The following is a 142,243-nucleotide window of genomic DNA, read 5'->3' as shown; positions in this document are numbered from 1 at the left end:
GACTCGCAGGGCCTCGCGAAGCTCTGGGTTATTGTTGGCTAGTAACGGACAAAATACAGCAGACAGAATACAAACAGAAACTGAACAACAACGAACTGCACGATTACAGAGACTTCGACAAAATGCCGCGGATAGAATACAAACAGAAGCTGAAGACACAAGAATACAGAGATTACAATTACTGAGACAAAATTATACAGACAGACTTTTAGTAGCCGTCAACTGAACAGCTACAGGATAGATTACAATTAAAAAGGGAAAGTGATGCAGCGTGCTTACAATTAGAATCGGAGGAGGAGAGAAATATTCGATGACAGTCTGCTCGAGAAAATAGTGCCACGCGTAGACAACAACAACAATTACAGCAACAGCAACAGGAACTAAACAAAGATGATTATCTTTCCAATGGATGGAGAAATCCCGATCAGCCTTTACATCAGCAACAATGGGTTCAGAACGAAATGGCAAATTTTCATACAACAATGAACAGTTTTCAACCTCAGCAGTTTATAGCCTAAATAGGCGTTGAGGGAGTATTACGTGGAAATCAGTGTTATTTTAATCCGAAAAGAAAAACGATAAAAATGAAAGGCTCAGGATTCGAACCCACCAAAAAAAAATAAGAAAAAAAAAACCCTAGCCGGATTCGAACCCTTGCCCTCAGTCCCGAAGATCTGATTTCAAGTTCGACGCCTTCCTTAGGCCACCAGCGCGCGGCGGCCGTGTGACGTCATTTCCGCCACACACCAAATAAATATGTATGACCGTAAACTCCACACGAGATTTCATCCCGCCTGAGCCCTTTGAGGGACAAAATTATACACCCCGCTACGCTCGGCCTTCGGCCTCGCTTCGCGAGGAACTAGTAATACGTGACTCGCAGGGCCTCGCGAAGCTCTGGGTTGGGGAGGGGGGGGGGGGGGTGTTTTAAATAAGGAGTGGATTATTTGAAGTTGAACATTAATTGAATTGTACATATTCAATTTTCCACAGTAGGCAGGAAGATATATTAAATCAAATAATAATATATCATCAAATCATGACTTTTGTGAGTATCCTCAACTGTTAAGGCTAGTCTATACCTGCTTTTTCTAAAATATCACAATGTTCTTTACTCACCGAGTCTATAAATGTAGTTTGTTTCCTCTTTACCCACACATTCCATAGGGTTGTTTATGTTGTTGTTTAGATCGCACGATGGAGGGAGGTTAAAACCCATTAAACATTTGTCTGAAAGACCTTCACTATCATAATTCATTTCTGCACCAGGCCCACTCCAACATTCTCCATAGTTTTGTAGTCCAAACACTTTGAAGCCTCTTTTTCGTGTTGCCTCGGCGCAGCGGCAGGCCAGGCTACATTGCATAATAAAAAAAACAAAGACATTGATTTTGCTTGGTGACGCTGGCGAAATATTGAAGTCTGTGGGTGTTCGTAACTAGTGCAGAGAGCAGCGATTGCTGATCTTGCAAAAGCAGCGCTTTCCAACGTCTCTCTTTTTACCCCTCCATAGAGCAGTTTTCAATTGAGTGTCGTAAAACCAAAAGCAAAGTAATCACTCTGGCTGATCACAAAGAACACAGACAATCCAGTGAACCAATAAAAACTCGAAGCAAGTACAAGTAGCCGGCAGGGAGCGCGGGAAAACGTGCGCTAGCGAGACAGGATTGGTGTTGATTTTAGTTCTGATTGGCTGCGAAAGTGGCGTGAGATTTTAAACCAATCATATAAGCGTAGCAAAACCAAACCAAAGCAAACACAAGTGAAAACCGCTCTATCTGGGTTTTTAACAATCTATTGTAATGTGGAAAAATGAACAGGCGAAAACGCATCAAAACTTGTAAAATGTGTTTCCAAAAAAGGAAAAATCATTAGTGTGGCTTGGGTCTAAATGATAGTCAGGAGCAGAAACGTAATACAATTAAACAAAAAAACGTACTCCATTTTAAACATTTTTAATTTATGGCACTTACTACTCAAATGAGTGATAGAGCGGTTTTCACTTGAGTGTCGAAATTGCGTTCACTACGCTTAGTGATTGGTTTAAAAATTTCGCGCCACTTTCTCAGCCAATCAGAAGTAAAACCAAAACCAATCGTGACTCGCTCGCGCACGTTTTCCCGCGCTTCGTGCCAGCTACATGTATTTGCTTCGAGTTTTGATTGGTTCACTGAATTGTCTGTGTCCTTTGTGATTGGCCAGAGTAATTACTTTGGTTTTAGTTTTAGGACACTCAATTGAAAACTGCTCTAACTTTGTTTAACTTTGTTCCTTTACAAGTACCACGCAGCACAAGGAAAATTCTTTTTGCCTCCATACCTGTGAACATATGCTTCATATTCTTTCCATATTACCCTCTCTCCGGAATACTTGGAGCTTGTCTTATCTCTGTCAGTTGTCAGAAGCTCATCTAAAGGTTGGGATTTCGCCTTAAAACAGCCTAGCTTCTTGTAACCTGATCTATCGCACTTTGCGAGGGACGCCACTGAAAAGATAATGAAAATACATCTGTGAGTTGTAAGCTGAGTAGATAAAGTAGTCATAAAGTTCTAAATAGTTTTAGCAAAACAATAACCAATAATTTATGGACGGTTTTGTTTGATCCGTCCTTTATTTTGGTAACATATGACAAATAGTGAAGAAAATTATTCAACATGACTCGAGCGTGGGACAAAGAAAAAATCTGAGTCCCCGCGGGAATCGAACCCATGGCCTCCCAGATTGCTGATCCTAGCAGTATGCAGGACGCGTGTCATATATCAACCTAGTAAATGGCCCAGCTCACAACGAGTCTTTCGTAGCTCAGTTGGTTAGAGCGCCCAACCGGTATCTGGAAGGCCATGGGTTCGATTCCTGTCGGGGACTCAGATATTTTCTTTGTCCCACGCTCGAGTCATGTTGAATAATTTTCTTCACTATTTATCACCGAGCTTGAAATTTACCATCTTTATTATTTACTACACATTTGATGATTTCGACATACCACACAAGTGAATAGTGCTTTTCGCGCGCGCTGATTGGTTAACTCGGGGGTGTTTAGCAAAGTACTATTCACCTTCGAGCAGCTAAAGAGAAAAAAACTGCCTTCGCGCGACGTTTTTTTTTTACCGAAAGTGACATTTTAGCTCGCTAGTTATTCAACTTGTGTGGTATATACTAAAACAATTATTCACCTCAGTGTCGGTGAATGTGGTGGATATTTACCTCGCCGCATATCCACAACTATTCACCTCCACTTCGGTGAATAATTGTTAAATATTGTTATTTGATATTTGACATAGTTTTTTATCTTTTTAGTTGTCCCTTTTAGAATCTATTTATTTCGTGTTCCCAAATTGGTATGGGTTTTCCCGAGTTAAGTATTTTTTTACACGTGAGGGGGTAGTTGCCCCCGCCAGGAAAACTAAATTTCTAACACACTGTTTGATTTTGCTGGGCTATTTCTTGTAGCTATATTGAAGTTTGCCCCCGCAGTGGAGTTTAGCGGGTTTGCCCCCTCAGACAAAAAATCCTAGGTACGGCCATGGGAGGGCATGATCTCAGGTTACAGAGACACGGCCCATATCGACAATTTAAGTTTTGTCTTGAAGTCTGCAAAGGGGTAAAAGGCAAATGATACATAGCGATGTATTTTGCTGTTGTTATTTTAAATCTCCTGATAAGATATTAGCGTTTTCAGAATCATATTTATGGGCTTCATATTAAACCCGTGGTTTGGGACAGCTTTCTGTGGCTCATCTCCAATTATTTCTATATGGCCTTCAAAAGGCTCTGCACTGCTTGAAAGTTAACGTTGCAACCCTCCCTGATAAAACGTCTTCAGTTCAGTTTTGCAGTCCCGACCAGCCACTTTGAATCTGAATCTTACAACTTACGTGTTGCAGTCGTAGTGATTTGGCAGACGAAGACAAGCAAGAAAACTCCGCAAAGATTCATTTTCTCCTAGCCACGACTTCACTGAAATGTAGAAACAACAACATCAATAGCAACAACGTCGCTTATTTTACTAATGGTCATAAGACTCTCATAAAACTGGTAGTGAAAATTAGTGGCAGAAGCACACAAGATGCACAAATATAAATTACATCTATATATATTCCAAAGGCCGGATGTTTTAACGCTTTTAGTTGCGTTTAATTCATAAACACTGGCCTGAAAACATTTCCAAAATGGATCTCCATGTTAAAATAAGAAATGTTTATCTCTTTGCCAGTTTATAAATAATCGTTTATATTAAAGTGCAATCTGATTTTAATAGATACTTAGGGTTATCCGGAACTCAGTTAGACGAAATCTTTCACTATAACCGTGCTGTAGCTTGTTAAAAACAGTTTATCTCAGTTAATCGCCTGTAAGAAGTTAACCAGTCAGCCTAAAAAGGTCAAGTGTTTATAAAGAAACTGATTTTCAAAAGTAAGCGAGCTAGTTTTTTTTTCGGCAATTCAGAACTGAACAAAAGTCACTTAGAGAAATGAAAGTAACTTACCTTATGTCGACAAGAACATAAAGTTTTGAGATCTGGGGAATCTTTGCTTTCTCCTGAAAACGATAAAATTGGTCAGTCTGGCGAAGGTATCGTCTGTTTGCCACATATGCAGTTGCGAAGATTTTTGGCATAAACATTTTCACAAAAACCGAGAAATCTGACACCTTTGCTAAGAACTGTCTACAAACGTCTGATTACTTAATTAATTTCAGCTTAAATTCAAAGAATAGAAGTAAACAGTCTTATTGCCGTGTGTCAAACCATTTTGATGAAATGTCTTGTTCACTTCTCGAAATGTATTTTATCTGCGCACAACTTCTGATAAAAGCCTGTTTTTCCTTTTTACTTAAAATCTTTGTTTATCATCAACTGCAAAGTGTTTTATAAGTTTAATAAGAAACATGTTTCCCGGCGCTTTTAAAGTTTTAATTGTTTCATTTGTAAGCGACTTGCATTATTTGACATTAAATATTATCCTTATTATCATAATCAAATACTGCATTTGATTGCAGGGTGTAAAAAAATAACATAAGTTATCGAGTTTAGTACATTTTGAACCTTTCTTTCTTTTTTTCTTAAAACGGAGCATACTTTTTTGGATAAAACGGAAAATAGGAAATAATAACTTTAAAAGAAATAATTTTATCAAAATAAATAATACAAATCAACCTTGGTACTTGGTAACAGATTTCCTTACTGAAAATATTTTATCGTGAGGGGAGTGGGCAAGGGCATCAAATTCTTTCCGTGCTAGTCACGTGATCGCGTTGCTGTGTTTACCATCCTACAATCTACTTTCTCGAGGGATGGGTGGGAAGGGGCTCTTTCCGGTACTCACCTGAATGCTCGTGGTATTCTAAGGGTTGAAAATCGTATATGGGTAGCTCTGACTTTCCACAAAGTTTGGCTTTCGAGACCCCACTCCCACCCCCTCAGAATTTTCAATAACCCCTCATAGGGTGGGTAAGGATATTTTCTAAGGCCACACAATTGGTACACCCTGGGGGTAAAAATGAACTTGAGCCATGCTCTCAGAAATTGGATTCTGGGGTTTTATCAATTTATTTTCTTTTCATATTTCCAACAAGCACCCTGGCCACTGTTATAATGGGAGTCTCCTTTCCGCAGGCTTCTTTCCCGATTTAAAATGTTAATTCTCCTTGTAGATCGTAATACTCTAGCCTGAGTCAAAGACGTAATCTGACCCTGGAAAGGTTTAGTTTCATCTGCGGTGCAGGCTATAATACTCATACAGCTTAATAACAATATTTTTATTTAATGGAATAAGAAACGAATATAACTGGCTCAAAGTTATATCATATTAGCTTACATCAAGGAGCCTTGAGGAGAATATTACATTTTTGCTTTACTTCAAAATTTAACATCACTTAGTGGCTGAAAACAATTTTGCCTTGTTTGTCTTAAATTAATATATGCTTTCTGTAAGCACAACTGTTATTATTACAGCACTTGTCCAACTGCTAAACATGTATTAAATATTCAGGTCAAGAAAACTTATGGCAGCAAAAAAATAAATCAAATTTAAAATCTAGCTAAGTTACCTTATAGATGTACATTGCATGCTGACCTGGATGGTAAAAATTTTTCTTACAAAAGTCAACTTTTCCAAGTGACATTCATGATTCAATGCATATGACATGAATTGTTGAACAACTACATCAAACCTACACATTTACAAATTTTGTTAAAAATTGTGGTATGCAAATGGGGCCTTTAGTTGTGTTGAAAGCACGTCGCATGTCGCATGTGACAATTCTAAACACAAGTCATACCGTCCAAATCAACCCTGAATGCTGTATGCTTTAAGCTTAAAATTTAAGTTAATACTTTAAGTGTGCTGTAATAAATGTAGTAATTTTATCTTAATGTAACAATTCTGGTTCTATTTTGTCATTTTTACCTCTGGCATTTATCTATCTTTATAGTGAATGATTATATTATTTTAAACTTGATATATATCATTATTGAGACAGCTCTAAAACTGTTTGCATAGAAGTTGGCAGCAAACCAATATGTATGCCTTTCTTTTTTATAGACTGATGTCTGGATATTACCGCTTTAATTTAATTTTGTTACATATTTGGGGGCGCACATCACTGCCAGTGAGCAAGCATTTGTGTGTCATAAAAACTCCAGACAAATAACAAAATGCTCTTCTGAGTGAAATTTTTTTGATGGACATGTCATTTAAGACATGTTGTTGTCAATGTCAGAAAAGAGGTTTTGCATAATTTTTGCTACTGTGGCCAACTACTTTCTTATTATTGTATTCAACTTTTGTTTACTTTACACCACAGACTTGACAACTAAGCTTTCTATGGATACCTAGACAGATTAGAAAACACTTGAAACATCCAAGGTTCCTTTGCTATAATTATGAAAGATTTCATGAACATGGCCACCATTCTGAAAGGAGGGCAAACAATATGGAACAAAATAACATGTCAATGTTTGTGTGGGCATCTGATGTCAAAAAATGAGGCCTTCCAAGGGATAAAAGCGACAAGCGACATGACACTGAAAACTGGCCACATGGAACATTTTAAAAGCGACAAGCGACATCATTACAGCACTGAAATGCGACAGCGACATGAAGCGACAGCAAAACAATGGGGTAAAAAACGACAGCGACACATGGGTTCTTAGAAACATGCAACATTGCGACATGGCTACCGCCCTTGGAAGGCCTCAAAAATATGTGAATTATTCAAAGCTTGAAAACAGAAGATGCACAGCAAAATATTTAACTGATTACATTTTAGAGTGATAAAATGTGCTGGGAAGCATACCAGCCTATAACCCATACACTCTTTGAGTTGTCATGCAATCCTGTGCAATGACAGTCTCCTACCCAGACACTCTTTGGGCTTGTCACACAATCTTTTGACAAGCTGCAAGGCTGCAAGTGAAACAAGCCCAAAGACTGTTTGTGTAGTATACCCCACTCCCTCCACCCCCGAGTATAATTTGCCACACATTTGTGTTGAGTCTGCAAGAAGATTTATCAGAAACTGAAACGTCGCCAAGGACATCTGCATCCCTGACGTTTTATTAGTACATCATTTGCTATGTACCCATCCAAGGCTTTGAATAGTTTTGCCCTTTTGCTCTTTTTTTGGCATTGGTTTTCCAATTGATAATTTCATGGTGGAACACTTTTCACACCATGTTTGTCCGATTTTCAAAATGGTGGGTCCAAAAGTGAAATACCGGTAGTTTAAATTTAAGTTACTTTTATACATAGTTTCTACTACTGGCTAATTAATTATGAATATAGCTTTAAGTTCAACATGACTAAGCGAAAATACAAGTACAAAGTCCATTATGACTAAGCGAAAAGTACACAGTTCTCCATGACTAAGCGAAAATACAATTACAACGTCCATTGTGAATAACCAAGATACGACAGAACTTATTGAAACCAGAGGACTACTGAATTATACTAATTTCTCTCGTTACAGCTAATATGCTTACAATTTGCTAAGAAAACTGACCAAGTTCTCATGAAATTCGTTGGTATTCGTCATATAACAAGCATGTCCAGCGCCCTTCATCATATGAATGACACTCTCGGGGATATTTCTGAGGTTTCGCAAAGATGAAACTCCAATCTTGGCGTCGTTTTCACCACACACAATAAGAGTAGGCAACTGAAGGCTTTTGTAGTCAGATTCGCTGTATGTGTTGGTCCCAACCGGGGCAACAGGAACAAATCCCCTCAGATTTCGCCCTTGATCACCTTGAAAAATAAACGGTAACGAGTATGAACCGCTCATAGAAGGTGAAACGATCACGGGACGCTCAATTTTCAGCTTCTCCATGAATTTGTTTAGAAATACACCGCGTTCTTCTGAAGTTCTTGGGACTTCAACGTCCTCGGATTTCACTCTACCAGGCAAATCTAACGCCACTACTCTGTAGCCCTGTGAGCTCAGAAGCTTCAAAGTACCGAGATCTTCCCAGGTTTGCGAAGAAAATGATTGGCCATGCAAAAACAACACGGTAAAACGTCCGCCATCTGGAGGAACGTCTTCTCGATAAAATATTCCATTCGCTTGTCCTTCCCATTCGAGGTACCCACGAAAATGACGGAACTCCATTGCATTTGGCGTCAACAAATAGTATACCAAGACTATAGTGAAAGCCAGACAAACACCGATAATGACTCTCCAATTGATCTTGAACGGAGAAACCCTTCCCAATCTCATGTAGTCTGCAGATTTTGCAGCTACTGGGGCAAGGAGAACACTCGACATACCGTACTCACTCAAGCGTGATATTAGGCATTCCCGGCCAACTTTGCGAGCTCGCAAACTTAGGTCTTAGGGAGGAGTGGGAGAGGGGGCTTTGTTCTTGAAGGAATGTGTGGCCGGAGTTCAGAATTTTGCGGTATTTGGAACCGAAGGGAGTTATAAACGTGTAATAAACATTTAAGGTTACTAAACTGTTTACTGTTTTATATATAAAGAGGGTCCTGTAACGTGGGTAGGAGACGGGGGGGGGGGGGGTTATAATTCCCATTCCCTCGCCCACCTCCAATTTCTTAGCATAGTTTTTCCCCAAATTCTAGTCTCATTTCATTTGTTTTGTGATTCCCAGTCCCAGTGTCCCAAATCCCGTTTTTCCAGTGAAAAAAAAAGAGAAAAATCCAGTTCCAATTTTACTCCTTCAGGCCCCTCTTGTTTTTAAAAAAAAATGACAGAAAGCCAAATTTATATTAAAAGATTGAATATAAAATATAATATCGTTCTTCTAATCCATACAACGGTGTGATAAAATTAAACTGAAAAGTTTTGAGAGAACTTGAAATAACCATGGAAACGGTTATGGAAACGGTAATTAGTTATGCAAATCCATAAATATAAATTTCGTTCCCAGACCCACAGTTCAGATTTTTATGCAAAAACAAACATGGCGAACCTGGCTCTTAATGTTACGGTGAGGTGGCATGTTGTCGTTGGTCTGTTATTAGTCGCGGCGTTAGCAGTATTTTTGTACTATTCCGCTTACTGGAAGACCGAACCACCCGTCAATGAGGGCATTTTGAACACGGAAGACGAAAATGAACAACAGGCCTACCTGAGCTGGGATGGAATCAAGAAAGGAATATTTTATCGTCAAGTCATTCCTGATAGCCCCCGATTTTCAGTGCTATTCTTGCACGGAGCTGCGTTCACATCCGAAAATTGGCATGAGATTGGAACGTTAAAGGTTTTGGGCTCTAAAGGATACGCGGCTGTTGCAGTAGATTTACCCCAGCATGGCGAATCGAAAATTGTTAAGGTCCCTTCGGAGGGCGATGAAAGAGTTCAATTTCTGTCCAACTTGATAAAGAAGCTTGGTTTAGAGCGACCAGTTGTTGTGGCACCGTCCATGAGCGGGTCGTACGCAGTGCCGTTTGTAATGGACAAAGATCACGTCAAGGAAGTAAGGGGTTTTATTCCAGTAGCCCCTGGTGCAGTGGCGAAGTATACAGATGACCAGCTGAAAGCCCTTGATCTTCCAACTCTAATAGTCTATGGTGAAAAGGACACAGGTTTTCAACAATACGTTGCAAAAATGAAGAACATTCCTAACAGTGAAGATTTTATGATGAAAGGTGCTAGTCACCCTTGTTACCTTGACGACCCTGACGGGTTTAACGCCAGAGTGGTTGAATTTCTTGACAAGTTGTAGTAGCTGGCCTGGGGTGGGTGGGGCAGGTGGGGGGAAGGACGTCCCCCCCTATATGAAAGTGACAGGGATGCTCTGTTTACCTTTCACTTGGAGTATGTTTTTGTACCGCTAGTATAGGATGTGAATTTTGGAGTCAGTACAGTATGTAAATGCTATTTATAAACCTGTATGAGTAGGTGTATTTGATTAAAACAACAAACGCCAGTGGGAGTGTTTCATCACATTTTCAAACACCAAGAAGGGAGTTGAAAATACGACGTGCAGCGGAGTATTTTTGACAAACTTCGAGGTGTTTGGAAATGTGATGATTAACACTCTCATGACTGTTTGAAAAATCTTCTTATCTAAACTAAAACAAAGGAGTAAAGGGAGAAAAAACCCCGGGGGGGGGGGGGTACTCCCATATGTGGCCTATATAGGTATGTGCCGCCCGATAGGGTATGGTTTTTGAGGTTCTCGGTCCTTAAATAGGGTATCATTTTTGCTCCTTTTGGCAATAAGTTCCCAGTGTGATCCTTAGATAGGGTACCTAAATTCTATAAGCTAAAATAAACGCCTAGCTAAACCAAAAAAGGTATCTTAAAACTGAATTTTCTGTTCAGGTATTAGTAAAGCGATTTTATAGAGATTTGTGTCTTGCCGTGCGCGGTTAGCCGTTATTTGGGTCGTCATGGAACGCTTCTCCTCCCCTTGAATAGGGTGTCATTTTTCGGTTTTGGGCCTTAAAAAGGGTATCAATTTTCGCTTTCTTTATCCTTAAATAGGGTCAGGGTTTAAGAACCTTGGCGGCACACCCCTATCCGAAATTTATGGGAGTAGCCCTCTGGGGAAAAAAATCATTAAAATCTTTGCTTATAACATCAGAATTCCAAGCCACAGTCATAGTTATGGTTTTCTTTGTTTTAACTTGATGAATTATTACAGCATGATGTGCCCTAATGTAGCCACCCAACAAACCAAACCTTTTTTACAAGTTAGCCAATCAGGTTGCACAATTGTTAATGAATTTGAGAAAGAAGACGTCGTTGTGTGTTAGAAGCAGTGGATCTAGAACAGGGGCTGATGGGGGCTGGGATCCCATTCGTTGAAAAGTATGAGGCAGAGAGGCTAAATATTCCCCATCTCCTTACTATAGCAAGTAAGGACCAACCTTCATCCCAGCCCCCCAACCCCCCCCCCTTTTTTAAGCACCTTTGTATCTTCTGATGCTGGTTGGTACTAAATGACACACAGCCTCTATTTTCTTCAAATACTGAGCTGAGTGAATCCAAAATTTGTGAGCGACAAAGCTAGTGCTGCTCACCGTAATTCTTAGTTTCTGTTAACCTTGGACCGCCCTTTCCTAGACTTGCTCCAAGTCGACCTCGTATAAATGGATGAGAGCCAGAAGCGATCAATCTAGACCTTTCGCAAATATTTCTGCTTGTTCTTGTAACTTAGATCATACCACTGTTTTTTTTGGAAAATGCATAGTCTAAGAGTGGTCTCTCCATTGTTCAAATTTTGTCTGTAAATGTGAATATAGAATAAAATTATGATGATGTTGCACTCACATGGGGTATCTGAGGAAGATGGAGATGTATATGATCTCAACATGGCACTATACGGATATTACCAGTAGTTAGGGAGACATAGCATATTTATATATTGTTAGGCTTATAAATTTGAGCTGAAACATTTGTTCTTCTGGTAGTAAAAGGTTGTGTAGTAGGGTTAAAATTATTCATGAGATTTGACTTGTTTGATGCAGTGATGTGTGGATTTAATATCACTCACTGTTTTCTGTGTCAAGTCATATTAAAACATGTGAAAGGACATACTGTTAATAAAAAATATTTACTGTACATTTTTTTTATTAAGCTAAATAACACTTTATAAATTAGGTTGTGTTATGCTCATGCACCTTTCAAGGCAAGAAAAATGCATACAGATGGGCTAAAATTACCCTGGGGGACTCCCCTATAAAGATGACGAGGGGTGCTTGTTGTACCTTATAGGGGGTAAGATTCGTGCATAGGTACCACTTAGGGTGCTAAAACCTAAAATGGCTGCTGCTAGATTTTCTGACAAGCACCCCCATCATTTTAATAGCGGATCCCCCCTGTAAAATTAACTAACGTAGTAATGCATCAGTCAATTCCAGCAGTGCCCATCCCCCCCCCGGGCTAACCCCCGGGCATTAGCATTTCTTTCAAAAAAATTGGCAAATTCCCCAGGGTGGGGATGAAGGAACCGGGCAAATGCCCCCCTCCCGGGTTAATTGTTCTCAATCTCTCGATAGGTGATATAAGAATATAATACAAGTTGTTGCTTCTTAACAATGAAGAAATATCTAAAATTGAGAAAATATACCTTTAAAAACATCCACGAGCTTCTCTAGTCATTCGTGAACTAGCTAATCTGCAACGTAGTCCACGTCTTGGCCAAATTATAAACGCCTCCATCACGAATACGCGACTCACCCCACGGTTTTGAAAGTACGTGTTAAATGCCCGGGGGTCAACCCGAGGTATGCAAATGCCCCACCCTCGGGACGGGCAACATTAGGAAATGCCCCGGGGTTGCCCGGGGGGGGATGGGTACTGCTGGAATTGACTGATGCATAAATCAATCGTTAGTTTGGATGGTATTTATTCTATTGCCTCATTTTATATATAAAGTAGATCTGGCATTAATATGGGGAAAATTAAACAAAAAAGTACAATAAAATGCAAACAAATTGCGTGAAAAACTGTATTGAATGCACGCCAAATCACGCCAAATATAATAGCCGGGATAGCCGAGGGGAGACTAAACCCGCGGGCGATCCCACGGGCTACATCGTTACGTTACTTTTGTCCCCAAGCCCCAGACCCTCTGTTTAGAGTACGAATCAACATGGCGGCCGTTCTGAGATGGCAAGTTGTCATTTGTATTTTATTACTGGTGTCGTTGGCAGTTTTGTTTTCCTATTCCTATTTCTGGAAACCAGTAAAGGCAAATAGGGATAATTTGTACAAGCCATACGAAGATGAACAACATGGCTACCTAAGTTGGAATGGAACCAACAAGGGAATATTTTATCGCCAAGTTTTACCCGCGGCTCCTCGATTTGCAGTGTTACTCTTGCATGGGACTCGGTCTTCGTCCATGGATTGGCATTATAGTGAGACGTTAAAGGCATTAGGCTCAAAAGGCTACAGAGCTATAGCGGTAGATTTACCAGAACACGGAAAATCGAAATTAGTTAAGGCCCCTTCTGAAGAAGATGGGAGAATTCAGTTTCTTGATGACTTGATAAAGAATCTGGGCTTAGAGCGACCTGTTTTAGTGGCACCGTCTATGAGCGGTTCTTATGCAATGCCGTTTGTAATGAACGAAACTCATAGCAAGGAATTGCGATCGTTTATTCCATTAACGCCAGACGCAGTGGCCAAATATAGAGATGATGAACTGAAATCCCTTGATCTTCCAACTCTGCTAGTTTATTGTGAGAAGGACACAGATTTTCTTCAGTACGCTGCAAAAATGAAGAACATACCTAACAGTGAAGTTTTTGTGATGAAACCGGTACAATATAAGGATCCGAGTTTCCCATGTTACCTTGACAACCCAGGAGAGTTCCACGCTCGGATGCTTAAATTTCTTGACAAGCTAGTGTAACTGGAGAGAGGGTGGGACAGGAGGGGCAGGAGAAGAGCTCCCGTCACTATATGGCATTAACAGAGAATGTTTGTCGTACCTTTTGCAGGGGTTATAATTGGGAGCTCAACCTCAAATTTGGTACCGGGACTGAGCAAGCTTAAAACTAGAAAAATGTTGCACTTAGGCCAACTGACTTATGCTGCCAGAAGTTATCCTGGTTTCCATAGCATGAAGCGCACATTGGCCCCCAGCATTTTGCCAACTGATTGTTACATCTTGTCGCTGCTTAATAGAGATTGCCTTATTTATGTGTAATCGTAAGTGTATTTTTGTAGTTTGTATATGTTTTAAAGAGGCCCCTGCCAGGGTAAATTCCAACAAGCGACATGGCCCAAAAAGTAGCGACAGCACATGAAATAAAATCGCGACAAGCGACAACCGTTTTGGAAAAACTTAAATTCCGACAAGGACAAGTAATTTTCCTTCAATTTTGCCACTGACAGAGATGGGAAGTTTGATAAAACAGCGACACGGGAACCCCCCTGGCAGGGCCTCTTTAAAGACTAACAGTTGGTGTAGCTTGCACAACCCCCACTGACCAATAACCTGAAACATGCTACAGTCAGTGGTGACAACTTGCTAACTAGCTGTAAGAATTTGTATCCAGCCATTCCATTATTTCAGTGGCTGTAAAATTCCACTTACAATCTGTAAAACTCAGCAACAAGAACTTATTTATAGTGTTCCATTTTTGTTTAAAAAACATAATTTTTATAAGTTTTTTTCATTGTCACTTTTTACTTTATACATATGTTTTTAACATTTTGAATATTCTTTTATTTATTTCCATAATTTTTAATGAAACTTTGAGAATATTTTTGTTTTCTTGTAAGCAGCTTTGAATGCTAGTATACTATAAAAGGTATTTTATTATTTAATTAGTAGCAAGAGCAAAAAAATAATTATTTTTGAGTAAGAAAACAGAACAATCTGTAACAAGTCTTACAGCAAGGCGCCCAAAAGTGTGACCACTTTTAATTTATTCACATTCTTTCGTGCAGATTTAATCCAATCAGAAGTCAACTGCAAGCTATCTACGGCTTTTGATTGGATTAAATCTGCACGAAAGAATGTGAATAAATTAAAAGTGGTCACACTTTTGGGCGCCTTGCTGTAACAACCAGTATCAAGATGGAACAGTCGGTAACAAGACCAAACAATCATTTATAAAATTGAACAATGGGTAACAGTTAACTTTATCCGCCTATGTGCTGTCCATATTGTAAAACGATGACATAGCGTGGTAGATGGGTAAAGTTGATAATGTAGAGGAAGTTACAACAAAACTTAGAGTCATATATAAATAATAGTAATAATGACTTATAGAAATAGTAGTGCACAGTTTTTAAAGCAGATAAAAAGCATGTTACAATCAATCGTATATAAATAATAATAAAATATATAAACCAGTAGAAGTTCGGGATAGAAGTGTGCAATTTTTAAAGCGGACAAAGCTATGAAAAAAACAGAGTAGCAGAAACATACAGTTTATAGAGCAAAAGAACCTATAACTACAACTTAGAGCTGCAGAAGCAGACAGTTCATAGAAATGATGTTATGACTGAAAGTCACAGAACTGCAGAAGCATACAGTTAATAAAAGATAAAAAATGTTGCTATGACTAAACGTTGGAAAGCAATAGAAGTATTCAGTTTATAGAGCTGAAGTAATGAGTAACAAAAAATTTTTACCCTTAGAAGAGTTTCCTTTACAATTTAGAACTTATTTGTAACTTTGAAAGCCCTGTGACAAATACAGCAGGAGATATAAACCATAGAGTTTGATTACCATGGCAGAACTCATTTGTTTTACAGCTGTAGCACTGTATAAAAGCTTGTTTTTTTTAAGGCTCGGTAATACAAGCAACATTTTTGTTCAACTTGTCTTGCAACATTGTTGCATTGCAAGTTAAACGAGTTGTTGCCTGTATTACTACCGAATGGTCAACAAGTTGAAAAAAATTGTTACAAAAAGTAGAACTCGGTTCTACTTGGGGCAACATGTTGCTGCAACTTGCAACACCGAAATTTGTTGCGAGACAAGTTGAGCGGGCAGTAGTAATACGGGCAACAACTCGTTTAACTTACAATGCAACAATGTTGCAAGACAAGTTGAACAAAAATGTTGCTCATATTACCGGGCCCAGTTAGATGTATTGAAATGAAAAAGGTGAAAAACATGATCTGCATTTACCCAAGACCATGGGAATGAGTTTTGGCACAAACTTCATGCCTATCACAGCTTTGTTAGCTCTTGTGGGTTTACTACAGCAACTAAATGAGCATTACAGCAGACAGGGCAAAATGATGCCTTTTCAGCTGCTGGGTTGTGGTAGTGGAGCTATTTTTACGTATGCCATCCTAGTGATCAGGTGGGAATTTTCCTATGGGAAGGATTTCTAGGGCACTTCTCAACATGGTTGCAAAACCAAAATCTCAATAACTGGGCTAGCCCACCTTCTCATATTGGAAATTTTTACAAAGAATATAGAGTTGAAATTGAGTTGATGCAGTTGAATGGGCTCATATAAAAATGCCCCAAATGTTGCCCCCCCTCCCTCCTCCCCCATAGTTGACAAGATAATTCATTCACCCCAGCCATGACTCCCAATCTGTTGCAGTGTGGCCAAACACTAGTCACCTTGGTTGTTATAAGGGATCATTCATTATTTATGCCAGGGGGTGGGCTGGCAAGATTCATTATAGACAAAACCAAAACATGTTGACCCCCTTCCAAACAAAAGAAAAACATAATTACCCACCCCCCAAACAGGAACTAGCCTACTAACAACCAGTCTTTATCTTGTAACGAAATAGCCATCATAGCAGGCTCGCATCCAAAAACAAACTAGTGACAAAAACACTAGTGAAGGAGAAAGTGACAGCGAGGAGGACATCGTTCTTGTGCACCACAGTAGCTCAGTGTCCTCGGAGAGTGAAAACAATATGGACGAACTTCTCTTGTGCCAGTTTTATTCTGCCAAACATGATGTGGACACAACATTGCAACATCATTTTTACGAAATCAAGACTGTTTTTTGTATTGACATTAATACTGCAATACACACATCATAATTGAATAGAAGTGTTAATAAGAAAACAGACAGCCCACCTCTTTGTCTGCAACATTTGAAGGTGACCCCCCCAGAACATCCTGGATTTTTCATGACCCCCCCCCCTCAATTCTTGTCAGTCCACCCCCTGGCATAAATAATGAATGTTCCCTAAGTCCAGTACACACAATAACATGCTACCCTTGAAGGCATGTGTCCTGTAATAATACCGCAGTCCATTGGTGTTGACTTTGATCAAAATACTACAAAATTCACCAAACTGTGAAATAGGCCCAAATTTTTCAAGTCGCCGCCCCATCCACTTTCCTCTTCTGCCTGCCCTTCTTTTTTTAGTGAATTCCTGTTGTATTGTCGCCTATAATTCACAGCTCGCTGACTATATCACGACCCTTGTAAAATAAAGTCAGTGTTGGATAAAGGATCAGTAGAAGTGAAACTCAATAAAAGCTTGATTAAAAGAAGTGCTTGCCATTTTCTTTGAGTGATCGTGTTGAGATTTGGCACTTACAGGTATTTTATGTTTTTGTGCAAAAAGTTAACAGAGGTCATGTTTTCAAGTGCAGTGCAAACAAACGACCATACACAGCAGTGTCGGCAAGGAGGTGCAGCACTTGAATCACAGGAATTTCTGGAATTTGTCACTAAAAGTGGGTGGGGCAGCAATATAAAAATTCCTGGTTGTTCCACAGTTTGGTGATTTTCGTAGCAGTAACCTGAAATGTTTTTTAACTTACCCAGGACACAACATAGAAATTCCATTACATTATGGCAGTGTTAAAAAATCTTCATTTTATTTTATGAAAAATAGATACTCCTGAGAAACTGAAAATAAACTCATGACTAACTCACTGATATTCAACAAACTAAAAAAGTCACACGACATAAAACAAGTTCTTTTAAAATAAAAATTATTGTGTTGTCAGTAGATAAGCGTCAAATCTACAGTGCTAATTTTCTTGAGAGGGGACTTAGCTCTATGTTACAGTTTAATTGTTTTAAGAGATCAGTAACTATTTGAAATGGTGCTGTCAAGTGATGGCGAACTGCCAATGATGTAAAGAGTGAAGCCACGTTGAAATGAAAAGTTTTTTAAAGGAGATAATTTGTTTAAGGCTTATCCCCTTTAGGCATGAGCTCCAAAACTTAAATTGAAATTAAGCTTTACTGATGAAATCTATTTCAGCTTGGAAAAAGAAATCAAGGTTAAGTTGCATTGGCACTTATACGTAATCCAAATCTTTTTCAGTCTTCTATTACTGTAACCTGAGTATCAGGCCTTCCTAAGGGGAGGGGGGGGGGGGAGGGTAGGGAAGGAAAGAGGAGAGGAAGGCCTGACACAAACGCTTTGATTGGGTCATGTCAAACATCCAGATTCTGGATGTGGCGCTGATTGGGTAATTCACAATGGGCCCTGACGTCACACCACCGGATAGATAAAAATTTCACAACGGCGTCTTCAATGAACTGATGTCCACGCGAACGAACAGTGAGCGAAAACTTCGCTCGACGTTATTCAGCGTTATTTCAGTGTATTTATGGAAGGCAACGAATTCAAAACGGCTCGTAAAGGCGCTCTACAGTTTTTCCTGGAATTAGACGTAATAGAGGACAGAAATTATGCCTCGAAAGCTGCTCGTGAAACGGAAAGTCGACGTCCTCGGAGTTTTAGCAAAATAAAGGTGACGGGCCTACGTTTGTGACATTTGTACCCTTGCCGTTCTGTGTTAAATTCGGTTTTTCGACGTAATTTGCTTCTCACTTCTTTCTGAGGGGCACTGTTTTATTTAGAGGCATTATGTATTAAATAGAGCCGTAAGATTGTGGCCAAGGAAATGTCTAGAGGTCATTGCATAATTGTCTGCGCTGCGTGGTTTCCTGTTTGTTTCACACTTCTTTGCCACATGTTTTCCTAGCTTGTTTTTGCTCAATTCTATTTGTAAGATATACTTTAAACTCTCGAAATTTTCGCCGTGTAAGGACAAGAGATATGTTCCGTGAAAACGTTGATTACTTGCATTTTATTGATGCCGGGATCGGGATCGGCATTATAAATATTGTTGCAAGATGTATTGTGTCTTATCAGTTATATCTTGGTCCGGCTTCGCAAGTGACAACCGGAAATGAATTTGATTGGTTGACGCTTATCACGCCGTGAGGGGTGGAAGACTGGAATTAAAGCGTCTGTGTCAGGCTTTTCTTTCCGTCCGCGCTCCTTCCTTTCCCCCCTACCCCTTAGAAAAGCCTGATACTCAGGCTACTATTACTGGGACTATATGAGATAAGGATGTCAAAGCTCTGTTCTGTTCTGTTATTACTAAAATGTGCCACTTGCTTTACGTTCTTATTCTCATGAGTTAATTTACTACTGTTAATAGTAAAAGCAATGTTCTTTCTTCACATATAACTTGTACAACTAAGATTAAAATCTAGTAGTGTTAATTATTGGAGGCTTTATTTGTGTCCAGTTGTTTAAACAGTTCATCTGCATCTTCTGCCGTTTTCACTCTAATTAAATACGTCGCTGGTTTGCTGTTGTCTCCTTCACTGGGTTTAGCGTATAGCGGAGGATTTGGAACAGATAATAAAATCACATTGTTCTTTCCTTGACGACTGATAGGGGTGCTTTCTGCAAGGTACACATTGAGAAGAATTTTTCCCAGAGTTGTGTCATTTCGGACCAGCACTTGGATCTTCCCATCCAGTTTCTTCAAGTTAAGCATTCCAATCCCCAATTCAGCCCAAGTTGATTCACGCTTGAAAAACAGCTTACACCTTATAGAGTGGAAAGCTCCTTCCTCTGCAACTACAACACTTGAATGTGATAGAAGAAAAACAAACTTATTACTTGTTGTGTTTTGAAGTTAGTATTTCAGCCCAAAGCTCAAGTCTTTTTTTTAGTTACAGTCAAAACACCTCCAGCGTTCCTGTCAAGGGTGGATTAATGGTTCCATTATTGGAAATTTGATTTCATTCTTTGTTTCAATGTTCCATTCTTGAATTGAATATTTCAATGTTCAAATAGTGACTTGGTTCAAAACTTGAATGTTGATTTCATTCATGCAACAGACAAATCCCCCAATTTGCATAAAATGGGTCTGGCCTCTCTTTTGGTATTATCATAGGTTTGAAATAAAAGAATGTGAAGAACAAAATAATGAGAAAAGACCACGTGTGTATTTGATGGTTGACAAGTTTATGCAAATTCAGGCCGAATTCCCACGTGCCTGTCGCGTGAAGCCAGACAACAATCCAATCAACATTCGCGTTTTGAAATGAGTCGCCATTTGAACATTGAAATATTCAATTCAAGAATGGAATATAGAAGCAAAGAATGAAATCAAATTTGCAATAATGAAATCGTTAATCCACCCTTGACAGGAACGCTTGAGGTGTTTTGACTGTAAAGTAAATTGTGAGAATTAAGAAATTACCAAGACGATATGATTCCCTTAGTTAACGTTCACTCTTATCACTTCTCAGCATGATAATGTACAAGCAGATGATATCTTAAAGAGAAACTAGATAGGTAAAACTTCTTACTGTTCTTTTGCATGAACCTGTTGACATGGGAATGGTAAAATGTGGCTATGACAATATAATATATGTTACCACCATCTTATCACTGACAGGAGTAAGCTTCTTTCACAACTTCTTGTTGCTTGCTTGGGGATAGGTATATAGACAGTATATTGCAACCCTCTCCAATTATAACATTGATTAAGGTCTGCATAACTGTGAGAAGCATGTGGTTGTTTGACAAAAGACTGAGTAATTGAATGAACAATTGAGGGAGTGAATGAAATAGAAGAGGTGAGCAAGTGAGGTTATGGTTAGTGAGAGAGCAAGCAAGATAGCTAGCATGTAAAGGACTACCGGTGCCTTGCAAAATGCCCCTGTCTCCAATTAATTACCAGGTAAATTTTTCACTATTAATTTATACCTTATTGGTTTGGGAACTTCCTCCTCTGTATTGTCCTCTTGTGATGTTCCAGGCTGACTTTCTACAGTTTCTTTCTGTGAACTCTGAACTTCTGAAAAATAAAAAAAATTGGTTAACTTTGAGACGAGCTGTTCTATAAAATAAAGTTGCCATCTACAAAGAAAACAGAAATAGTCACTGGCTTTTCACATACCAGAAAAAATTATTTTCAATCATTATTAGAAAGCTGATCAAATGAAAAGAAGAAAATTAAGCTTTTAATTTGCTTTAATTTCCTTTGCATAAAACAACTGTTGACAATAATAGGATGTCATTATATCAACAACAGGCATAATCAGAACCTGCGGCAATTCTAAAACAAAATCGCTGACTTTGATAAGAAATTAAGAATTTCCCTGACTTTCCCTGAGCCTTAAAATTGTTTTCCCTAACTTTTCTCTGACAAGTAGCAATGCCCATAACATGTAAAAGCCGTGTAAAATACCGCGTCAACAAAATTTGTATAAAAATTTGGACTGGTCAAAAGTTTTTGTTAGTAAGCCTTTGTTAGTTAAATTATGTAACTTGATGTATTTTATGTCTTCCTTTTATTCATAAACTTGTTTCTTTTTCTCTATCTGTATCATGAGTGATTTGTTTCCCTTCTGTAACATGTGTGATATTAAATAAATGTGTAAAAAATGTAAAAGAGTTGTAACATAACAGTGCAACACGCCTTACCGTGGCCACCCAACAAACTTTTTTTCAAGTGTCATCTTGTAATATGTTATGTTTTCACTGCGTTTTGTTGATAAATACGATGTAACAAGTATCTATTTGATCGTATTCAACTTTGCAAGGAGGCTGGTTTGTCAATCAAATAATATTACCAGAGTACACTTGTAAAAACTGTAAATGTACAATTTGCTTGTGTTACACCTCTTAAAGTGAGAAGACCTTCCTTTTGCTTAATAAAATATACATCTAGCTGATAGCAACATACGTGTTCAAGTCAATTACAATTGTCGTACAGTTTTACAGATGTCTATAATCAAGTTTAACCTGATTATCAAAGCCTACAAACCCTTACCTGTACTTGATACTTTTGATCTGTTTTCTTCTGTTTCCTGTGATACTTTTGATGGAGCCCAAAATGTTGAAGCTGAACTCACAGCAGGTTGCTTTGTTGTGTTTGATGCCTCTGATGTACTTGACGACTTTTCTGTTTCCTCTGTTGAACTTGAAAATTTCAAGTCAATGCTCTTCATGTGTTCTTTATAGTCATTAAAAATTGGCGTCAAATCAACATACGGATTTTCAGCAATGTGCTTTTGTATCCAAGAAGAAACGCTTTCATTAAGAGCCTTTAGGTTATCCTTGTAAGAACTGCTTGATGCTTTGGAAGCTTGCGAATTATCTGGAGAATTAGCTTTGAAGCCATTTTTACTACTACCCAGTGATGTAAAAGGTGTAGCAGTGCTGGTAGAGGCTACTGCTGAAGAGGCCTTCAAACCACTAAACATATTTTTTGAGATGGGTGTTGAAGTTGAGATTTGGACAGTGAGAGGTTTGATGGAAAATGAGCTGGCTGCAAAACTTGAGGTGTTGCTATTTAGCCCAGCAAATCCTGAAAATCCTTGGAAAACACCTCCACCCTGAAGACAAAACAATATATTTTTTTTAATTTTTTTTTCGGAAACCAACCTTGTGCTAAATAATCGTTGCAATAAAGTACAGAATACTTTTATTAGCTACCTATTTCAGACAGTTGCATTGGACAAGTGACATCACATTTCCTACATCTCCACAAGCCTGATACTCTATACAGTATAAACAACTTTAAATATTAATATTTTTGGTATTTTTTATACCTTGCCATCTGAGGAGTTTCCTCTCCGTTTGGCCTTAATGATCCTGAAGAAAAAATTCAGCACATGTTTAAGTGATCTACCAGTAGAGCTTTACAAGTGTCAAACTACAACTACAGTACTCAAAAGGTCACTGAAAACTCATGCCTAACATTTTCTTTGTTTGTTACTTGGATGGGAGTTTTTTTCTCTAGAAACCAACTTTTTTTAATCATTGTGTTCACATTTGGATGTGTACTGTATGTCAAACATGTCTAACAATTAAGTCTAAACCAAACAATTGCGCTTGGACAAGAGTTTTTGTGGTAAATGGGGAAACAGTAAATGTATTGCACAATAAAGAGTCTGTGTAGGACTTTCAGAGATTTTGATGTCAAAAAACTTTTATAAAATTGAATTTCTGCATTATTTATGAATCATAAACTTAAGCTAAGGTCAATGATTTTACTGATGAAATTTGAGGAATGTGTCCTGGATGGGAAACCTGTTAGTGTTATTTTAGTTCTCCCTTGTCTTTAAATTTTATGGTAGACAACGGTGCCATCTTGCAGACAAATTATGGAAAACTAAAAATATTATTTCTGTAGGACTATGATTCTTCTTGCATATTTATCAAGGGGTGCTTAATTTTAGTTAAGGGAAAAGGAAAAGATGATGATGCTTTCCATTGGGCGATTCCAGAAAATATCCGTACCATACCACGGACGGCTTCCATATTTTAGCCCCCCTTGCCTTCGGAAATTCCAAAATGCGTTATCCCCCCATGCCCTCGGAATTCCATAATCGTTAACCCCCCTCCCGTTCAGATTTTTCATTTTTTCGTCAAGCTCTTTAGAATTCCTGTCAAGGTTCGCAAATATGCCCAATGTGGCGTATTTTACATGAAATTAGAGACAGAGACAGTCATTATGACTCAAGAGATTCTGGGATGAAAATGTAAAAAATAAGACTTTTCTCCTTTCCCTTGTTCAACAGATACAACTTACATTAACTTTATATTGCCCCAAACTGGTGCAGAACATTAAAATAAGAATATCGCGTGATGCACGTGTAAACTCGGAAGATAATACGATCGAGTGCACTGACATATCCGCCATCTTGAATTTGAGCCTTCAGGGTCAGCAGTCGCTCCCATCCCAAATGCTTCAAAATGGCGTCTCGAAGCGTAGCAAAAAAGTTTCCCACTGCACTGAATGGACTTAATATTTGTGGATCCGCTTTAAAAAGGAAACAAAGAGCAAATGAAGAAGTTCATCAATGTCAAGGCCTCTGAAGCTTGATGTAGAATCCACATTTTAGCGATTTTCTTTTGTAAATGAACGCAAACACATGCCTCTGATCGATTGATACTTGTCTTGTATCCTACTTCCGCGAAGCAGTCGTCAGTTCGTGCTTTATTTGCGAATTGGTAGTCCACAAAATAAGCATTTTCAAGGAACACACTCTTGTTTTCTCTTCTGGAAATCCAAGATCTGGAACTCCCCCATGCCTTCGGAATTCCAATCGTAAGTATCCCCCCATGCCTTCGGAATTCTAGTTCAAAGAACCTCCCCTTGCCCTCGGATTTCCAAAAAGCCGTCCGTGGTATGGTACGGATATTTTCTGGAATCGCCCATTTTCGCAAACTGACCAGTCAGATCAACTGTAGACATTTTCTAATAATTAGAAAATGTCATCTGTACCCCCTAGGCCACTCAACAGGCACAGACTGTGATCTTACACCAGTATGCTGCACAATTATTAAACCAGGCCAAATGGGAAAAATGTTCCTTTCCATTGTACATTTCTTCCACTTGTGCCCCACATTTGTGAGAACCTACTGACAAAATTAATGGAATGGAAAATTTTGGTCCGACCAGTCAAAGAAGACAACCCCAGGCTGAATTCTAAGTAGGTTACGCCGAAGATCTTCGGTGTGGATTTCAAAATTGTGCAGCATACTGGAGTACGATCACAGTCGGTACCTGTTGAGTGGCATACAGATGACTTATTTTAGGTACAAATAATAAAGGCCTTGGCGTAGACCTATATAAAAAACTTGGTGTATCTTTGGCGTGGCGTGTACAGGGAATGTGCACACCCTGGAGACCACCTCCAGAGATGGTCCAAAATAATTTGGTCGGACCAAACCGAAACAGTCCTTTCCATGGCCATCTGACTTCCACCCGAACTTAACCAAAAATTTGTGTTCATGGAAAGTAGACCATGCAAATGTCACACCAGTATGCAACAAACCAGAGCAACAACCCCACTAATAACCCTCACTACACGCAGTCACATACTTAATAGCAAAAGTGAAAACATTTCTACAAAGATGATCCACTAGCCCTTTTACTCACTTTCTTTTGCTTAAGTCTTCAGTACTTGCAACTTTGAAATGACCAACCTATCAAAACATAAGCGTTTAGATAATTTTATCAGCTAATGTCATGTCTGAAATGTGCGCGGCATGCCAGAACAGTGCAGACTAATCCACATTTGCAACCAGCCCAGGGGCAAAATATTGACTTTAATTTAACTAAAGCGAAGAGAAATGTTTAAACAAACTGCGAGCTGTCTAATTAATTGCTTACTTCTTCGTCTTCTTCTTCCTGGTCCCAATTATCTTGAGTAAGCTCTTTATCCGCGCCTCTCTTCGCCATTTTGTTACACACCACGCATGCCCAGTTGCCGGCGGCGCGGAGAAAGCACCCTTCATCCGGGACCTTGCGAGCCGAGTTCTCTCGTTGCTGTACGTATTTGGTCATTTCAGTTCCCTTCAGAGGCCGAGGACGGTACCCCTCGCTTATTCAACCTTTATAAATCGCGAAAAAAAATCCCCGCGAAGAAAAAGCCTCGCTACTCGATGGAGTTGGAAAAATTGCGGTCGCAGCTGAAAAGCCAGCTACAACAGCATCAGGTAGGCTGTTTTGTGTTCGGCAGAGCTATTGACAAAACTATCTCTACAAGTGTTATGCATGCAGATTAGGCAAAGGTTTTTGCGATATTCTAACTGCTGAATGCTCATTTATGTCGTGTTGTTGTCGGCCGTAAGTTCGAAGAGAAAATATTTTGATACTCGATAGCACAGCTTGTTAGTTCTAGAATGTTTTTTTCTGGCGCGGAAACGGAGCCGCGAATTTCTTCGAAGTCAAGCGAGTCGACACGGTACATATTTAATCAATTTTGCCGTCTTATACCTCCCCATTACTTCACTTGAACTTCTAGTAAATGCATAATTTTCGACGGCCGGCTTAATTTCGCTCACAACTTTGATTTTCTTGTTGCTTTATATTGATTTTTATAGATTCTTATTCAACAAATCAAGACGGATCCTCAGGTAAATATATTTCGCTTCTTTTATGATTAGAATGTTTCACTGTGTTGGGTTTCAATTGTTTTGCCTCGACGCAGTTTTTGAGAAATATTTTCAAACACGGATATCTCTATTTCACAGAACCCTGACCTTCAGAAAAAGTTACAGAGTCTTCAAGCGCATATTACAAGTCTCAGCGAACAACAAGTGAGTTTTTCCGTGCTAGCGAGTTTATTTGGGAGCAAAAAAATAACTGGGGGTAGACATAAAAAATCACATGCAAATATAAGGAAGGGAGTTTTGGTCGAGGCATAGAGGGTGGTAAAAAATTAAAATGCAGGGCATTCAATGCTCACTGGAGCCAATCAGAAAGCGACAAAGTCCCGTGGGACTTGCTACAGGTGTGAGATGGCGACTCAGAAAATATGTTTTTGCCGCGAAATCTCGTAGTGTTTTCCCGTGAAATTTGCGATCTTGGAAAAAGCACAACCGCCGAATGATCGATCGAAGTTTTCGGTGAGCATTTCTTTCGCGTAGGTAAGATTTCACAGCTTTCTCCGTAATTGATAGCTTTCTGTAGCGGAAGTGAGATCACACATTTTAATACTTTCGTATCTGCTTAGCGTCAAAGACATTGATTGAGTGATGTTTTGAAAGATAGATATGAAAATTTATTTCTATGGATCACGGAGTTTTAATTTAAGCTTAACACCAAATAGTTTTTCTTAATACATTGTATTGTCCTTTTGTTTTCTTCGCCTTGTCTTTCTGTTATGTTAGTTAAACTGACAGAAGTATACATACATTTTTGAATTGTAATTGCTATTGCTCATATAAAACAGAGGCACAAACTTGTTATATTTTTATGGTAGTTTTCCACAATCTTGCTATTAAAGAAGGGCTTTGTGAATTTCCTTTAAAAAAGTATTGATATCAAAATTATTTCAAACTCAGATTTTCAAATCAAGAGAAATATCACTCTATTAAACCCTATTCAAAAATAAAAAATAGCTAAAGCCCATGAGAAACAAGATGTACTTTCTCCACGAGCAAAAGTGACAGAAAGGTAAAAGATTACAGCACCTGTTAGGAAGGGAGGAAGCAATACTTCAATCTTATAATGCAGACGTGTAGTTAGTTGGTCAGCAGAAATGTTAATTGAAACTCTTTTTTTAATTCATTTTACACTAAGTCTAAAACCTAGATTACATATAGTTTGTTTACAATACATTTGTACTTTTAAAAAAATTGCATTACTATATTTTAACCTCTTTACTTTGGTTACTCTACGGTATGTAACATTACTTCAATCACTTTATTTACATTTCCCTATGTTTCTGTTCATTAATTACTTTTATACATTTCTTTTTTTATTTAAGTACTCTTAAGCTAAATAGGGTCATAAATAACTAATACTGGCAAAAATACTCTTTGCAGAAAAATGAAGAAAAAATAGCTACACAATGTTTTACAACATAACATATTTTTAAACACTGAATATGGAGCATGTTAAACTCCTTTCCTTGTCATAAAACTGAGGGAATGATATCATCTTACAGTGCAATTATTATCACGATGAGGAAATTGATGAATAGTTTTTATGGACTTGTTTTGCAGAGTCATGTTGTTAAACAGTTGAGACAAGAGCTGATAAACAAGACAGAGTTCAGAGGCGAGGTATAGTTCTAACTGAAGTGCTGTAAAAAAATACAACACACACTGATTCTCTCTGTTTCTCACTAAAATATTTTGTGGTAATTGCTATATTTTTCGGTCAGTTGCTATTTTGGAAAAACACTTGCCAATATTCAACAGTCATTCCAACTTTTTTGGGGGGGAAGGGGAAAGGTAAATACCCTTTATTGACAGAAACACATAATTTAAAGCAGATTCTTATTCAATTGGAATTGCAAAGAAAACGGGGTGAATCTCATCTTCTACAATCTTGGCCAAAACTGTTGAAACACTTAGCAAATTTCCATTTATTTAGCTAACGGAGTTCTGTTTGGCAACCAAGATTGTAGTCACTTCTGGGACCATAACTGGGGACAATGAGCTTCCCATCTTTGTTTTGTCCCCAGTAATAGTCTCACAAGTGACTAAAAGAGTCACACCCCAGGTTTCCTGTCGTTGTTTAAGTGGTGAAATGATAAGGGGCGCTTACCATAGGGAGTGCATTAAATTGAATTAATATTTCAGTGAAGCTTGATGTTGAATGCGATAAAACGTGCTACAAGAATGTTATTCATCAAACTCTAAGCTTAATCTTTTTTTAACTCCAGGAAAATAATTTCAAGTCACCACTTAGTGACAACCATTCAAATAACATAACGTCACATGACAACAAGGAAGCTGTATTTCCAACAAGTAAACCACTTGTCAGATTAGAGCCATCAATCAAAATGGAACCGATGGATGTTAAGCCCGTAATAGTTGCTCCTCCACAAAAGCCTCTGCCGATCCAGCTGCCGAGACTGAAACCTAAGCCGCCGCCAGTTGTTATTGTTTCTTCACAGGTATTTCATTACTTGTTCTGTAGCCAAAAAGGTGTTGCACGTTAATACAACTGTTTATAATTATTTATCTAAATCTCATCCTCAGTGTAAAAACCTGTGAAACTTGCCAGTGACGTAAAACAAGGAACGAACAAAAACAATAGTTCCCAAACAAAGGAAAATTTCACAGGTTTTTACACTGAGGTAAACCCCAAATTTCTGATTACCGGTATTTGTCTAATTATCACAGTAGAATCCCACATTCTAAAGAAAGCTCACTTTCTAGCATGCTTTTGATGGATCTTAATACTGCTTGCTTAGATATGATGTGGTTATGTGCAGTTCCAAAAAATATCCATACGCACTCCCATTAAAGGTCATTGTGTGGTTCCAGAAAATATCCATACCCCCACCACGGAGGAAATTGGAAATTCCAGAGGGGTGGGGGGGGGGTCAAGGGCCCAGGAAATTCCGAAGAGGAGGGGGGGTTGCCAGTGGAATTATGTTTCCAGACGGTCAAGTTTGATGCAGTGCAAACTAGTTTCAAAAATCGTTTCTTACCTACTCTACAAGTGTTTTACATAGCAAAAATAGCACTCTGGGTTCTTGATTCACAATCGCTTTACATTTAAAACGGGTTTTCTTTCTCCTGAAAGCACACTGAAAGCAAATAATTTCACTGAAATCCTCCATGTTCGTTCGTCCGCCATTACTTGTTACCAGTCCCCCGAAACTTGTCACGTGGTTTGACCGAAAGGCACTGGTGTCAAGGGTTGCTTGTTTCACGTTCGATCGAAGGAAAATCATCCTTGTTTGTGAAAAGTTTCATGTTTATTAGCGATGAAAATAGTGTAATGATGTCAGAAACTCGAGATTAACATGGTTTTGTTATTTCTGGCTATTTGTTTGTAATTTTCCTGTTAAATTTTGCTTTCTCAGCGAGCATTAGCGATTTTGCGATCACGTTTACGGTGAATGTTTATGGTTTATATCAACACTTCAAATCCGTGTTCTGATACATTTTAATAGCGGTTTTCTAAAGCGATTGGAATGAAAAGGGATGGATGGTTATACAACAAGGTAATTTGACAAGTGACTACCAGATATTTTGTTTGTTTACTTTTGAGGAAATTTCTTATTTTGTCTTCAGCAGTACATGTAACGTATGTATCGTTCTAACATATCTTCCGATCGATCAGTTATACACTGTAACTGTTTACAAGAGAGGTGGCCTAAAATTTAGAGCAGGGCTGGGGGGTACGCAATATACTTTTGGAAATTCCGGAGGGGTGGGGGGGTTTATTTTTCTTAACAAAAACGGAAATTCCAGAGAGGTGAGGGGTCTTACGTGAAATACCCTCCGTGGTGGGGGTATGGATATTTTCTGGAACCACACATTGGAAATTCTGAGGGGGGTGAGGAAAGTATGGGCTGGAATTGAAACCAAAAAGCCTTCCGTGGGAGGGGTATGGATATTTTCTGGAACAACACAAACTATTCAGTTTTACCTTTGGTATAATCTTTTATTGTACACCAGAATAAAGAAAAACACCAAATTGTACCAAGGGCAAAATTGTACCACAACAGTACAGATGTACATGTACGTACATTGAAAAAAAACCTTTCTGAAGGAAAATTAGACAAATGAAGTACTTACAATAGATATTACAATGTAGATAGCACCTGAAATTTAATAAGCACATACTATTCACCCCAAGGAAGTTATCGACAGGGTTGTGAATTATATATAACTTTATAAGTTGAATATTTTCGTGACAGTTTTTTTTTTTTTAAAGTGAAATGAAACAGGAATTAATCTATTTCTTTTCTTTTCATAATTGTAACTTTTAAAGAAACTATGTTAATTTTTATTAATAAATTATTTACATGTATGTATTTATTCCTTGTTCCTTTGTTTATGTATTAACTTTTCCACAGCATGGAAAAATTGAGTTCACAGCTCAAAGTGCTGCACCAGGGCTTCAGATGGGTGCTGTGTTTTCTCCTGTTTACACACAGTCTTCGATGACAAGTCCAATCAGCATTCCCGCACACTATCAACAGAATAACAAAATTCGAAACAGTGCCTTTAAGTACAGTGGACGATCATTTACGTCTCATCATCTGCAACCGATACTGCCGCGTCCCACCTCTCAAAACAGCTATATACCACCACAAGAGGTTAAAAAACCTGCAGAAAAGGCTTTTGAACCCAAGGTACAAATCTAATGTGACATTTCCACGTACTGTAAAATTTTGGTTATAACCAGAATTTTACAATATGCACTTACTGGTTTTTTGTTGTCATTATTTTTTTCGACTACAGCGTAAAGTTATGCAAGACTTTGTAGTGGCAACGTTGCCCACAGTAGGGGTGGTAAATGGTCCTTCAAAAAATGCGTGTCTCGCAAAATTTTAGCCAAATTTCAGGGGTCTCTTCGTCTCGAATTTTTCTTTGTTGCCTTCTCAGAGTCTCGATTTCTTTTTCAAGGCTAAAAAGGTCTCGGACTCGCAGAAAAGATATCAGTCTCGCCGTCTCGTTAAGTCTTGCATTTACCATTCGACACCCCTCACAGTGCACTGTAATCAATTTTTTAGAAGTTATTCAACTGTTTCTTGTTTCGTTGATGCATTGACTGATTCCATTTTTTTTACTTTTAGAAAATGGAATTCATGGCTGCTTTAGGATTAATTACACCACAGACACTAATTGGTAAGAGCTATAAAATATACAAAATATACAGCATCAGGGCTGCAAATAATTTTTTTCACTTGAAAGGACATATGTCCTACTAAGACACTATCTCGGGCGGACTAAACAAAATTGGGGTTGGACATCACCAAAAACAAAAAGTTAAATTTTATCCATCATTGCCATAAAATGATTTATGATCAAAAAGTTCTCCGGACATCATGTCTGACCACAACTGGGATTTTGTCGGACATGAGCAAATTTTGGTCGGCCAATGTCCAATGACCGACTGTTCTTTGCAGCCCTGGAGCATGGTTTATAGGTGGTACAGTTCTACACTAGAGATACTGTGTACATGCCTTTGCCTCTGTAGTGCAACATGGTTTAAAAGTGCACTGTATGGAATAAATAATTACACATGCTGTACTACCCATGAAACAAATTACCTGTGATACATATTTAAACCCATTTTTCAAAATAACCCAATATGTGCATATGTGATCCACTGTAAAATAAACTAAAAACAAAACAAAAAAGCAAATGCAGCAAAAAGATTTCTAAGAGGAGAGGAAAAGGGACAGGTAAAAACGAGAAGAAAAAAAAACAGAAAGTTGAAAGAGGTCGGTTACTTAACTTGTCCAATAACCTTCTCAAAATTTTCATTTGTGTTCATGCCCAAGCGAAAATGTTATTAACTGTGATGGTAGTTTTCATGTTGTAAATGCCATTTTGAGTAATTTGGTTCTAATTTAGTTTATAACTGACCAGAAAATGTCAAAAATGTCTTAAAAGTTTATTTTTTTTTTTTCAAAAAACTCCAGGCATCCATAAAAAGCTTAAAACTTTTGTCTAGGTCTAATTTAAAATGTATGTTAAACATGGCTTTGTTTTTTTACTGTTTAGTTTGTCTAGAACATTTAGTAAAATTAATGAATGCTTTTTGCGAAATGTATAATGACAAGTTTTTCTGTAGGAAGGATTTGTTTGCATAAGTTAATCTTATTTCATCATTTAACAGTTGACCAAAAGCATTAAAAAACAACAAGTTTAATAAAGTAAACATGCAGTAAATCTTTATGTCACCGTTGGCAGGGAGAGAACATTGCAACTGCTATTTATTAATGCAGACAGACATCAAAGGCTTCCACCGATGCATAACAGAACTTAGCAAATAACCTCTGAATTAGCAGGGCTAATTTTGCTTGCATTGTCTTCCGTTTTCATTGTGAATGTTGCTGACTAACAAGGAAATGATACACATCCTGTAATTTTGATACTTGAAAAAATCGTTAAGCTATTGGTTCCTTGGGTCTCTTGAAATACCTCAGCGGAAATCAAGCATACACAATGAAGATAATCTAGCTTGAGAGTAAAGATAAAGAATCAAGAGCTGAACTTGGTATTTTGTCAAGAAATTGTCTCATAAATTGGCTTTCCATCTCATGTAGACTGACAAAGGTTGGCCAATTTTACATTTCTTTTTAAATGTGTTCAGATAGTTACATTTTTTCTTTCTTCTGTGCCATTTCAATACAAATATTTCATCAGGGAAAATATTGCTTCAGTATTCCATCCATGTTTTAGAAATGTTGTGAAAATGTTAATTTTTTAAAAATTCTAGATCGAGACTATGAGCCAGTCTATGAAATAGATGATAAGGGTTTCAAGACAATTATTTAAATTAACGTTTGCTGTGTTTGTTTAATGTTGTGAAACTGGCATTGTGATAGAAGAAGATGTTGCACTTGTCAAAAGGAACATCTTATCTTCTCTCGTCTGTGTCAGACTTGTATAATCACAGAGTTATTAGTTTTACTGTACAACGGACTAGATAACGCATTGACAAAGTATTTGTACATATGATTTATCATGCTAAAGAGTTTAATACAGTTGGTTAATTCTATACCTTATACCCACATATCTTGGATTTTCTGTTTTTAAGATGCTAGTAACCTTGTATTGATATCTGGCTGATTGTGTTACGGGTACATTATTATGTGAGGCTATAAGAATGCAACTTACAGGCTATCGAAAACATTTAACTTGTAAGTCACTGACAACCATTGATTGATGAAATTTTATTTCTTTTTATTTCCACAACAGAAATTCAACTGAAAAGGCAAGAGCGGAAGAGGAGGAGTACTTGTATTTCTCCGCAGAATGCACTGGATATTGACCCAGAGGTGAGTTGATCCGTGGGCAGTTTTCCTCTGAAATTTGTGATGATGCTATCTATACAGTCATGTCATTTGTTAATTCAGTTAAATTCTAAAGAGAATACAACTGTTGATAAAATGGGCCACTGAAGATCTGGGAAATACAAGTTTAACATTTTAAGGTCTTGTTAAAGCATTTTATTTTTTGTACCAAGAAAAATAATTTGCATCTTGAATGATTGAAGTACATGTAGTCATTAAAGTTGAAAAAATGTTGTAGACAGTGATCATAATCACAGTTTTGATTCTGTTCAGTTGGAATATAGTCCATTGGTTTTTTGGCAAGTTTTGATACTCCCAAAGTACCGGTAGCATGACAAGGATTGTTGCAGTACTTCCCAGATACATGTATGTCACGTTAACACTGTTGGGGAAAGAAGGGGGGTTACAGGTGTCCCCTGAAGCTCAGTGGAAGAGTTTCTAACCAGTGTCTGAAGGTCACAGGTTTGACTCCTGTTGGGATGAATCAGAAACTTTGCCATAAATTATCTCCAAGAAGCTTAAGACATACCATCATGTCTTTTCACAAAAAGTTACACATACCTCAAGGTTACTATCATTAGCAGCTACTAATTTAAGCGATTTTTGTGTTCATTAAAATAAGTAGTCCCCCCCCCATCCCACCCTACAGGAAAACAAAATTTGACTAAAAAAATTTATTAAAAAATGGATGCCAGTAACTTTGCTTTTTCTGGCAGTGCAAGTGTTGATATCACATTTTGTTTTTTTAAATTTTCGGAAAATCACTAAATTAAATAGTCGCTAAATCTTGCTCAGAAAAAATCCCTAAAGTTAGTAGCCACTAACAATAGTAACCTCATTTTAATGTAAACTCTCTTAAGTTGATACTGGAAGTGGTATCAGCAGTAATATGTAACTTGCATGATTAGCTCAAATTAATCCTAATATATTTTTGTTTTGAAGCCGAAGAGAATAAAGAAGATAACAATGTTACCAGTGAAGAGAGGCAGAGGCCGTCCACCCAAGTTCAACAGTGCACCCAACTCACCAAAACCTATGTCACCTGTTCCAAATGGAATAGGAGGCTACGGAGAAAATGGAAAACACAAGAAATTCAAATACAAACGGGTTATAACAGCAGACTCTCCTGTAGACGAGGTAATGAATGATTACAATTTATTTTATCAGCTTTACCACTGACATAAGTTGTGTTAATGAAGTGTTGATAAGTTAAAGTGCATGTTAGTGTCTTAGTATTAAATAATTGTTTACTGAACAGAGCATGTTAAAGATTAAGTCGAACAGTCTGGTTTAAGCCCTGGCTGGCTCCATTGAGTTCTGTTCTTGGGCAAGACCCTCAAACTTTTCAAAGTCTGTATTTGAGCCTAGTGGCCCTTTAGGCTGGAGCTTTTCCCAGTTTCTATAGCATTAAGCGAATATGAGTATTTCTACTCATCCTGGATGTGATGCTACAATAGTTCATTGCAGGGTTCCCCCCTCCCCCCCCCCCCCCCCCCCCGCAGAATTAAATTTGCTAGTCACCATTAATACGCCTAGGTGGACAGCGGCAATACAAGAGTAAAGTCCTCCAAGGGGGAAAGGAGAAGGGACTCCCATATGAAATAGACGGGGTGCTCATTGTCTGGCTTAGGGGTCAAACTTTCAGATTATGGTTTCAATTATAGGGTGTTCCAGGCAATATGCCAATTTTTTAGCTGTCAAGGTCTCACTTACAGTTGCACACAAAGAAATATAGAGAAAGATAAATCCTATTTTTTAGCATTTTTGTATCTTTAAAAGGGGCAAAAAACAAGCTTGAACCATGCCCAGATTGGTCTCCCTTAGGAGTTAATTCAAATTTTCAACAAGCATCCCCATCTGTTTCATATGGGAGTCCCCTCCCCCCTGCTGGGTTTCCTGCCCAAGAACACAAGGCAGTGACCTTAGCCAGGGCTCAAACCCACAGTCCAGCTACTACCGTTATTCATTAGGACACTGTTCATCCCACTGGTTTAACCTTATTGTGTCTTGTTTATTGGTAGGATGACAATCATGATGAAGTGTGCGCCATTTGTAAAGAGAGTGGTGAGCTTCTACTCTGCGACACATGTAATTTAGTTTATCACATGAGCTGTCTTGATCCTCCTCTCACGGCTGTTCCTCCTGGTATGTGGCTTTGTCCAAAGTGCAAGGTAAGATATGCTTACTAGAAAATTAGTTTCTTTTAATTGATAATACAGTTGGGAAAATCTGTATCATTATAACAAGCATTTAAGTCATATCAAGGAATTGCTCCATACATTTTACTGTAACTTGATTTGGTTGGGCTGAAGAACATATTTGTTTTGTTATACTGTAGACTACAATTATATAAGGACTCCTTTTTCAGGATTATTTATTTATTTATGGTTGCTGTTGCAATTTGTGCCTGAGGATGATAATTGTTACCGATTAATCATAAATTTGTGTACCCTTTTATGAACCACAAAACTTGCATACTGTCAACACTGTTTCCTTCAATAAACTGTGAGTTCTTTATGTTTATTTCAGGAGAGAGTAGAAGAAGATGAACCGATGCCGTGGCCTGGGACTTTGGCTGTTGTGCATTCATATTTGGCTCACAAGACAGGTTGGGAAGAATTTCTTCAGAAATAATTTTTTTCCTGTCTTGTCTGGCTTACTACCTCACAATAGGCAAACCAAGAGCAGAATGCATTTAGGATGAAAATGAGTTTAATCGTCATTTTAGAAAATAGCTTGTTATGCATGCAAACATGTGACTATGTTTTTTTAGTGTTATTTTATTTCATGTTGTTTTGGTAATTGGGGGAAGGCTCAGTGTAAACAAATGACCCAAGAAACTGTCATGGGCCACTTTTTTGTTCTTACCACATTTTGACATTATCTGTGATCTATAACTGAACAGACACACGGCAGAATGGAACCTGGTATTTGTTAATTGTATAAATAGGAATGTTTGCTGTACAGATAAACTTCCAGTGACAGACATCTAACCTCTTGTTAGCAGACACTTCTTCATGTCCCAGCCTCTTAAAAACACTGCATTTTTAGCCAACCAAATCTGAACACTTCTCCTGTTTGCTTACATGAAGTTCAACTGTAAATATTTTGGTGCATCAAACATGATAATTTATTTTTACTGTTTCTGACAAATTATGTTTGCTAATATATTAATATTTTTACTTGCCCCTTTTTAGCAAAAGAAGAGGAAAAGAATAAACTACTTAAGAGAAGTGAAGAATTAAAGGCAGAGAGAGTTGAATTAGAAGCAAAAGCAAAACAGCTTAGCAATGCAATAATGGTAATATTAATGTGATCTTTTCAGAGGTGAAACAACTATAGTAACAAAGCTAAAAATACTGAGCCTTCAACAAGACTCAAGAATGCAGAACAATCAACAGAAATAGCCTTTGTACAAATTATATCAAAGCTCTAACATGACTCTGAGGCTTTCCAACCAAAAATGCAAATTTTTTAATTCCTTTGTCTGTTAATTCCCACAAGAGACTTGAGACAAATAAAACAAGACCAACAATAGGAGTTGGGCAGAAAGCCTCACTTCCATGTTTGAATTTTGATGTATTGAAAGAGGACTATCGGTTTAGGGTGGAGATCTTTTTATCTGGGTGTCCCAGGTTCCAGTCCACTATCCTCCCACATTAAGAAATATCCCACTTCCCATCTACTCTTCTCCTGCCTTTTACAGTTCCTGGACCGCCTTTAATCGCAGGTTCCCCCCCCCCCCCACTCCCCCTGGGAGGCACAGTGGCCTAATGTTTAGTGCACTGGACTTCAGATTGAGTGGTCTCGTTCAAGCCCTGACCGGGACTCTGCATTGTGTTCTTGGGCAAGACACTTTACTCTCACAGTGCCTCTCTCCACCCAGGTGTATAAATGGGTACCAGCAGATTTGATACTGGAGGTAACTTTGTGATGGACTAGCATTCCATCCAGGGGGGAGAAGAATTACACCTAGCTGCTTCTTGCTATGAAAACCAGGATAAGCTCTAGCCCGATCGGATGGGCCACTAGGCTCGACACAGACTTTACCTACCTTTACCTTATCTTTCCTTCCCACCAATTGAGCATTCTGATTGGCTGATTTTAGCTACTGTGTTATTTATCCTTTTTTGTCTGCCTCCCTTTCACAGGAACAGATGCAGGCCAAGAGTGAACTGTCTGCCAGCAACAAATCAGCGCAGAATTCTGTAGATAGATTAATTAAGTTTATCGAGCTGGTGCAAAGTTTATGACAACCAATAATATTTTTCCCTGGAATAAACACTGAGAATATTTATTGAAACCATTTTCAAATTGGTTAACTAACTGTTTATCAGAAGAGATTTGCTACATAATGTCCCATTGTATGAATTATTTTTTGGGTGCGCATATGTTTCGGTGCATTTTGTAAGCGTTGTAGATAATATACATAATTGACAAAGAAGATTCGTTGTGTTTTGTTATAAAAAACGGAAAAAGTTGAAGCCAGCGGCAACAGTAATAAAAGTTAAATTTGATAAGTAGCTACAAGCTTGGTGTTCTTCCATCTAAAGTGGTTATACCACTACAGGGTTCGTATGGGTCATGGGAAACCTGGAAAGATATGGAATTTTAGAATTTCATTTTTCAGGCCTGGAAAGTCTTGGAATTTAAGTGTGTCATGGAAAGTCCTGGAAAAAGGCAGGTTTTGTGAGGAAAAGAGTAAAAAACGGTCCTGAAATCAAGAGAATTTTTGAAAATTTCCAGGAAAAATGGTCAAATTTAGGTCATGAAACTTTGAAGTCTTGGACGGAGGGGAGTGGGACTAACTTCGAATCATATATCAGTTGGGGTACATTTGTAAGAAATGTGGTTAAATTTTTTAATGTTTAGTGCTGTTTGGTAACACATTTTCATAAATAGTAACAACAACAAAAATGTGGCGATGAATAAGTATCATGCCATAAAGTTGCCCTGTTTCCGTGTCCATAAATTGTCATGACTTGCCATCTAGGAAGGGGTGGGTGTGTATAGAGAAGGGCGCCTTTTAAAACAAACTTCCTGACGGGAAAGGGGGTCATAAAGAAAAATAGTGGGAGGATAACAGCAGGGGAAAACTGAATTCCCATGTAAAAGCTGTTATCCTAGATGCCGCCGAGATAAAGTTTTTAGGTATCTTCCCTATAGGTTCGATCTTTATTAATAGGAACTGGTACATCACTATTATGCTCCAAAATTTGCTACGTCTCTACAAACATCCGCATAGCTCACCAGAAAGATCGAATTGGATAATAGGGACTTTTGGGAATTACTGAGGTGATAAGTTCACTTTTTCACCAACCGATGACGACCAATAAAACTTTTTTATCGACGACATAATGCGAAGTTGAACTCAGCTCAACATTTCAAATCGGGCTAACATTGCCACTTTATACACCTAATTGAAGAAACGTTGACCCTGTCAAAAGCATAATAAAAACCATGAACGATATGACCAAATGGTATTCTGGGTAGACAGCCTTGATAACGGCTTAGTAATACAGTCAACTCTCTCTAAGACGGACACCGTCGGGACCGGCCCCAACTGTCCGTCTTAGAGAGGTGTCCGCCTTATAGAGAGTCGAGGTAACGTGACACCGGAAGTTTTAAGAAGATAAAGCCAAACGGCTATGCACAACGAATACACGTCTGTTTCGAGTGGCTTACTTTAGCAAAACCTATAAAGTGGAACAAAAAATAATATCAGAAATTCGACTTGTTTGTTCATTACAAACGGTAATACTGTAAGTAGAAAACTACCTCTTTGGTGCCATATACTTAAGCAGTGAAGTAAAACTTTATAGCGGACTGTTTTTGGTAAGTTTGGTATTCTAAAGGCGCTGACTTACTATGCTATATGTTGACATAAGTTTCGAAGTATTATTCACTAAAAAAGTAACTTCTTGTGCGTGTCCGTTGGCGGTTTCAAAGTGTCCGTTGTCCGTCTTAGAGAGGTGTCCGTCTTACAGAGAGTTTTGTTACAGTAAAATGACTGCAAAACGGCAGGGACCATCACCAGGTGTCCGTCTTAAGGAGGTGTCCGTTAAGAGAGAGTTGACTGTACTCCTTTTATTGATAATCAAGGTATTTTATTTCCTTGAAAGTCTAAAGAGCATAATTTATGCAACTTGTCTTATTATCATGTTTATTCTGTCACAGAAAACGATTAGTTTTTTTCGATTTCTCAGTAAACATTTGGATCGCATCGTTCATGGCAACTATGTTTTTGTGGGTCAACGATTCTTCAATCAGGTGTATAAAGTGACACTGCCAGTTGTAAGTGCCACTGCACACTTACAACTGCCAGTGTCACTGGCAGTCAATTCTCTTCGCGCCAAGAGGCGCACAAGGCTCGGACATTTTCCCTCCACTGCTGGCCGTCGTTTGCTGCCTGGCTTGCTCTTGTCCATGTCGTCCATCCTTGTCTGCTTCTCTCCTCCACAGTGTTGTTTTGACTGGCAGCACCACTTATTTGCTTATTTACTGTGTTTTAGATTCTGTGCCATTTTGGTAAGCGTTGACCGTATTTACATGAAATAATTTCTATGAAGAACGAAAGCGGCGTTTTTGTTTATTTTATTAGAAATTTTGAAAAGGTCTGGCTGGAGATTTCCTTTAGACTTGGCCGGGTAAGGGGGCATATTTTTGTATAAAAAAGGAGAGGGCTTAAAAATGCTTTTACAGTACACGAAAAAAAACATGCGATCTACATTTTTTCATGACAGCTGGAAAGTAGTTTTTAGGTATCTTCCCTATAGGTTAGATTTTTATTAATAGGAACTGGTACATCACTATTTTGCTCCAAAATTTGCTACGTCTCTACAAACATTCGCCTAGCTTGGCAGAAAGATCGAATTGGATAAAAAGGACTTTTGGGAATTACTGAGGTGACAACTTTTTTTACCAACCGATGACGACCAATAAAACATTTTTTTATCGACGAAATACTGTACAGATGAACTCGGCTCAACTTCCCAAATCAGGCTTACGTTGCCACTTAATAAGTGTAAGTGCCACTGCACCGGACTGGCGGCCAGTCAGGCAGGTCGCAGTGGCACTTGACTGGCAGTTAATTCCCTTCGCGTTTTACACTCGCCAGAGACGTTAAAGCCAACAGACGTTAAAGGCGTCCGTCTTATTTACAGTTTTTATACTGGTTAACGGCGTCCCGTTTTTATATTAGACGCCTTTAACGTATGAGACGTTAAAGTTGTATTCGTTTAGACGCTCTTACGAAAAGACGCTAAAGCCGTCGGACGTTAAAGGCGTCTGTCTTATTTACCGTTTTTTCGACGTTTTTGCTTGTTTACAAGCAAAAATGGTAGAATAGGGGTTAGTAGACAAAATTTGGATCCACATATTTGTAAACTCTCAAGGGACTTTTTTAATTTCTCAAGGGACTGTTTTAATTTCTCAAGGGATTACTTTCCGCTGTGGGTGATCACTTGCGATTTCGTGGAAAAAGCGTGACTTGTCACATTTACAAACGTTATATAACAATTTTAAAAGTGACATGTCAGCTTTCTTATCTCAACGCACGTGTGTCTGAAAGGTGATCTATAAAAAGCGTCGCACAAACAATGGATTGCGTAACTAAAACACGAATAAATAATCACTAGCACTTACATCGCGTTGAGAGCAATGTTGCATGAATCGGCTTTACAACATGCGATAGTATCTACGCAGTTCGAGTGGAATTTCAGTCAAAGACAGCAAAATTGTTTCGTATTTCATCTTCAAATATAATTCGAAAGCATTCACTGTATATGTGGCTTTTGTTTAATCCTGGGTCTTGATATCCGACCCTCGCCGAGCCTAGACAAAACGCAGCTTGAGTGTAACGATTTGTTTACGCAATGTTTTCTCCGACAGTAGTCGGAAATATCCGTATTTTTTTTTCGTGCTTTTTCATGGAGCAATCGTAACGATACGGCCTTTAACACATTGAACGGCGGTCTACCTATAACAATTCAAATATAGCGTCGCAAAAACAAAGCGTCGAACGCATATTTTGCTGTTTCATTTGCTAATTTCGCTGCCGTAATCGACTGCCTCGAAAGGTCCTTGCAGTTTTAAAGTATAGAATTGTCAGATCTCGCTGAAATTTGCACTGTTTATTTGTGTAATGTTAAGGAATATGTGTATAAATACCCGGCGCGAACGAGCCATTTTTGACAAAATTATATGGCTGCATTTCCTCCGCGAAGATAGGAAATTGTTAAATATTAAACTACAAAGAAACTGTAATGATAAGTTCGAAGAACAATGCACAGGATAAACCTTCGACTCATACTTCATGCAAAAACGTCGATATCTCGAAGAGACTTTGATTATACTAGACGTTAATGTCGTCTCGAGACAGCTTGAACGTCTCTAGCATAAATACGGCCAATAAAAGCAAATAAATCAGTACGTGTAAATTGGTATAAATTAGCCATTGTGGTTTTTGTACAAGCATTAATCTTTCCATATTATAATAATCACTCCAGACAAAAGATAAAGAAAAACAACTCTATGAACCATTGCCTCCGGCGAAACACGACTGCGTGAGAGGCTACTCTAACCAGTTTCATGAACATCTATAACTTTACAGACACACAGCTAAAAATATCAACTTATTCTTTTCTAAAGGTGGATTTCCACTGACGCGTAAATATTTCCGAACGTAAAACGTGCGTAAAAAAAAAAAAATACGTAGGCAAATTTCCACTGTCGCGTAAAAAGTAATAAAAAGCGTTTCCTTTTTACGCGCGTTGAGCGTGCGTAAATGCCCGCCATACTGAATTATCAAGTTGGTGAATAGAGTGCGTGATTGTCGGCCATATTGGAGAAGTGAAACAATAAGTTGTTTTTCCTTTGGGAAAAAATCATTAACATTTTTATGCAAATATCTTGTTGTTTGACTCTTCCAACATGGCTGCCATGAAAACACTTTGTACCACACGCTAGAAAAAGAAATGCGTGAATATGACCAAGAGGCATTTTATAAATACTTCCGAAAGACACCATCAAGTAAAAGAGGATTTGAGGCGATCTTCCCGGATTCCCGGTTCAAAGGCTACGTGACCTGACGCCAGGCGTTTTCTTTTACTACTGCGTTCGAGTACTTGGGTTCTGTAGCCAGTTCGATAGATTATTTCTTGAAATGTTAAGACTTTCTCGATATATCTCTGTCTAAGTCGAACCAAAAGTTGTTTCCTTTGGATCTGACCAAGGTTTCTCAAACGGTTTCGATTTTCAAAGTGGCGATACAAATCGCAGATGTTACTTTATGCGCTCTGGTATTATGTTATTCATTTACATATAAATCTACCTAGCTAAATCTCAATTAATAGCATAAGTGAGTTTGTCAAATATTTGAGTATGTGATAATGAATACCGGTAATAGTGAAGCGTGAAATTCTGAACCCGAATTGCGGGGTGTGTCTTGACACTTCAACGTCTTTATTAAACTGTGAAAAAAGTAAAAGTGAAAACGAGACGATCAATGGGCCGTATCATTCAATAAACACAGTGTAAACAGATTATCACAATAGAACAATATAGTCGTTTGTTATGTACTTCATATTTCGAGAGAGGTGGGCGGAATATTTTAACGCGTTGAAATCTCACACGGGTTTGTTTAATAAGCATTAATAAGTAATTCAAAATCAAAAATTTTGAATTGTGACGTATGCGCTAAGAGCTTTATTTTTATCCGCCAATAGACTTCGGTCTAAAATGAAAAACTGGGTTTTTATCACTGGGCGCAGGTGATTATTGAATTAATTAAACTAGAAGTATATTAACTTAGGTTCAATTGTAGCGCGTAGATTAGAATGTAGCGCGCAGTGATCTGATCACAGGAGAGGAAAAAAGAGCAAAAAAAGCAGAGAATTCCACGATCAGGATAGAAGGTGGTCAATGGAACATATTGAAAACAATCACATGTTCCAAGGAAGAAAGGAAGGTAAAAGCATTTTCCTTTCCAGTCTGAGCCGAAGTGAAGTTTGGGCTTTAGTTCAAGAGACTCTATCTCAACCAGACGCAATAAGTGTACATGCCTCGCGGGCCGATAGACAAGTTTATAAGAAGAATTTTGCCTTTCCCGTTGGAGTTCATGGACGTTCGGGTACTTCGTGTTATTTTGTAACAGTCATTTACGACACAAGAAACAAACACGTAGTCACAGCATTTCCATCCATATAATGCGTACGAGAGCCATTATGTTTCACAAAGAAATTCCGGGTGGCTTGCTCTGTTGTGTGGAAGTTTCTGAAAACACAACCGGCGCAGGAACCCACCACGAAAGACGCTGACTACACCCAATATACAATAGCTTATGTTAATGCTGGATTTCTTCAAGGTGGATAAATATCACTGTTAAAAATTTCTTTGCTGACGCCTCGGAAAAACGGTGTAACCGGCTTCAACTGGGCACTTCTTTTATTATAAAATCGTCTCGTGACTACGCGCCACCAGGAGGAGTTGAAATTATGCAAATCAGGGGAAAAACAACGAGAATTCCACTGACATGTGAAGAGTGGCATGTGCATTTGTTCGCCACTTTAAACATTGAAACATTGAAACGTTGGTTGGAGAGATCGGGTGTAAAATTGCATTGTTCAACTGTCGAGAGGCAGAGTTGAGAAATTAGCTCGTTAGGATCCGCATCAGTGCGATCCACCCATCACTGGTTGTGCCTGTTTTACGGATATTGAAGTGGTAAATAATTTACGTTCGTTTTAACGAAGTGAATTAGAACGTAATCGGGATCACTAACAGGAAAGAAAATTTGAGAAGATTTTTTATTTCAATCGAAGAAGTTGTTGCTCGATTTGTACTCCCGACCTCTGCCGCTGTCATAAAAGAATACGAATATTTGTAGCTGTGCGTCTGTAAAGTTATGGTTAGAGTTGCTTTTCTTTATCTTTTGTCCGGAATATTATTTGTACAAAAACTACAATGGCTAACTTATACAATTGCAATTTACACTTGCCGATTTATTTGCTTTTATTGTATAAAATGTTTTTTATAATATAGGGTTGAATATTCAATTAATTACATTATTTCATGCGATGAAGCTATGAATGAAATCAAATCTGACCAATAAAGTGGCAAGAGTAAATAGTTTTCGTGGTTCGTTTGTTTAATCTACAAAATTATCTGTTTACCGACCTGTATTTACAATACCAGATGGTCTTTTATTTCTTTCTCGATCAATGCATGAGGCGTGTTCTAAGCCACTATTTAAAAGCGCGATTTGTGAGCGGCGAAGCCGTGATCGCGGCGAGCGAAAATAATAAACACTTCGTTTCCGTTAGTGTCGCGTTTTGCAGGTTCATCGCTTAGCGCGAAAGAAAAAAGACATTCTTGGCGCCCAGGGTATATTAACGAAAGTCTGTTACAAAATCAATGCTCAAATAGTTGGAGTATTTATTTATTTTTCGGTTCAAACCGGGAGAACAACTTTATCTATGACTCCTTGCGTATTCTGCGTGGCTGAGGTGAAAAAGCAAACTGAATGCGAATCAAGTAAACTGTGAAAATAGCTTGGGCTTTGCTCGCAGCTGTCTTCAGACGTTATGCAAATTCAAGCAAAAACAGCTGCCCGCTTGTCTGTTCGCTAATCAAATGCCCTTGGCTGTGAATCGTAGAATGGAGAATGATGTTTCAACAATCTTGAGGTAAAATCATAGAATCGAAAAAATATTAGCATCGGAGAGTAATTTCGAGAAGAATATATAAAATTGACAATAGATTTTTCAACTTTTGAAAGAAGTAAAATACCCAACCTGTTAAGGTTGTTTAAAAATAATCTTTCAAAACAATTTCAGGTTCATTGGTTGAAAAATATAAATAAGGATAAATTAGATCCTTCAATTGGAAACAAATTAAGTCTTTACGGCGAAATAAAAAACGAAGTTAGGTTTGAACCTTATCTAAGGATAATAAAAAATGTCAATCAAAGAGTGGCGATAACCAAAATGCGGATTTCTAGTCATCAACTGCCTATTGAATCAGGTCGATACAAGAAGATACCTCGAGATGAGAGACTTTGCCCATTCTGTAAGTCATCTATTGGTGACGAGTCCCATTTTTTGATGAAATGCACCCACTCATCATTTTCTCATCTTAGAGGTGTCTTCTTAGATCGCCTCTTTTCAATAAATAACAGTTTTAAATTTTTGAATTATAAGGCACTTTTTATATATATCTTAGCTATGTGCGATGAAAATATCTTGAATCTAAGCGCCCACTTTATCTGTGATATTTTAAACTGTTATAATGAATCACTAAAAGAACTTGAGGAGAATTTTTCCCTCACGACCAAGAGTTAGTTGTTAGCTTGTTAATGTTAATGTTTAGTTATTAAGTGTATTCTGTTGTAGTCCTGTGGAACTGAAATCTTCAAGTTGAAGATAAAGTCAATAAAGCAGTATAAAATTTATACAAACATAAGCCATCGGTCACCAACTAAAACACAAAATTTTAGACGAAGCATTTAATATAAATTTAAAAATGTCTGTACAAAAATATATAAACAAAAGGAAATACAAAAGCTTAAAATTGAAAGTAGCGTTTAAAAGGACAATTTTTTTTGCAAAAAATGCGACCGCAAAGCCATTTTGCATTTTAAAACAACATAAGCTTTAAACACTCTGAAAAACATAACCTTTTATTTCTTTTTAACAAAATTAGCATGTAGGATTTTTTATTTCTCGGCCAACAAATGAAAAGCAAAATTTTAATAATATTTTTTAACCTCGCCACTGACAAATTTAAATCAAATTTTTGTACCTTTTTCAGTTATTAACCTTGCTTCCAAAATCATAATATATCACAAGAGGAGGGAATATAATACGCGTTGAAATCTCACACGGGTTCTTTCAAACTCTACTTTACCGCACATTGCTTCCCAAAACCGAAGGAAATTAAGTCAGTATCTACATAACAGTCTCTAAAGTATATTGAGCAGCGATAAAACAAAATAAATCACCCTAAGTTAAATTATTCAGTCGCACGGAAAAACAAGATTTAAGCCGCAGAAAATTCACTCACTTATCTGTGTAGTATTTAAATGATAACACAAATCAAATTAATCAACCAAACAAGATCGCTTTGTAAATTACTGCAATAAAAAAATTCTCTCACACACGAAATACTGTAAACTGCTGTGCACCTGGTTTTCTTTCCATTTCTATTTTGAAGAGGCAAATTTGTGTGAAGTTATCGTTGCAGGAACTGCGAAAATTTGGAGAAGCGCTAGCTTAAATGAGGGTCTGAATGGGGGGGGGGGTTCACATGTCGGTAGTCGGTTAAAAATTCCTTACTTTGTCGGTTGTCGGTTAAAATTTTCGACCTTTGTCGGTTGTCGGTAAATCTCAGTTAATGATTAAAACTACAAGTTAATTATTAATATTTGTTATTTAATTTACGCAGTTTTAAGACTTTAAACTCTAGACGATATAAAAATTTGTAATAATTCATTATTTGGTTGCACTTAAACCTCGTTAACTCTGTTTTTTTAAGCAACTTGTTCGTCTAGTACCGATAAAATCAGTTTGCATCAGCAAATGCTCGTCAAATATTACTTACGCTTATCGAGCGAAACTGAAATTTGGACCGTTCTCAGAAAAGAATAAATTTAAAGGCAGTGTTATTCATTTACCAATAAAATAGAAAGATGCTTATAAACTCTTTTACTCGCTTCTTCTATTTGTAAGGGGTTTTTCTTTTCAATTTTTGCTTTCCTGAAAAATGGACGGTGTATAAAAACATTCCGTTCAACAAAACAGCAAAATTAGTAAAAAACGTGGAACCAAAGGTTAACCACGTTAATGTTTGAGCTTAATACTACAGAACTACATGTGAAACATTTAACTTCGCTGCACACTAAAACTAATACGGCTAATAGAACGTTCCACACACCGTTGAGCTCACTGCTGCTTTCATCCGATATTAAATTTGGAAGCTCAAGCAAATTTTCACATTTTTCCCGTAAGCGTTTTCGCCAGGCGAAATAACTTCAGCGAGAACCCGCTAATGCCAAATTAGCTTGGAAACACCTTTATGAGATTTTTTTCCACCAGAACCCGGTTACGATGGTGTTCGATGGCAACCTCCTCGCCCGGGGAGGGGGGACTCACATATGAAAGTGACGGGGATGCTCGTCTCGCTTAGGGGTGTAATTTTCGGATTTTTGGTCTCGCTTAGGGTGTTCCGGGCAAAACGCCAATATTTTTAGCCATAATGGTCTCGTTTAGGGTTACAAACGAAGAAATATACAAATATAGCTTCTATTCTTAGTTTTTTGGTATCTTTTGGGGGTCAAGAAAAGCTTGAGCCACACCCAGATTGGTCTCTTTTAGGGGTTCTTTTCAACATTTCCGACGAGCATCCCCGTCCGTGTCATATAGGAGTCTCCCCCCGGGCCTCCTCGCCTTACAATCACTTTAACAATCCCGCTCATGGCCTGTCACCACATGAATAACCAACGCGCAGTGAAAATACAACAGCGGGACGCCTTGTGGCCTCGATTACCAGCCACTGTTCTACAAATGAACCTCCGCTGCTGCTCGGAAAGGTGACAGGAAACTTTATAATTGACTAAATTTCGAATTGGTGTGGTTACTTCTGAACTAGACATTTCCTAAGCTAGACATAAATTCAAAATGCTGTTCCTTCTGAATACAAACGTCCGTATAACATCGGACCATGTCGGTTGTCGGTTAGAATTTATTTGTCGCTAATCGGTAATTTTTTCCTCGTTTTGTCGGTACTCGGTAATATTTTTCGCCCTTTGTTGCTAGTCGGTTAACCCCATTCAGACCCTCTTAAATTCCGAGCGGCCGTTTTCGAACGTCGACACGTAATTGAAAAAGACAAAGGTTTTAATTTCGACGCGTATTCGAGAAAGAAGCCACATCAGCCCAATAAAGCGCTTTCGATTGTACATTTTTCGGTTTGTGTTCTTTGACATCTCCCTTTATACTGTTTACCAAACGTTGAATGTATTAAAATGCTATCATTGATAAGTAATTACGATTTGCCAAACATGTAAATCAATAATTTGAATTTTGACGTTAACGCATGGCTTTTTGTAAAAGCCAATAATTGGCTTGTTTTGATTCAGCTGTCCTCTCTCTGCCGGCACGAAGCACATGACTCGAGGTTGAAATGTAGCGCGTAGTGATCTGACCTCAGGGGAGAAAAAAAGAGCAAATAAAGCAGATAATTTCACGATCAGGATAAAAGGTGGTCAATGGAACATATAGAAAAGAATCACATGTTCCAAGGAAAGAAAGGTAAAAGCCTTTTTCTTTCTAGTCTGAGTCGAAGTGATGTTTGGGCTTTGGTTCAAGAGACTCTAGCCAAACCTGACGCAAAAAGTGTACACAGATCAAGGACAAATAGACAAGTTTATAAGAAGAACTTTGCCTTTCCCGTTGGAGTTGATGGACGTTCGGGAGCTTGTTGTAACGCTGTGACGGTCATTTACGACACAAGAGAACTTCACGTAGTTACAGCATTTCCGTCCATATAATTGAGTCCTTAAAGTTTGCAACACAAAGAAATCAGGAGAGTCGCCTTTCGCGTGAATGTTTCCACAACACATCTGCGCAGGAACGAACCATAAAGATGTTGACTACACACAATGTGCGAAAAGCTAATGAGGTTACTGGATTTCTTCAAGGTGGACAGATATTACTGTTTAAAATCTTTTTTCTGATGCCTCAGAAACACGGCGCGGCAGCCGGCTTCGATTCAGCTGGGTGGGCGACACAAACAGTTTATCTATTACTATTAGCTTCCATTATTACCATATTATTGTATTCGACACGTTCCTGGACAGATTTTGTAACAGAAATTTGTTAATATACCCTGGGCGCCAGAAGTTCTATTTTTCTTCCGCGATAAGCGATGAACCCGAAGCGCGACACTAACGCGAGACGTGGTGTTTTATATTTTCGCTCGCCGCGAACACGCTTTTAGCTTCGCCGCTCACAATTCGTGCTTTTAGTGGCTTCGTGGGCAAAAAAACTCCTTAAGCATTGATCAGGAGAAAAAAAATCTCTGGTACCCAGGGGATTGTAAATACAGATTAGTAAATAGATAAGTTTATATAGATCTATTAAGTAAACTCATAAAAACAAATGAACCACCAAAGCTATTTACACTTGCTACTATTTTGGCCCGATTTGTAACCACGATTTGATATGCCCCACTTATACAACAAAGAAATATATTTCTGCAGTGTTTTCACTTTATACAAAGCCATTTATCTGTTAACAATTATTTTGTTGTTGAAAAAAGGTTTATACAATTTAACGTTACAATAAAAGTTAATCGGTAGGTGTAAATTAGCATTGTGACCAATTATCATCCCACTCAAAAGCGAGCACTAATTAGTAGAGTCCCGATTTCTCGACTCTGCGTCTCGATAACTCAAGCTTAAAGTCGTTTCACTTCGATTTGCCTCACTCAGTCGAACACCGCAATTTTACTGTCGATTTTTCCAAATACGTTTTCGTTTCCCAAACGGGATTTCATTGTTGACATATAAATGTTGAAAACTCTAAATAATTGTCGTTGTGTTAGCCGACACACTTGGCGATTTTCGCCGATCGCCGGTGTGTCCGGTGCCACAATTGCGATTTTCGCCGATCGCAGCGACCAGCGTGTAGTAAAATCGCTGATATCTGGCATGTCAGATATCAGCGATTTTATTCGCCGATCACTGGCGATCAAATTCGCCGCGATCGGCGAATAAAATCGCTTAGTGTGTCACCGGCTTAACGGTCAATCTAAATGCTTGTTGGCATAAGAGATTAAGTATTTGAAATTCACAAAGTTACTTCCCGACACACACAATTCCAAAATGACTGACAGTTTAAGAATAACAAGATGACATTACGCAAATTATGCTAATTCTGCTTATTTTGTCTCCTGTGGGAAAGAATGAATGCCGCAAACCGGTCTAATAAATTACTCTGCTCTATTTACCTTATTGGAAATTGACGCTCGTGTTTATTATGGTAATGGAAATTAGCGCGACTTAACGCAAAGTAAAGGGAAAATTACTTTTAATAAAGGAAATTAAAGCGAAAGAGGTGCTAAGGTACGGTGCAACGACTGCGAGGGAAACTATTCCAACCTACGATCAGACGTTCTTTTTTTCTCGGCGGTTAATAGTTAACAGTTTCTATGGACTGAATGTATGAAATTACGATTTAAAAAATTCGCGTGAAAATTTGGTTTCAGTTTTAATTTGTAACTTTTTTAACTTTTGAATGGCTTTCTGTTTCAAATTGTTTTCCCGCGATTTTTCCCGGTCCCGCGTAATTTCGGCAGGTCATTCAAGCTTCAAAATCTCCATGGCAACAGTCGGTAGGCCTTCGATTCGCTTTCTATCGTTTTGAAAGGATCCACTATGGCGTTTTCTCCTCGATCCAAAACAACTTTCGGGCTTCCCTTGAGGAAAGAATCTCCTTCAGAACTGACTTATGACCTAAAAAGCTTCGTTCGTCAAGCACCATACGACGAACGAGATAAACCGCCGAATACAGCTCAACAAAGACTTTGGCTCGATATAACACATCTCGACACTTCACAGCTACAACAAATCGACGATGATTACAACAGCAATATGTGGAAAAATTTCAAATTTGTGCGTCCAAAACACAGTGCTGACTTTGCAACACGAAATTCACTGCCATCTTCGCCAGGTATGATAGCAGACATATATCCATTAACTGTACCAAAACCCTCGCGGATAGGCAAAAACACTTACCACAAATTTCAACACGAGGTAAAATTGCCACAAACAAAACAGAAAATACTCGGATGGCAGAAGCAGGGAAGACAAGAATTACAATCAAAGACGTTGAAAGTACAAAGTGAATGTCGAGCTCCGCCAATAGACTGGGAGGGAAATATTTTACCTCCTGCCAACTACAAAAGATACCCGAGACCCGAGAGCATCTTATCTTCGGATGATTTTTTTCAGTATCCGTCATATAGTTCACCAGCTCTAAAGAAAGTGCGCTCGATAGCATCAAGTTCGCTTTACTCTCGGCAAGGAACGCCATGGCATTATGGATTACGCGTAAGGAGGCCACATATCGAGTAAAAGATAGGTTGGAGTGTTTACATTGTACAAGACACAGAGGAATGACTTGTGCCCGTACCCCATGTGAGTGATAACGATGATTAGAAGGTTGCTGGTGACAACAATAATGATGATGATAATATGCTGGTAATGACAGTGAAATGGTTACAGCAATTGTGCAATGGAAGTCACTGCAATATCAAGTTGATGTCGATGGCAACCACAGCAGTGTCAAAATGATTTTACGGTCGCTATCTAAACTTGAAGATGTCAAGCTTTCAGCCCTTACCCCACTCTGATAGCCTGCGCCAGACAGTCTTATCCTAGTGGAATAGTACAGACTATATCTGGGATGATGTGATAGATCCGGCTGAACAGTCGACTACACTCTTCCATTCCTATTGAACAATTTCCTGAGAATAATTGGGGCAGTTCTTCATGGTAAATGTGCGTTAGAATCACCACAATAATTGTTTGGTCATGCTCATGGTCAAAACTAGTTATATAGTAACCACTGGCAGACAGTCATTACTCAGTATTCTATATTTGAGACTGACATCACCAAGTACCATCCCCTCTCCCCCTTCCTGGTCATCCTATACCAGCCCCTCCCTGGTCTTTTGACTACATAAGGGTTTTTTGTTGTGAGTACAAAATGTTGGTCAAATTGTTCACATGTTAAATGGGTAACTTTCATGCTCCATACAAATGGTGTTTAATTTGACCATGTAATCAGCCCACATTGTCATATTGTAAGTGGAGAGGTTTTGAATACTTTCTCACAAAAATCAAATGCCCAGATGGTTTGCTAGGGGGAAGGGGGGTGATCAGTTCAGAAAGATTTTGCTGGGTAGTGACCAAAAAGGAACATTCCAACATTCCAGAGTACTACATGTAACAGACTGAGAGGGTAATCTATCCTGTAAAATAAATTATAAGCCATCTGCTTAGAATAATATTAATATCATCAAAACCCTTTTTTCAGACAGTTATTATGTAGTTTCAGTTATTCAGTTTCTGAGACAGTTATTCAGAAATAATTTATTTGTATTGGGAAGAAGTTGCTTGTAAGTTGTATGCAAAAAGCATCAGTACTGGTAACCCCATTAGCATTTTTTTGATGAAATGACTTTTAAATGGAACGATATAAAATTATGACAAAACTGAAAATTTCAACAAATTCATTATAGGTAGAATTTTTAATTTTAAATGTTTTTTTTTTATAACTATATGTGTACACATACCACATGAGAATGAATAAATCTACATTGTATTTTTACAGTTCTTGATCTGCATTATTTTACAAAAATGTTTTGATTAAAAAACTCTTGTAAAACCTGTCAATCCATCATTTATTTTGCATTATTTTCTGTTTTAAACTAAAAAGTACAACAAATGATAGAAATCTCTTAGTATTGTAAGTCAAGGTGTGGACAGGAATAATAGCATCAAACTCCAAAGTGGTCTTTAATAGCCTCCATTAGATCAGCTTTTTTGGTTCCACATTTGATGCCAGCCTGTTTCACAAACTCCTTTAACACTGGCACGGTGAGCTTGGAAAGCTGTAAAATGAAACACATGTTCCATGTTAATTATTATCAATTTAGGAACAATCTTAAAATTTAAAAAACAGCCAGGGCCAATAACAGACATTCTCATAAGCGGACAGCTCTCCTTTCCCTGTTTGAACTCCCATACCAACTCTGTATTTTCACGTTCCTGAATATGGACATTCCTGAAGCGGACACGGACACTCTTGAGGGGACACGCTTCTTGAAAACCTGACTATTTTCAAACCAAAATGTGTATTCTTCCCTATTTCAGATTTGATACCATTATTTTACAACAGACCTGAGTCCTGAGTGCATAAACTATGGTATACTGTATTTTAGACCAAACTCTCAAAATTTATACCCAACTTCAGACAAAAACGGCTCAAAAACTGTGATACCCTTTGGGAGTTAACCGCATCCCTGTTCCTTGGCTTAAAACCTCTCAACTTTGCAATTCTGCTTTCCTGTTTGCATCTGTACTATAAGCACAAGCATACTCACCCTTCCTTTCTGAGCCTCTTCTCTTATGTCAATTTCTACGTCATCTCCTGATTTGCTTCTTTTGGCTGCAGCACCTGTCCCATCTCCAGCCTAAAAAGAAAAAAAAACCCACCAACTTCTTGTGAAAAATTCCTTATCCAAACAAATCAGTTTAAATTGCCAATATGGTAGCTTTCTACCTTGACATGTCAGGTTCTGCTTTTCTGTGCTGGGTTATTGGCTTAAAAAACTTACACCACTTTCTCAGCCAATCAGAACTAAAACCAAAACTAATCATGACTCGCTCACACACATTTTCCGCATGTCTTGCCAGCTACATGTATTTGCTTTGAGTTTTGATTGGTTTACTGGATTGTCTGCGCCCTCTGTGATTGACAGACTGATTACTTTGCATTGGTTTTACCGAATTACAACTGCATATACCGGTAAAACACATCAAACCCTTAATACCTTTCTCTTTGGTGCAGGTTTTCCTGCTGGGTTATAATCATCAGGAAAAACTAGGTCCTTGAACTCTTTTATAGCGTCACCAGCTTTGCGATCAATTGCTTCCACCTTGGGTTCTACAAAAAAATAATATAAAAAATTCTGTTAAAGCACCTTAATAAAGAAAGCATTTAAAGTTAATAGATGTAAGAAACTGATAGCCAGCGTAGCTTGGCGTTCTAGTCAGTCGGGGAGAGCGAGAAATCGCGCGCGCGAGCAAAGCGACGGCGGAAGGCAGAAGGAAAGAAAGAACGCGTTCCTTCTCTCCCGCCATCGCTTTGCTCGCGCGCGCGATTTCTCGCTCTCCCCGACTGACTAGAACGCCAAGCTACGCTGGCTAAGAAACTGAAAGTAACAATCAAACTGACAGATTTGGATAAAAAGAGTCTAGGATTGCAGGGCTGTCATCAAGTTTTTAAGCAGCTGTTACATTGGAGTTATCGTACAACCCGTGGCATTTTGCTCTACAGGGTATGCAAGTGTAACATAACTCAAATCCAAATCTTCACCTGTAACATCAAGTAAACTCAGCTGTAACAGGTGCTACAGGTTATGGGCCTTACAGTAATGACAGCCCTGGATTGTAGACTGGACAAATAAGCCTCCAGTCAGAGTTTTGATCTTTGTCCTGCCCAGTGCCGTAGCAAGGGCCGGGGGGGGGGGGGGGCCCCGTGCCCCCCCAGTTTTTTTCCCAAAAAGTAAAAAACAGACCTGTATAAAATGTTGAAAATAAAATTTTATCTCCCGAGAGGTTTGAAACAATAACTTTAGGTAAGGTAAGGTAAAGTCTTTATTTAACGAGGGTAGCACTAAAATAGCATAAAAACACTAACAAACCAGTGGCCCTCAATAATTATTTACAATAAAATATAAAAATACTCAGAACAATACGAATATTAAAACTATGGATAAACTATGAAATATTATGAATAAAAATACAAGAAATACGAGATAAAATATTAAAAAGGTAAAAAGAGTAAAAGTGTAACTAAATTACAGAATAAAATGATTTAAAAACTGCTGTTCTTTAAAAATTCTCTTCCAAAGAGAGTTCCTAAAAGCTTTAATTGTTGACAATTTTCATATAGATAGGGGTAGGCTGTTCCATTCTTTACAAGCAGTCACGGTAAAAGTTCTGCCACCTTCAGTTAATCGTTTTATAACTGGATGAACAATATTAAAGTTGGCATATCTTGTATTTCGTGAATGAGTCTCGCTAGTAAGCTTAAGTAAGCTTTTCAGATAGCTGGGTACATGCCCCTGTAAACGCTTGTATATAACGCAGCACTTACTTAGTTTAGCCTGTTTGGTAAATGTACTTCTTTTCATTTTCAATGTACGTAGGAAGTTGCACAACAATATTAAACAGCCAAAAACTAAAACAAACCAGAAATCGTGACAACAATGTGTAAAAAAGGTCTCAAAAAGGTCTCAAATTTGCGATATGCGTAAATCACAAATAGCTCTTGGAGAACGCTGGAAATAGCATTTCCAAGCCTCTAGATTTCAAAATGTTCGGGGGGAGCATGCCCCCAAACCCCCCCTAGCGGTTCGCGCCTATGGCGCTCGTGTGCCCCCCCCCCCCCACTTATTTTACCCTTGCGGCACAGAGTATGACTTGAGTTCAGCTTTCTACTGCAAATCATGACGCTAGATGGCCATTTGTGTTGCATGTTACTGACTATCTGCATGCAGTGAGCTAGATTTTTTGTTAAATATGTCTGAAGTCTTGCAAACAAATGTATTTAATGATCTATTTCCTGCAACAATGCATTGATGAAAGCTATTGTCAGTTAAATACAAAAATATTTTGGTAACAACACCATAATATTACAGCCGATTCCCATTAACTCGAACCTTCAAGGGAAATCGAAAAAGGTTCAAGATATCGGGAGTTCGAGTTATCAAGGGTAAAATTAGTAAGAAAATGACCTGAAGGGGAATCGAAAAAGCGAGTTAGCGCGTTCGAGTTACTGAGGGTTCGAGTTATCGGGATTCAACTGTATTACTCACCCGTCAGATCAACGACCTCTTCTGGCTCATCTCTGTCTAGAGCCAGAGCTTCAAGATTCTTGTAATGTTTTTGTAAAGCTACCAAGGTAGAGAAAAAGAATGCATTAATTTTAATAAAGTAGTGAAATTCATTTCAAAGATAAGTTTAATATTATATTTATTTCTTGGCACAAAAAACAAGTACAAAAAAATTTATTGAAACTGCATTGAGTTTAGTTTATAAATTTGATATGAGCCCAACTCATTACCCTCCTAAGTCTGGTGGCATGATCCTCCAGAACATTTCCCAAATTTTAGCATCTCAGTGCACTTAAAATTTCACATTCCATTTTTTATGGATTTGCTAAACAAATAACTCACAAGCCAGCAATCAACAATCCTGAGGTACAAAAAGTTTTTAAAAAGTGAACACCCACCTGTCTGCTATGGCAGAAAGCCTGGTCTACAAAAAGTGTTGTCCAAACTAAACCACTACTTGTCGATTCACGACCTAAACAGTCAATATTGTTGCAATGTCATAAAATTGCATTAGAGTCCATATTTAAATGCTTACAAGGATTTTCAAATTGTGAACTGTCAAATTCCAATGTGAATGTCTTGATGACATCTTTGGCTTTACTGATCTGCTCTGTTGTAGCTGAAAATGGAAATGAAAATAACTTATATTAAATTATGCATGTACCGGTATTTTTCCTTTTGAACTCTTCACTTGAAGCTTATGATTACTCTACATGTTGCATGTTTGTGTAATTACTGTAACTACATGTATGGCTACCTTTAGGCGCTTCCTCATATTTAAGTTTTCTGAAGTCATCCGCAAATGGAAGAAAAATCAGATGGAATCCAGGAGGGGTGACTTGATTATTGTGTTCATCTAGTTCTTCTTCCTGTAAGACAAGAGAAGTAATTTTCTTAAAAATTATATTAAAATGTTTTTACAAAAAGTGCTTTGTGGTCCGGGTTCAAGCCCTGTCCTTGGTCATTGTGTTGTGTTCTTGAGCAAGACACTTTACTCTCATAGTGGCTCTCTCCACTCAGGTGTATAAATGGGTACTGGCTAAATTATGCTGGGGGGGGGGGGGGTACCCTGCGATGGACTAGCATCTCACCTTGAGGCCCTGCCAGGGGGGGTTCTTGTGTCCCTTGTCTAAATTAAAAAATGCGCAATGTCGCTGTTTTATCAAACTTTACGTCGCTGTCCGTAGAAAAATTGAAGGAAAATTACTTGTCCTTGTCTGAATTTAAGTTTTTCCAAAGGTGTTGTCGTTTGTCGCAATTTTATTTTATGTGCTGTTGCTACTTTTTGGGCTGTGTCGCTTGTCGGAATTTACCCTGGCAGGGACTCCACCTTGGGGGGAGGGGAATGAAATACTTCAAGTTTCTTAATGCCACTAAAAACCCGATAATCTCTTGTGGTATGGGCCACTTGACTTTACGCAGACTTTACCTTTGCTTTACTTTAATAGTTAGCTTTACTCTGGACATAAAGTCTAAGTAAAGGGTCGACACCCATATCTAATAGATGTTGTCACTGGTAAACAAATTTTCTCAAAAGGGTACACTTTACCTGTGGGAGTAGAGCCACAAATCTTGGCGGGGTATTAATCCTTGGAATGTAGCGGCATATTGGCACCACATCTCTGGCAAGACTTCTGCTCAGAAGTGTGGAGAATAATGTTGTACTTCCTGAAACACTCTATTGGCAAGAAAAAAAAAACATGACACATCAATCTTCCAGACCAAAATATCATTTAAATATTATTTTGTGGGTAGAAAACCAGAGCATTAGTATAAAAGGGGAAGTCTCACCAAGACTAAATGGATATCCACTGATAATTGCTGGCCTTGCTAAAATGTACTGTACTTGACATGAAAATTTGTGAAAAAGTGGTGCGGCTACGGACTTGTAGGAGAGAAGTGGCCTGAAACTTCTAGCGTAATAAACTTAGAGGACTTCTCTTGATACTACCCCTTTCCCGGTAAATACCTTTTCACTGGGATAAAGAAACTGCGCAGGTCTGATGTGAAAATAGTTCTTCATAGATGATTTGGGTTTGAATCCCATCAAGAGAAGACCTGCAAATGTCAAATGTTGACAAAAGGAACTGACATTATTAAAACAGAAAGAACTTGTTGTGATTTATTAACACCTTTTATGTGCTGAGTGCATGAACCATATATAGTGTGATTTCTGTATCATACAGGAATGGTCTAAATTTCTTCTGTACTAATAGCACAACTACTGAAAAATATTTTTAATTATTATTTTAATAACTTCCCTTAACTGAGTATCATAATGATTACTTTTGTAATGCAAGTTCTGAAAATTTGGTGGTTTATCAAGACAATATTCACAAATTGATGCTTTCCTTTATTTTCACCTCCTGTCTCTTCACATGTATTCATTTGATAATATTTACCTTGAAAACTATGTGAATTTAAACTTAACTTTTGCACACACAAAAATGGTGATTTTTTTTTACAAAATTAATGATAACAAAGATAAAACAAGTGGCAGTCGTTACCTGGATTGCCAAAGTTTTTCATGGAAGCAACTTCTTCTTTTTCAAAGATAACCTAAAATTGGAAGCTGGAGCTGATAAATTTATTTTATAAATATTTATTTAATAAATAAATAAATTTAAAAATTATCAAGTCAATAATAAAATTTACAGAAAGGTATTACCAACTGACAGACTAAAGAAAGTTATTTTGACAGTGTAAGAGAACGACTCTTTGGCAGACGACATTGAATATATAGGAATAATAATAAAATTTATTCTGGCTTACCTTCTCCCCTCCAAACATTTGATACAGCTTGATATCTGTGGGCATTAACTCTCTGCCGGTATCCTGTAACAGAAAGGACTTTTATTACAAAACTACTTGTGGAACAATTCATTTGTGATTCTTATAAATCAGTTTACATTTAATTACCAAAAATGTGCACATGTCAAATAATTATAGCTAAAATGAAAAAGCTCACCACACAAATATACTTGGTATGAGTTTTAACTTCGTCATTTGTACGACTGTCCAGGTTAATATAAGAGGATTTTGTTGCAGATCTACAAAGATTATATCTACATGTACAAAAACAAAACAAAAATAATTCAATATTAAAGTAAGAGGACTTAAATGTGAATTGAAGCAAATATGAATCATGGCAAAATTTGCAGAGCATATGTTTGAGCAGGGAGCATGAGCTATGTAATAATTATTGTGCTCCTTGTGGCAATTGTCATAAAGTGTGCACATTAATAGCATATTAATAATTATTATTATTATTTGCAATTTGCAACTGTCAGTCTTAAGCTGCACTTTTTCGCAGCTGACCTATAAATATATGAAGGGAGGTTCCACATAGCATTTCAGTATTTAAAGATCTGTGTTTGTCTCTCCTTCATTACCTGCCAAAGGATTGAAGATGCTTTGCCCTACAGTAGGCTAACGTAAGTGTTACAGGTCAAATTTAAATTCGGGTTAAATTTTTTTTAACCTAGGTTATTTTTTTCAACCTAGGTAAAATTTATGGTTATTATTAGGGTAAGGGTTTGGATTAGAGTCATATATTTTTTTAAAAAAATAGTGAGTCACCCAACATTTCCTATGTGGCGAAGTGGATAAGGGTTGGACAGCAAATCTGAAGGTCGAGAGTTTAAATCCAGTGCAGTTTAGTAAAAAAAAAGAATTAGATGATACTACTTAGGGGGTGGCATAACAGCAGATGGTAGGGGAGGGTAAGTATAAAGGATGGTGAAGGGGGGGTTCAGAGACAGCGAGGGAGGGGAGGTGTTTTAATTTTAATTTTCTACTTATTAACCTAGTATAAAAAAAAAATAAACTAGGTTAAAAAAAATACCCTAGGTTGAAAAATTTGACCTAAAGCTAATTTTGACCTGTAACATAAGCATAAAATACACCTAAACTAATGTGGTTGTGTAAAAACAAGAATGGTTGATGGGTACATGCATACGGGTACATAAGCTTACTATTGACTTACACAGAGACGCCAAGCTCAACTCCGTCTGCCAGCATAAAAGGAAGAGTTGTCATTGCCCGTTTCTTGAACTCCTTCTTTTGCACCCTGTTTTTAGCAATAAAAATGGTATTTTGTTACCAGTGGTGGTGGTGTATAAACAAACAACAGTTGCATATCACACATTAAATATAATGCTACTATTGTTACCTAGTAAGGAGTTCTTCAAATTTCTCAGCAGGGTCTGGTAAAATCCCTCCTTCGTCATCATCCATGTGTATTACATCCTGACATGACAAACAGAAAAACAGTAGAACCACATTAACCTGACTTCTCACAGGCCACTTATATTTGCTTTTGTTACCTATATATATAGCAGGAGTTTTTTTTCCCCAACAGCGCATGCGCTCATTGGCTACTTCGAAGCCACATGACATTTAACAATATAACTGTTTCCCACTAGAAGTCTCTGAGAGGGCAACATTACAAAATCTATGATGTCAGAGGGTAACAGTGCATTGTTACCCACAAATGTTGACCAAGGACTGTCATTCTTTAAAAATTGTGTCATTCTGTACGCGTAATAAAATTAACGCGAATTTAGGAAAAGTTCTGGTCAAATGCTTATAGTAAAAAAGTTAACATACATAAAATTAACGCGAATTTTTGAAATTTGCGTTAATAACATTTATCGTTAATTTCCTAAAATAAGGTAGTCATAAGTATTTATTATGGGAGAGGTGATGGCCTCATGGTTAACATGTACTGTTGACCTCAGGGGTCAGGGTCATTGGGTAATCCTGAGCAAGAATGATAATTTTCAAAGTGCCTCATTTTTCCAAGATTACAAATAATAGGTAAACTAGTGTTAAGCAGATGAGAAGTTTCTTAAATTACAACAGCAAGATGACCTACTTGATAAAAGAGACTTGAATCAAAAGAACGATCTGGAGGTTGAATATGCATCAGTTCTATTGCAATACCAATTTCACTCAAATCCTGAAATACAAACCATATTTAATATAAGTAACACAAGGGTCTAGCAGCCTGGGGATTGAACCCTGGCCTTTGTGCCATTTGTGCCCCTCGATCCATATTGGAGTGAAGATGAGTGCAGATGAACTGTTCAGGTGGCCTTAACGTTAAACCTACATGAACCATGTGAATTAGCACCACGGGGAGTAGCAATTCTCACTGTAATTACAAAAAAGTATATTGAAGTTAAGCACATGAGGCCTGTTAGCCTGGTGCAGGGGCAGATCTAGGGAGAGGAGCAGGGGGTGTCCACCCCTTCCTGAAATGACTTGTGGCTTGGCATTCGCTTTAAAATTTGTTAATGTCACCAGTCAGTTACGCCAATCCTTAGTGGCACACCCCCTCCAAAGAAAAATATATCCTGGATGTGCCCCTGTGGTGCTTAAACAGGTGATACTTGACACAAACTGTATGGGATTGTTTAACTAGAAGTAGTACATTACTGTACTTACTCTTGATTTTGTCTTGGCTTGTCTCTGAAAACAAGAAAGAAGAATTATCAAATTTTACACTAGATTAGGTTTCCACGAATCTGTTCAAATTATGTTATAAAACAGAACTGTATGAGTATACATACATGCAAGCTTGTGGTGAAATTTGGTTATGTAAAACAAGCATTTAGGATTGGTTAAAAAAAAAATGTTTTAGGGACCATTCAGGAGCAATAGAAAATTACAGCTTTTATTTGGCTTAGAAAACATTAATTTTCCAGCATCTCAAACTCAGGTTATTTGTTTTTTTGTTGTTGTTTTTTTTTTTTTTAATTTGAGCTTTGAATGGTTTATAGTATAGCTATTATAGCCATATAGTTTAGCAAAGTAATTGGAAATAAAGTGTCCCAGAGGGACACAACAGGAATCTTACTTGAAGGGCAGGATCTCCAGCATGTGGATTGTCGTTGTTGGTAAACAACATGACTCGCTTGTGTCCAATCTTCTGGGAGCTAAGAAGTAAGGAGTGGTTATTAAATTACTAAGTCAGGAGTCTGTTGCAATACGTTAAGTGTTAACAATTGGTTAATATATTATTTTGCTTTAATTTATAAATCAAGGTATAAAATATTTTCTCTCCAAGGTGCAAAATTATCCTCAAACCAAAGAAAACCTCAAATTAGTAGCTAATCAAGGGAGAGGAATCTCAAAGAGGTACTAATACACCCAAATAACAACCCTCCAAGTTTAGACCATTTTAGTCGCCATGGCGACTAAAATTTTGAAGCTGGCGAAATAATTGGAAATCCAGCCTGGCGACTAAAATTGAGAAGAAGGATTGAAAGCTTGAGCTTAATTTGACGACTAAAATTTTTCACTGGTGACCAAACTTGAGGAGTCGGTGGCCAAATGGCCACTTAGGAAAAAAATAAACTTGGAGGGTTGAATAATAAGGAACAGTGGTTACGACTGTAGACGATTTATGATCAAAGAAACTGAAAATTCAGGATATATTTTTCAAGATGCACCACCCATGATGTAAATCAACCAGAAACAAGGTTTTGTTTACCTTTTAGAAAACATGTTAGAACATGTCCATAGGACATCATTCAATGAAAATCCATTGTTGTGCCCAAACTTGTCTGCAAAATCATCACAACTGTCATCTGAAATATAAATCCATAACAAACACATGAAAATATGCTGGAAACATTAACATGTGCTAAAACACTGTTAGTAATAGGTGCAGGTAGCACTTGATGAATTAGTTGGTGGCACTCATGGCACTTCTGTTACTTATTGATAAAAGCCATACCTATTTTATCCACGCAATCATATATTAATATGACAGCAACTAACCTTCAAGAAATTTTTCAAGATCAAGTATGCGCTGGGCATCTGGAAAATCTAACTCCTACAAATATCAAAACAATGAAACAAAATTTAAATTTATAAAAATCTTTGGTTACAAAATGAACAGACTTATTAGAATTCCCCCTCTCTTGCTGCACTTTTGGAAAGTATTACATAATTTTACTCACTAAATTCTAACCTATTTTCTCTTAACAGGAACTAATGTGTAATTTATAACAACAAAGAAAACATAAGATCCTGCCGGTCATGTGATGGCATAAAGTGATGACGTCATCACTTACACGTCATCGCTTAATAATGGCAGAATGAAATAATGTCTATTAACTTATAATATATTGTTTGTAGTGACTCTCTTGAACCTCAGGAGTTTACAAGAGTATTGGCAGGTTGTTGGGGAGAACCAATGTACTGCTGGGGACTAACTCTGGCATTCCATCTAGATGATGAGCAGAAGAACTCCTAGTCTTCAATTCTATGGGAAATGATGTTACATGCCAGCTGCTTGGGCTCTAGTGACTTGAAAATTATTGACTCTGTATATTTAAATTATAAGTTGATGCAAAGAGAGAAGTTAGTTAAACATACCTGATATAAGTACACTTGTTTGAAATCACTTGGATTTTTGCTTTTATCCTACAATACAATACAATACAATACAATAAAATTTTAATGTCCATACCTGGGACGAGGTCTCCCTCGATGTCCGAGCAAGAGGCTCATGTACCAGGATCCATTAAAAATAGAATGATAAAAAAGACAAAACTAACACCACCTCCCTCCCCTTACCCCATACTGTATAATTAGTTTAAATCAATGGATCAAGTGATAAAGAATATTAAAAAAAGAAAAAAAAGAAAAAAAAAACTCACAAGGATAAAAAGATAAAAATACATCAAAGGGTTAAAATATAAGTGGATCTAAGATAAACAATAGCTACATTTACAGCTTGTCTTAAAATTATCAAAATTTAGGGTTCAACCTTTTGAGAAAATCGTTTACCGGTAAGTTCGTTGATTGTTTAATGTAAACAGACAGTTGGTTTCATAAGTGTGTTGCTTTATATATATGTAAAGAATTAATAATTATTATTAATTGGATAAGTGAAAATAAACTGATTGACTCGCATCCAGGAATGTATCTAACTTGATTTAAACAAGGCTGCTGCCTAACGGGCGCCCGGTCGCCAGAGGCGCCTAAGTTACGAGTGCGGGCGACTAAATTTTTGTTCAAGGAGCCTGCATGGGCGCCTAAACATTGATCTTCAACTCCCATCTTTTGACTTCAATTTCCTTGTAACCTTGTTTCATTGGCATAAAAAATCCTTTTTAAAACAAAAACTGCTTCATTTTAAAACGAAAACGCTAAAATTGTTCGCATTTAGCGTATCAAGTACGTAACGTGTCTTTGCAAAATTCAGCAACTTCAAAAACCATTCGCTTTCAAGTGTTTAGGACTGGGCCTAACTTCCAAATATGGAATAATGTATTATGTTCTGGTTTACGTTTCGTTTGCTTCGTTGACGTTTCGGATAAGTTTCGAAGTAAATCCAAGTGAATCTGAAGAAATATTTACGGATACAAAAGTGAAATCAATCTGTTTGCTACTGCAGTCATGAATCAGGTCTGAAATAATTTTTAATCTGCAAAAGCTTGATACAAAAACCTTTCCGACAGGCTTAAACAACGCGCCAAATATCGTGATGTGTACACGAACGTGGCGTGTTTTACATGTAATTCAGCTTAATCTATGAAGCATTGAACGCTTAACTTTAGTAGGAACATAAAATGTATGCCTCTTTCTTTTCATGGGAAATTTCATATCTGCTGCCGCTTTTTTGTGGACTAAGGTTGTTATTTTCAACGAACTGTTTCATGTTTTCGCGTTTAAAATGAGGAGCATTCTCGGGCATTGAACCGTGACAAGCAAATTTTTGTGCTGGATACCTCAGTGCTTTTGCCTGCTCAGATGTTCAGTTTGAATAAAATGGATTGCTTTTGTTGCTACATTAATTTTATAAACAACTTATTTGATGAGTTAAGTAATTTGAAGTGTTTTCACAACTTAATTTTTCTGTTCTATTTTTGTCAACTGGTTATCATGTAACAAAGATAAGATCATAACTTAATTAAAGTGTTTACACAGGTGTTTTTGACTTTTTATTACCTTTTTCTAAACCAAGGAAAAATTGACCTGGTTAATTATTGCTTCTTTTTTAACCTTGATTACTAAAATGATTTTCCTGCTTCATGTTCATTGATTTTCTATGTGAAAACTAATGAAAGTACATGAAATGCACTCAGACTGGCACTGGCTTAACAAATGAATTAACCCTTCATGCTCTCAACTAAATGCATGTCAGTTTTCATTGTTGGTTTATTTCTCCCAGCCTAGCTAGTGATTTAACCCACAGAGGGGAGAGATATATATATTGATGATATTGATGACTTATCCAACTTCTTTCCTCTGGGTCTCTGAGGTTGCTGCAGAGTAAAAAACAGTTTTATGGGGGGGGGGGGGGCTCTGCCGAGGGTACCCTTACCCTTTCATATACCCTTTCTGCAATCTCATTCCCAGGATCTCATGAACGAGGTTGCCATTTTTGGTATGTGAAAGTGACCCTTACCCTTTTAGAAACCATAACCCCCCCCCCTCTTATTTTTCACTTGAATAATAACACCTTAAAATACTGAAATGACTTGATCATTTGGTGGGTTTGTTCAAGCATTATGAAGGGTTCTTTTAATACCTAAAAACCAGTTTTCCCTCCCCTTTTGTATACTCCAACTCATGAAATCCCCACCCTTTTATATACCTGGAGCCTTAAAAAGGTATCCCTGTTGGGCGGAGCCTCCCCATATAGTCCACTATAGGGAGTACCCTCTAGGGGACATTCGGGTATATTATAGCAGGATAATGTTGGGGGAAGGTTCAATCCCTGGGCCCCTCTCCTAGGCCACATAGTTGACCACATACTTGCCTAAGTAACACCACCCCCCCCCCCCCTGCCACCCCACCCCAGATTTGTCTTCGGCAACTTAAGCCGGGCTCCTAACATAATGGCTTGGGCTCCTAAATTTTGATGTTAGGAGCCCAAAGGGCTCCTTAAAAATTTCCTTAGGCAGCAGCCTTGTTAAACTGCAGCACTGCATTGGGATATATAACCCATGTGCGCTACAGTTATGTAACACAGGGCTTTCAATAAGACCTAAGGACCTGCCAGAGCTCTGATGAGTCACCAGCTAAAATTCATGCATTGCTTATAAAGAGAAAATACATAGATCTCTAACTTGGCAAATTGCTATCTGATGGGTGCTGCCTGCATGCAGCTATCTCCTGTCATCCCAAAAAGGGACATCTGTACATTTCTTACAGCAGATTCGGGTTGAGCATTTAACGGTCTCAGTTGTCATGTTTGTTGTCACGGTTGATTGATTGCGTTGCGAGGCAAAATGACAGACCTTGCTAGGCAGAAATGATAACATAATAAGATCCAAGACACGATTACCTCTTCTAGTAATAGTCGCTGGATGAGTGACAATGTGCTTTTTCCTAGACAGAACATTGTCATTCCCGCCTAGCAATGTCTGTCATTTTGCCTCGCAACCCAAGCAATCAACCATAACAATGATCGCAACAACTGAGACGGTTTAATGCTCAACCTGAATCCGCTGTATACTTACAGTTCCAAAGAACACCACTCCTATCATATCTTTGTCGCTGCTAATTATCTTGTGTTTTAGCACACTTACAGCACACTAATAACAGAAAAATTAAGACACAAAAGCATGACTTTTGACAATCTCAATCAGGATCTAGGTCTTGATTAACAGAATTTTATTCTGAATCTCAAAGCGGAAAACATTAACAGATGAAGGTAACAAACCTTTATACATAGCTGAAAGGGAATTTTACCCCGGGCCAGCTGAAACATTTCCCTCGAGCAGTCAATTACTAAAATAAGGCTGTCTTTATTGTCCCAACGTGTCTGTCAAAAAAATACAAGAAACAAAAGTAAAGATGAAGTAAACATACTAAAGTGGTATTTTCAAATTTTGATTTGAAAGGTGTGCTTAAAATCGAGGAAAGCGCTTCATAAAGCTTCATAAAGGGGGTGGGGAGGGCTCAATAAAAAAATTAATTGACTAGTAGTGTATTATTTTAACAAGAAACTACTGAGTAGCTTGACACCGGGTGGTTAATGTTTAACCACTCTTTTGGCAAGGGCTTTTAGACATACCCAGTAGCGTTTATATTTCCTTTTGTTGCTGTTTAACAAGAAGTGCGTTATTTTGAAGCATGACTGCAATATACGATACTCGTTCGTCAGTATTAAAGGTCAAAGGCACTTTGATCACTTTCGAAGACTTTGAAGATTGAGATCAGTCAGAGTTGTTTTCGTTCTACTTTTAAAACTCATAAAATATAACGTGACTCTTTCATTTATATCTCGTACTGGTCATTTCTAACTGTGCAGCAATTCTATTTTGCACTGTGGTATAAGCGATGATTTATTATTGAGTTAAATACATGGAAAATGGTATAACGCACGGAATTTAAATCCCTCAAGTGGCAAGTAATTTAAAACATTTCCTCCGTCCCATTCCCCTTCCCCCCATTGAGGCAATTTCAAGTAGGTGATGAAAGATGACCAGTTTTAAGCCAATCAACATATATGACCTTCAATGCCCTACCGACCAAAAAAAAAAAAACGAAGGTAGATTATGAACTGGGGGCACTAGACCCCCACCCGGTTAACAATTATTCCACGAGTGCGCGTTAGAATTGAGCGCCGAGTTGGCTATAACGATCTCATATCCATCAAGCATAAGTGGAATAATTGTTTTATTAAAAACGTCCAAAGAATTGTAAAGATTTGAGCTTCCCAGCTGTTCTCATTGATGTGTATGTAACGGCTACCATTTTTGTAGTCAATGGTATATGACTCATATACCATTGCCTGTTAACCAATCAAAACTCAGGAATTGCAATATACCATTGCTAGTTTTTAATAATTTCCCTTATGACATCAACTTGGGTTTTAATTTTTAAGCATGGACTCCAAGTAAAGGGTACTCTATACATACAACAAAGACACCTTATTTATGCTGATTTATGCTAGTGGATCGACAACTGTACATACAACAAAGACACCTTATTCATGCTGATTTATGCTAGTGGATCGACAACTGTTTTAATCATGACATTTCTATAATTATGCAAGCCTTTATAAATTACCAGACAGAGGATGCATAAAAAACGTTAATTTGTTGTAAAAATCCCTTCAATAAAACTCTTCCAGCCTCCTACAACCGCCTACCCCCCTGCCCCCCACTCCCCGACCCGTGCCCCCGCTCCCACTGCTTATGCCCCCTGGAATCCCAGGGCAGGCATGCATCTGGCTTGGAAGGTATCCATAAACTTGTAAAGCAACATTTGAAATAAAATGATTTTAATTAACCATCTCGTGCTAACTTACTTTTTGATCTGGGTCTACAGTATCTCCATCATCTTCATCGCCAAACAATCCCCCAGTGCCTCCCCAAAACGTTGAAGACCAGTCCGACATGATTGAAATTCGCTGACTACCGCAAATTGCCCAACGCGTGAAAACTGCTGTCAGAAACCTGTAAAATAACTATTTCACGAAGGCAAATTGAGATAATCTATAATAGCAAAAGTGTTTTAATTCAACTGTATGAACCCAACCTTTAATTTGAAGCGAAGACGGCTCTGCAACTCTCTGGCAAAACATTCAACTCCTTCCCGCGTTCTCTTCCATTTCCAGTCCTCACTCAGTAATTCGGGTTAACCATTCATGTATTGTACCCGAAGCGTCCTGGGGCACACGACTTACCGCAACTTTCTCCAAATCGTTCGTTTTAGACCCTCTATCTGAAGCGAAAGTTTGTTTATGTCGGCGAGACGTGCCAGGCTAAAATAGATCTCGTGCGCGAAGCGCGTGTGAAAATGACAAGGAAACACATTTTTTACCTCGCGCGTCTAACACGCAAGAGAGGTGTACCCCAAGGAAGTGTATAAGGGCCAACGTTTTTCAATATTTTCATTAATGATTTATTCTATCACATCGAGAGCGTAAAGCTTCATGCTTATGCTGATGATGAACAACTATACGATTCGGACACTGACCGTGCAGCACTGGATAGGCGGATAATGTATAACGTTGGCATTGCAAACGAATGGTACAGGAACAATGGCATGCTAGTTAATCCCAGCAAACATCAAGCCATGATAATGGGGAAAACTGACTATGTCTTTTCCTTTCCAGTGAAGAATTCAATTGATCTATTTGGAATGACTGTGGATAACGAACTCTGCTTTGATGAACATATATCCAATGTGTGTAAAAAGATAAATAATCAGCTTAATGTTATGATACGGTTCCGTAAGCTCTTTCCGGCAAGTACACTGCTAGGCCTTTATAAAGCTTTTGTACTTCCGCACTTCTTTTACTGAGGGCCCGTATGGCATTTCTGTAGCGCTCGAAATCGTGACAAGCTAGAGACGCTAAATAAAAGAATACTTAGGGCTATCTTAGATAACAGAGACTCCAATTACGATGAACTTCTGCAGCAGATAGGTAATGTAACCCTCAGTGACAGGTGGATTCACAGCATGCTCATCATTATCTTTAAATGCGTGCATTTGCAAGAGTACCCGCAGTATTTAAAAGATCTTTTCACCCTGCAATCTGTAACTTACTGCCTAAGGGGAAGTGATATTCTTCATTTACGGAAGCCGTCTTCTACAACATACGGACTTAAATCTTTCAGCTATTTTGCTGCAAAGACTTGGAACTCATTACCAGAAATTATAAAAACTGCGACATCACTAAATGACTTCATTACAGCAATCCGACAATGTACTTTTAGCTAAGACTTTTTATCATTGGAGAGGGGGTGAATAGAACAAACTTCGTAAATTTGTATTTTTATATAGTTTTAATGTGTAAGTAGTTAACGGATATAATAATATTGTTATTTCTATTTTACTTATTGTATTTTTTATTTTTATTTTTTAATATATATTTCACTTGTTTCTCAAAGAAGCTAGCTTATCTTAGCTATATTAAATTCGAGGATAAATAAAGTTTTATGTTATATGTTAAATAAAGTTTTATGTTATGTTATGTTGTTTATGTTTACGCAAATAAAATAATTACGCCCCCCCCCCCCCTGTATTTTGGGAGTTTAGACGGGCCGCCCTCTCAGCTCTATTGTTAAATTTATACATAAGCGTTAAGCACTTACCGCAGTAGCTGATCTGAGCTGAGGCTTCTCGGCCACACGGTCTATCAGGGGCGTCCCAGGAGAGCGTTACGGTTGTTTCGAAGCCCCCCTTTGGAGTTTTAATACATGTGAAAACCGACTCGATTAAGAGAGTAAAAAGAAGAAATAAAACGTTAGCAGATGTCTTCGATCCAGCAAGGTGCCATCATTAACTGGGAAGTCTGGGAAGCCAGAAACGACGAATTTCAAGCATGTTTCTCCTGGCAGTGGGAGAAACACATATAACTGCGAGCAGCTGTAAAATTGTTTTATAAATGCTTATTTTCCGATTATTTGTTGGTTACTTTGTGGACATTAAGGTCGATCCTGATTATGCAAACTGAAGAAAGCTAACGTTTGCACTGTCGTGGATTAATTGTAACATGGCGTTTTTGTTTTATTTGTTTGTTTTTTAATTCATGCTTGTCTTACTATGTACACATTTGTAATATAACGCAGCTATCTCAAATTACACTAACACGTGTCATTCAACTATAATCCTTTAAAAGTGGTTCAACCATCGTACCTGAACGGGAATTGAGAATTCAGAATTACAGGAAAGTAACTGACCACATGACAACCAACCAACCAACCAACCAGGTAGCGTAAAGCTTTACTCGGTTAACGTAACGTTTAGTTGTAATTAAAAGTAATGTTAAGTTGTAGAAATAAGAATTTTACACCACCTTTACGTTACCATCGACTTTCAATTGTGCGTTGGTCGCCAATTTCTTCGTGTTATAGGCAAAAAATGATCTTAATTTACTTGCCTTTATAGTTATTTGTTTAAAGACTCGAAATTTCTGGATAACTGCTCATTTTCTTTTAAGATCGTTATCTCAAACAACGGCATTGTGTTATGTATTACAGTTTGCGACGGCTCGGAATATTACAAATTGTGACAAACAACGACAGGTACAGTGTATTACAATAATGGGACGTTATTACAATTCGGGAACGTTTCGAACCTTTGTCCTAATTATAACTTTGACCAACTTTGATGCTCGAGATTCACAACTTGTGAATTTAAAAGAATTAAGTTTAAATAGTCAGCTCCTCCTAAAAATTCCACGTTTAGAAGTATACATGCACATGGCACCTGATTACAGTAAAAGTTCACCCTCCCCTCCCCCCACCAAAGACCTGCCACTCAAAACGCGTGGTTGCCGAGGAAAGAACCGAACAAAATACAATGTGTCGAGATCGCATCAAAGTGCGCAAACATACATACATGCATCTGACAAGAATAGAGTACGAAATTGTAATCATTAAATGACGTTATAATTTTTCTACATCAAGAAAGGATGCTATTTGTATTTATTTTATTGCTAATTTCTTATTTATTACTTCAATCAGACCACTTTTTCGTCATCCATAACAGACCACACTACATTCGCCATATACGGAGTCATTACAGAATACGATGCATCCGCTGACTTGTTCAAAGTTGTAGGCAGAACTCTCTCATCTGCGCTATTCTCCTCTGTGACCTTATTAAACTTTGTGAAGGTGTTGCTTCTGTGTTTAAGCCTCAATTTCACTGGTATATCTGCTGTGTTAGGTCGTCTTTTTACAGCTCCCTTTTGTGGAACTACAGGAATAGCTTTGTTATTCATTATCCTTTCCTTGCTCACACTCACTTTAGGAAAGACACAATTTATTTTGCGACGTTTATCAAAGCATCCCTGAGAACTGTCAACATCTCTTGGCATAATCCCCTTGTCAGGACGCGAATTATTATGCTTAAATGTCTCTAAATTATTATAATTTATTCGACTTACTGTATTAAAGCGATAATGAAACAGTTCTTTGTAGTGTAATTCCAAATCGCCATCAAATATGGCCGCGTCTGAAGCAAAACTCGTACATCTACTGAAACACGACAGAGAATCGTTTTCAGAACTAGTTTGGCAGGTTTCGTCATCAAGGTCTGGAGAAGGTCGCGGCGGCATGGGTTCCACAAATGTTTCGTCCATCATTCCACTGTCGTTCCCAGACCCGTTCGTCAAGTGAAAGAAGGATGAATTTTCTCCAGCTTCCTTCAGCTCTCCAGACTGTATTCTTTGAAGCTTTGAAAGTGTACTGGGACTAGAGCCTGCCGATGTTTGGGATCTCGACTTATCGCTGCTATAATCTAAAACTACTGAGCTAAATGATGAGTGTACGCTATCTGGACTACTACACACATCCAAAGAGCGAAGTTGATCAGATTTGTCGCTTTTGATTCCCATATTTGAATATGAATCGCATTCAGTTTTCTTGATAACTTCAGCTTCTGTTTCAGAATCACTGCTAGATTCACCATTTGCGTCTGTTATCCACCAGCCGTTGCTAGGTAACGCATTGCATCGGTTGTCTTCCAAACTCAGTGGAAGTCTTTCGAATTTTAATTGTTCCTTCCTATCGCTTTTCTTACTATTTGAAGGTGTCGGGGAAATTTGAGGCGGAGTGGCTGATTTCTTTGACGAAAACACGGCGGAAGATTCCCCATACTTAGAGCGATTCGATTTGGATTGTAAATTTGATGGTTTATAAACCGGCGTCTTTGGACGATTTAGCGCATACTTGCTGAAGTTAGTTTCTTTATCCGTTTTGTATTTTATTTCGTTTCCAACGTCTTCTCCTGTTTCCACATAATCACGCCTCTCTCTTCGTTGAACGCTTGGCCTAGCTTGATATATTTCCGCGTTGTTGTTAAGCAGTCCGTTTAGTTGTTTTGATAAACAATCCCTCATGTCTCTTTTGAGGAGTGCGTCAAGGTTATGAAAAAGTTGATCCAAAGAAACTCGATTCTTTTGCGAGCGTTCTTCATCATCGATGCGAGATTGTGTTGGAGGAAACAATTTCCAATCCATTTTTTCCGGGGGTGATAAAATTCACTTGACAGAGTACAATTGTTATCGAACAAAGTATTTCATTTACGAATGTTATTGTTGTACGTCTTGTACCACCTGTCAGTTAAAATATACCTGGGGAATATTGCCAATACTCAATAGACCACTAATAATCTACACTCGTGACTGTCAAGTACGGTGAATACGGAAAATTATATACTCATGAATAACAAATACTGTATAGATATGGCCTATGTTCGCTTTTCTGTCTTTGAAGCCACAAGGTATGCTGGGATAACAATTCTTGGCCAGTATATATAAGGGACGGACCATTATTTTCTTAGAGGGGGGGGGATGAAAAATTTTCCTCTGCAAACTTTTTTTTTAGTTTATGCACCTCTGCAAACATTTTTTTTCGAAATTCTTACCGATTTTTGTTATACATATCGTTTTTGCAAACAATTTATTTTGTCTTTCCAGGACCTGCAAACAAATTTTTTTTCAATATTTTTCATCCCCGCTCTCCAAAAATTAATGGTCCGTCCCTAAGTTGTTTTCATGGAAAAGGTATCCTGCAGTTTTCTATGTCATTGTAAACAGGGATTGGTAGGAGGTGTTGGAAAGTAAACATTTATTTTAAGTTTGAGTTTGACTAGCTACTGGAGAAACAACGTTGCTCTGCGTGGCTTTCGTGATATTTTACTTGTTTGTAGTCTGTGTTGTCTTGTTGGACTGCAATTTTTAGGCAAAATATGTGCAAAATTCGGTCAAATATGGGAGGTATATATACCTTAAGAGTTCACGCTTTAATTAAAGCCAACTTCGCGTTCTCTTCGGCTAAACATTTGAATAACAATGACTTTTATCAACTCCTGCAAACGATTTCTGAACTGTATTCTGCAGTCACCGCTGGCATGACTAGCTTTAGCTTTTTGTAATTTGTTTAAAATTCAGAAAAATATCAGCGATATTTTTCCCTTTTTCCGGCTAATATTTTTCAAAATCAAAGGAGATTTCCAAGTTGGGGAAAATGATGCGTGGTAATTTTTAAATGAAAATTTTAGACTAGTGTTATTTTACTTGAGATAAAAAATTAAAACATGTTAGAGACAATTTCATTCGCAAAACATTTTATCTTTAATACTTGGACGGAATGATTCAATGCCCACAGACTTATATTCCGTCCTTACATATCACAAATTGAGTCGTTCAAAATTAAGGAGAAATGTTATTATTGTGGAAAAAATCTCGAATAAGTACATTTGAGAAGAGAATGACAGGAAATGCATAAATGATGTAAAAATGCCTCTACATAACTTTTTGGCGCGTAGAATATTTTTAATCCGGTGAAATCGATGCAATCTAAGCTTTAAAATATGTTTCGACCCTTGCTGTGAAAAACAGTGTATGAATGACTGGTTCTAGATTAGCCAGCCGTATTTTTATCAAAGATTCACTAAAGAACGAAATAAGCTATATCAGCTGTGTTTTGAGCAATAAAAACATACAATATTCCTGTAATATTGCCAGTTAAAATTAAAATTGCTTTATGGCCGAAATTTATTTTACAATTTAAGGGAAAATGCTTGTATTTTCTTTTTTATTTCAGTATTTTCTCTTCAATTTTTACACGATTTAATCTTAACAACACATTGTAAATTGGATGAAAATTCAAATAACTTTTTTGCGTTGTTTTACATAAGTGTTGTAATGTTTTCAGTATACTACCTTATTTATTTGATGATAATATTACTAAATTAATCTGTCCTTCATCAAGATTTTACCATAGCGTTCGTCTTGGGTAAGTCAATAACCCCAAAAGTAAACTACAACGAAATTTACACGTTCAGTTAAAAAAAACCCGACGATTTACGAATCTACATGCTGTAATAACTGAAATTTTGGCACGTTGCAATTTAAGTTAGGCCTACAGAATTCTCTCCTCAAATAACTAATAATATATTTAGAAACTTTATTTATTGTTTGTATTGTTGATTTTATCGGTTAAACTTGTCATGAATTCGTCTGAAATATTGAATTTTTTTGTTATAGTTTTGCAGCTCTAATTCAGTTTCAAGCGAGAATTATCTCGGTTTCCTTTTTTGAGACGGTTTGTACGATGAATATAGTAGAAGCATTATTCAAAAATGTTTTTATGATTCCTCAGGGTAGCTGTTCGCGGGGAAGCACTAATTATTTTTCTGAAAAATCTTTCCGAAGCATTTCATTAAAATATCTGCAGGACATCGGCTTTATGGGTTAAGCTGCATGGGTCTGACTTCAAACTTTTACTATAAGATAATAATCTCTTTGTATTAATTTGAATATTCTTACGGGTTTCATATTTATTGGCTTTATCGTGAAAAGGATTTCGCGAGGCTCGGTTTTGATTCGATACGCTTTTCTGAAATTCCATCACTTTCTTTAGAACGCTGAGCTATATTGTGTTTGATTGTTTTGTTATTTGTGCTTGCCCCCTGTAAATATTAGCTTAAATCAATCAAAAAAGATGAATATCTTAAAAGATGATTTGTATGATGCACAAAAGCGAATCGAACCATCGTAATCTTCTGAACTTGAAAACTTTTCTTAGTTAGCATGAGTATTTCGCGGATTTGATAGGTCTAATGTAAAAATGTTAAGACATTCAGTCATGTTTTATTGATCTGATTTCAGGTGTGTCTCAAATAAATAAACATCAACCTTATTTTCCGTAAGGCGACCTGCCGTTTGAGCCAAATTTGGCCTTGAAAACTCGAAGTCTCACGTATTCTCAATTTTAAGTGAGTAGTTAATAAGTTTCTTTAAAAAAGTCTTGATCAACGTCCTACCAAAATGAAATATAGCATCCAAAGATAATTTAAGCGAAGTCGTTAATAGCAAAAATTATAGAAGCTTGAAATGTATTTGAAATCAACCTGGAATAAATTTCTCTCACAAAATAATAACAGCCTTTCGAGTTAGATTCCTGCTTTTGGCTTTGGAGAACTGTGGTCAATTATGAACAAAGCGAGAACAAGATTAAAGCTACGGGATATCATTCGTTTAAAATAGTAGGACAAAGTAAAAACAATCTGATTGGGAATACAAGCTACGAAACAGCTGGCCGGCAACTTGACTGAATTACGTTACGTTTCCAGGGAGTTATAATGAAATTTCAAATAGTTTTTTAGTGAAAATGTCACAAGTTTAATAGCAAATCTACATTTCGTCTTCCTTTTTTTCGATTTTCTTCTGCGCAAAGAATTCTTTTTTACTTTTTAAAAGTCAAATCTCGTTTCTTCTTTTCATTATCACCGTAGGTGAAGCTAAATTAGTGTTGGATAATGCTATTTGAGTCCTCGTAGAAATATCCTGCTTGTTCTATTTTGGTACATCCTGGATCTCTGAAAACAGCACGCTTAGTTATAGATAAATCACAGTACGAAAAAAAATCTTGTTTTTACTTACTTATTTTCTTTGATTTTAGTCGATTTTGTGATTTAGAACGCTGCGATAGGTACCGGCAAAATTTTCCACAATCGACAGAGCCGGTGAATATTTAAGCACTCTTTTTCAAAACATTCAAGCCATTAAAAATTAAACAGAAGCAGGAATTAGAAGGTTTCCTATTCTGTTTAAATATTTCTTCCTAACAAAGGCTTTTCGCTTTGTTATTGGAATCTTGTATGTATTGTTTAGCAGCGGAGAACAACAGCGTTGTACGGGCAGAAAAAGACTATTTTCATCACTTCGATCTTTGACATGATGAAAAAATTTAATTTAAATTTTCGAACGCATTCGCTTTACGCTATTACTGTTTTCGATAATACTGATTATTTTGTTAGGCTTGAAGCTTTCGCGTGAAAAAATGAGGTAGCGAAGCGTTCGAAAAACAAACATTATTATAGCTATAAATCCAGTGTTTATATTTCCTCGTAAGAGCCTCTTGTATAGTTATCTCACAGAGTAATTTAAATTTGTCGATTTAGATAAAATAAACCATCGTATCAACCGGAGCTAAATTTTTTAGAAGGTTACTTTTCGAGAACTCGCGGTTTCCCCCGGTTTAAAATTTTCATACATTTTTTTCGCATCGTTTCGAGAGCAAACATAAGCGGTTTTCTTTGCTAAATTATAATTGTTACGATTGTTTAAGACCGGCACCCGCATCTACGTTATGTTTTTCGATTTAATTTACGACTAGTAATTCTAAGAGTTAAAAGTTTGAATTTTGATATCTTGGCTGGCTTGAGCAGGTGAAACGAACCGTGCTTATCACTTCGTTGATTACTTGTGAAAACATTTCACAAATACTAGAAAATTAGTACGGTAAGCTAAAGATTTCAAACTTCGTCGAATGCGGATCTTTTTTTTCGATATTTCCCACGCAACTGAGTAAAATTTAGCTCAATTTTTGTTAGGAATTGAATGTGAGAAGTTTACAAATATGGAAATAGCAAATTTGCATTTTCGCAGTTGGAGGACTTCCCTGTCTTTGTTTGAGCCCATGCCTTTCTCTGCATACAAATGTCCTCGCTTTTAACGATTAAAACTTTCGTAATTCTCAATCTAGGTATTTCACTTTTGATTACTGCTCTTTTTTGCGCTCGCTAACCAAATTAGAAAATTTCACGCTACATTTTAATTTTCAGCTCACGAATCCTGGATTGAGAAGCAAAACTGAGGCGATTTCTGAGGTGTAGAAGCTATTCCTTCGCTGGATGTGTGTGGATGGTTAATTACAATTCTAGACATCTTCATAAAATAATAATGTAACAATTTTCAATGGTCTGCGAACACAGAGTCATAAATATATTGATGTAAACATGTGTCAAGGCTTGCATTTGTTAAATCAGTGAACGCCAGAGGAGAAGAGAAGCCGAACGACTTGAAAGGGCGAAATCGACATGATCTGTCGCGAAGATCGTTCGAACCCCGCACCCAGTGAAAAGAATCGCGGATATTGACGGGCATTGATTACGCATGTGTACAAATTTTGCGGTGACACCGGCCCAAGTAACGCGGCATACAAGATTAATCTGCAGGTCTACTGACGGAAGGCTATTTTCGTTGTTGTGACATTTTTAATGTTGACGACAGCCACAACTTCTGCTTCCACAAGCGCGGATCCGAATGGGGCACCAGGTAACTATCGCGGATATGAAAAGTTAAAAGAAAAATTCGACAGTTTTGCGAAATTCACTCCCTCAAATATGGACGATCCGATTATTATAAACGTTGGAGGCAAGCGTTTTGAGACTTACGAAGAAACTCTTGCAAGATTTCCCGAAACTCTCTTGGGATCCTCGAGTCGGAGGGCCAAATTTTACAACACGAAACGACAAGAATACTTTTTCGATAGGCACCGATCGGCGTTTGATGCCATTCTTTATTATTATCAATCTGGAGGTACTCTCATAAGACCTGAACATGTCCCACCTCATGTATTCATCAACGAAGTTGTGTTCTACGACCTACCAGAAGCGGCCGTACAAGTGGTTCAACTCGAGGCAGGGATAGCCGACGAACCGGACGAACAACCTATGCCAGATAATTACTACATGAAAATAATTTGGAACACTTTGGAGTATCCCCAATCGTCGAAGTTGGCAAAATTTCTAGCGATTTTTTCGGTGGTAGTTATTACTCTTTCGTTAATAATTTTCTGCATCGAGACTCTGCCGTCCTTCAAAGTAGTCGACGAAACCCCTCCGCCGAATGCTACGGCCGACTGGAAACCACCTCCTAACCCATACGATAAAGTTTGGTTTAGACTTAACACTTTTGTCATCGTTTGGTTTACGGGCGAGTACGTTATTCGCTTCATTACTTCTCCGCAAAAATTCAAATTTCTTATCGGCGCGTTGAACATTATTGATTTATTATCCATTCTTCCGTATTACGTTCAACTTGGACTCGCCGAAGACGATTCTTCTATCTCCGTGCTACGCGTGGTGCGTGTGGTCCGCGTGTTTCGAGTGTTTAAACTCTCGCGTCACTCGCGCGGGCTCCAGATATTAGGGAACACGCTCAAAGCGAGTTTAAATGAACTGATTATGTTAATGTTCTTCTTAGCTATTGGTGTTATGATATTTGCTAGTTGCGTCTACTACGCTGAAGGAGGTCCTGGTAGCATGTTTGAAAGCATTCCGCACGCCTTCTGGTGGGCTGTCGTTACCATGACGACCGTGGGCTATGGAGACGTGTCCCCTGTCAGTTTACCCGGGAAAATTGTGGGAGCACTCTGCGCTATCTCAGGTAAGCCAACATAATGCTTTAACTGACAAGCACTAAGTGGACTTTTTGTTGTAAGTCTTGCACTGGAATGGTTTCATCTGTTACAGTGCAAGAATTACAAAGATATTCATCCTCTATAAATTTTCTCATTTGAAAACAATAACTGAACTCTTGAAATTGCAGCTCCTAGCTGCATCTTATGTGCACATTATAACCGCAAGACGGAATTATTATTATCTTTTTTTTGCCTGTTTAACTCGGTGTGTTTCGCTTTGGAAATGTTTTAGGCAATCTTTTTAAAAAAACGATTCAATTGGGCCGATCTGGTTGAACTAAGTAATTGAGAAAACAATTAACAATGCAATTTTCAAACGAAACTATACGAAAAAATACAGCAAGCGTAAATATTTCCGATTGATAGCGCTCAAGTCACTGACTTTTCACCACAGTTTATTGCTATTGACTTCCAAGGACAAAAATAATAGTGGTTAAAAGTAAAGATCGTATCTTGCACACAAATAAGCACGCTGTTTTAAAAAATAATTTATTTTTGTTAGAAGTCTCTCGAAGAATTTTGTAATTCCCTCGCGTGGTTCGCGCGCGCAACGTGTTTGACCGGTTCGCGAGGATTCGAACGAGGATAGCACTTTATGCCTTCTGTCATTCTTCTCATCTTGCGTGAATAAGTAATTGATTATGTGGGAACCAAATACAATAACTTTGTTTTGAAATGGCGGTGATGAATTTTTTTTACCAAGAAAACCTATCAATTATACAGCAAAGCAAGCAAATCTGATTTATTTTTCGTTTTTACTTAGCAAGATGAATGCGTTATTTCCTCGACATTTGCTTGTTACAGCTAAAAAATTGTCGAATTTCTCTCGCCCTCAGATGAACGCATGTTTAAATTTCTTGTTAAATATTAATTGGCTTCGGAACGCTGAAGTCGATAACAATAAAAAGGTGTCCAATCCATTTCCCTTCGCTTCAAACGTGAAAAGTCAAACTTCAACTTTATACATAACATTAGGCCGGCGCGGAATCACGGCAAAGCAGTGAAAAGGATTGAATTGTACGGCCGGCGCTCTTAACGGAGTAAAATAAATTAAATTAGAGTTGTGCGTTCGCTCTGCAGTAAGCTTGTCAAGCTCTGAAATATTTATTAGTACCTGCAGGTTACAGAAGAATGCGACAGAAAGCTTATAATAAAAATTGTAAAGATTCTAACAATCGTTTGACAGCGTTTCACCTCTGCAATGAAAAACATACATATTTGAACGCGCTGAAACCAAGTTTAGTTAGCGTATTTTAGTTTAAAATTGTTTCACGACAAGGAAATCGCTTTGGCATTGCGAACTAAATAAAACCAAACTTCAATGGAAGTTTTTTCTTAAAATACGTGACACTCATTCATAACAAAGCTCTTGAAAATTTATTACAGTGATCGCCCGGTTTAAATTTATTAAAAGAATTAAGAAAGCACTGGGTATGTGTGAACGTTCCCTCAAAACTCAAGAGAACCTCTTCAAATTATCAATTGTCATAAGTAGTAATAGTGTTAACAACCAAATGACAACATTTTGGCTTACCGCTGAGGAGTTTAAATATTCAAAAGTTTTCTGCACGCATACTATCTTCACGAAGTCAAAATGGAAAAGTGAAATCAATATAAACTTGGTAGCGAGTGTCTGATCTATCGTGTAGGACATGATTTCATATGTAAAGCATCGGCAGTTACTTCGCAAAGTCCCCAATTTCGTTTCGAGTCGAAGGGATTGAATCGCAGCGGGGTGCCAGGGCAATGAAAACATTTTTCACAAACACACCTTGTGTATACTATTGAAAAAGGCGGAAAAGAGAATATTGCGAATAGAACACAGTATTGCTAATAAAAACTTCAAATTGAATTCGTGCGCTGCGAAATCTTTACGTTTATCATTTATTTTCAAAAAAGGAAAGGTTATCAATCGAGGCGAGGAGGAATTCTTCTAAACTCCTACGCAAATACAAGATTTAATTTACGTTAAAAAATAAATCTATCGAAGGATCTACTGCGATTGCCAAAAGGAAAGGTTAAGCTTGTTTTATTAATCAGCTGTTGTTTTTTTGAGACAGCTGCTATTCGACTCACAGCCTGCTTGCGAACTCCAGTTCGCGAAATATCTACGGTAGATAAAACATAAACATTTCAACGCTTTAGGCTCTTTCTAAGGTCATAAAACTTCAGATTTAACGATAAAACAATAAAAAAAACTTTATTGGTAAATGTTAGTACAGAACAAATATTATTAAATCAGTTCTTTTTAAAATTAAGTCAGGATTTGTACTTCCAGTAATATTTTATTTTTGCGCTTTCTTCAAAACGCTATGTTTACCGATAGTGTTATGGTTTCTTTAAAGTTTAAGCTTGAATATAATTAATTATATTCTTGAACTGCTGAAATGTTTACGCATGTACTTAAATGGTTTATGGATTATTAAAATAAGAACATTTTCCATAGTTTCTTTGCGAAATCGTTCGACCTGAATAGGTTATGTTTTTAAACTGCGGACTTCAAGCTAATCTGGATCTTTTCGTTGTTTTGTATAACTTTTTTATCAGGATATTTACTCGTATTCAGTACCCTTTAATCCAAAAAAGGAACAGACTCTTCTTCCCAGTAATAATTATCCACCATTTTGAAAATCGCGCAAACTTAGCGTGAAGGTTTTACCACCATTTCGAACGCAAATCAAACATGGCGCGGGAGAATCATGAAATACCTAATCTTTAAAATAACGATGCCCAGCATAAGATAACTACATCCCCACTGAAAATTTGGTGAATGATATCGTTTTTCAGGAATCTTAGTCTACAGACTTTTAATGGTTAAAAACTTCAATTTTGCGGAAATGACCTCCATATATATTTCGCTTTTCTTTCAAAATGGTGGTCTCAACAACGTAATCCTCTTTCAACAGTTTCCGTGAACAAAGAATCTTTGCTTTCGCGAAATCAGATTTATAATTAAAATATTTACAGTCAGTAAAAATACTTGATTAATTTTAAGGATTTAATACTAGTAGAGGTCCAAGGAATCGTGAAATATTCTATCGACTTTTGAGACTTTGCATGTATTGAAAATTTTACTGCGAACTTGACGAAGATTAGCAACACTTTGAATATCTATCAGTATGGAAACGTAAAACGCGATTACCCCCTTCCTTGTACTAATTCAGTCCACAAATTTCCCCAGCAACATAAATCATTTTCTATATAATATTAGTCGACATAACTTGAATGATATCAAAAATCAAATGTTTTAAAAAAATCAGAATTAGGCAACAATTGTTGCTTCATTTTCAAAATGGGGGAGGTCTTTGCCAAGTTTTAACATCTTTAATTTATCGTTGTCTCTGAATTAGAAAAAATCTTGATCATGATCAGGTTCAATATAAATCTTTGTACTGAGATACCCTTCTTTCGAACTCAACTCTTCAGAAGTTAGGCCTTAAAGTTCTGAAACATCTTATGGCTAAAATTTCCTGTTGTTTAAATGTTTCAAGATGATTGTTGATCTTAATTAGAATGCCAAGATTTATTTCGTTATCATGAGAACTTCTGAATCTGCGCAAATTTCAGGCATTCTCAACTTTACGTTATTTACGTAAGAGGAGTTTCTTCTAAGATTTGTCGTCGCTTCGGTCCGTTCACTATTTTCGTGTCACTTTGATCGCGGTTAGCATTGACACGCTAAGCTGCCTAACTACTTCGAAAAAAATGATTGTTTACCCTCGGTATTATGAAGCGTGTTAGTCCTCTAGCAAGTAATACTAATGAAACCGAGTATTTCACAGTATACAGCACAATGTCAAATATGTATATGTTAAATATCGATTTAAAAATTCAAATTGGTGTGATAACCCGCCAAAAGAACGAGGATAATAAACAAGAGCATAGGCATAGGTTAGAATTATTTTGTAATACACAGTAATAGATGATCGAACAAGCATAATTAGTGTTGTTTGCTTTGAGCTAATTCTTGAAAGTTGAAAGAAACTTAAATTAACAATTACTGCTACCCAATGCTAGAAGTTGCAATATTATTTATTTCAAACTTGATTTACAAAGGTACAATGTTGAAAACTATTATGACGTCTTGTCGTTCACTCACGCATGCACGCATTGCGTACCTGCTTTTCACAAAGGTCAGCTGTGCACAAGTAGCGCAGGTCAGTTTCAGCTCAAGTTTTTGGCGATTTTCGTCAAAAGCACATGAACAGTAAAAACAAAAGATGAATAATTGCCTGACTAATAAACTCATGAATAATGACAGATCTGAAATTTTAGGGACCATTTTGAAGGCGATGACTTTAGTAGCTGACAGAATAGTGTGGTAGATTTGTACCACGTGACCATTCTTAACCAATGGCACGACAAAAAAATTCTGCGAACGAATCACTCTGGGCAACCACAAAAGATGGCAAACAATCCAGTGATTCAATCAAAACTCGAAGGAAATACATGTAGCCGGCACGAAGAGTGGGAAAACGTGCACAAGCGAGTCACGGTTGGTTATGGTTTTACTTCTGATTGGCTGTGAAAGTGGCGCGAGTTTTTTTTTTTAAACAATTACTAAGCGTAGTAATGCAAAACCAGAGCAAACGCGAATAACTTTCGACTCTCAAAGGAAAACCGCGCTAACTATTGGAAAATAAATAAGATTTTTTTAATCCTGTGTTGTCATTTCACTCGCAGGGGTGCTAACCATTGCTTTGCCTGTTCCCGTCATCGTATCCAACTTCGAGAATTTCTACAACAAGGAGATAAACCGACGAAAAGAGGAAGAATTGAAAAAGGCCGAAGAAGCTCGGATGAAAGAAGACGAGGATAAAAAAGCCGGTAACAACAGCACGAAGCTCCACATCGAACTCGACAGCATGGACGGCAAGCCTCCCAGATCACCGAAAGGAGTTTTGGTTTGTGGAATGAAAAACGGAGAGGAAAACTCTTTTGATAAAACTCACACAACAGTCTAACACGAGACTGTTAGGTGTAATGATGATAATGATGTCTTGAAGAATTGCACATTTCGGCATATGATAGGACATTTATTCAGCGACAATATTAATCCTTATTAATACACGCAAGCTTTAAACAGATTCAAATCCATTTAAGAAGCTGGAATGGAAGATTTCCTCGCCAAGAGGACAAATAAAACTTTGAAAGAGTGGCAGTGAAACAAATTGAAACTGCGAGGAGACGAAAAAACGGCGAAACATCTAATGCAAATACACTGAAAACCAAATATGGAAATGCTTGTGACGTCACGACCTCTTCGCGTGATAGTCGAAAACGTAGCTCCAAATAAGGCACGATTATAAAGCAGAAGAAGAAAGTCAAAAATTCCGCAATTTTATTGTGAGCTATGAAAATCTCACGCGTGCAAATACTAGGGATGTTTTACGCCTTCACCCAAGAAAGCACGCACGAATTTGCAAATTGAAGACACAAGTATTGACACACAAAAACGAAGTATGTGAGTGCAGTATTAAAAAATGACGCTCTCAAAATCAGACCTTCTCCTCACGGTGTTCGACTTTTCGGCAGAAGATGTTTTTAGAAAAGCAGTGCACTTGCTTACACTGAATTGGTCCCAGAACTTTATACCACCTACTGCTGGATACGGTAGTGATCAGCGCCCCAATAAGGCCTTTCGGCTCGGATTGAAACGGACCACAGAGTGGTTTTCGCGTCCTTTTGCCCTCTGGCGTCACCAGGTTACTGTCTTTGAGATGGAATCCCATCCATATTCAGCTTCCTTTTGACTTTCACCGCTGATCGTCGACTTTGGAGGCCTTCAAAGCCAGTTTCGACAGTAATCCAAGTGGTTGTTTCCGATAAAAAGACATCACAGGGTTTCTATCCCTGCGCAAAGCTTGAAGGGCCTTCTACTTTTCTGGATGAATACGAAAGGAACGCGATCTCAAGCTTTCACAAGCTTTGTCTCCTTGTCGAGGCAATTGCACCAAGGACTAATGGCAAAAAGCGCACGTTACATCCAATTTTATTGGCCGAGAGGTTTTCATTGAATATAAAACTGACCTCAATTTGACCCATTAAGGTCAATAATCGCCGTGGTATAAGAAGGTAAATTACAAATGCACAACGCAAATTTTAATATTAATATATTTGTTACACGGACAGGAAAAGTTAGAGAATTAACTTGCAAAAGCCTGTTTCTCGTGACACTTTTAGTCCTCGTGACGTCAGAAGTCCGATAAATTATGGCATGGACTTCTTGTTTCACTTATTATTGTGCCTTAAATTACACTGTCTAAGTCTAATTCCAGTTCTAAAAAAGACCTATTTGTCGCTACATTTATAAGGTCACACTGGTTATTATATTCTGATATCAGAAGAAGGCAGCCAAGTGCTTACTAATATTCACATAAGTTAATTAATGGCATTAAACAATTTCGAATCATTTATAAATCAGGGTTTTACGTAGCATAGTTGGTTCTAATGTAATAACTTGTATTAACAATTAATTAATGTTTAGTCACATAACCCTCTTTGTGGTGGGGTACATTTTCTAAGGGTACCCAAAATGTCACAAATGTAATTTTGGACTTAATGTCTCTTTACTAATTAACTAATTGATCTCATTAATAAACTTTATCGATTATTAATATTATACATAGTTTTAATAGTATAATTTTTCAACTGCAAAATATAAGGCACGAAAGACACATCGATGAAATATGACTTTTTTTCGGTTATTTTTTACGAGTAGGAAGTAGCTTAAATAGTTCTTTTTTACTTGATCTAGAAAGAAAATGTTTCAGTAATGTTAAATGAAAATGCCACTTAACTTAGTGCTTTATTTAAAGAGTCTTTAAGAGCAAGGAAAAATGTTCACATATCATGCTTATTTGGCTCGTTTAGACAATAATATTCATATCAAGCATATGAATTAAGAAAGACAAACATGGAATATTTCTATTCTATTGTGCAACAAGAATTGTTGAGAACAGCAGTCAAATTAATCAAAGAACGAACGCAGATTTAAGCTAGTATCTTTTCATAGATTTTGCTTGGTTTTCGTTTTGTCATATTTTTGTAGGGTAAAATGTTTTTACCTTAAAAGTGCTAACACCGCAAAAATAGTAACCCGTTGAATGGAATAGGGCTCAACTTAAGCTGTAATTCATTTAGAAAAGAGGCTCGGTTTACTTCAGTTATTTGAGGCAAGGCCGAAAATCCAATTTATTTTGTAGCGTTAACTGCTTCAAAAAATCTAATTCCTGAGACTTGTTCTTCACTGGTGCCTTGTGAGAAAATCTCATGAAATTCAGAACCCCCGGGTTCAGAACTACCTGCACACATCGAAACGCAAGAGAAACATAGGAAAGCAAAAGAACTGAAGACTCGAGTTTACAATTCAATGCCAGAGTTCGATAGAATTATTTCAAGTTATAAAGACACTTTGTAGTTATTTGTCTTTTTATTTTTATTTAGAAAGTGGTATCTTCATTAAGAAAAGAATAGTTTTGAAGTAGTTTCCTCTGCGATAAAAGCGTTTATAACAGTAAGCAGTACACAATAACGCAGAGAGAAGAACTTAGTTTGTTTCTCACGGATCAAACGTGATTAGAGGAGCAAAATTTACTGCCTTCGTCATCGATAAACGATGAAGAGGTTATAAGAAGTTTCTACTCGTTTCAATTTCACAGCCTAGACTCAAGACTTTGCCATAGTTTTAGCTGAGACGGCAGGATCGCCTCTTAGTAGTCAGCGGCATGCAGTGTGCAAGTCTATCCTCGTACCCAGTGTCTTCTCTGGCGCTTAAATCCAATATGGCGACTACAGGAGTTTGCACGTCAGAAAAGAGCCTGGAAACGAGGTTATCTAAAGCCTGGAATTCGGTCACTTTGATAACATATTTTACTATTTCTGGATATTTAATGTTTAAACTTAAGGGGGTACCGTCGTCTATTTTACCACGATTTCGAGAAGTTAAAAAATTACAAGCCTAGATAACAGGTAGGAAAAACGCTAAAAACGATTTGATCTGTAAATAGCAAGGATAGAAATAGATTCTCATTTGGACAAAGTTGAAAAATGCTTACGTTTTCAACTTAAGTTTCAGAATTCATCTAAATCGTTTTGCAACTGGAATTGAATAATTTTACAGTTTAGGTTTACACGGCGAAAGTGCTCCTCTTTAAGTTAATTAATTTTTCGACAAAGTTTTATTCGCCATAATATTTTTCACCAGATTTATGACGACTTTTTTTCTTTTTCACATAAGTATTTTTCATTCTCATGCACGTGACCGATATCTTGGCTCTCATTGGTTGTAACCTTTGCACACACAGCGCTGACGTCACTGTATAGCAAGCAATAATTTCAAACATTTTTAAATTACAAATTTTATATTGCAATTTAAGTCGCTGGTTGATAAAACGCCCTGGTGTAATGGGGCGTATTTGAACCTTAATTCGACTGAATTTTATTCAATAAAACTTTCAAACGTGTTGTTGTCTTTGTTTTTATTTGTAATGATAAGTAATGATACCTTGAACCTCGTTCCCAGGGTCTCTCTCTCCTACCACCTAGAACGAGAGGGCAGGAGCAGGAGAGAGAGACCCTGGGGCCTGGGAACGAGGTTGTGATACCTTATCTTTTTAAAAAAGGGTTGGTGTCACAAGCTGGCACCATACAACCGTGAATGATTCGTACGTTTTTCGATAAAAAAAGCAAGAGCTACAATCTTGGACAAAACTGTAAAGATGCTTGGCTAATTTCCACTAATTTAGGTACTACAAAGTCTACAACCCTTTTTTTTCCCCTCCCCCCATCCCCCATTTCAATGTTGTCGTGTTGTAAAAACAAAGCCGGTGGATTGCAAACCCCATAATACAACATTAAGTAGGGGGAGAGGGGGGATAAAGTACTTTTTCCCGCTTGTAAGTCAAGACATTCGCGAAAAGTGTGTGACCTTCGTTTGTCTCCACTAGTTTTGTCCAGGATTGTAGTATCTTTCAACTCATCATGACAAACTATGAACAAGGCAATAAAAAGGTCTTAATGGGGTGGTGGTTTTTACGGTTAACGGTTCAAATTTTGGCTTTTTTATGGTTAACGGTTAATTTATTTTCATTACGGTTAACAGAAGTTAAAAGGTAATTTTCATTGTCTTTAAAAGTTAAAAATTAATTTCCATTTTTGAAAAACATATTTTAAGTCTTAGGACCATTCTAGGACGATGAAGTGAACTAGCTCAATTTTTTTTATAATTACTGACCGATTTTTTTACGGTTAACATATTTTACGGCTAACGGTTAAATATTCCAATTTTTACGCCTAACGGCTAAATTTTTGGCTGTTTTACCTCCAATAAGGCAGGTTAACGCTTTTAAAGGTTTTCGTCCACCGCATTTATGATCTGATCTATTATTGTTGTTATTTTGAAAAACAAATGTGTTACCAAACAGCACTGAGACATTGAAAGGTCCATTTTATTTCTTATATATGCACCCCAACTGAAATATAATTACAAATAACTGCCACCATTTTATTAAGCCTTAACTCTCCATAACCCCGCCCTGCATAGGGGCTGAACTCTTTCTTCTCACGCCTGGGTTCAATCCCTATATAGCGTGCGGAAGGGAGAGTTGAGGATCTGGACTATAAGAAACCAAGATAAAAGGAGTTAAATAACCTATTAGAGTAGAGTGACAGGGAGCCAAGAATGACGATCAGTCATGTTCATGCACTGGCTACGCAATTTACCACACGTAGTCTTGTTTCAGTTGAAACGCTAACTGAATATTGGTCAATAATTTTTTGGAAAGAAGGAAGAATCACGGTTTACGTTCACGTTTCACGAGGAAACAACAACAGTCATTTCGCAATTTTCACGGAAAAAAGTCGATTCACGCTTCACGACTACGTAACCAAATCACATTTCACGAGAAAAAATAGCCATTTCACGATCCACGGGAAATAAAAAAGCTTTTCACGGATCACAAAAAACCGTCTACCACTCCCTTTTCAAAGTCTTGATTGTTGCGAAGCACTATCTCCACTTAATGAAGCTCTCAGTTTCCTAATTTTAGCCCACTTTAACTGATCTAGCACAGAGTGCACTCTCAGTCAAAATCCCGAACTGAACTTTTTAGCTAATAATCCCAAGGGATTTCAGAGGTATGGCGCCGCGTAGCAACCTCGTCCCCAGGGCACTTTTCCCTTCAGCGGGAAAGGCGCGCAGCGAACACAGCGGAGTCACCAGGGGTCTTGGGTCGAGGGTTCGAATCACACTTTAAAGGGGTTACATTATTCTAGAACTGGCTTGGGGCCGAATAACCTCTCCACGGGTGGAGATTTGGGCCTAAGACCAAAGAATTACTTTCAATCAGGCTTGTTTTTTTTTTAAATTTCTCCCCAGGAATTCCGTTTTCATTTACCACACGTAGTTTTTTCTTTGGTTATTTCTGGCTTTCCTGATCTCCTTTTTCCTTTACTACTGTCATTGTTCGTTTATTTTCAGCTTTCGGTGTTTTTCTTTCAATTCACTGTTTTCGGCTTCGTCTCAGGAAAGGCAGGAAACCTTTGGACTAGGACAACTGATCAACTTGATAGGGTGTTTGAAGTGGACCGGTTTTAGCAAGACAGTTTACTCTTACAGTGCCCCTAGGCCTTTCTCGATTATGCTAGCATTTTTTTCGGCATTTTTTGGGAAAACGAGCATTTTTTTTTCGTTTTTTTCTTGAAAAGGAATTGCTAGCATTTTCTGTCATTTTTCATGACTGTGATCCAGATTTCAGCACTCAGAACTCAGAAGGATAAATAATCCTAAAGTTTCACAATTTTGATTAGTAAAGCTGGCATTTAATGCTACTAGAAATTCTCGCATAAAGCCAAAAATGATCAAAAAATGCCTGATTTCTTTAAAGAATGCCAAAGAATGCTTTGTTTTATTTCAATTAAAACAGACAAACTCTTACATTATATGCTTATATCAACAACAGGTGATACTTTTAAGTTTTAAACAAACAATTATTAAACAAACAATTATTAAAATAATTGTTTGTTTAAAAAAAATTAAAAATTATTTAAAAAAATAAATAAAAAAAAAACACACACACAAGTGACACAACACGAGAACACAAGAAACACGACGCACAAACAGTCGAAACAGAAGAAAACAATCAAATTAAGTAATCAAATCGAGAAAGGCCTAAGTGCCCCCTCCACCCATAACTATAAATGGGTACTAGCTTGTAACTTGTTTGCGCATCCTGACAGAATGCTGGAGAGTAACTTGAAATAGACTTCCATCCCATCTAGTACCGGTCTTGTGAGTCACTGAAAGGCTTTATTTTACTTGCAGAAAGCAACGCATAGCTACGGAAATGTATCAGAACTACAAAGAAAATTGCCGCAATTTTGCCGCCTCAGACGCCACGCGCCCCAATTTGCATTATAATGTGAAAAACAAAAACATGGCGACTATCATGACTAAGGCCAACTGGCAGATACTGAGTAAAATGACAGCAAGAATAGAAAACATAAAATCTTTTTAATGTCGGGTCAGTAATAATAGGGCGACAATGCTATGGGGTTCTGAGTTCAGTTTAGTACCGTTACTTCACGTTTTCAGTCTGTCTTCCCGTTTTAAACTGAAAAGGCCCTAGGGCGATCGATAATACCTTTGCTAGTCTAAATGTAATGGAGAACTTTAATTTTCGTGAGCGCCATCCGTTCTAAAAAGCCCGTCTTGTGAATGAATTTTGCCGAAACTGATAAATTCCGCAATAAATGATTTAAAATGCAATTTTAAAAAATATTGTTATTAGTACCGGTCACAGATAAATAATATTCTATCTTAACTGTAATTCTTTAGTAGTGTGTGTTTGCCTTAGGCAAACGCTATCAGACGACAGGTCCTTTGGTTCTTTCTCGGCTACCGAAGGCCAGAACGCGATCGGGCTGATATCGAAATTGTTAACTAAATTGGGAAAATCACTTTCCTTTAAAATTTCTTGTCATGAGTTATTCACGGAGGCAAGAAGTTTGTGTCACTTTTTGTCATGTTGATATTCCTACTAATAAGTGTTGGGCATTATCGGCGAAGAAAAACTGGAAATGGAATAAATTATTTATTTACTTGATGTTCGTGACGTCACAACATGCGGGGTATCGCGTTATCACGCGTGAGGAAAACGAGAAATACTATCACGCCTGGTCGCTTTCAAAACGCTATGGCTATGCCTTGAAAATGTCCGACTAAAGCCGAGTTATGGATTAACTGGCCGTGAAGATCGGCATTATGATGATATTGTGCATTGGACGGTCTTGTTCGCGATTTAACTGGGAAACAAACTAACAACAATGGGCTCAGGAACACGAGCAATGCAGACAAGACTCATAGACTATCTTGTTGTTGTTGGTGTACGCAAGCCAACTCTCGACTCGACCGAAACACCGGAGCTTTTGCGTCGCTTTCCGCAGAAAGACCACAAAGATTTCGCTCTACCAGGAGACGTGGTTTTCTTCTGCCAGCCTGAAGGATGCAGCACGGTGTCAAAGAAATTCTCTCTTCGAGAAGCGAACTCGTTTGCGTTCACTTTAACCGAGAAAGACTCCGGCAAGGTTCGTTATGGGATTTGTGTCAATGTCTTTCGGCCTTGTTCGAATTTTATACACAAAGACCGAGGTGATGGCAAAGAAAATACACTGACCGTTCGGAAAAGATCCCGAAGTTTTCACAACAAACGGGATTTTTGTATGAGCTTAACATCCTTGTGTATCATATCGCATCATCCATTTTTTCCAACCTTTAGGGAGTGCCTATTTTTTCTTCGCAAAATGATCGACTCACGAATCGGTGGCAAAGGTCTCGATAAGAACGACAACGTTGTACCAGGCTTACATAGCTGGTCTGTGTTTACTTGCACAGAGGATCAGAAAACGAGTCATTTGGCCCGCGATATGGAAGAAGTAGAAACATGGATTCAACGTCTATTTCTCGCTCAGGCGCCCATTTCAGGCAGAACAAGAGTAGAAGTACATCTTCATTCGCCCGAGTCATATCCCCCTTTGACCTTCGCTATGCCGGAATTGAACCGATTTTCGCTCGTAGACTTTCCCATTCATATTCCTTTGGAGCTTCTTGGAGTAGAAACATGTTTGAAGGTTTTAACGTGTATTTTACTCGAGCACAAGGTGAGTGTAGCGTTTGTTCTGAATTCAAAACAAATAGTGGTCGATTTCGTCGCTTACCTTTTAGCAGGTGGAAATTGAAAAGTTTAGAAGCGTAAAATCCTCACTGTCCGGCTGTGGTTTTATTTGAAATGAAGTGTAAACTTGTAGGAAATAAATTTAAGCTAATTAACAACACTTTTTATAATTCCCACGGGGATCTCAGGGAAGAAGGAAAAAATTGCTTTATAAGCAGTAAACGTTTTGTGCCATGCAAGCAATTTATGTGGTTAATCCAACACAATCCTGGGTAGAAAACTCCTAGCAACTTTTGATCTTAACGCCATTAAATTTTCATTTTACCATTTTTTTGTATTTCAAGTCTTAAACTGTCCATAAAAAGAAGAACAAAAACGAGAAAAAACTCGGATTAAATTGCCCTTTGAATAAATTTTTCACCTGTGCTTTCGTGAAAGTTGGGTTTGATTTATTGACAGTAGTTTTAGAAGCTGTATTTGTTTACATTGTGAATTTGTTTATCTTGCGGAATTAAATGACCAGCGCTAGTTTTTGTTTACCTTAAAGAAAACATTGCATAGCATTACTTTACTAAAAAGCAGAAATGAAAAATTTTATGAAAAAATAGTTTTCTAGGATTCAAATTGATGTAGAGATAAAACTCATCACGAAGTAGTCTACTGTACAAATTCTTAATTTCTGTGCTCATTATTTTAAATGAAGGTTATCTTTAACAGCTGAGAGCTGGAAGAATGATATATTATGGTGCAATTAAAGTTCTATAGATCTGCCCAGACACATGAGTGATGGGCAATGCCACTTCGTAAGAGGTGTTAAAATCAAAATGTTTAAAAGAAGTTTCAGACGGAATTATTTCCTGTATTACATTGTAGGCATGTTATTGTACTCAGAAAAAAGTAAATTTGACTTAGCTTGAGTCATGGGGATTGACCCAAGGCATGTAACAGTAAAATCCCGATTTCTCGAAACCTCCAGGGGAAACGAAAATTGCTTTGAGAAATTGGGGGTTAAAATTTCAAAGATGTACAATCCAAAGGAAACGAAAATTTGCTCAGAAATCGGGAGTTTAGAGAAACCGAGGGTTCAAGAAATTGGGATTTTACTGTATTTATAGGCACTTGATCATTGAAATAACTGATTACTTCCCCCTGGTTAGCTCAGTTGGTAGAGCAGGAGGTTGAAGGTTTGAATCCCGGACCGGACCAACACTCTGGGTCTTAAAATATGTGAGGAGAATGTGCTGCCTTTGTAATTACATCTGCAAATGGCTAGACATTCTAGTCTTTTCGCAGTGCTTTGGTCTGGCCTTTATGTGTAGTAAATTACAGTATGTGTACAGCGTGTTTAAACATACATATGGAAAATGCAGGATATAAATAATCATTATCATTTTTAAAATAAATATACAGGTTGTGATCCAGTCCCGAGATTACAATGCCCTGACCATGAGTGTAATGGCGTTGACATCTCTCCTGTACCCATTGGAGTACATGTTTCCAGTAATCCCTTTACTGCCCACGTGCATGAACAATGCCGAGCAGCTGTTATTGGCTCCTACGCCATATGTGATTGGAGTGCCGGCAAGCTTCTTTCGTTACAAGTCTGAAGGATTTCAGATGCCTGGGGATGTTTGGGTGGTTGATTTGGATTCTAACAAGGTGAGTGGAATATTAGAGCGATTTTCACTTGAGTGTTGAAAGTAATTTGCGTTTACTTTTGTTTTGCATTACTACGCTCAGTGATTGGTTTAAAAATCTCGCGCCAATTTCTCAACCAATTAGAAGTAAAACCAAAACCAATTGTGACTTGCTCGCTTAAGTTTTCCTGCGCTTCGTGTAATTGCTTCGAGTTTTGATTGGACAATGGGTTGCTCTATGTCCTTTGTTATTGGCCAGAGTAGTTACTTTGGTTTTGGTTTTACAAAACTCAATCGAAAACTGCTCTATACACTTAATGTCTGGTCACGAAAGAAACAGTTGGTTTTGTTTTCCCGAAAGTCTCTATGTTTCCTGTGACGAAGTCAAGGGAAACATAGAGACTCAAGCCAATGAAAATTGTATTTAGAGCAAGGGAAACTACAGGTGTAAAACAATGTGGTTTAATTCAGATGCAGACAATGTTCAGAAGAATGATCTTTGATTTGCCATTGACAAGCAGGAAGGTGTTATTGCGGTGTTCGATAGCATGCAAACTCTGAAGTTCATAGCCCAACTAACAATTGCGTTTTTTGCTGCCATCAATCATAAAATTTTATGCCAAAGCCAACAAACCTTGATAAACAACCCAGAAACAAACAGAATGGATTGAAATCTACCAATCAAAATCAAGAGACGTGACCTTTTGAACCGGTTGAAGTGAACTTCTGCTTCCTGAGAGGAAGAAGTGATAAATAAAATATGCTGCAATTTTTTTTCTAACTACCAGACTTTAGTCAGTGTACATACTTGTAAGCTCTAAACATATTCATCCCACGTTTTATTTTACTACATGCATGTGTTCAGACATATATTCAATCCTTATAAGTAATACCTTGCTTTATATTTTTGCATAGATCACAGTTCCTTTGACAGCAGATGAGTTGCCGCCATTACCTCAACCTGAAGGTGCAGCGCTGATCAAGAGCTTGAAGTTGGTAGGTATATTATTTCCATTTTACAAAGACCACTGAGACCTTTGTCAAGCCTACTATCACAAGCCTGACGTTCATTCTCACAACAAAACTTTTCAGTCAACAAAACATTTTAAGGGATTGCAAGGCTGTGCTCTAAGAAAAATTACAAGGAGCCCAAAGGTTCCAAACTATGAGATCAAGGGTGCCCAGCATAAAGCTTAATATATAGGGGTGGTGAATGGTCCTTCAATAACTGCATGACTCGCAAAATTTTAGCCAAATTTCAGGGGTCTCGTCATCTTGAATTTTTCTTTGACGCCTTCTCACAGTCTCGATTTCTTTTGCAAGGCTAAAAAGGTCTCGGGCTCGCAGAAAAGATATCAGTCTCACCGTCTCGCAAAGTCTCGCATTTACCATTCGACACCCCTATATATGAAAGAAATAAGATTATCTGGTCGCCCAAAGACAAAAGTTAGTCGCCTGAGGCACCCGGATGCTCACAGAGATGCACCCGGATGCTCACAAAGATGCTCACAAATCCTATGAGAGGGTATTTTTTTGGATGTGAATTAATCAGTTAACAAAAGAATTATAGGACTACATTGGGTTACTTACTAATGTACCGTGTTTTCTTGCTCCTGCGGTGTTTATTTTTAAACTTGGCCTGGTCGACCCGGCATTTATTTGACTCAAGTAGTTTATTGGAGCCCAGTGGTTATTAAGGTTTTTTTTAATATATATTTATTTTTAACATTCATATATCTTGCTATTACAGCTACAGCTTTTTAAACATCAAATAAATGCTTGAGGGGGTTATTTACAACTCTACCTTAAAAACGTGGCATTTATATGAGACTTGGCAATCGACAAAATACTGTATAAACATTTTTTAATTATCAAATATTGGCCTTCAAAGTACTGTTTAATTGAGCCCTATGTGTACAAAACTCTCACAGAAGTCTTTCCTTTCCCTGACAGGCTCTTCAAGCTCTCAGTATGCCTCCTCAGACTGTGACAAATTTAGATCACTCTTCCCTCCTGGATGACCTTAGACCTCTGACCCCTAATGGTGTAAATGGTATCCCAGGGCCAGTATATGGGAATGACGTGGATGCAGTAGACATTGCCGTCAGAGTTGCCATGGTGAATTTTTTCACATCAGCAAACATTCTTGGAGGTATCAAAGCACATACAAGGACCCTGAGGCTGTATTCTCGACCTGTTGTGGCACTCCAGAGAGGGCCCTTCCTGAAATCAAGACCAGAGCTATCAGACTTTGTTGCGAGGCTTTCGGAAAGCCAGGTGAATGAGTGATACCTGTTTTTGTCAGTATATTGTATTAAATATATCATTCATTGATTTTGGACTGTGTGGAAAGGGGAATTAAAAAAGTGATGTGTGGCAGAAGATCAGGGTGGGGGGGGGGGGGGAGTTTCTTTTTGGCAAAATTTGTGTTTGGATGTTGCAAAGAAACATCCACTCTTGAAAGTGTTTGTAACATTACAAGTTTATTTTTAACAAATCATTAGCTGATAACAAAATGGAGAATTGCCACTTTCTTTTTTATGGATCTGTCATGCAATGTTATTAATCTTGTATACACTTGCAAGATCTGAACCAGTCGACGAAGTTTAATATTATTTTGTGTTGTTTGTTTTGGAAGAAAACTGCAACCTACATTTGTATGTAGATTTGTGACAAGAAAACCCCTTCAAGTTCTATGGGTTCAACTGTGGCTTGCATTGTCATAAAACGCTCCAGCAATATTATATTTATTGGTTGAATTTTAATGCAAATTCAGCTTCCACGAACTTTTATTACCAAAGGAGCAACACATTAATTTTGTTCTCTCGTTGTATGTACTAAATCAACATTTTATTCAAACCCAGTATAGTTGCTCAATGAAAAAACCCAATGCCCAGTAATTTTTTCTCCGAGAAAAAATTACTGGGCATTGACCCGGCTATCCTTATAAATCTGAACCATCCCTTAGAAATATGGTACAGTGTATTTATGTTCGTCATCACCCAACTTAATTTTTTTGGCTATTGAAAAGCATATGATTCTCATTGGTATTTTATTTAACTGCTATTTTTCAGTCACTAGAATATTATGGAGAGTGGCTGGTGAATCCATCAAACAAAGTTTTTTTGAAGATTATCAAAGGTAAATAATTTCTCATTTATTCTTATTAGAACTTATTCCTAAGAATTTGAATAAATTTTGTTTGAACAAGTTTTAAACAACATGCTTGTATTTGTTGTATGCCATAATTCTCATTTACTGATTACCTTATTATAGGAAATTAACGCTTGTGTTAATTAAGGTATTTGAAATTAACGCGACTTAAATTAACGCGAATTGAATGAAAAAGTACTTCCCAATAAAGGAATTAACGCGAAAGAAGGGGTAACATTTCAAAATGAAGGAAATTAACGCGACTTGCACAACCGGAAACAAGTTTATTTCAACACTTTTAGGCGTATAATCTTAAACAAAAACAACGTTCATGGTATTTTTTCCACTTTGAGCGTTCTTTGCAGTATCAATGATAGTGGCAGATTAAATTATGCTTTTTCCTTGGAATCAAGAACGTCTGGACTGTAAGGAAAAATTAGGTCCAAAATAATGGAAATTAACGTCATGAAAATTAACGCTCCATTTAATTAACGGTGCGGAAATTAACGTTAACAAAAATTAACGCGACTTAAATTATTAACGCGAATGTTTGAAATTTGCGTTAATTTCATGTCGCGTTAATTTCCTATAATAAGGTATCTCCCATTTTCCCTGCTTGTGAGTTTCTTTATTTCTTGTCTCCTTTCCTTGACAATTTCTCAATGTTGTATTTACTGTTTTTCAGGTGTCCATGATCCTCAGATCATTGGTGACAAAGCCAAATGGTTTGCTGATGACCTAGAACCTGTCGTCTATCAAGTTTTCGACTCAAACTCAAAGATCTACATGGAGCCTTGGATTGACGTGGACTATGAACCAAGTTTGATTTTTGACGAGGAAGAGGTCACTCCCAACAATGATGAAGATGACGATAGTAGCAGTTGTCACAGCTCCGTCAGCGACCTCGTACAAAGGATGATCAGTGGTGATATAAATGGGTCCTCACCCATGGGTCCCCATGTACCCCCATTTACTCCTGTGAGGGCGTCATCTCCGATGCCAGATTTGCAGGCGTCATTTGCTTTGCCAGGTGGCACAGTAGTGGTGGGAAACATGCTCCTGGAAAAGAAGAAGAGATCTGGTTCAAGGTAACAACAATAACAGCAAACTTAGTAAATAAAAGAGAGAAATCTACATTTTAAATAAGTTGAGTTGACGGTACTAGCATGGGTGGGTGGGTGGAAATCAAGTGGTCTTTGGTTCAAGGCCTCAACTCTGTCCATTAGCTATAGCTATACATGTAGTATTCTTGGTAATCCCAAGTTCAACTCATTGGCTGCGCTATAGTCTTGCGGGGATGGCGCAGTGGTGAGAGCACTTGCCTCCCACCAATGTGGCCCGGGTTCGATTCCCGGACCCAGCGTCATATGTGGGTTGAGTTTGTTGTTGGTTCCCGTCCTCGCTCCGAGGGTTTTTCTCTGGGCTCTCTGGTTTTCCTTCCTCCACAAACACCAACACTGCTTAATTCCAATTCGATCGGGAACAGTGGACGAAGAGCCACCCTGTGGAAGTGCCACTGCAAATTTGCATTTATTATTTATTATATCTTGCAAAATAGCCAACTAGTCTGCCTTTAGCCAGTTGGCATTTGACTGGAAATTTCTAATAATAGAGATAATCTTTCTAATAAATTATAGAGATATCATGTAATTGCTACTTAGAATGCAAGATGATCGACAAGTAACAGCAAACAAACCCACATTTAATTAAATGTACCATTACAATGAGGCATAGGACGAGTGAGAAAATATCTTGATAAGCACCATACATCAGCAGGGCTGTCATTAATTTTTTAAGCAGCCATTAAATTGTATTTATCACCCATAGCATTTTCCTCTGTACGCAAGTGTAACATAAGGCCAATCAACATCTTCACCCGTAACATAGAGTGAACTCATCCGTGACAGGTGTTATGGGTTATGGCCCTTTATGACAGCACTGATACATGTAACTGTTTTATACAGGTTTATCAGTGGACTGAACATTGTGCCTTTGTATGCTGAGAATGAGCTTTAACTAAGATTAAGTTTGTCTGTGTTATTTCTAGGACGGATCAATCTGACGCAGGCACCACAGACTCTGCAGCTTGTTCTATGAGCAGTGGTGACTCATGTTCTGTGCAAGAGGACGACAGTGAAGATTTTACATATTCTGTATCCAACCCTCCCACACCTAATCAGACAAGGAAGAAAATGACATCAGATGCAGAAAGTGAAAACACTTTTGTATCCGGCACCTCCTCGCAATCCAGCTCATCCACGCATACCATGTCCCCAACAGAGAAGCAGAATAGTATGTTTACCAACAGCACTGAAGCTGTCCTAGGTATGTAATCAATGTCAGGTCCCACATCTATACAACATGCACAGATCTTATTCTACTTCAGTTCTTTCAATAAGCACTGACGGCCAACAAAAAGTATCAGCTACTACATGTACGGTGTACTAATTGCTCAAAAAAGTCTGCTATTTTAAACCTGAATTGAAGTACAGTGATTGAAGAAAGATTCTCTTAGACATTCAGTAACTCTTCTTAAACCAGCTGCCTACTTCAAATTAAATTGAAATCCCCTGCCATTTTGTTGGTTTGAATTAGCCCATTCTTTATTTCCCAAGCCTGGAAAATTACTATAATAATTTCTCTTTGTTGTTTGTCATTAATTTTTTGTTCTGAAAATTAATTATTTTTTGTGGATCATGTACAGATCAATTTACAGTTAGAGTGTAATCTTATCTCTTGGTTTATGATTATTGCTCTTCATTCTCATCTCCTGTCTGTATAACAATGTATTGACATTGTAGGAAAAAAAAAAGAATGTTAATCGACCATAAGGTTTTATTAGCTGGAATTATAAGCTTATACTTGGTAGCAACTTTAACTTCATTATGGTACATGAACAGTAAATACAATTTTAAATTTTAAAATGTGCCATGTTTACATGTTGGTTGCTCTGCGGCAGAAATAAACTACGCAAACGGCAGGAAATGCGTCTAATTTTCAAGCTGGGTACCAGTCAGCCACATGGTCTGAATTCAGATTTTCGATATCTTTAGGTTGTCGCGCGCTCTTATCGCGCACGCGCCTTTGAACTTAAATTTGTTTTCATGGCGCAAGCCAGCGTTTTAAACTGAAATCGACTTTCCACTGATGAAGGGCTAAGCCCGAAACGTTTGGATTTTTTAACTATTTTAAAGGCACTTTCAACTCATTTATTGAGAACTTTATTATACTTTTGTACATGTTTACTTATGCCTATGGTAACATTTGCAGGTCTGTGGAACAGTCTAAAAAAATCCACATTCAATGTCACAAAGACAGTACAGCAGGAGAATGTAGAAAACTCTCCAGTAAATGGCTTTGCCAAGAGAATTCCTACAAACCCTCCGCCAAACAAGCTCTCTCCACAAGAAGAAAAACCTTTCTTTCCTTTTCCAGGTAAATGCTAAATTTCTTCATGCACTGTAGGAAATAAGTGTACATATGCATGTTCACAAGTCAGAGGCAGAGTGGCCAAGTGGTTAGTGCTAGTACACTGCACCCCCTCGTTAATCAAGTGGTCTGGATTTGTCTGGGCAATGAACACAGGACATGGTGTGTGTTTTGTCAGTGCACAGAATCATTGTGTCAGTTGTGTCCTTGGCAAGATCTTGACGCTTGATATTGTTAATGCCTCCCTCCTTCCAGGAATATAAATGGGTACCAGCAACTGTTGAGCAACCTGGCTATGTCAGTAGACAATTGTACATGTGTAATACTGCAAGTTATTTTCAGGCTACAAGAATTGTAATAAGCTCTGCCTCTGTGGGTCATCTTGGCTCAACACTGAATAATACCTCACCCCCCCCCCCTCCCCTCCCCTCCCCTCCCCTCCCCTCCCCTCACCTCACCTCACCTCACCTCACCTCACCTCACCTCACCTCACCTCACCTCACCTCACTTCATGTCACACAAACTTTGAACATGATCATACACTGTATCAAAGCTGTGCTCTTAGAATAATTACAGGGTGCCCAAAGGCTCTTCTGTCAGAAATCTTGGATGCCCAGCTCTTAAAAGCTTCCATGATTAGCAAAGTTGTACAAGTTGCCCAAAGGCAATGGTCATTGTGGCACCTGGGCTCTGCTAGAGTGCAGCTCTGCTGTAAAAATTTATCTGAAAGGTCATTTACCACTGTGTAAATTTAGTTTATTCAATGTAACCATTGTTAACAAACTTATTTTTCTTTTCACCAGGAATGAGGCAAAAACCGCCAGTGCCTGGGGAAAGAATTCCTGGAAGACCTTCATTGACAAAACAAACTTCTACAGAAAAGACTCTGAACAGGTAATATCTTCATGCTAATTAAGTTTGTCTTAATTTCTCTATAAAAGCATAAATCAGCAGTTTTGACATGCACATGTATGCCCAGGGGGGTACTTTGGCTTGTAAATGACCGGGATGATCGAATGGAGGCAAAACTCAGGACCCCAAAAAAATCCCTAAGTCCTCTGACATTACCCAAAAAAATCCCTGGACCAAAAATAACCCCCCAAAAAATCCCTTGTCAAATTACCCCTAAATTGCCAGGAGGGGCAATAATATAACACAAAGAAAACCATAAAAAATTGAACGCTTGTGTTTGTTTATTCATCATACCATAAATACGCCAAGGCCGCACCAAGGCACTTTAGTTTGTTTTTAATACCAAAAAATCCCCTATTTAAATAAAGTCACTCAAAAAAATACTTGCCAAATTTTCCAACCCAAAAAAATCCCGGAATTGAAAATTTCAAACCCAAAAAAATCCTTCGATCATCCCCGTCATTTACAAGCCGGAGTACCCCCCCCTGGGCATGTATGCAGCCACTGCATATGTACAGCAAGCAGGCTGGGGGAGGAGGGCTTGTGCAGTGCATGTTTATACAAAATAAATAACTACTTTCCAGCTTCTAGTTTCAGTGCTGTATGGAACAACATTGTGTTTCGCAATTGTACCCTTAAATAAAGAAAGGATGCTTATATTCGGAAGATTATATTGGTGCAGAAGAATAAGTTATTGATTTATACTCTTTCAATACTTTTGCAGTGAAAATCAACAGTTTCTGAAGGAAATTGTCCGTAGTGTGATGAAAGGCGATGGTGTGGGCTGGCTTGTATCAAAGAAACTCCGCAGACTAATGACAGATGAAGCTCTAAGAGCCATGGTTGCCAATCGTCTTTACAATGCTCCCTCTGCCGACAAGAGCACAGATGCTGTGGATGACATGGTATGTTTCCTTTTTACCCCTCCATATGCTAAGTACATGTAGATTACAAAGTACTTCAAGTGCTATACCAGCCAAATTCTGCTGTGGCTTTTGATATAAAAATTATTAAAATTGTCAGTAATAAAAGATTGATTACAGACCCTCAAAAGATGATCTAATGTCAGTCAATTGCTATTTCTCAGAGTGTCAGTTGCGGTCGTGTAGCTGTCTCTTCTGTTGGCCTTACGAAATTATTTGCAGTGGTCTTGTATGGCCAGACCTATAATTTAGAACATCTTAGTGTCCTATTACAGTCGAACAATCCATAAGGGGATACCCTTGCCCCAGGGGGGGGGGGGTACTTGCAGTATACATGACGGGGAGGTCCGACGTATTTTTTTCGGTTGAAAATTTACACCCTCTGTATTTTTTTGGGTCAAGAGATCTGTCATGTAGTTTTTTAGGTCTTAAAGTCTGTTTTATTGAAAAATCAGTTAGAGGTGCTAGGTCTTGTACTTTTTGGGGAAGAAAATTTTGATGTCAGGTATTTTTTGGGTGTAAAATTTCTGGCTCATGTATTTTTTTGGGTTTGCAATATGAAGCTCCGTCGGACCCCCCTCCCCCATCATGTATACTTCAAGTACTCCCCCCCTGGGATCCTTGCCAGGGCTGTCATTAAGTTTTTAAGCAACCATAACATTGAAGTTATCACACATAGCATTTTGTTCTGTATGGAAGTTTATGGTCTTATGTAACACCAATCAACATTTTCACCAGTAACAGGTGTTATGCGGGTTACAGTGCTTAATGACAGCCCTGCTTGGGACCTAAAAAGGTGGCCACTGAGAAGAGGTTTCCACTTATGGGAGTTAAAAAATGTAGTGATTATATAAAGCTTGGTGAAACAACTAACTGTCCACTTGTGATAGTTCTCTGTCTACAGAAGGTGTCTATTAGTACAATGATGGTTGAAGGTCTATTTAATCATAAAAAAAATAATTTATTGTTTATACATACATTAAAGCTAGAGCACTTACATTAAAATACATAATGATGTTAATTTGTATATGTATGTTGCTGCTATATGACTGTAACGTTTTCTCACTGTGCAGCTCATCAGTAGCATAATTCCTCCATCCTTGCTGACGCAGTATACACAGGGGTCGCAAAGCACAGGGCTTACTGCTAAGACGAATCTTGACACAAAACAAGATGCTCATAATTCTGTTGTTAGTAATCTCATTCATTTAATCTGCTTATGTGTACATGTACATGACATGTACATGTTAAAAAGTTCATTAAAAGTTAACAAGTAAATGTAAAAATAAATGGTTAATTATTGGAATACTGTAAACTTCCAATGTTCAAAAGGCTTTTCCAAGACATTGTAAATTACATGTAGGAAATTCACAATAAGTGGTCAAAGTGCAACTCACACTTCTAAATTCAAAACAATCTCGACATTTGTCAATGAACATAAAAGGTCTCTGAACATACTATAACGATATAAAGTGCAAACTAAACATCCAGAAATAGGGTTATAACTGCAGAAATTTTATCATTCATGTGCCTTTTATATCAGACAATTTTTGTACCAAAGATTATGGTGTGTGCTTTTTTAGGGGGTTGGGTGGGGGGGGGGGGGGTGATGGGGATGAGAGAGCCTTATATATGGAAGTTTATGGTATACTCATAATATAAATAGTAAATTAATAAGCGTTAATCAAGAACTTTTACTTGCCTTTTATTGGCTAGTAATGATACAATTCTAATTCTCACTTCTTGATCTTTGCTACTGATTTGCTTTTTTTCTTTGTTGCACTTTTTCTTTTGGTTGCTTTGTGGTTGTTTTGGATCATTTTTGTTTTCTGTTTTTGCTCATGTTTGTGGTTCTTGCGTTGTGGCTGCATTATGTCTAGTGTTATTTAATGAAGTCAGTGATAATTTAAGATGTCGTTAATTTGTGTCAAAAAAGAACGTTTAAACAACTGATTAGAAATAATTTGCAATAAATAACTAGTTTCAGAATTAAAAAAAAAATTCAATAAATCTCTAAATTATGCTCATTGATACATGTACGTAAAGTTGAACAACAAAATTAAAGCAGATAATTTTGGCTTGTGCATGTCATAAGTAAAAGCAATATTTTTTAAAAAAAGTTCTCATTATAGGGGTATAGAATGGTTCATAGAAGGTGATGCATTCCCCATAAATTTCAGCCATGACTCAAAATCATACTGAAATTTGAAGACTCATCTGGATTAAAATGCCTTTTGAGATTCTTAAATTATAATGTTATTACCCCAGCTCAGGCTAGTCTGGCACTGAATTCTCAAGAATTTTTTTTCAAAGCCATTTTATTTGAATCCTGATCCAAAATGTTCAGCAAAACGAATTTAACATATATGTAAGTCAATAAAAAAAGATAGAAAGAATAAGCTACAATAATTTTTGTCATATGAAATCTCAGAGCTCCTGTCTGTGACAGCAGTTGTTGCATTGAGTCTATGCCTTTTTTAATGCTTATTCTTGGTCAGCCTTTTTCAAACAAAAAGTCCTGGTACCTGGTATGTCTTGGATTATACCATTCTATGCCCCTAGATATAAATGTTGTGTGTGCCGCTGTACATGTGCATGTCCGCATGTTGTCTTTATGCACTATACTTCTGTTACTAAGCTAGCTATTCCATACATGCCGCAGCCTAATCTCTGGTGGAGTACCTTGTCCTCACTCTCTCTCGGATGGTCTACACCTTCTACTTCTTCTTCCACTTGGGGCACTGGGGCTGACTCGACCCAGCCTCCAGTCCCTGAAGCTAAGGTAGGTGACCATTCTACTTGCTCGGTCACCATGAGAGACTGTACATTTACAAAAGCTTCAGAATTTTTCCTTATGTTAAAGGTCTGTAAATTCTGCATGAACACATTGTACATGCAACTATTGATTTAAAACCAGTAAAATTTTAAATTAAACACCATAATTTCATTATATGTTCTGTTTGTTGTTAAAAGGATAAGTGATAAAATTATTAACTTAAGCAAAATAATTTGATATGAAATTTGCTTAATATGTAAATCTTCCTTTAAATCGTGAAAGCTTGTTTTGTACTTAATTGCCCCCCCTAATTCCCAAATGCAATCAGATTTCATTTCTTCCTACAATATATCACACAATTCGTGGAATTTACAATAAAATAAATGCTTTGTAATCAGTATTTCAAGTATTAGGACTGCGATGGTTATAGAGTTTTCCAGAATCTTCTCAAGAACAAATAACAGACAAAATTTGCACAGAAAGTGCCAGTAAATGGAATTACATGTGCATGGGAAGCTCTTCATTTACAGTTCTTCGCTAAAACACTAATTTGAAAAATGTATTAGACAAGCTCTAAATAAAGTTTTGACAATGTACCAAAGTTAATTGGGTTGCCACCTTAACCTAAATGTAAAATCCTGATTAAAATGCATACTACCCAATTTCAAACTTGTAACATACTTATTCCTTTTAAAATTCCAGCGTACAGCACATGAGAAACGCTACAGTAATAGCGCTCGACATATCTAATGTCGAGCCAAAAGACTTCACGAATTTGATAATCTGTTACCCCAATGTCAATTCGCTGTTACACTTCCTAAATACAACTTTCTAAATATACACTTTAATTCAAAACTGTACCAAGAAACTACCATGTTATATACTCTCAACTGGTTTTCATAATATGGGTACGAAAACCTGCAAAAAAAATATTTTTCCTCCTTCCTGATCAATCTGTTTGCTTTTAGCGAGTTTCTCGCAGTGTCTTCAGAGGGATGCTGGAAGTGTTGAGGGCAGCAGTGTACGGCTTTGAAGTGAGCGTCGAAAACCATGGCATTGGAGGCATCGCATCTGCATTCCAGTTTCTGGAGATTGCACACACCCACTACCATGGACGCGACATTAAGGAGCAGATCGCGCAACTCCAAGATGATGACAATTTGTCAGTTATTTCAAACAGCGACAGCATATCCAATTTATCGGACCACTCACGAGATATGTCTGCAGTCCAGTCCTGGGTAGCTGAGACAGGTCAATAAATATTAATTAGTTATTAATTATTGAGGCATACAGTCAACATTCTCTATAATGGACACTGTCGGGACTGGCTACAACTGTCCGTCTTTGAGAGGTGTCTGTCTTATAGGGAGTTTAGTTACTGAAAGACGACGTGGATGGGACCAACACCAGGTGTCCGTCTTATTAAGGTGTCCGTCTTATTGAGGTGTCCGTCTTATAGTGATGCCTACAAGGTCTTATAGAGGTGTCCATTAAGAGAGAGTTGACTGTACTGTATATTAATCAAGCATAATACAGCGGTTTTCACTTGAGTGTCGAAAGTAATTTGCGTTTGCTTTGGTTTTGCATTACTACGCTCAGTGATTGGTTTAAAAATCTCGCGCCACTTTCTTGACCAATCAGAACTTAAACCAAAACCAATTGTGACTCGCTCGCGCACGTTTTCCCGCGCTGCGCGTCAGCTACATGTTTTTGCTTCGAGTTTTGATTGGTTCACTGGATTGTCAATGTCGTTTCTGATTGGCCAGAGTAATTACTTTGGTTTTGGTTTTACGACACTCAATTGAAAGCTGCTCTATTATTGTTATGTGCAATTATTTATTGAGCTAAGAATACCCACCCACACACAAAAGCTGCACTGTAGTGGGATAATTTTCCTTCCAACAAGTTCACATAAAGGCCCAGTCTTAAAAATAATAGAATTTATAACAAGGCTTGTGTTTCTGGTTCCCTCCTCTTTTCCTTAAAAAATTCGATTTTCTCTGATTTTAAATGGACTGTGTCACGGCCGAGTAAAGTTTATTTTGTTAAGCTTTGCCAAATACTTGCTATAAGACTTAATGTTTGCAAGGAAATTACTTCTATGGACCTTAATGACAAAACCATAGCTTCATTGCAACCAAATGTGTCTTCCATGCGTTACAACAATATTTCAAAACCCCGGGGGGGGCACCCATATCACAATCCATTTCAATCTTCATCACTTTTGGCCATTCGTACCTTCAGTTCCTTGAAGCTTGGTGCTTAACGTTGTTACAGACTTAAAGCGGTTTATCCAAAAAAATATCAAATTGAAACTATGGTAAATTTTTAATGCCACGTCTTGCAGGCAAGAGACATGCTTTGTTAAATGGAAGGAGCGACAGAGTCGGTGAACTGAACAACACAAACAGTGACATTGAAACAATAATGTCATCAGTGCCTCAAAGCCAACAGGATTCGAGAATGGCTCATGAGCTTACACGCTCTAACAGTGATGTGGCCGCATTGCTGAGTAGAAGAGGAAAGGAACTGAAAGATAAGATCTCCAGAAGTAGATCCATTGATCCAACCAAGATACAGGTAGGCTGTAAGAGACGGACCATTATTTTTGTGTTTTGCTGCAGCCGCAATGGCTGCAAGCAAAACACATTGAGAGCTGAAGTTTGTGCCGTAAGGGACGTAAGGTGTAAGGTGCAAGTGCCGTAACAGAGGAGAAATCTGAACTACCGATGTCAATCAAATCCATGAACAAACAAAATCGAAACCAATGAACCGTAGCGCTGATCGCATTCGAAGTTACGGGCCAAAGTATTCGAACGCAAACCACGTTGGACACGTTGGAAAACAGAAAACCGATTTAAAAGTATATCGCATTGGGAAAGAAAACAAACTGTGGCGCGACCACTCCAGTTTTATGAGAAAATTATTCTGCAGTTTTCATCATTTACGAAAAGAGCGAAGACTTGGAACCTCGCCGAAGGTCATAAATATTTTCTCCAAAGGACCGGTTAGTGCACAGTTTGTAAACTTTCGCTTTGAAAATAAACTTACCCTCACCTTGTCTACACTGTCTACAGCATACTAGTACTGTATTAACTCTGAACTTCATATTTTAAAATAAAATGTATGAACGTGTAACTTGTCACGCAAAGACAGCTGGAAAGGAATATACCATGCTGGTAGGCTGCACCGCTAATTGTAGCTGTATTCGAGCTATATAAAAGACAGCTAGAAACGAATTAATACTAGTAACATCACAATGGGAAAGAAACTTATTCAGTGGTGCACACCGTCGAAAACAAAGAAATATTACAGTGAAACGAACTCAACCGGGGCCACCCAACGTTTTTTAGCCAATCACAAGACAAGTTTTAAACAAAAGAATTGGAGTTCCTTGGTCAGGGGACCAATCACAGTGAAGGGCAATTTTAACTCTTCGCTTGACTGAATACGATGCGAAGGCACGCTAAAGTGTTGTTTTTACGGCAAAAATATAATTTTGTTCATTTCGTTTACGGTTAAGGCGAAAGTCTGCCAGTAATTTGGAACACTGGACGGAATCAACGTAAATACGTTTACCGAATTACGGCCGCGAATATTTTTGAAGACTGAAAGGATTCAGCGTATCACCGAATTACGGCGAGCAATTTTGAAGACTTCGAAAGACTGAACGAAGTGATGAACGTAGCGAAATAAATTTACCGGCCGATTCACGGCCAGCTCAATATTTTCCGAAAGACGGCTTGGATAATTATTGATCGAATATTACGGCCGGGAGTTTTGAAGACTGAACGGACGCAACGTAAATAAAAAATTTACCGAAGCATGATCGGCTATAAAACTTATAATATGCCACACATTTTCCAAAACACGGCCGGGAATGTCGAAGACGAAAGCTTATGTCAGTTTTCCTCGAATTTGCGGCCGACATTTTTGAACACTAAACGAACGTAAATATAAATTTACCAAATTACAGCCGCTAACTAGTATGCGTGAACCTGTCACGTTTCTGCACGTGTTGTTGAGTTTTATCCGGCGATGAATATTTATGGTTTGAAATGTTCGCCGTTGTAATTTGTTCATTAGGTACAATGTTCTTTTTATCACTGTATCACTGTATATATATCACTGAATGTAATACACTGAGTTTATCTCTTTGCTGACCGGTGTTGATTCGCTTCGGCAAATTCCATATATACTGGTTTGAGGAAAAGTCGTTTCGTCTTCACAGTTTCAGCCGTTGTCAATTCGGTAAATAAATTTTTGTCGAGTCCGTTTTGTCTTCATTCCAGGCGCAGGCCGTGCTATTTTCGTTGAGTCCGTTCCGTCTTCAAAATTCCCGGCCGTCATTCGGTAAACTTATTAACGTTGATTCCGTCCAGTGTTCTAAATTACCGGCAGACTTTCGCCTTAACCGTAAACGAAATGAACAAAATTATATTTTTTGCCGTAAAAACAACACTTTAGCGTGCCTTCGCATCGTATTCAGTCAAGCGAAGAGTTAAAATTACCCTTCACTGTGATTGGTCCCCTGACCAAGGAACTCCAATTCTTTTGTTTAAAACTTGTCTTGTGATTGGCTAAAAAACGTTGGGTGGCCCCGGTTGAGTTCGTTTCACTGTAAAGGAAGTTCTCATTCACCAGATTCACTGCATCAGATGCAACATTCGTCAGTTCGTGTTTAAATGGCGACCAGTTTGTTTACTAGTTATTAAAAAATAATACGGTCTTCATTTAATAAACAGTTCATCCTTAAATTTCAGCTTTTCTACGACTGACAGGTAGGTACTATAGTATAAGCCCCGCTAAAATAGCTGGAAAGGGAAAGTTTTTTGAAAAATGAATTTTTGACTGCCAGACGCGCTGGCGCCACATGTTTATTTTGTGAAGATTAATTAAACGCCGTGAAAAATAGAATTTGATGTCCAGCGAGCCACTGCATCTTCGGCTACGCAGTCCTCAGTGAATCCTCCAACTTCACAAATTTCTAAAACTTTAAGAAAACGAACTTTCGCAGAATCAAAAATTGGTCCTTATCGATCTTCCGATCTTGTTGTGAAGACACTGAAATTCGACGAGTGTTCATGCGTGAAGGGATGACTGACGAATGATAATAATTATTTGTAAACTTTCGCTTTCAAAATGAACTTTGCGTTACGTTCAACGCCGTCTTTCTGTTGTTGTACGCCGGTGCGCGTGCGATTATTTATAATTTCTGAATTTTGCATATTTAACTCAGGGTGACACAACAAGTTTGTTAAGAGTTAGTTGTTCCAGTGTTTAATTTGGGTGAAAGTGGTTAAAGAACCACTGTCTTGTCACTAATAAATATATCACATTGAGTTCTTATAAGGTCAATAGATTCTGTCTTTTTCGTTGTTGTTAAAACGCTACCATTGTGACAATGATTCCAAATACAACTAACGGTAACCAGTGAGATAACGCCACTAAAAGAATCACATTGAGTTCATTGAGATTTTTTTATAATGTTAAGAGTTACTGTTTTTTATCAAAGAGACAATCATGTCAGACATTACGTTAACTTACTAGTAATTAAATTATGTTTGCTGTCTTTGATTTCAACATAACATTGATCAGTAAAATTATCAGGATTGAATTAACACAAAGTGACTACAATATAGTGCAATTATTAACCTGCACACAAGTGACAGACAATAAAAGACGTTGGATTTCAATCTCGACTCACTTGTCTTTCATCAACATGTTCCCTAAGACTTTGCTCTAGCAGCAAAACACATGGACCCATTGGGGCCCTATTTTTTTAGAGGGGGGATGAAAAATATTGAAAAAAATTGTTTGCAGGGCCTGGAAAGACAAAATAAATTGTTTGCAAACACGATATGTATAACAAAAAATAGTAAGAATTTCAAAACAAAATGTTTGCAGAGGTGCATAAACTAAAAAAAAAAAAGGTTTGCAGAGGAAAATTTTTCTCCCCCCTCCCTCCAAGAAAATAACGGTCCGTCCCTAATAGTTCTCCTTGAAGTGTGCAAAAACTTGAAAAAAAAAAAACGTTTACAAAATGTTTAGAAATAAACAGCATCACGGGAAAGCACTGCTGGCTAGCTCTCATTTGAATGGTCACACACTAGGGTTTTATCCAAAGACTTAAAAGTTAGAATCACCTTGTACAGCGTAATAAACAGTACCACATGAAAGTGCTGCTCAATACCTTTCATTTGAATGGTCGCACACTAGGGTTTCATCCACAAACGTAAAAGTTAGAACCACCTTGTACAGTATAATAAATGACACCGCAAGAAAGTACTGGGTCACACACTGAAAAGACTGAAAAGTTAGAAACACCTTGTACTGCCAAAAAAAAACAGCACCACATGAAAGTGCTGCTCCATAGCTTTCATTTGAATGGCCACACTGTAGGGTTTTATCCACAGACTTTAAAGTTACAACCACCATGTAAGGCGCAACATTTACAATTCTCCTTTTCGTGTTAATGTTTGTGTAGGAGCTAGCAAGAGCTAGTAGAGAAGACAGACTCAGGCAAGAGAGGTGTAAAAGCCCAGCCCTGGCTCACATGAAGCTAAATAACACCTTGACACGACGAAACTCATTTGACCGCATGAGTCAAACGTCCTCTTCCATTCCTCCGAGTCCCTTGCTGAGAAAAAGCAACTTAAACAAAGGTAATACATAAGGATTAGCTTACTTATTCAATTAGTGTGTTATAATTTGTTGTATGAAGGAGCCATGTCACGACAATTTCGCAAATTTTTTATCTGAACTGTTCTGAAATTAGTGGTAGGCAACTTAACCCATAAAAAACATTATCTTTGAACATCTAAAGGAAGATATCACCTTAATTCCCGGACAGAAATCAAGCTATGGCTATAAATAGTTTTTTTAAGACGTGCGCAAACAACTTGAAAAACTAAGCCTTACTTTTTCAAGTTGCAATCCGTTTTTATCCCAGCCATCCCAAGCCAAAGATGCAATTTTTTAATAAAAATTGGACTGTTAGTTTTAGGTTTCCTGCGACACAAATATTAATTTTTGGTGGAAATAATGAAATAAACCCACAGGGTAACCATAGTTTGATCTTGATCAATATTTACTTTTTTGTATTTCTTCGTTGTAGGCTTTCGTTATTACAACGGAGACATTTTTCCCGTGGAGGGGGATGAGGGGAAGAAGACGACAGGGAGACGTTACCTGTTTGAAGGACTGCTGAATGAGAGATCGCCTGTGTGGGATAACATGGACTTCTGGGAAAACATCTTCCTTGATGCGGTCGCTGCTGAGAGGGAGGCTGTTGGAATGGATCAGGGACCAGCGGAAATGATTGACAGGTAAACCAGTTCAAACCCTACATGCCACAAGCCTGTTAAGACGCTGTTTTCAAAATCAACTTTACAACGTTCAAATTTACCTTCAAATGAGGGGAAACCTCAAAATAATAGTTTGCTAAGAAAGAGAAACACCGAATACAGGGACCGCGGGGCATTTTTTCAATTGGGGAAGGGGGGTGGGGTGACTAGTGACTTGAAGTGGGGGCTTTAGAGACTCTTGTCTCTTAGTAAGTCTTAATTTTTTCGGAAGTATTGGGGGGAGCTCAGCTCCCCGCCCCCGCTTCGCGGTCCCTGGTTCAATACCGTAGAATTCCGGTTATAAGCCCTGGGCTTATACAACTTCGTAAGGGGTTTTCGGTAGGCTTATAAGCGGAGGGGCTTATATCCGGGAGGGCTTATAAGCGGAATGAAAAAAACGTTTCGAAACGAGCCACAGGAGTGTTGATGGAAATATGTTTTTTAGTTAAAAACGCATAACAAAGCAACATTTAGCCCTATTCAGTAGTGTCGTCCGGTAGAGGGGGGCTTATATCCGGGGGGGCTTATAATCGGATGTATTTCTTTGTTTCCAGGATGATAGGCCTATAACCGGGGGGGGGGGGCTTATAACCGGAATTTTACGGTATGTGATAATTAACCAGAAAGGAACAAGGATGGTTATGAATGAGGGAAATTGAGATGGATTACGAACAGCGGCGAACGGAAAAATTTGATAGATTTAATCTTTCAATACACACCTTAAATGCGAAGGCTGATCAACATCCAATTTCTTCTTACATTATCAATACACCGTCAAGGACGGCAAAAAGGGAAGAAGAATAAGAAAAAAAATCCTCTTTTTCATACCTTGATGTACTAAAAGATTTTCAGAGCTACAATGGAGAGTCTGTGTTCGAGCCTAGTGGCCCATCAGGCCGGAGCTTATCCCGGTGTCAGTAGCATGAAGCGACTAGGAGTATTTCACTCCCCCCTCCCCCCCCCCCCCCCCGGGTTACCCCACAGCCTTGCACTGTGAGAATAAAGTGTCTTGCTAAAGGACACAACACAGTGCCCTGCCCAGAGACCGAACCCGGATTGCTCGATTCGAATTCCGGCGCACTAACCATTAGACCACAGCATCTCCCAATGCAATACAATAAAGAACATGAATAATTAACATGATAGGCTTGGGACTTGAATGCTAAATCGACATAAATTAGAACAAAAAAATAGAATTTCTTAAATTTGCTCATATGTATCCTGCGTTTGTCCTCAGGTATAATTCATTAGGTCCTGCAGAGAAGAAACGTCTTGAAGAAGATGAAGACAGGCTTTTAGCGACCATGTTGTACAATTTAGTTGCGTTCATGGTTGCCTTGAATGTTGACAAAGATGCATTGAAGAAGAAAGTTCGGAGGCTGTTAGGGAAGTCACACATTGGACTGTTACAGAGCCAACAAGTCAATGACCTGCTTGATAACCTACAAAATCTGGTAAGACTGAGGAAATATCTCTTACAGGGCAGTAAACGGAGAAACAGACTCCGCAGAAACGGAGACAGATTTTAGCCCGTTGTTTTGGCGGAGAGTAACAAGAGGCGAAAATTGTTCTGTGATCTCAGGCTAAAAGGGCAAGGAAGAACGTTATGACTTTAAGTTTTTGCTTTGGGGAGACTACCATAACCTCTGGGTCTTGAATTAGGGTTGGTCGTATACTTAGCGGTGTAAGAGAACTTGTTCCGGTTGCAAAACATGACTGAGCTTGCCGTTTTTCGTCACCCAGCGAAGTTAATAAACAACCTAACAGTTCCTTATTGCGCCATGCTAGCTTTATAATTTTCGGAGTTCTCGTAAGTGTTCGAGCTAGCTTTTGATTGGAGGATAACATACGGAAACTTTTCGAGTGCTTCAACGAAGTTTGGCCGAAAACGGCACCTGAACATCCGAATGAGACACGAAGCAAATAAAGGCAGAACTACGAATGTTAGAGTCATGGTTCGTACAATCTTGAAAAGGTCTTGAATTTTAGCAGTCGTCTTGAAAAGTCCTTGAATTTGGTTAAGTCCTTGAAAAGTACTTGATTTCTGCATTAGGTCTTGAAAAGTCCTTGAAATTTAGGACTTCTTGCACGCCCTATTACTTTTCTGATAAATTAAATGATTTTGATAAGAAAAATTTGTTCACGAACGACTTCTAAAATGCGAAATAACTTGCGAAAATGTCGGTGTAAAACGCGAACCCCTACATGAAGCATGATTTAGATCTTTGCCTCAATTTCATGCACCAGGCCTCTGATGTGGGGTTGTCCACCATGCGGTTTTGTTGGAAGGGGCAACATGGCCGATAGTGAGTAAACATGTAGCTTTGTTTTGAATTCCTTTGTTTGCAATTCAAATTATCTACAGGCAGATGTCTATTCATTAGTAAATGGTTAAGTGATGAAAAGTTCAGCTGGGTTAGAGAATTTAAAGGCGACAAGCACAAGGCTTTGTGTTGTGTTTGCAACAAAGTAATCGACATCGAACGCATGGGAGAAAGCGCTTCTCACATGAAAGGCAAGAAAACATAAAAGGAACACCGTTGTCGTTTTAAAAATGTTAAATGCCATCACGATGATCTCGTCAAGCCTGAACTATTTAAAAGTTGTAGATGACTTAGTTGAGTGTTTAAGAAATGAAAAAGAGGACGGAGAAATCGGAGACTTTTGATTTTGTGAATAAAACTGAGTCCTTGAAAACAATTTTTTGTCCTTGAAAAGTCCTTGAAAAGTCCTTAAATTTTGTTTGTCTGAAGTTGTACGAACCATGTAGAGTGTTTTTCACTTGAGTATCGAAAGTAATTTCCGTTTGGTTTGGTTTTGCATTACTTCGCTCAGCGATTGGTTTAAAAATCTCGCGTCACTTTCTCAACCAATCAGAACTAAAACCAAAACCAATCGTGACTCGCTCGCGCACGTTTTCCCGCGCTTCGTGCCGGCTTCATGTATTTACTTGGAGTTTTGATTGGTTCACTGAATTGTGTGTCCTTTGTGACTGGCCAGAGTGATCACTTTGGTTTTGTGGTTTTACGACACTTGATCGAAAATCGCTCTCGTCTAACTCTGTATAAAATTCATTCTTACGTTCTTGGGCGAGGAAGTAGGGGCTAAATTTCCAAAAGTTCACCGGAGGTTTTTTTCTTTCCGTAACTAAAATACGTCGTGAAACTCTGTCTGAGACTAGCATAGAGGAGACATTGCCATAGAAACATCCATTTTGTTCAATTTCAGCTTTACATATAAAGGCACTTATTAGATGATCTCCATATAATTGAATTTTGCTCTGAATTTGTAAAACAAGGACTGCAGAGAAATAATTATACTATCTTTGATTGCTGGAACGTGTGTAGCGCCTGTATTTTTAATTTTTTAGAACCGTGCTAAAACATATGGCATATTTTTTAGAGTTATTCAGCGATGCAAATCCATGAAATCTGGCTGATTCAACTCTGAACTGTCAAACTATCACTGAAAACAGATTAGCTGTCAGAGAAAAACTTTACATTCGAAGTAAACAAAAATCTTGATTTTAATCATTGGTTGTGAAAGTAACTTAATTTTTAATTCACAATGCATTCGCACGAACTTTATACTTGTCACACGGGTGACACGCGTCTTTTCCTTTTAAAATGATTACATTTATAAAAGGAAATGGCATTTCTATAGAAACTGATCTTTTCAGCAAGTATGTTTGACGAGTATTGTTTTATATTGCTGCTAAACAATAAAGAAACAGCGAATTCGTTAAATGAAGAACAAGCAACTTGTGTGGAAGGTATAGAAAGTTAAAATTGGACTCAAAACAGCTGAGAACAATTGCATGAATTCTTGAATTAGTGCTGTTGATTTAACTGTTCAGTCAGGCATGTGGTCTTGTTTGAGCTTGATTTTAAACGGAGGGTTTCACCAACAACAGACACGTGAGGTCAGTTAGCAGCGTTGATTATTTCCTTACCTCCAGAGCTTGATAAGTGTCAATCACCCTACTGTATTGCACTTTTAGTCCTAAAAGTTTGACGCCATGATATTTTTGCTCTTTTATAAGTGGATTTTGTTTCTTATGCATTACGACATGCGGTGATTTCAAACCTTCTTTGCATCAGTGTATTTTGTGTATGTGATGGATCTAGCTAATTCAGATATTCCCAGGTTGCGAGAATTTTAATAATTTGGTTTTTTGTTGAACGATGTATGTGGTACAAGTGATGTTAGAAACGCTTATTTTTCCTGAGATTTTTTTTACAGAAACTACCTTTAGATAGAGTTGAGTATGTATTCCATTAGCGGTGACTAACGAAAATGTTAAAATTTGCACATTATTTAAATTCTAATGAATTGAAGGAGTAATATTGTTCCATATGTAATATGTTTCTCGTATACAATTGCTAGAACACATAAAAAATGTCATTTGTGCTTTATAAGATTAGCTTTCTTCAGAATTTGATTTTGTCTCATTCAAACACAAATTAGGATTTGTGTGATCAGAGAATATCTTGTCTTGAACTTCCAGCTAACACTTCTACTGTAAAGAAAATAATTCCTGGAGGAGAAACGTGTATCAAATATGTTGCAAAAATTCAGGCTATTAATTTCACGTTATAAATAAGATTTAAATGTGCTTTGATAACATTAGTTGCGGAAACAATCACTTTCCTCCGTAGGAAAATCATCTTAGAGAATTTGACTGATACTTAGTGCGGTTAACAAGGGGTTGCTAAGTAACATGACGTAACCTCGTGACATCATGCTGTCGTGCTGACGTGTCGGAATATACCGGTCAACTCGGTCAACTCTAAAACTTCCAGTTCTCCGTCTTAGAGAGGTGTCTGTGATATAGGGAGTTTAGTTTACAGTGAAATGACTGAAAACGGCAGGGACCATCTCGTATTATAACTGTATTCGCTACTGCTCGCTCTATTTTTTGATTCGTCAAAAACGAACGGGAACTCTTTGTGTACACAGTTGTGTGTTGTTTATTGTCTGTTCTGCTTTTTACCTTTGTTAGAATGGTAACGATATCGATCTCAAGCCAGCTGGGAGCCGCCAGATGTTAAAACATTCCTTCGTTGTTCATTCTGGAGATTCTATGAATGGAGATGTGTTTTTCATGGAGGTAAGTGCACATTTCCTTCCGTTGTTTTGTTGCGAGACGTTACAGGAAAAATTCCACATTGTCAACGTAGCACTACAGAGATCCGTGGAGATCTTTAAATGCAAGTTATGATCAGTTTCTCAAGCTGCTGACTGTACTGTCACTTTTGCACAGTGTCCCATTTCACCTACACAAACCTGTAAATGGTTAGATATTCTAGTCTTCTCGGATACGATAAACCTTAGGCCCCGTCTCCTGCATCTTCAGTGTTTTGGTCAGCAGGGGACGTAAAAGAACCCACACACTTATCGTAAAGAGTAGGGCACGAAGTTGCGGGTGTTGTGGTGTGGACTTTGCCCGTTGTACCGTTGTACTGTTGAAATGCTCGGAGATATCAGCTATGTTATAAGCTACTTTACAATCCGAGGGTAAATAAAGTATTCACTTCAAATTTTACCCAGCTTTCTGACAGTATTAGAATTTTTAAGTGTTAAAGAGTAATTGGGGATGTAAATCAGCCGTTTGTTAGCCTGTAACGTGTGTTTTTGTACAGGTATGTGATGACTGCATTCTTCTTCGGACTGGCATGGGGGCTGTTGTGGAAAGATGGTGGTATGAGAAACTTGTCAACATCACGTACGCTCCAAAGACGAAAGTACTATGTCTGTGGTGTAGACAGAAAGACGAGACGATTCTAAACAAGTTTTGCACCAAAAAGGTAACTCATTTGTCACTAAAATAACTTTGTCACATGAAGCCTTTGCGCGAATCACTTGTTTGTGGTCAAACGGGGTCGTAGTTGCTGCGCATGCGCTATGTTGGTCGTCACGCAACTCACGGCGTGACAACTATGTCGTGACAACTAAGGAGAAGCTTTGCGTGACCGCCAAACTAAAGGCTGCGTGAAGACTACGCGAGCCGCGAAGCAACGAGAATTGAGAAAAGCTGGTATTGAGTTGGCCGCGCGACAGGGGTGGGAGAACATCCCTGACAAGTAAGCAGTGAAAACGCAAGCGTTTATTGTTTTCTTTCTTTTTTAACAGTGTAAAGCTTTGTACTATTGCATCAAGGAAAGTTTGCAGAGAGCTGCGGACAGACTTAGTGACAAGGGAACAGGTCAGTCAATAAATCAATAAATGCTCGTGCAGGCGATATTGCGTGCAATAAACCTCAGCAGTGTAACGTTCTTGTAGATTTGTCTCAGCGCAACCGTCGCTGAAGCAATAAAAATTCTTACCATAAATACTTAATGATTTTATGTACAAAGCGAATGGTAAGCATTATAATACAGATTTATGTTAATGTTTGCTAAAGTTTGGTCTAGTTTTCTGCAAAGACATGGTTTCTTAGACTAGTTTATTGAATGACGCAACGTTATCTTTTTTAACCATTCTGTCACTGAGTTCAGTTGTCCTTTAATTTTCTGACATTTTATCACCATAAATGAACATTCTTTGGTGACATCAAATTTTCTCTCTCTAGTCACCTGCATTTGAATCAATGCATTATTATTACGTTGGGTTATTATTGTTACCAAACAAGCAACTGACGTTTTGAGCGTTGGTCGCGACCTTTCCAAATCTTTGTTAGATTACCTTAGTTTATCAAGGTTAAAGATTTAACTTTGTGTACTGAATGCACCCTTTCACAATGGCAGTTGTGTAAAACAGTTAAATAGTCTTGTCACTTTATTGTATTGTGTTTACTGTTTACTTGTTACCTTGTGATTGTTTTATTTTCCTGTTCACTAAGTTGCTTTTCTTGTGTTTGTTTACAGGTGTTCTGTGTGTGTTCAATACATGTGTAACTTTCGTCTTTGTATCTGTTCATGTTTTTGTTTGTTATGCACTTACAGCGAAACTTTACACTTTACAAGCGTCTTTCAGCCAATGACATCACGGCAAAACTGACCAATCAGCTTCAACGGACCAGACTTATAACATTATCGACTGACAACAACTTTTCACTTGACTCTGAAGATGACTTCCGCTCAGGTTGTCTAAACGTCAGTCACCGACAACAGTTCATTTCAGAACTACTCTCACCCCGACGATCACATTATACGAACTACTGATACTCCTGGGTTCAAACCATTAACTATGAAACATAGTGCCATCGCTTGTGGCTGGTGTGCAAGTTATTACAGACAGTGCTTTATGTACATGTGTTGAAGTGTTTGTCCCTGGTTTATGTTTGCTCTGTTTATACTTAATACATATCTGAGAAGACGGGTCTAATTCATCGGTCTTTAGAGTGCGAACAGCCCATGAAGGAAAACTTCTTTGTTTATTCCTCAGCTTGCATGCTATTTTGTCAACATGAAGAGCGAAGGGTCGACACTAATCCATAACCCTTTTCCTACACGGTCAACTCGAAAACATGGTCTTTCCGTTCGTTATTCCTTAACAGTCTTTAAATAACTTAGTATCGATGTTTATTAAAGACAAAGACATCACATCATTCCAATTGTTGTTAATAAAACAAGATTGTGTGCTTGTAAATTGAAGTACTTGCCTATTTGACTAGTGAATCTGGATTTTTTTTTTACTTTACTTTTCGAAAAAAAATTGGTCGGTCGGGCGATGGGAAACGAAACATTTTGTTGGGATGGCCTTAGTGAGAATCACTGCGTGTTGACCAAATAACGGCTGCGAAGAAAACTTCTCCCAAAAATGATGTGGAAGGTTTTGCTGTTTAATTTGATGATAACTTGTAGATCTTTACTTGTGTATGTACTTACGTTTGTTTTATGATCTTTCTACATTCTAACAGGAGTTCAACTCGGAGGGGAGTTTCCAGTAAAGGTCAGTTTTAATACAAGTTCTTTTGCATTCTATCCTGTTTTCTTCTATGGACCTATAATTTTAGGTATTTTTTGAGCCAAAAGTAGAGATAACGTTTCTCTTCAAAGAGCAATGTGCGCCTTGGTGTTCTGTCGGCGAATACTTAACGGTGAGGCTCGCGGATTAACAGCCATGGTAAAGCGCTTCTTTCCACTACTGTGGTGATTTCGTAACAAATTGCCAAACTGAGCACGGGTGGAGCGTTTAATTCCTTTTTGCATCTGCACTTCTGTAAGCTGATGTTTTCTTACTTTAGGATCTTAGTACCGGTGAAGGTGGTCTGCTACAAGTCACACTTGAGGGAATTGGCCTAAAATTTGCCACGCGAAGGGTGAGTTCTACAGTTACTTTTAATGCTAAGAATGCTATTTACTATCTTGTCAAACGAATAGGAACAATTTAGCTACAGTCGGACCTCTTTAGTACGGACTCTAAAGGAACAGGGGAGATAGCCCGTTTTATGGAGGTGTCTGTCGCATTACAGAGGTAGAGTTTATATGAAGTTTTGTGTCTTTCGGACCAAGTGAACTGTCTGTTATAGGGAGGTGTCCGTATTATTGAGGTGTTCGTCAGGGGAGGTTAAGCGTTAAGCGTTCGTTTGGTCATTCGTTCGCTCCTTCGTTCGTTCGTTTGTTTGATTGTTTATTTGCCTATTTATTAGTTTATTTCTAGGTTTCATTATTCGTTATTTTGTTGTTTGTAGGTGCATATCGACTTGTGTCACATAAGAAACTGTTCCACACAAGGAGGCGTGTTTCTTTTGGAGGAATTCGGTGAGTATAAATCTCAACCTTTTTATGTCCAAGCGCAGCAAGACTGTTTGCAGTAAAAAATGAATAGCTGTGACCTTATTCCCAGAATATTAGCTCCAGCGGACTGGATGAATGTGCGCCCTCGGAACGTGTTTGGATGTGGTCATTGAAACTGTCTTGTCATTGGCTCTTGGAAATAGTACGTTTTTGTTCAAACAACATCAACAATGGTCAAGCAGCATAGAAACTTTTCTTACTACTTTTTATAGATTCCCTATAATTCAGTTATCTTTGGAGAAATAGTTTACTGGTCACAACTAGGGCAGTCAGTGTCTCTCAGTTGCCCGTAATTTAATAGATTTTACAGGCCTTGGTTGCAGATTTGAACGATAAATTAAACAGTCTCATTGCTTTGTTACAGTGCCAGCAACACAAGGAACAATTCAACACAGATTTGGTTCACAAATGGTACGTCGACATCTTGTTTGTTATTTACACGCTCGTTATATCCGGATTTCACTGTTGTTATTGTTAACCCTAACGCAACCTTAAGCGATTGTCACGCATGTAACGCAAGCTCACGTGTGTAACGCAAGTTCACACATGTTAAGCAAGCTCACGTATGTAACGCAAGTTCACGCATGTAACGCAAGCTCACGTTTGTAACGCAAGTTCAAGCATGTAACGCAAGCTAACGTTTGTAACGCAAGTTCAGGCATGTAACGAAAGTTCCTGCATGTATCGCAGGTTCACATGTAACCGCAAGCGACAGTGCGCGCGTGCCCATTTAAAGTGATTTTTTCAAGATGGCGGACGAGACAGAACTGCTGAATATTTTGGTCGCGTTTTCGCTTGTGTCACCGTTATTCACACGGTAGACATGCAGACGTAAATGCAAGTCTTTACGCACATTCGATTCGTGAAACAAGTACTATCCCATTCTTACCTCTACTTAATATATTTGTTTGGTTATATTTCAGTGCAATCAAATCTGCTACGCAGTCCTGTGTCTGTTTTCTTATGTGGCTGCATCACGGAATACAAACAGCACTGGCTGAGGAACCATGGACCAGTTGTGCGCATGCCTAAAACAGAAGCAGACTCGACACCAAGCCCGTCCCAGTGCTCTCGTTTTTTGATGGACGAAATTACGGACCAGGCCTCTTTTTCGTGCCTCAAGTAGATGCAAAACAATGAAAGATCACCCCTCCCCCACCGTCAAAAGACAGACAACGAGTTGAAATATAAATCGAAACGAAAAACTACCGGGACTTATCTTCACAGATCGCTCAATCGTTTTCATTTATAAAGCGATGTAGCAAATCTTTTGTATATCGTTGGAGATTCTAACGGCGAATTATTTATTGCTAAGTTTGTCATTTTAACTATCTGAACTTTTTAAACGTGACTTTGTAATGTTCCTTCTTGAGGACGTAACATTTCAACAGTTTAAATACTCTATTTAAAAAGATTTCTCTCAATTCGAATTCCTGGGACAGGAACTTACTAAATACTGATGGGTATATTTTAGTAGCAATATGGAGGGCTTAAACCATGGGTCTCTTTTAGTCTTGTGTTATGGCCCCTAAACTTGGCGACCCTCAATAAAAAGCGAATCAACACCTTATTTAACATGGCACAGACCGCAAATTCTTACTATTGTCGCCGACAAAAGAAAATTATTCAATTTGTTACTGAAATATTTCAATGTTCAAGCCAATGCCAACAATCAGAAAATCGAGTTTGCTTCATTATCGACTCTCGTTATGCAGACTTTTAGCAACCAATTGAAATTATAAATTATTGACTTTAAAAGTGATTTTATATGACTAACGAATTTATAAACTGCATCATTCGCCAAGGCAGTGTTTGCTACATAATCAAACAGAGACGTGGTTCCTAAGCAACCAAATAAATCATATCGTTGAAATATCTTAACAGAAAGAGGAGGCAGGCGAGCAATGAGAAATTTCCGAGAAAAGATTCGGGAGTTTACTCTTGGGGAGAAATGTGAGTGTATAAAGTCACGTAATATTCAATTGCCTTTACAAAAGTAATATAAATTGCCATATTTATTTATTGTACGTAGTAAAGCGACAAGGATACAGCAAGAATTAAGTTAACACAACTAATTTAAGTTTTACATAAAATAATTAAAATGCCTTGTCCATTGGTCTGGACGTAAAGCGAAGTAAGGGGGAAGAATGCTTCAAAATTTTGAATAATTCTTGTAAACTAAATAAATGCAGCAGGGTTTGTAAATAAAATATGTTTTTGTATTTGCCTTGTTATATGATCTGCATAATTAAATACGCTTTGTGATCAACCAACTCCGATCCCAGCTTCGCCCGAAAAGAGATCTGGGAACGAGATTAATTCGTGCGCGAATTCGCGCGAATTTGGACCTCCTCGTCCCCAGCGCCTCTTGTCCCTCTTAGCCGGCAGAACCTGGGGCACGAGGAACAAGTGGCCCTGAGGACAGGAACTGATTGGCTAGATTTAAATTTCCGTTGTTAAAAATATAGCCAATTAAATCATGTGTCTCCAGAGCCACTTGTTCCAGCGGCTCTGGGGACGAGAATGGAATTTGGATCACTCAGAGAAACGAGAAAATTTGGGGCTAGTGCTTTGGGATTCACGTGGTACAAAAGAAAAAAAAATGGCCCTAGGAAGGAATAAATTAACGTTGGACAGTGCTCGGAAAGAGCAAAATCTCATATGCTTGTAATTCTCCTTGAGCATTGCTTTTCTCTTTATGATTTGCCAGATAAAGTAATACAAAATTGCTAACGATACTATGTAGCAATTTCGATTATTTTCCGATTAACGCCGCTTAGGCGAAAACTGTAGGTTCTTTCCCAATGGCGGGCTTCGACTGGTTTGTCTCTTTTTAATTTGAGCGTTTGTTTTAATTATTATTTCGTATTTGTTATTATTTGTTTTGTTTTCTTCATTATCTGGTTAAATTACAATACAACCAGTTGAGAAGTATTAATTCTTCTCGATAATTCCTTAGTCTTCCACTAATCGCTGTCGAAAACGTCCAAAAATGGCACACTCTCCTCAAAGTTCTGCCCCAGCGAGATTCGTCGAAGCCCGCTGGCCGTCACTTGTGTTCTGCATCATGCAGGCACATATAGCATCTGCCCACGACGCGGACTGTGTTGTCAAATTCATTCTTGACTAAACGCCTATAGCGGAGGTCTCTTCTTTTGGAGTATAATCAGTCTATTGAGAGAAAATTAATTAACATTTACAGTAAAATAGCCAGGCCGTCGCCTGTGATACAATAAAATATTTTAAGTAATTATTACTGGTCAGAAAGTCCCATATTACCCTAATATGACCGAGTGTGAAACATCTTACCTTTATTTAACTGAAGCTTTTTCCGCGAGCCAGCTGTGTTCAAACTCTTCTCGTCCCACGTGAAGAGTAATCGAACCAAAAGTTAACCGTACAATATAAATACAATGTTAACAAACAAGTCAGGAAAATAACGAAAAATCATTAACGAAAGAATTTTTTATGTAACACAAAATTCTCCAAACTAAGACCCCGTCCACACTGACCCGGGTAAATTTGAAAACGGAGAAATTTGAGAACGCCGCGTAAAATGTTTTCCGTCCACATTAACCCGGGTAAATTTGAAAACGATACCCACTTTGGAGAGAGTTTTTTGAAAAGCTCCGTTTTCGGTGACCGAAAACGCCGGTTCAGTGTGGACGGTTGGCCTAACCAGAGAAAAAAAGATGCGTTTTCAAATTTACCCGGGTCAGTGTGGACGGGACCTAAATCTGAGAAATATACATGGCATGTATACATGTGTTTTTGCACTGGCTGCATCACAATACCAAGGAAACTCTTTGTTCCCCAAGCCATTGTGTCCTGTTCAACTTGAATCGGATGTTTATGTCAGAAAAAACCATCGATTTATTAATTGTCTCGTTCTTCACTGACCTTCCCGATGATAATTCTGAAATATCAACTGAGCAATGAATTTATGTCAGTGACTTCCTTGTTTAGGCTCTGTTTACCATCTTACTCGCTCGCCTTTAATCAAACCAAAAGTTTAACTTAACATAAATCAACTGATGCTTGTAAAATTATAGCAAAAAATTTTTGTAAGCTGGATTAACCGAAATATTATTACTGATATGATTAAAAGACGCGTTCTGTGGTTTAAATTGTAAATATAATGAAGCTTTTGACGGATTCAGGTGAGGGAAAATTTGTAAAAGTGATTCTTTTTACAATCGCATGTCTTTTTCATTGTGTTATTTAAACTTTAGTTTTAAAATTACTGTTAAAGAAAAATATTATAGCATTTCCCGCAGAGCGTTTTGAATCTTTTTCTATCACCTGCGCCCTGGTCTTGTAGCTTAATAACCGGCCATCTGTCAAATGGAAATAGTACGAGCGGACTTGATGTCAACAATGAGATGATCTGATTGGCTGACAAATAAACCAAATATAAAGATCAGCCGATTGTCAATCAAATTGTATGTTAATTTCCATTCTGTATAGTGGAAGAAAATTTATGCAGGTTCGAATCGAAAAAAAAGAAAACATTCACTAAACGCAATCTTTATCTTGAGCTGGGAGGTGGCCGTGTGACTTGAAAGCGAGAGGCTGCGAGCGAGAGATAGGTTGTGTTTGTGGTATTTAAAGTTAGTTTAAAGGTAAAATATGACGTATTATTTATGCCATCTGTGGTTGGATTGGGGAGATCGATCGCTTCTATCTCATTTGATCTTTATTTTTGTTTAAGGTTTACAACAGAAGAACCGTCTAAAAATGGCGCTCGACTGTGGGATGAAGTGTTTGAAGTTTCTTCTGTGCGTCTTTAACTTGGTGTTTTGGGTGAGTCAGGCTTCCAATTTCTTTGACGTATTTTTTGTCTTTTCAGCCGGTTTTACTTTTTGTCTAAGTATTAGCGTTTTGTATTCATTTTGAAACTCGAACAAAACAAAACTGGCTTTCGGCTTTTGCGTCGCTGTATGCGGCACTAACCGCTCATTAATGTTTCAGTGTCTTGTCACTCGCGCTAAATTTCTACGGCCTATATTTAATTGAGATCAAACTTTCGCCGCGAGTTTGAATTCAACAGAAAAATGAATGAAGCCCAAAATTTTCCAGATTTCAAAATTTTAAATTTTTTTTGAAGATTTTCGCTCAGTGTTGTGATTTGCCTGACTGAGTAAATTATATTTTTCACACAATTATATATTTAAAATTGAGTATTCTATTCTTTCGAGATTTTTTTTTTTTGAATAACGTCAACTCTCAACTTTGATCAGACTGGAAAAACCACTGCCTCGGCGTTTACGGATTACCTTGGGGGAACTTATCGGCTAATTTACGGCTCAAAAAAATAAATTATACGTAGAACATTTGCAAATTCATGATTTTAAGCCACGCACAATTATTTTTCTACTTTTTAAGTTTATTATCAAGATGTTCTTCCGTGCCGCTTTGCCGTTGCATTCAAAGAGACAGAAGAATTGGAGCTTTGCCGCCATATTTGATTTTTTTTTCTTTCTTCTTCCAAGAAACAACATATGTTTCTATTTCCGGTCATGAATAGAACTTTAAATCCTTTTAGTATTTGGTCAGCGATGAACGTCGATAAAAAGGAGACGAAACTCGTTTTGTTCGTTCTAAAAAGCACAATTCTTGCAAGAAAATTAAATAAAAGAAAGAGCTCTTGGAAACCTTGCTTTTTAAGGTGTTTGACAAGTGCGAGCAATGAAGAATAGAAAAGTACTTTCATGGCGTCCTTTTGTCTCAAGTAGCGATCGAAAACGTATCTAAAAAATAATCTTTCAGCGCAATTTAACGCGAAGAACCTGAGTTACTCTGCAGCTTAAGGTCATGACCGAGTAGATAAATGCCATATTGCATACTGACAGCCCGTATGTTCAGAAGCTAGTAGGTCATATATGGCTAGCGATCAAGATATTTCATTTAATTATCCAGCTAGCGGTGGTAACCAGGGTAGCCAGTTACTTCAGGAAAAATGCCAACCTCAATTACACTCAAGTAATCCTTTCTCTTTTATTGCCCAAATTGGTTTGAATAGTTGTTTTATTTAGAGTATCTTTACCATCGTTTTCTGCTTTCGAGATTTTCTTTTGTCAAAAAGCAGTAGCTTCAAATCTTCCCTGCTTACTTAGCTGGTTTCCCTATGGAAAAAGTTTTTGAAATGCTAACCTTTTAACATCGATAACTGTGATTTCATTACAGATCCCTATATATGAATGAAAATTCATATAAATATTAAATTAACGCTCAAAAGAACGGTAACTGACTGCGCTTTTAAGCGCCAGATCTCATCATTATTCATTTATTATCATATTCAAATTTTGTATTCTATTTGATCAAAAGTCGAGAAAATGAGCGATAAACTATCACAAACAAGGGTGATATTAGCTTTTCGGCTCGCCGTGAAATTTATTACGAACAATATTCTCGTGTTTGCCCAGATGCTCCTTTCCTGCTTGTACTTAAATTATAATTATTTTTAACCGCAATTTTTTGTAGTATAAAACTCTCGGTTTCTCTTACATTACCGCTATCACTGTTTTATCATTTCTACAACAGAGTATAGATTTTAAGATTATGAATCTTTGAATAGAAGAGATTAGCGGTTTTTCTCGCTGTAAAAGGTTTAGAGCTAAAAACTCGTTCCCAGAGCCTGCGATCCTTAAGAGTAACGTGGGCTCTGGGAACGAGATCAGAAGCTGTGGAACCATAATTGCACATGCGCACTGAAGTTTAAAGGAGCAGTGTCGCGATATTTTAAGTCATTTTTCAGATTTTTTCCAAAGTGAAGAAAACCTCAGAATAATAGTTGTGTAATGAAGAAAAACAACAAAGGAGTAATAAAAACGCGAAAATAATAAAGGGTGGTTTCAACTGACGAAGATTAAGACGGATTATGAACGACAAACTTGAAAAAAAACTGGCCAGTTTTTTTCAAGATTAGTTGTCCGTGAAGTAGCTCCTTTAAAACAGCAGTCGATATCATGGAGTTAGTTGTTATATCTCTAAAGGCTGGTTTTTCACTGCAATAGAGTCGGAGTCGTAATGAGAAGCGCAGAGCGTTACGATCTAGTGAAAATCAAGCCGACGGATTCGTAAGCTACGTCGCTTATGATCAGGTGAAAACTGAAATAAATTGTCGGTGCTGCAAGCAGAAAGGAAGCACTCGGCGGGCGTGAGAACTAGCATTGGGATTAGTCTGTTCCTCCGCTTCTACTTGCGATTTAGACAAACTAGTTTTCACTGGATCATAAGCGACGGAGTTATCAAAAGCGGAATCGGAAGAAAATGGAAACGTTCTGATTCTTTCGACTCCGATTTCTGTCGAGCTCAGTTATGACTACATTTTAATACGACTCCAATTTTAGACTTTCACTACGTCGTTAAGCCTGGTTTTCACTAGCGACGCAAGCACAAGCGCAAGGATAACAGCTCTTATTTTACCGTGGAAACAGTTTCGACTCAAGCAAAAGCACAAGCGCATTGCATTTCGATGCTTGTGCTTGTGCTTGCCGCAAGCACAAGGACAAGGATCAAAATTTGTCGTTTTTGCGTGATTGTGCTTGTGCTTGAGTCGCTAGTGAAAACCAGGCTTTACGTAAGCGATCGTACGACCAGCCTTAAATTAACTGAACACCGCAAATACAGATTCAAACATGGCCAATATAAAAGCGACGATTAGGGCTACAAAATCGACTATTCTGTCCAAGGAACATATGGAAAAAAAAAAGCCTATTTCTAATCGTAAAACACCTTTGGGTTATGTTTGGTTCCAGGCCGGCGGAATTGGAGTGATGTCCGTTGGGATCTTCGCACGAGTAAGCGCCAGCAACTACTCGGGACTCATGGATGAAACTGGCTTCGAGACCGCGGCGAACATTCTGATAGCCGCGGGATTCCTGGTAATAATCATCGGAGCTATCGGCTGCTGTGGAGTGATGAAGGAGAAGAAATGGCTGCTGCTTCTGGTAAGATAAAAATAGCCTTAGATAAAGATTTATAACATTGTGATAATATAACGCGCATTCTGATTGGTCGAGAATTGTTTCATGTTAAGTTATGTAAGCACCATTATTAAATATCATTAAATTTTGCTGGCTTTATTCTATAAAAGGAATAGTCAACGGCCGTTTCTCGTTTACATAGTATGAACAGAACAAACAAACACTCGACAAATTAAAAAAAATGTTTGAAAGTAGTTTATATGAGAAACCTTGTCTGCGCCTCGGGTTCACATGTATAAACTTTAGAATTCGTTTCCATCAAATGCAAGTTATGTTATCAGGTTATAATTATGCCATTTGTATTTTTTAGTGGTATTCAGTTTAAAATTGTTGGGTTTCTTGTTTTGTTTGTAGTTGTCACGGTTGTTTAGTTTTGATTTTACAACTATTTTTCTATTTTCTATAAATGTAGTATTCATTCTTGGTGATGATGATTTTCATTTTGGAGATCGCCTCCGGAATCATGGCTTACTCTCAAAGGGACAAGGTATTTATAACCTTAAAGCAATTAATTGTTTTAACTTTCGAGATTTTTAAGCCAAAACGTTTTTTCTTGTTTGTGTCAAGGGATGACCTTGCCCTACTGGGGGCAGTTCGAGTTTTCTTTCTTGCACCGAAGAACTTAATATCAATTCTCAGTAACGCTTATGTATGAATGTTACATGCACGAAGAGAACTTTTGATGAGAAAAATTATTCAGTAGTGTAGCAGCTCTCGTAAGCTTATAATTCTACTGGTCCTCAAGTGTAGCCGTTTGCTATTGTTTCGGGGGCTAGGGTCGCTGTTCCTGTCCTGTTGTTTGTTTTATTGTTAACTCTACGGGTAGTTAGCTATTTATGTGAGGCCCTGAGAGAGCTTCTATCGTACTGACCATACCTTTCTCAGTTGCCTCAGACTACAGACATTTACATATCATTGCATTTTGTTGCCTTTCGTTCTGTTTTCTTCTACACTGTAATAATAATAATAAATAATAATAAAAGCTTTTATTTATACACGATAAATGTTTTGCAGCATAGCTGATGTGGTCGTGTTTACAAATTACTATTGAATCTAACTAAACCCTTAAATAACAAGTAAAGACTACAAACTAAGCATTCCAAACAAACAAAAATACACAACCTCTAAATCCCTAATACTTTCAAAGCACCCTTGAAACTTGCCAACGATTCTTTAAGGCGGGCCTCGTTATTCAAAGAATTCCATAATGTGGCCCCTTCATAAGTAATCGACTTTTTGAGAAAGTCAGTCTTTGGTCTTGGTACTGACAAGCAATTTTTCCTTCTAAGATTGTAATTAGTCTTCTGCTCCGTCCACAAGTGTTGTAATTGGACCGGAGCACCTCCAGATACACATTTGAAGACAAAACAAAGTACCCTGCGGATGTACATTTGCCTCAATGGTATCCACTTTGCTTGACGCAGTACGTCTTCTGAAGGGGTGAACCAGTCTAAGCCGAAAATTATCTTGGCGGCACGCACATGGATCATTCTCCATTATTTGGTTTTTAATTAACTACTCGGCCACGCCCATTCCCCCCTTAAGTTCCCTGAAACGTTCCATTAGTTCACACCGTACAACACATTAGTTGATGTTGTTTTTCATTTTAGGTTATTGACAAGATAGAAGGCATGGTGAACAAAACTATCACGAACGAATACGGAGAGAAAGATCACAAGAAATTAACGGAGGCCATTGATAAGGCACAACAGAACGTAAGTTGTAATTCAAAATTTATTTCTTATTAAAAGGAAGATCTTATGTTACATGTATGTTTATTTTATAGTTTTTTCATGACTTTTATTAATGGTAAGGGTAAAGTCTGCGTTTGAGCCTAGTGGCTCATCAGGTCGGAGCTTATCCCAGTTTCTGTAGCATGAAGCGGCTAAGAGTATTTCTACTCCTCCCTGGATGGGATGCTAGTCGATCGCAGGAATACCACCGGCATTAAAATTCGCTTGTACCTACTTATTCATACACCTGGGTTGAGAGAGGCACAGCGAGAGTCAACTGTCTCGCCCAAGAACACAACACAATCACCCCGGCCAGGGCTCGAACTCGGACCGCTCGATCCGGAGTCCAGCTAGTCAAGTCCCTGAACTCTCTCTACCGCGCGCCCTTTATAGGGGTTGAACCCAGGCGTGCAAAGAGAGAGTCCAGGATAACTTGCATGCGCATGCTCAGAACGAACCAATCAGAAGCGAGGAGTGTGGCGTCACTTGCTTGGGACGCGCGCGCTCGGTTAAAAATGCTCGCTCAAATGACGAATTCAACTACGCGACCAAGCACGCGAATAAATGCAAGAAAAAACTGTGCTCAATTGCATCCAAATATAATTCAATTAACAGCTACAAAACTAGGAGTAGTTGATGGAGAGCGATTTGTGTTTTGGCGTTAGCTTTTAGTAGACACTGACTGGAAAGCTAGGCTTTTTAAAGTTATTCCGGTGATCCAGCTTTAGTACACGGTCGCGTAGTTGAACTCGTCATCTGTGCGCGCGCGTTTTCAAAAGTGCTGCCAAATATGGTTTTTCCCCCAGTTTTGGGGGAAAAACTGGCGCATGCGCATGCAAGTTATCCTGGACTCTCTCTTCGCGCGCCTGGGTTCAGCCCCTATAAAGGGTGTTTTGAATATAAACTTAAGAGATATACAAACAATGAAAAGACAAGAAATACAGCAATATAAGAAAAAAAGATGCAATGAAGAAAGACTATAAGGGAACATTAGAACCATACGTGCTAGTCCACCCAAAGATACCTACTTTTAATTAAAAAAAAAAAGAAAAGTAAACGAAAGAAAGCTAGTTAAAATGTTAAGACTGTTATATTCCGAAATAGTGGGTGATCAGGATAAAAGTCCTTGCTCTTATAAAACTCTCTACATCGTTGTTTCAAGCATGACAGGCTAAGATTATCATTCCTAAGCCCATTGGGTAAGTCATTCCATAAATAAGGAATACTATTTAAAAATGTGCCCTTAAAAAGCTCAGTTCTTACTAATCAGAAGTAAATTTCAGTTTATTACTTGATTTAGCCTTTAATAGCCTTAACGTGACGCGTCAATGAAAAATAAAGAAACCCTTTAGCAAAAAGGATGAATTTCTTAAAATACTGATAAGATTTTTGTTTTCGTTGCTCGACAGTTGAAGTGCTGTGGAGTTTCGGGCCCGTCTGACTGGAAGAACACAACGTGGTACAAGCACAGCGACAAAAAGGAACCGTTCCCAGAGTCGTGCTGCAAGAAAGTAGCTTCAAAATGCAGCGCCTCGGCGAAAGCTGAAGATATCTACCAAGAGGTGAGTATGAAAGCATCTGTTTTCTTAGTTTCTTAAGACTTCAGTGAAACAGCGGAATGTGAAAAGTGCTCGACAAAAAGATTTCGTTGGTTGCAGCTTACTACTAACAATTCACAATTTGCAAATTGTTTTGAATGGGCTTAGTGACTCTTTTGACCATCCAAGAATTTTCTGGAGTGGGGCATTTAGACAGAAAACTTCAGCTAGATTAAAATAATACAGGTTGACAGTTGCTTGTGACAAATTACATTATTCGTGGCTAGTCTGACACAGCGTTTCGTCCCAGCCAAGATCTTTCTGTTTTCAAGTGGCAAACTCGTTGAGCATCGCGATCAAAGTTCCAATTTTGAAATATTTCAGCAAGGCTACAACTCCTGATCTGGGTTGCTATCTACACCAGTGTCTGTTTTTTGTTTGCTTGTTTGTTTTATCACCTCTTAGCTAGCACGGGCAGGCTATAGGTACAAACAACCACGACTTCTCATTTTGCACTGCTGTTGACACCGACGCAGTTAAAGCAGAGCATCATCTAGGTTAATTGCCAGCTACAGCGTTATTTTTTGCTTGCTTGCTTGCTTGTTTGTTTGTTTGTTTGAATAAGGCCTTGTAATAGGCTTCTACCAAGATGTCCATTTTGCTTGACTTCCTCGCGCACACGAATAAACTGGAGATAAAATTTCTCATTCCTCGCTTGTTTTCAGGGTTGTTCCAAAGCACTCCAAGAGTTCGTCAAAGGGAAAATGGCTGTCATTGGAGGAATAGGTGTTGGAATCGCCATTCTGCAAGTAAGTTTGCCGTCCTTCTCTTCGGTTAGTTTGAAGATGAAATGAATTTGGTCGAGCTGTACGAACGACCCTTCCCAGTAAATACCCCCCTCCCCCCACCTCCCGTCCCGTATACAGACCCAGAAATCGGAGACGCCAGCATCCTTCCAATAGTTAGTCCTTTCCAATTGTTTGAACTCGCATTGTTGTATTTTTTTGTTGTTGTTGGAACTCGCTCTTTCCTCCCTCGAAGACTTTGCACGTGAGCACGTGAACTAGTAAACAGCCAATCGCGGCCTAGGACGCGCTCGTGCGCGCGTTGAGAAACTTTCATGTTATTTTCCGGAATTGTTTTTCGCTTTTGCTTCGAGTTTAGAATATCTCAATCTGACGTTGTAATGTGTAAGAATAAATCGTTGTGTTATTCGGAGATTGAGCCTTCAATTTCATGGAGTGATTTTAATGCCAATAAGCCATGGAATTATCATCGTCATCATCATCATCATCATCATCATTAAATCATCATCGTCATTATTATTAAATCACTGCTCTGTTTCTTTGCAGATTCTTGGTGTTGTATTCGCGATTTGTCTGTTCCGATCTATTGGCTACGAGAAGATATAATAAGTTAAAGATTGTGTATTTGGGATGGGTGATTTGTCTGAAATGGAAACGCGGGAAAATTGTGCGTCGTCGGTTAAAAAGTACGGAGATTATTTTGTTTTGGCCGAGTGGCAATAATGATAAATTAGAAAAGTGTTTGATTTGTTTTAATCGTAATAACTCTTTTTAGGAAACCTTAATGCCTTTGTGCTTCCTTGATGTATATCGTATACATAATAATTCAATTTCTAAATGAGAATCAGCGTATGCTACAATGTAGTACCCAGGCGTCCTCTTGCCGGCAAACTCATGACGTCACTATTTTGTGACCGCCGACTTACTCGATCTCAGGATCTTGCTCGCCAAAGAGAGAACGCCTGGGGACTAGGCACGTCTCTTTCAAATTCCAAGTGATTGGTTTTATTTATTATTTATTTATTCATTTATTTATTTTCATTATTTTTCTAACGAGGTAACCGATAACAAGGTGTTGATCGTATAATATTTTTAAAAAGCTCTTAAATTCTCAAATAATATGGTCAGGATCAAATAGCCACCTGAAGTGTGGAACATTATCTTTGAAATAACTTTCTTCGTAGCAGAACCCAACGGCTGACTATTGGCAAAACGCGCAATCTGATTAGCTTCATAGGTGCCTTCTATCGATCGGTAGTTTTTCGCTGAATTTTATCAATATTAACCTTCAATAAATCAATTCTAGCAATATTCTGTGTTTAATAGATCAGCCACTGGGTTATACTAAAAGACGACTCGCTCTCGGTTTCTCGTTTCTCGGTTTTTGATAGTTAGCTCGGGGGTTTACCCCTCGCCAACTATCGAGCTTGCCGTCTAGTATTATTGTAAATTATGGGTCATGTGTTCATTTTCAACCGTTGTAAAATTTCACCAATACCAACCCCTTTCCCAGCTCTCTCTTTTGACAATGTCGTTGAAAATTAAGATTGTCTTGGAATATATGATCATCAATTTTCGTGGTCCAAAAACATTTGTCCATCGCTAATTGTAAGATGGAGTGTTAAACCTTTCCCAAGGCGCTTACCCTGCAAACAAGGATTGGCGGAGAGGGTCCTAGGCAAAGGGCTGTAGAGAAAATGTTAGAGAGTAATCTTGTGTATGATTTAAATGTTTCTGAACCCAAGTAATTCTTTAAATGAAATTAAAAAGTACTTCCTTATATTAGCTGTAAGTTCCAGATCTTTTATTTTTCGGTTTTTGATAAAACCTGGGCCCGTTTGACCGAAAGACAATAATTGCTAATTTGCTTATTTAACAACCGAAGTTTGAATAAAGGACAAAAATGAGAAATAGTAATTGGTTATCTTTGAAACTACACTGGGCATCAGCGTTAATCTGGGTTTTAAACAACCGGCCCAACAAAACTCAGGTGTTTTCTCATCCACAAGTGCTGCAATTGAGACTTTAATCATTGAATTTCCTTACTGAATCGTAACCAATAATGGCAATAGTAAGTCCTTATTTTCACATGTATTGTAATTTCATTGAATACCGAATCGTTGTACAATAAGTCTCCTTATTTGCCTAAATACACAACCTCAACCAAGAAAAGAAAAGAAAATTTTAAGTGAATTTTACTGTCTTGAAACACTAGAATAAAGTACAAACTACATGAAGGGTAAACGAGTGTTGTTGTTGTTAAAATACTAGATAATAAAACCATGAAAACCACGCGTGGACGGTTGCAACGAGCTATCATAGAATCCTTGGTATTGGCTTTGGACTGGCTTAAAGGTTGAAGAGGGGTTGGGGGGTGTGGTAGTGGTATGGAAAAAAATTCGGAATGAGCTGACACGAAACGAGGTGTGCTTCAATGGTATCTGTACCGGCGTTGTTCATTTACTGGTGTAAATCAGATAATTTCAGTCAACATGTTTGGAAATTTTGTCAGTAGCCCGCGGGTTAAGGAGGTTTCTAGCAACTGTCGAACACTTTCCTATTGTTGTCGTTTTTCTGTATCAGGAATCTTTACAACCTCAGAAACTTGTTAACGGTTACGCATTGTTTTTGATAGAAATACTGTATTCGAGTTTATTATTGTAAAAAAACAAATTGGCGTCAGTTTTTCACGCCTCTGTCCTGCTTAATATTGATTATAAATTTCGTCATAACATTGTCACCTGTGGCTCGTGGATGCACAAATATTTTGACAATGTTATGACGAAATGTATTATGAATAACAGGACAGACGCGTAAAAAACTGACGTCAATGTGTTAAATACAGAAACAAGTATATCGGGTAACTGTACACTTCACTATTAAGTGAGCCTTGCAACCGCGACATTTCAATTATGTCGGCACATTGAACGGATTCAAGAAAGACTTGGGCAGCGCAAATCCATCCTTTATCCATCCGCTATTAGGGAAGTAATATATCAAACACGAGCGACAGTGTTTTATCGGCATATCCAAACACCGAGAAGAGAGTTGAAAATACGACGCGCAGCGGAGTATTTTTGACGGAATTCGAGGTGTTTCGATATGCCGATAAATCACTGTCTCGAGTGTTTGGTATATCTTCTCAATCGAAACCAAAACTAAGGAGTAAACGGAGAAATAAAATCGTAAAACTCTATGCTAATTAAGCCCGGGTATCCAAACCTCCTTCACGGTTATGATTTTCTTTGTTTTAACTTGATGAATTATTAATGAGTTTGAGAAGAGGGCATACAACAGCCCCCTACGACAACAGACTACAATAACTATAAACAAACATCTTCTCAGATCGAGGGAGAAACTTGGCGAAAATATTCATCAGTAAACCTGTACTTATCCTGAATTTTCTCTTTATCCCGTCCACTTACCGATAATATACCATTCACTCTAATCGCAAGTTTTGACAATCATAGACGGACATTCATCAATTGGGCTCAATTACCAGCTGTTTGGAGAGTCTGCTTGCCATCTTCTTCCCAACAAACGGTGTAGTGAGGAGGAATGAATGCGGACACACAAAACGACTGGAAGAGGAGCCCCTTTTTTTATCGAAATGGAAATAAAAGACCAACCTTCTACTTACCCACAAACATGTCGAAGGAGAGCTGAGCAGGGAAAATAGCCGCCCAAAATATGCTGGGGGGGGGGGGGGGGCTGTTTATTTAGCCTTGGTAAACCTAGTAATATTCCTTTTACTGATAATCAAGATACTTTCTTTCTTTGAGAGCCTTAAGAACATGATTTATGCATCCTGTCTTATTACTATGTTTATTCTGTTACCGACTATTTTTTTTCCGAGTTCCCAATAAACATTTGGGTCGCATCGCTCATGGTTTATACTTTTCACGGGTCAACGATTCTTCAATCAGGTTTAACAAAGCCCCCAGTATATAACGAACAGTATTCTTCGTCCCCAGCCAAAGTTACTAACAATAAAATGTACTGGGACAGAACCACGGTATAACAGACACATTTTTTCAGTCCCTTGGAACTTTTTTTATATCAGGGGTTCACTGTATAATTAAGGAAATATCCATAAAAATGTTTATCCTTTCTAACAAATACAAATATACTGTGATTACAACAATGTTTAGAATGTAAAGTGATCAAATAATATTCAAATTATTTTTAAATACTGCTACAAAAATGACGAAAATACCAAGAAAATCGAGGTTAAGTTAGCTTAAAATTTCTACATTATCATATGATCGCAAAAATATTTAAAATGTTAAATGAGCACTTAAATTAATTTACTCGGCCGTATCTAGCCGTAGATCCTTGGCGTTCTCGTTTGTATAAGCGCGTAACGTCTCAAGAAAAGGGTTCGTACTTTCCCGAGTGAGAACAGCAAGGACCTAGTCTGGGTGTCTTATCAACAAGAAAGAGAACCTACCACTCTTCTAGCAGCGTTTGATAACTTATATACAGAAGTCATGTCCACGTCGTTTTTTTTTTTTTTTTTTGGGGGGGGGGGGGGGGGATGGGAGAGAGAAAGAGAGAGAGAGAGAGGGGTTAGATCCGCACTGCCGCACCTTCAGCGCAAACCTGTTTATCCAAAGCAACATGGTCATTCATTCTATTTACATACATATTTATTTTTTTTAGAAATGTATTACAATAGACATTATAAACTACGACTGCAATGCAATGCAGTACTCCACTATATTCCTACAATAGACTTACATACCAATATAGATACCACTAAACAGCGAAGCGCGCGAGTGACGTCACGACTCAGACAAGACTGAGAAAAACAAACCGAAATTGCGGAGTCCGACGATTTTCCTGAAACACTTTCTAAAGCAGCCGGTATTCCTAAAACACTTTCAAAAAACGAGAACTTCTCCTAGATTCCTTCTATTTCTCTCAGAACACGCTGATGTTTTTTTACCCTCGTAGCGGTTATATTCATTTGCATTCTATTTTTTGAACCTCACGCGCTTCGCTATTGATAAAAAAAAAGAAAAAAAAGTTTATCGTTTGAATATGCCCGAGACCATTTACGTAACATAACACGATCCACCATAGTTCCACAGTTGTGAAATTGGTTTAAATCGTGAAAAACTTCTTTTATAGGTCTGTAAATAGCATAGTTTTACAAATCTCTGAAGAACAGTAATCAAACTTTTCAACTGAACTTGCACACTTTTAACAAACTTATACATGTACAACAACAACGATGTTTTTAAGAAATGTTTGTAGTTCCCCAAACTCTTAGCGGGCAATACGTTTTGTGCAAGTTGTTTCGCGGATTTTGCTTTTATTTGCCTTTTTGAAAATATACAGTTGTATCTAACACCTATTACCTTAATATAGCAGGGCTGCAAATAACAGTCGGTCATCGGACATTGGCCGACCAATATTTGCTCAACAATTATCCTGCAAAATCGCGCGGAATATCGCCTGATACTTAGCCGACGAGGCCGTAGGCCGAGTTGGCTAAAATCAGAAGATATTCCGCAAGATTGAGCAGGATAATTGTTTTATTATTCAACAAATTGCCAAAGAAAAACATTTTGCAGTTAGAAAAACTGTAATTATGAAGCGCTTTACAAGATTTCGGACGAATGTTGGCAACCTACGTATATCGCAGGATATCTGTTATGTACGGATGACAGATAACGTTAACATTTTGACCATATATGGGCACCGCGCGCATTTGTTGAATAATAAATATCCGAAGAAATCCCAAGTGTGGTCGGACATAATGTCCGGACAATTTTTTGATCGTAAATCATTTTATGGCAACGATGAATAAAGATCTGTCCGACCACAATTTTGTTTTGTCCGACCAAGATGGTGTCTTAGTAGGACATATGTCCTTTCAAGTGAAAAAAAAATTTACAGCCCTGATATAGGAATGTAACGAAGCATTTTAACAACGCTTACAAAATTTACGCGTAATAACATTAACGCGAATTTACTAAAAGTTCTGGCTAGATGCATGTAATCAACGTGTTTAAATAAATAAAATAAATGCGAATTTTTGAAATTCGCGTTTATAACATGTAACGTTAATTTCCTATAATAAGGTAGCAAGATCTGCATAAAATCCTTTAATTCTTATTTATCTAAAGGGAACATCTAAATGCATAGTAATGTCAAATAAAATGAATTCTTTTATATAATTTACGTCATTAGTGTTTAATTATTCAATCAATCAACTTTATTAAAAGAGGGTAACGGCAAACAGTAAAAACTACTGACAAACAAGCGGCCCTCGGATTACAAATTACAACTACATAATATATACTCGGATTACAAATTACAACTACATAATATATACAATTTAAAATTTGAATTAAAATACAGAAATTTCTAAAAATAGGGATTAAGAATTAAAAAACTGTAAAATGATGAATGTCCTTAAGGCTAGATGCGTAAAAATCAATTATTCTATACGTCATCTAAATAACTGTAACGAGGATAGGGCTTTCCACATGTTGCTCGGCAACTTTTCATATTTCGAGCAACTTTTTTCCTTTTGAGCAACTTGTTGCATTTTGCGCAATTTCTAGACCGAAGATCTCCGAAGATTGTCCGAGTGTTGTTCGAAGGCCATACGAATGTTCCCGAAGATTAACGAGGTTTGCCGAAGATTTTCGAGGAACATTCGTAGACGTTTCGACTTTCGACTCATTCCACATTAAAACATTACAAAATTAGTCATCAAACATGACGTCGTCGATATCACGATTTTTCTCAGTGAAAGAGATCCTTGTAATTCAACAAATTTTTGCCTTTAAATGGCGGTTTTCAGATACTTCTGTTGCAGTGAAATTGAATTAACTGCTTCAAAGAGAAATCAGCATTTATTTGGAGAAATTCTCCTGATAAAAAGCGGCGTTTTGGATTTTTTTGGGCAACTTTCGAGCACCTTTTTCAGAAATTTCGAGCAACTTGTGGAAAGCCCTTAACGAGGAAGACTAGTATATAAGCCTTGTGTGTGTTCTTTAGTACATTTCCCCACCTCATTGTAAATTTACTTTTTTTGTCTTATTTTGTGTGCCTTAATAAAGTAAAACAACTATCAGCTAGACCTGCATAAAATACAATTTTTTTTTCTTGTTTTTGAGATAAAAATACATTTCAAAATGGTTGCCAATTGAGCTCAAAAGCTGGTATCCATAGGGGCCTTGGATCCAAAAAACCCATTAAATTAAGAAGATCAAATTACAATACAAAATTATAATAAAATACGTTTCTAAAAGAGAAGAAGAAACGCTTTGCTCGGTGGCAGAAAGTCTGGAGGTTTGTGGTGTTAAATAATTTTTTTTTTCAAAACAAAGGTGTTTTTTTTTTAGAAATTACGTTGAACCTTTGGTAGGGACAGTTCTTGATAGTAGTTATTAAAACACGAAACACTACGCCATAGTGCTTCAATTAACAAATCAATCAACCGTGTCGGAAGCATGATGATTAACCTGAATTTCAGACGTCTTCCTCTGGTCGCGTGACTATAGGAAGACGTCTGAAATTCACGCTTCAGCCGTCTTCGATTGTGCGCCTTTTTCCATACCACAAGGATCGAAGTTCAGGTCCCGTGATGACAATTCCTTTCCCGATCAGCCACTTCTGTTAGCATATTTCTCAAGCCCAAACCATAAGCTGCTTCGTTTTTTACCATTCGCCAGGCGGTAGCAGAAACATACGATGATAAGTCTTTACATTTGGGAGGCGATTTTCCATCCAAAGGCATTGGAGACCCGTTTGATCACTCTCGGACTCTTGAATGACACCACCACCTTTACGACGGGTTTTCTCCTTCCACTCAAGCAAGTAGCCGTGGAGCTCAGATGTGCCAGATCTCATTTAATGACAAAACGCGTGGCATGATTCTCGCAGAAACCCTATCTCGTCACGTGTTGACAAGGCTTTAACCACACACAGTCAAAAATTCTCTTCTTGAGGAATTGTTCCTGGACCAAGATTTCGCTCAACATTTCCACTGGACAACAGTAGCGAAAAACAATAGCAGATGTAGAGTGCTTTGATAGTTTGACTTTCCTGTTTCCCGCCATGTTGGTTGCCCGAGCTGCTAACTTGTTCAGGGCAGTAACAAAAAGTTTCCCCATAGAATCGCTCTACCAGGGCTCTCTAACGTCATCTAAAGGTTCTGAACCAAGCGGGCTTCCATTTGGTAAACACTTTATGTGTATTACAGGTAAAATATAGCAAAGAAGTTGAAATATGTAAAAAAAAATCTCTTGATAAAATAAAGTAAAAACAGTAAAATTTCGAAGAAGCCTGCAGCTAAAACCCTATACTTAATTTAACAAAATGAGAAGCTCGGTTAGTCTACAGGTATTCCACCAAAATAATAAAAAATAATACATAAAAAGTTGAATGGTCTAAAATTGTTAGATATTAAGGTGGCTCAACTGGATTTTTTAGGGGTAACACTGCTCAAGTTTGAGAATTAACTACGTCGCCATTAACAATGCTATCGAAAAACGATCACCACAGTTGTATTAGATAAAGATGAAATTTTTTTATGATCTGTGTTATATTGACATCGGAGTTGCCATAGCGACGAAATGACGTCATTTCGTTTTTTACTTTCGCTCATATTACTCGGCACCAGGAGATTTTTACGAAAATCGCTCAAAGGAGCTTGTACCACACATAGCTGCCTCGATGTTGGCAAAGTTTGAACAAATTCTGTGAGAGCGTTTTCGAAATATTTGGGGATGAAGTTTCCGGGGCTATAAAAACAGTCAAAAACATACTAACGAGAAAATGGGGTAATA

The 142,243-nt window shown here is 37.9% G+C and overlaps 11 protein-coding genes and 1 pseudogene across 30 annotated transcripts in view; 7 read left to right on the top strand and 5 right to left on the bottom strand.

Annotated features, from left to right (window-relative positions):
- LOC144631727 (uncharacterized) overlaps window positions 1-4,606 on the bottom strand; it is a 21,082-nt gene extending 16,476 nt beyond the window's left edge. For all 12 annotated transcript variants that reach the window (XM_078490255.1, XM_078490263.1, XM_078490259.1 and 9 more), the window contains exons 1-4: window positions 4,487-4,606; window positions 3,876-3,957; window positions 2,320-2,485; window positions 1,120-1,355 (exon numbers count right to left, since the gene is read on the bottom strand). In XM_078490255.1, the coding sequence (XP_078346381.1) occupies window positions 1,120-1,355; window positions 2,320-2,485; window positions 3,876-3,936 (463 nt within the window). In that variant the 5' untranslated portion in view covers window positions 3,937-3,957; window positions 4,487-4,606. The remainder of the gene's footprint in view (window positions 1-1,119; window positions 1,356-2,319; window positions 2,486-3,875; window positions 3,958-4,486) is intronic.
- Window positions 4,607-6,392: 1,786 nt separating this feature from the next.
- Window positions 6,393-8,783, bottom strand: LOC144632666 (putative protein-lysine deacylase ABHD14B). Its single transcript, XM_078491350.1, has one exon. It carries the CDS (start codon window positions 8,761-8,763, stop codon window positions 7,978-7,980), a length of 786 nt encoding a protein of 261 aa, XP_078347476.1. The 5' UTR covers window positions 8,764-8,783; the 3' UTR covers window positions 6,393-7,977.
- A 509-nt stretch (window positions 8,784-9,292) lies between these two features.
- Window positions 9,293-12,027, top strand: LOC144631992 (putative protein-lysine deacylase ABHD14B pseudogene; annotated as a pseudogene). Of its 2 annotated transcripts, none has more exons than XR_013566837.1 (2): window positions 9,293-10,545; window positions 11,003-12,027. The product of XR_013566837.1 is annotated as a putative protein-lysine deacylase ABHD14B pseudogene, transcript variant X2 (transcript). The 2 variants fall into 2 exon arrangements; XR_013566836.1 differs by having other exon boundaries at window positions 9,293-10,655; window positions 11,000-12,027.
- A 1,031-nt stretch (window positions 12,028-13,058) lies between these two features.
- On the top strand, window positions 13,059-14,205 carry LOC144632870 (putative protein-lysine deacylase ABHD14B). Its single transcript, XM_078491623.1, has one exon. It carries the CDS (start codon window positions 13,061-13,063, stop codon window positions 13,823-13,825), a length of 765 nt encoding a protein of 254 aa, XP_078347749.1. The 5' UTR covers window positions 13,059-13,060; the 3' UTR covers window positions 13,826-14,205.
- A 3,504-nt stretch (window positions 14,206-17,709) lies between these two features.
- LOC144631801 (nuclear pore complex protein Nup50-like) lies at window positions 17,710-25,408 on the bottom strand. Of its 4 annotated transcripts, none has more exons than XR_013566797.1 (7): window positions 25,301-25,408; window positions 25,067-25,113; window positions 22,731-22,773; window positions 21,950-22,514; window positions 20,881-20,971; window positions 19,205-19,751; window positions 17,710-18,203 (listed from the first exon to the last, which is right to left on the bottom strand). XR_013566797.1 is itself a non-coding variant. In XM_078490365.1 (6 exons), the coding sequence occupies exons 1-6, from the start codon at window positions 25,367-25,369 to the stop codon at window positions 19,376-19,378; spliced, it is 1,191 nt and encodes a 396-aa protein (XP_078346491.1). In that variant the 5' UTR covers window positions 25,370-25,408; the 3' UTR covers window positions 18,939-19,375. The 4 variants fall into 4 exon arrangements, 1 of the variants encoding a protein (XP_078346491.1); XR_013566798.1 differs by having other exon boundaries at window positions 19,211-19,751; XR_013566799.1 differs by having other exon boundaries at window positions 20,881-20,968.
- Window positions 25,409-25,455: 47 nt separating this feature from the next.
- On the top strand, window positions 25,456-37,930 carry LOC144631767 (PHD finger protein 21A-like). The gene is made up of 13 exons (XM_078490322.1): window positions 25,456-25,626; window positions 26,014-26,046; window positions 26,164-26,229; window positions 27,640-27,699; window positions 28,305-28,538; window positions 30,456-30,734; window positions 31,179-31,230; window positions 33,313-33,392; window positions 34,350-34,544; window positions 35,429-35,578; window positions 35,937-36,015; window positions 36,605-36,708; window positions 37,559-37,930. The coding sequence occupies exons 1-13, from the start codon at window positions 25,573-25,575 to the stop codon at window positions 37,658-37,660; spliced, it is 1,488 nt and encodes a 495-aa protein (XP_078346448.1). The 5' UTR covers window positions 25,456-25,572; the 3' UTR covers window positions 37,661-37,930.
- A 12,893-nt stretch (window positions 37,931-50,823) lies between these two features.
- LOC144631854 (testis-expressed protein 52-like) lies at window positions 50,824-52,710 on the top strand. Its single transcript, XM_078490429.1, has one exon. It carries the CDS (start codon window positions 50,839-50,841, stop codon window positions 51,535-51,537), a length of 699 nt encoding a protein of 232 aa, XP_078346555.1. The 5' UTR covers window positions 50,824-50,838; the 3' UTR covers window positions 51,538-52,710.
- A 141-nt stretch (window positions 52,711-52,851) lies between these two features.
- On the bottom strand, window positions 52,852-68,878 carry LOC144631760 (X-ray repair cross-complementing protein 6-like). 2 transcript variants are annotated; one of them, XM_078490312.1, is made up of 23 exons: window positions 68,595-68,878; window positions 68,365-68,523; window positions 66,772-66,873; window positions 66,569-66,643; window positions 63,474-63,521; window positions 62,874-62,928; window positions 62,584-62,680; window positions 61,948-62,026; window positions 61,536-61,559; window positions 60,964-61,047; window positions 60,259-60,335; window positions 60,073-60,156; window positions 59,056-59,152; window positions 58,860-58,922; window positions 58,595-58,646; window positions 58,057-58,145; window positions 57,637-57,765; window positions 56,845-56,956; window positions 56,623-56,706; window positions 56,070-56,147; window positions 54,021-54,133; window positions 53,571-53,660; window positions 52,852-53,078 (listed from the first exon to the last, which is right to left on the bottom strand). In XM_078490312.1, exons 2-23 carry the CDS (start codon window positions 68,452-68,454, stop codon window positions 52,965-52,967), a joined length of 1,836 nt encoding a protein of 611 aa, XP_078346438.1. In that variant the 5' UTR covers window positions 68,455-68,523; window positions 68,595-68,878; the 3' UTR covers window positions 52,852-52,964. The 2 variants fall into 2 exon arrangements, with proteins under 2 accessions (XP_078346438.1, XP_078346440.1); XM_078490314.1 differs by having other exon boundaries at window positions 68,365-68,512.
- Window positions 68,879-71,486: 2,608 nt separating this feature from the next.
- Window positions 71,487-73,202, bottom strand: LOC144632744 (uncharacterized). Its single transcript, XM_078491463.1, has one exon. It carries the CDS (start codon window positions 73,027-73,029, stop codon window positions 71,527-71,529), a length of 1,503 nt encoding a protein of 500 aa, XP_078347589.1. The 5' UTR covers window positions 73,030-73,202; the 3' UTR covers window positions 71,487-71,526.
- A 4,323-nt stretch (window positions 73,203-77,525) lies between these two features.
- LOC144631330 (potassium voltage-gated channel subfamily A member 7-like) lies at window positions 77,526-87,747 on the top strand. Its single transcript, XM_078489739.1, has 2 exons — window positions 77,526-79,248; window positions 83,966-87,747. The coding sequence occupies exons 1-2, from the start codon at window positions 78,078-78,080 to the stop codon at window positions 84,244-84,246; spliced, it is 1,452 nt and encodes a 483-aa protein (XP_078345865.1). The 5' UTR covers window positions 77,526-78,077; the 3' UTR covers window positions 84,247-87,747.
- Window positions 87,748-91,417: 3,670 nt separating this feature from the next.
- Window positions 91,418-123,593, top strand: LOC144631697 (MAP kinase-activating death domain protein-like). 3 transcript variants are annotated; one of them, XM_078490199.1, is made up of 25 exons: window positions 91,418-92,440; window positions 93,865-94,113; window positions 95,007-95,087; window positions 96,045-96,368; window positions 97,166-97,232; window positions 97,930-98,332; window positions 99,292-99,569; window positions 100,515-100,679; window positions 101,477-101,567; window positions 102,310-102,490; window positions 103,582-103,698; window positions 105,171-105,290; window positions 106,253-106,535; window positions 107,632-107,864; window positions 111,772-111,949; window positions 112,402-112,612; window positions 113,868-114,084; window positions 117,633-117,740; window positions 118,273-118,437; window positions 118,763-118,835; window positions 120,492-120,523; window positions 120,819-120,893; window positions 121,266-121,335; window positions 121,736-121,782; window positions 122,295-123,593. In XM_078490199.1, exons 1-25 carry the CDS (start codon window positions 91,607-91,609, stop codon window positions 122,370-122,372), a joined length of 4,680 nt encoding a protein of 1,559 aa, XP_078346325.1. In that variant the 5' UTR covers window positions 91,418-91,606; the 3' UTR covers window positions 122,373-123,593. The 3 variants fall into 3 exon arrangements, with proteins under 3 accessions (XP_078346325.1, XP_078346326.1, XP_078346327.1); XM_078490200.1 differs by lacking the exon at window positions 103,582-103,698; XM_078490201.1 differs by lacking the exons at window positions 103,582-103,698; window positions 105,171-105,290 and having other exon boundaries at window positions 91,419-92,440.
- Window positions 123,594-125,873: 2,280 nt separating this feature from the next.
- Window positions 125,874-135,680, top strand: LOC144631846 (CD151 antigen-like). The gene is made up of 8 exons (XM_078490423.1): window positions 125,874-125,993; window positions 126,083-126,174; window positions 129,132-129,323; window positions 129,772-129,846; window positions 130,970-131,074; window positions 132,502-132,654; window positions 133,356-133,439; window positions 133,983-135,680. The coding sequence occupies exons 2-8, from the start codon at window positions 126,109-126,111 to the stop codon at window positions 134,040-134,042; spliced, it is 735 nt and encodes a 244-aa protein (XP_078346549.1). The 5' UTR covers window positions 125,874-125,993; window positions 126,083-126,108; the 3' UTR covers window positions 134,043-135,680.
- The last annotated feature ends 6,563 nt before the right edge of the window (window positions 135,681-142,243 follow it).

This window comes from Oculina patagonica, chromosome 12, assembly GCF_052425735.1.
Source record: "Oculina patagonica isolate OP01 chromosome 12, crgOcupat, whole genome shotgun sequence".
In the NCBI taxonomy this organism is placed as follows: Eukaryota; Metazoa; Cnidaria; class Anthozoa; order Scleractinia; family Oculinidae; genus Oculina; species Oculina patagonica.
This window is presented reverse-complemented; position numbering and strand designations above follow the sequence as displayed.

Coding starts and splice junctions, on each gene's coding strand:
- LOC144632666 (XM_078491350.1), bottom strand. CDS start 8,763: ATGTCGAGTGTTCTCCTTGCCCCAGTAGCTGCAAAATCTGCAGACTAC.
- LOC144632870 (XM_078491623.1), top strand. CDS start 13,061: ATGGCGGCCGTTCTGAGATGGCAAGTTGTCATTTGTATTTTATTACTG.
- LOC144631801 (XM_078490365.1), bottom strand. CDS start 25,369: ATGGCGAAGAGAGGCGCGGATAAAGAGCTTACTCAAGATAATTGGGAC. Junction 22,774..25,066: donor GAAGACTTAAGCAAAAGAAA/GTGAGTAAAAGG, acceptor TTTTTTCTTCAG/GATCATTAAGGCCAAACGGA. Junction 20,972..21,949: donor ATCAAAAGTATCAAGTACAG/GTAAGGGTTTGT, acceptor TTTATTTTTCAG/AAGTTCAGAGTTCACAGAAA.
- LOC144631767 (XM_078490322.1), top strand. CDS start 25,573: ATGGAGTTGGAAAAATTGCGGTCGCAGCTGAAAAGCCAGCTACAACAG. Junction 35,579..35,936: donor GGCTTTGTCCAAAGTGCAAG/GTAAGATATGCT, acceptor TGTTTATTTCAG/GAGAGAGTAGAAGAAGATGA. Junction 36,016..36,604: donor ATATTTGGCTCACAAGACAG/GTTGGGAAGAAT, acceptor GCCCCTTTTTAG/CAAAAGAAGAGGAAAAGAAT.
- LOC144631854 (XM_078490429.1), top strand. CDS start 50,839: ATGGCGTTTTCTCCTCGATCCAAAACAACTTTCGGGCTTCCCTTGAGG.
- LOC144631760 (XM_078490312.1), bottom strand. CDS start 68,454: ATGTCGGACTGGTCTTCAACGTTTTGGGGAGGCACTGGGGGATTGTTT. Junction 66,644..66,771: donor CCTTTCAGCTATGTATAAAG/GTTTGTTACCTT, acceptor TTCTGTTATTAG/TGTGCTGTAAGTGTGCTAAA. Junction 54,134..56,069: donor AGAGGTCGTTGATCTGACGG/GTGAGTAATACA, acceptor ATTTTTTTGTAG/AACCCAAGGTGGAAGCAATT.
- LOC144632744 (XM_078491463.1), bottom strand. CDS start 73,029: ATGGATTGGAAATTGTTTCCTCCAACACAATCTCGCATCGATGATGAA.
- LOC144631330 (XM_078489739.1), top strand. CDS start 78,078: ATGTTGACGACAGCCACAACTTCTGCTTCCACAAGCGCGGATCCGAAT. Junction 79,249..83,965: donor AGCACTCTGCGCTATCTCAG/GTAAGCCAACAT, acceptor TTTCACTCGCAG/GGGTGCTAACCATTGCTTTG.
- LOC144631697 (XM_078490199.1), top strand. CDS start 91,607: ATGGGCTCAGGAACACGAGCAATGCAGACAAGACTCATAGACTATCTT. Junction 96,369..97,165: donor CGAGGCTTTCGGAAAGCCAG/GTGAATGAGTGA, acceptor GCTATTTTTCAG/TCACTAGAATATTATGGAGA. Junction 102,491..103,581: donor CAGATGCTGTGGATGACATG/GTATGTTTCCTT, acceptor CTCACTGTGCAG/CTCATCAGTAGCATAATTCC.
- LOC144631846 (XM_078490423.1), top strand. CDS start 126,109: ATGGCGCTCGACTGTGGGATGAAGTGTTTGAAGTTTCTTCTGTGCGTC. Junction 131,075..132,501: donor TTGATAAGGCACAACAGAAC/GTAAGTTGTAAT, acceptor GTTGCTCGACAG/TTGAAGTGCTGTGGAGTTTC. Junction 132,655..133,355: donor CTGAAGATATCTACCAAGAG/GTGAGTATGAAA, acceptor GCTTGTTTTCAG/GGTTGTTCCAAAGCACTCCA.